The following is a 121,896-nucleotide window of genomic DNA, read 5'->3' as shown; positions in this document are numbered from 1 at the left end:
ATGAGTCAACTCTTCGCATGAGGTGGCCAAAGTACTGGAGTTTCAGCTTTAGCATCATTCCTTCCAAACAAATCTCAGGGCTGAAAATCTTGCAAAACATCTGCCAGGAAGGGCCAGCCTGTGGAAAGGGGTGTGTTAATCTCTTCTTTTTCGGTAACCATTCACAGGTGGGAAGGGTCGGATTATCTCTTCATGGGCTGAACAAAGGTACTTTAGTTTAACAGTTCCCAGAGGGGCAGGATCCTTTGTGGCAGGCCATTATGTTTTTCTCTGCAACATTATCATAGCATTGTGCTCTCAATCACCCAAGCCTAACACCTTAATCTTTTTCCTTCCCGCCCCCTTTTTAACCGCATAGCCAATTAGTTACCAAGCCCTGTGGTTCTGCCTCTGAAAATTCTCTCACATCTGTGTTCTGCTACCCACGGTTGTTGGCCTATTCCAGAACTATTCATCTCTCTGCAGTCCCATTGCAATAGCCTGCCAATTAATCCCCCGTCTGTGATCATACATCCTTTATTCTGTCCCCAGAGTTTTGTTTCATAAAACATGGGATTGATCATGTTTCTAATCTGCTGAAAGCCTCTGGTGGTTCTCTATTATATAAAGTTATGATCCCTAAAGCTGGCCAAGTGAGCATCACAATCACCCCAGGAACTTTTAAAATTAAAAAATACTGGCCATAGGGAAGGTAGACCTTCTCCTATGGAATCTTCTGGTGACAACTTCCTGCAATGGAAGTTCACCCACAAAATTCCCTCTGAGCTTTTAATTCAGTTGGATATGACTATTGGTTGGAGGAACCACTAACTTAACAGATAAAGTCTAAACTCTTGGGTAGAGGAATCAATCAATCTCTCTAGCTTTTCCCCATAATATTGTCTTTTCCTCATCATTCCTTTTTGGTGTCCCATTCACTCTTCCCTTTAGACACACAAGACCAGCCTGTGCTTCCCCATACTAATGTGTTTACTGATGTTCCTCTGCCTGGAAGGCCCCTCCTCTCCATCTCTGCAGAATAAAACTTCCCTATTAAGGCTCATTCAAATACCCGTTCCTCTAGGAAAACTGTCCAAACTGTCCTGATCTCTCTCTCTCCTTTTGTTCTCATAGCATTCCCTGCTTCCTCAGGGAAGCCTTCCTAAACTATATTCTCTCATAGTTATTGGTGTTTTGATTTATACGACAGTACTTAAAGTACTTAATAGTAATACATTTATTTATGAGGTTTAAGAAAACATCTTTGTCTCCTACTATAATGGAAGTGCCTTGAAGGCAACAGTCATATCTGTTATCATGTACTGATGGTACCTAATATAGATGTTCCATAACATTTGTCGACTGGGAGGGGAATTAATGTTTTTGGAATGATCACATATTCTGTTTTGTTGTGCAATTATATCTCTATATATTCCCTTATTAGGTCACAGGCTTTTTGAAGGGAAAGATAAAAGTTATCTTTGTACTATATCCCTAATCCTCACCTTGATCTGTGGCTGGTGGCTAAGATGGTAAAGAATCTGCCGGAAATGTGGTGTTGTAGCCACGCATTCCAGGAAACAAACTCACTCAGAAGGACAATGCAGATAGTGGAGTGCAGTTTATTACACCGGCGGGCCCAAGGTAGAGTTTCCTCTTAGCCAAGGACCCCGACCAGCTTTTGTGAAAATCTTTTATACCCCACGTGTACGTGTCTGAACCCACCACTCCAAATTCCTTGAAACTTACATAAACCAAGGAAAATACAATCCCAATAACCCCATCATTCACGTGCTATGTGCTCACGTGCTCAAACAGTCAAACAATTAGCCAGTAATCAATAAACCCGAGGTTATACTCCGATAGATACAGAAAAACTTATGGCCTGTCTGGAGGAAGGGGTGATTAGTGTATGTTTTTTCTTAGGTGATGAGTAACCTATATACGATCTTCAAGGTTCCCGTCTTGAGGGGGTCTTATCCTTCTGTTGCTGTTTTCATAGGCACTAAATACAGAGTTCAGAGTCCATTGGAAAGGTGGCTGAGCATGAACAGGCCTAAGATGGAGTCCAGGCCCTATGAATTCCTTCTTCAGTGGGAGACCTGGGTTCGATCTCTGGGTTGAGAAGTTCTCCTGGAAGAGGGCATGGCAACCTACTCCAGTATTCTTGCCTGGAAAATCTCACGGACAGAGGTGCCTGGCGGGCTACGGTCCATGGGGTCACAAAGAGTAGGACATGACTGAGCTACAAAGCGTAGCACAGCACAGTATCCCAGGAGAATATAGATTCCAAAAGAGCCATGACTTTTTATTTTGTCATGTCCCCAGGGACTAGAGTAGTGCTTGGCCCCTGGCATTTGCTTAGGAAATGCTTTTTGGATGATTGATTATAATTATCAGATGGCTCCTTCTCCTATAGTTCCTAGTGGTACTACTAATATTCTTCATTTTATTCCTAGATTTCTCTTCTCCAATTGAGATATAGTTCCTGTTTGAATGTACTAAAGTGTGACTTGAAGCAAGGTAAGATTCTCCTTGATAATTTCCTTTCTGATTCCACTGTTTATCAAATATCTACCCAGGACCTACTACATATCAGACACTGTGGGAGGACTGGCAAGCCCAAAGCAAAGTGTAGCCCCAGTCTGGTTAGAGAGAGAGGTGAACACAGTGAGACAGATGATAGTGACATGGAAAAGTTACTCTGGGAGCGCCCCACAGTGGGCAGGCCAGACTGGCATCTGGAGAAAGTGATTTCTGAGCTGAGTCTGAAAGGACGAATAGAAGTTAATCTGGGGAATATGCCAAGCAAAGGAAATAGCTTAAAAGGCACACCGGTGGGAGAGTGTGATTTAAATTCAGTGTGACTGAAATGCACTGCGCTCTTGACCAAACATTGAGAGGTGCAAAAAGAAATGTAAATCATGAAGAGCTTTAGTGCCATACTCAGTGAATTGTCTTGAAAGTATGGCAGTTTTAAACAGAACAGTGATTGGATCTGGCAGCTTAGTAGGATGGAATGGATTGGGCAAATCTATAGGCAGAGAGCAGTTAGAAGGTGATTAGGGTAATCAAAACAAGGAATAAGGAGAAAGAAAGCAAGATTAATGAAAATAGAAAGATGATGGACTCCAAGCATATTTATAAAATACATACTCAATGAACACTTACATCTAGAAAATTAGTTTTAGAAATAATGGCATGGGTGCTTAAAGGTCAATAACGATGTTTATTATATCATATTTCTGCAACAGTTAAAAATTGGAAACATTATGTGTCCATTAACATGAGATTAATTAAATTAGGATCTAATTTATCTAAGCATGCAAGCTTTAAAAAGAATGATGTATAAAGGGAAAAATATTAACTACAAACAAATTGTAGGGCTTCCCTGGTGGCTCAATGGTAAAGAATCCGCCTTAAAAAAAAAAAAAAGAAAATCCGCCTGCCAATGCAGGACACGGGTTTGATCCCTGGTCCAGGCAGACCCTACATGGTGTGGAGCACCTAATCCTGTGCGCCACAACTATTGAGCCTGAGCCCACAAGTCACAACTATTGAGCCTATGTGCTGCACCTACTGAAGCCCACATTCCCTAGAACCTGTTCTCTGGAACAAGAGAAGCTACCACAATGAGAAACCCATGCCCCACAACTGGAGTTTCCCCACTTGCCATAGCTAGAGAAAAGCCCTTGCAGTAAGGAAGACCTACAACAGCCAAAAATAAATCAATAAAATAAAATAAAAAAACAAGTTGTAGATAGTATGTAATGTCACATTTTCATTTAAATGGGTCTAACACATGTGTATTGTGTATTGGTATATGCATTGAAAACAATTTCTGAAAGGATTTATGCAAAACCTGTCTACCATGTTTGTCTTTGGGGAATAGGGTCAGGGTGATGGGTTTTTGCTTCCTAATTTCTAAACCTGTATTTTCATTTTTTTAAATTGGATGCAACATGTGAGCCTGAATAGAAAACAAAAACATTTTCTTTTTATATAAAGGACATTTGTGGGACAGTGGGTGAAATTTGACTAAGGTTTCTAGATTAGATAATTGTACCATATCAATGTGAATTTTTTGATTTTGATAATGGTATTGAGTTTATGGGAGAGAATGTCCTTGTTTATGGGAAACACACACTGTATTATATCTGATCCTGTCATAGTTAGGAGCTATTGTCAAATTCAAGGTCATTAAGATTTGCCCCTATTGCTTCTTCTAAGAATTTTATGCTTTTTCCTCTTACATTTAGGTCTTTGATCCATTTTTAGTTAATTTTTGTATATAGTATAAGTAAGGGTCGAGCGTTATTCTTTTTCATGTGGATATACAGTTTTCTTTGCAGTTTGTTGAAGAGATTATTCTTCCCCCAATGGAATGGTCTTGACATCCTTGTTGAACATCAGTTGACCATAGATATGAGAGTTTATTTATGGATTTTCAATTCTAATCCATTGGAGTAACCTTATGCAGCACCACATTGTTTTGATGATGGTAGTTTTGCTTTTTTTAAAAAAATAATTAGTTAAAACTGGGTCTTTGTTGCTGCATGCAGGTCTCTAGCTGCAGCAACCAGGGACTACTCTGTAGTTGTAGTGCACAGGTTTCTCATTGTGATAGCTTCTCTTGTTGTGAAGCATGGGCTCAGTAGTTGTGGCTCAAGGGCTTAATTGCCCTGCTGCAAGTGGGATTCTAGTTTCCAGACCAGGGATTGAACCTGTGTCCCCTGCACTGTCAGGCAGATTCTTAAACACTGAATCATCAGTGGTGATTATACTATAACTTTATATAGTATGTTTTAAGTTTGGAAAAGAGAAGCTAAAGGCAAAGAAGAAAAGGAAATATATACCCATTTGAATGCAGAGTTCCAAAGAATAGCAAGGAGAGTAAGAAAGCCTTCCTCAGCAATCAATGAAAAGAAATAGAGGAAAACAATAGAATGGGAAAGACTAGAGATCTCTTCAAGAAAATTAGAGATACCAACAGAATATTTCATGCAAGAATGGGCACAATAAAGGACAGAAATGGTATGGACCTAACAGAAGCAAAGGATATTAAGAGATGGCGAGAATACACAGAACTATACAAAAAAGATCTTCATGACCCAGATAACCACGATGGTGTGATCAGTCACCCAGAGCTAGACACCCTGGAATGCAAAGTCAAATAGGCCTTAGGAAGCATCACTATGAACAAAGCTAGTAGAGTTGATGGAATTCCAGTTGAGCTATTTCAATTCCTGAAAGATGATGCTGTGAAAGTGCTGCACTCAATATGCCAGCAAATTTGGAAAACTCAGTAGTGGCCACAGGACTGGAAAAGGTCAGTTTTCATTCCAGTCCCTAAGAAGGCAATGTCAAGGAATGTTCAACTTCTGCACAATTGCACTCATCTCACATGCTAGCAAGTAATGCTCAAAATTCTCCAAGCCAAGCTTCAACAGTACATGAACCATGAACTTCCAGATGTTCAAGCTGGATTTAGAAAAGGCAGAGGAACCAGAGATCAAATTGCCAACATCCATTGGATCACAGAAAAAGGAAGAGAATTCCAGAAAAACATCTACTTCTGCTTTATTGACTATGCCAAAGCCTTTGACTGTGTGGATCACAACAAACTGTGGAAAATTCTTCAAGAGATGGGAATACCAGACCACCTGACCTGCCTCCTGAAAAATCTTTATGCAAGTCAAAGCAACAGTTAGAACCAGACATGGAACAGTAGACTGGTTCCAAATCGGGAAAAGAGTATGTCAAGGCTGTATATTGTCACCATTCTTATTTGACTTATATGCCGAGTACATCATGCAAAATGCTGGGCTGGATGAAGCACAAGCTGGAATCAAGATTGCCAGGAGAAATATCAATAATGTCAGATATGCAGAGGACACTATCCTTATGGCAGGAAGTGAAGAGGAACTAAAGAGCCTCTTGATGAAAGTGAAAGAGGAGAGTGAAAAAGCTGGCTTAAAACTCAACATTCAACAAACTAAGATTATGGCATCTGGGCTCATCACGTCATGGCAAATAGATGGGGAAGCAGTGGGAACAGTGGCTGATTTTCAGTGGCTGACTTTATTTTTTTGGGCTCCAAAATCACTGCAGATGGTGACTGCAGCCGTGAAATTAAAAGATGCTTACTCCTTGGAAGAAAAGCCATGACCAACCTAGACAGCATATTTAAAAGCAGAGACATTACTTTGCCAACAAAGGTCTGTCTAGTCGAAGCTATGGTTTTTCCATCCACGTTTGGATGTGAGAAGTGGACAACAAGGAAAGCTGAGTGCCGAAGAACTGATGCTTTTGAACTGTGGTGTTGGAGAAGACTCTTGAGAGTCCCTTGGACAGCAAGGGGATCAAACCAGTCAATCCTAAAGGAAATCAGTCCTGAATATTCATTGGAAGAAATTATGCTGAAGCTGAAATTCCAATACTTTGGCCACCTGATGCGAAGAGCTGGAAAACACCCTGATGCTGGGAAAGATTGAAGGCAAGAGGAGAAGGGGACAACAGAGGATGAGATGGTTGGATGGTATCACTGACTCGATGGACATGAGTTTGAGCAAGCTCTGGGAGTTGGTGATAGATAGGGAAGCCTGGCATGCTACAGTCCATGGGGTCACAAAGAGTCGACACAACTGAGCGACTGAACTGAAATTTGGAAATTGTGAGTCTTCCAATTTTATTCTTCTTTTTCAAGATGGTTTTGGCTATTCTGGATCCTTTGAAATTCCATATGAATTTTTGAATGCGTTTTTCAATTTCTGCAAGAAGCACCATTGGAATTTTCAAAGGGATTGCACTGGTCTGTGTATCACTTTGGGTAATATTAGCAACAATATTTAGTAGTTTTCCATACATAAGTCTTTCATCTCTTTGTTTAAATTTTTTGTTTTGTTTTGTTTTCTTCCCAGTTTTTTTAAATTAATTAATTTATTTTTTTACTTTATTTTACTTTACAATACTGTATTGGTTTTGCCATACATCAACATGAATCCACCATGGGTGTACATGAGTTCCCAGTCCTGAACCCCCCTCCCACCTCCCTCTCCTTGTTTAAATTTAAGTATTCTTTTCCTTTTGATGCTTCTGTAAATGGAATTGTTTTCTTATAGATAACTTATTTTTGACAAAGGCAGTTTAGTTGAGAAAAGATCTTTTCAACAAGCGATGCTGGAACTACTGCATATCCACATGTGGAAACCAAAACCAAAAAACACAAGGACTGTAATGCATACCTCAAATCATGTAGAAAAACTAACTCAAAATCAGTCATAGTCCTAAACATAAATACAAGTCTAGATTTCTAGAATTTCAGAAGAAAATGTAGGAAGAAATCCTTGTGACCTCCAGTTAGGCAAAGACTTCTTAGATATGACACCAAAAGCATGCTCCATTAAAGGACCAACTGATAAATGAGACTTCACCAAAAATAAAAATTTGCTCTTCAAGGGGAATTGCCTGGTGAACCAGTGGCTAGGACTTGGTGCTTTCACTGCCATGACTGCATGGCATGGCCAAAAAAAAAACCAGAAAAAAGAAACAAACAGTCCCTGTCCCGCCCCACCCTTACTCTTTAAGATTGCTATTAAAAGATTGAAGACACAAGCCACAGATTGGACATGTATTATTTGATAGAGAAATTTCTTCAGAATATATGAAAAACTCTCAAAGTTCAAAATATGAAAAAAAAAACAACAAACAACCCAACCTAGTTAAGAATGGTTAAACAAAGATTTTAACAGACACGTCACACACATTTGGGCTTCCTGGTAGCTCAGTAAAGAATCTGCCTGCAATGTGGGTGACCTGGATTCAATTCCTGGGTTGGGAAGATCCCCTGGAGAGAGGAATGGCAACCCACTCCAGTATTCTTGCCTGGAAAAATCCGAAGAATACAGGAGCCTGGCAGGCTACAGTTTATGCGGTTGCAAAGAGTTGGACACAACTGAGCGACTAACACTCACGCACATTCATTTATATATAAGCACACAAATATATGTTCATCATCATTAGTCATCAGGGAAAAAGCAATTAAAGCACAATGAAATACTAGTACACAGCTATTAGAATTAATAGTAAAAAGACTGAACATTCTGTGCTGGCAGTAACGTGAAGAACCTAAAACTCTCATACTTTGCTTGTGGGAATGGAAAATGGTACAATCACTTTGAAAAAGTTTGGCGTCTTCTTTAAAAGTCAAACATGTATCCAACATAGCTACTATATGATCTAGCCAGGGAAAAGAGGGCGTATGTCCAAACAAAGACTTGAATATGAACATTTATAGCAGCTTTACTATAGCCTCAAACTGGAAATAATTCAAATGTTCATGAACAGATGAATGCACAAATTATGGCATTTACATATTAAAGTGCTTCCCTGGTTGACTCATCCTTAAGATTCTTCAAAGAATCTGCCTGCAATGTAGGAGACACAGGTTCAATCGCTGAGTCAGGAAGATCCCCTGGAGAAAGAAATAGCACCCCACTCCAGTATTCTTGCTTGGAAAATCCCATGGACAGAGGAGCCTGATGGGCTACAGTCCATGGGGTTGCAAGAGTCGGACACGACTGAGCAGCTAAAACCACCACTGCCACGTATGATAAAATACTACTCAGCTACAAAAACGAAAGAATTATTGACACATGCAAGAACATGGATGGATCTCAAAATCCTTATGTTGAATGAAAGAAGCTCAACAAAAAGTATATATGATTTCTGTATGTAAAGTTCCTGAAAATACAAACTAATCCGTAGTGATAGAAAGTGCCTGTGTTACCTGGAGAGAGAAATGTGGAGCAGGATTGGGAGAGATGGTTAACAAAGAAGCATGAAGAAACTTTGGGGCATGATGGATATCTTCACTATCTTTAATGCAGTGATGCCTTCAAGGCTTTATAATATGTCAAAACTTATCAAATTATACATTTTAAGTATATACAGTGGGTCAGGAAGATCCGCTGGAGAAGGGATAGACTACCACTCCAGTATTCTTGGGCTTCCCTTGTGGTAAAGAATCCGCATGCAGAGAGTATTGAGTAGAAGGGCCAAGCTCTGTGTCTTGTATTCCCAGATGAGTGATGTAGAAGCTGGTGGTGCCACCATCTTTCCTGATCTGGGGCTGCAATTTGGCCTAAGAAGGGCACAGCTATATTCTGGTACAACCTCCTGAGGAATGGGGAAGGTGACTACTGAACAAGACATGCTGCCTGCCCCATGCTTGTAGGCTGCAAGTGGGTCTCCAGTAAGTGGTTCCATGAAGGAGGACAGGAATTCTTGAGGCCGTGTGGATCGACAGAAGTTGACTGACATCATTTTCTGCCCTTCGCTTTCCTGGCCCCACGGTCCGTGTTGTCTTCAAGTTCAGTGTGACAGACTCCTGTCTATGTTCCAGTCCCATCAGGCGGGTCTCTGGAGGCGTGAATGTTTTGTGTGGAGTAGAGAGCGGACTAGGGAAGGTCCTGGATAACCTGGGTCCCAGCCTCTCTGGCCAGCCCATGCTATCTCTGGACGCTCGGATAGGGTTGGAGCAGAGTCTGGAGGTCTGCACCTAGCAAGGTACTTTTGTACCTCAGATGCTTTAAGTGTGAGATGTTTCAGTGAACCAAAGTTCTGACACCTTGTTTACATGCGTGTTTTTATGGAATTTCTGTTAATGTAGCTTTAACCAAAAATAAAATGTCCCTGCCAGAAGCCTTAAAAAAAAAAAAAAAAAGAATCCGCCTGCAATGCGGGAGACCTGGGTTCAATCTCTGGGTTGGGAAGATCCCCTGGAGAAGGGAAAGGCTACCCAGTCCAGTATTCTGGCCTGGAGAATTCTGTGACTCTATAAATGGCAACCCACTCCAGTGTTCTTGCCTGGAGAATCCCAGGGACAGGGGAGCCTGATGGGCTACTGTCTATGGGGTCGCACAGAGTCGGACACAACTGAAGTGACTTAGCAGCAGCAGCAGCAGCATAGTCCATGTGGTTGCAAAGAGTCGGACACGACTGAGCAACTTTCACTTCACTTCACATGTCAATTCTACATCAATAAACTTTTTTAAAAAGCTACCAATCTGATGTATAGTTAGGGTCATTTGTTTTAGTCCTCAAATTTTAGGAGTTGCTTTTTAATTTTATTTTTGAATATGTAAAATAATTGCATTTCTATAGACAAAATTATATAACCAGTTAAATTCAGGGAAACATTCCTTTCATATTTTCACTTCTACAGTGTTCCCTTCCTATCTCCATAGGTAACTTTTTCTCTCTGTAATTTCTGTTTTATCATCTAGAGTTGCTTTTTGATATGCGTTTATACTCCCCCATCTTTTGGCCATGTTTTGGCCACAACATGTGAGATCCTAGTTCCCCCACCAGGGACTGAACTGGTGCTCTCTGCAGTAGAAGCTCTGGACTGCTAGGTCAGTCCTCTTTCCAAAACAAAGAATTGCACATTATGTAACCTATACCTTCTATTTTCATTTAACAATAAATTATGGAAATTGCTGAGTATTCTTCTTTGAAAAAATTCTGTTATTTATTTATGGCTGCCTTGGGTCTTTGCTGCTTTGCTTGGGCTTTCTCTAGTTGCTGCGAATGGAGACTACTCTGTAGTTGTTGTGCATGGGCTTCTCATTGCAGTGGCTTCTGTTGTGTCAGAGCACAGGCTCTAGGTGCACAGGATTCAGTAGCTGCAGCGCATGGGCTAGGTAGTTGTGCTTTGCAGGCTCTGGAACACAGGCTCAGTAGCAGTTGTGGTGCATGGGCTCAGTTGCTCCATAGCATGTGGAATCTTCCCAGACCAGGCATCGAACCCATGTCCCCTGCACTGGCAGGTGGATTCTTATCCACTGTGCCACCCGGGATGTCTCTCCTTTCTTTCTTTTTTTAAAGAAATATTTATTTACTTATTTGGCTGTGCTGGGTCTTAGTTGCGGCATGTGGGATTTAGTTCCCTGACCAAGGATTGAACCCAGGCCCCCTGCATTGGGAGCCCAGAGTCTTAACTACTGGATCACCAGCAAAGTTCCTCTCATTTCTTTTTATATGTGCATAATACTCAACTGTGATTTGTCACTGATAAACGTTTGCTATTATAAATACTAATACAAGAAAATAACCTTGTTCATAAGTGATCTTATATTTTTGCCAGTGCATCTTTGAAATCCTAGAAATGGAATTGCTGGGTTAAAGATAAATATGTTTGTAACTTTCCTAGATAATGTGACGTTCACTACAGAGTGGTTGTTGTATTTGGTATCCTTATCAGCAATATATGAGTGTCTGTTGCCCCCTAACCTTGCCAAATGAATATGTTATGAAATACTTGGGTCTGCCAGTCTGATAGATGAAAAGTGGTAGTTTGCTGATCCCACTAAAAGTGAGGTTGAATATCTTTTAATATGTTCAAGGGCCATTAATTTTTTTTCTATGAACTGTTTATGCGTTTTGCTCAACTTTCTATTGTCGTTGGTTTTCTCTTTTTAGAAGTTCTTTGTATAGTAAAGTTATTAACCCTTTGTGATTTAAGTTGTCACAATTTGTCACTTAGGTTTTCACTTCATCTATAGTGGGCTTTCTCTGTGTATATGTGTGAGAGAGAAAACTTTGGACTCTTTCTGCAAAGTGTGTTCTTTTATTTTTATGTTGCCAAGTTTATCTTTTCTTTTATTGCTTCTAGACTTTTGGATCATAGCAAGAGTTCCTCCAATCCTCAGTTGTAAGAGTAGTCGCCATGTTTTCTTTCAGTACTTGTATGTTTCAGTTTACATTTATTTATTTATTTATTTTTTACTTCAGACTGCGCTCTATTTTGATAAATATTACCTTTTACATGCACATCACCTCTGAAACAATTATATATATTTTTTTAACGTAGCATTCTAGGCCATAAAATAGAGTCAAAATAATTAACCTTCAGTGCATGACAAACTCATGATAGACCAGTTGACATAATTAAGCTAATCAATTAAAGATTTACCTAATGCTTAGTTCAGAATCATTATTAGACTTTTGAAAATGTGTTTTTAAAAAGGGAATAGATAATTAACACTATTAATTCACTTTCTTCTGGAGCCTCAATATGAGAAAACTTGTATTTTAAAGCTAGAAAAAACGATCTAACCAAAAGTGTCATAATTTTATGTATGTTTATATTCTCAATGCTTTCAAAGCCCAATTGTGATTTTTTTAAAAGAAATTAAACAACATGCTTTCGTTGAGAGAATTTTTAAAATCTTTACAATTCAAGCTAGTGAAATATTTTATTGTATATAATAAAAGTGTTTTTAAAAAAACATTTCCAGGCCCAGACATCCGCAGGAGTATGTGAGGAAAGGATTCCACTGGAGTATAATAAGCAATAACTGAATTCAATGAAACCACAAATCCACCCTCCCTACAGTAAATACTAACATTTACCACAGGCTTGAAATTCCTGTAGCATCAGTAAATGTATTTTTTAAAATATTACAAACATGCTTACAATGCACAGGAGGATGGGAAAATTCAGACTTCACTGTATACCATATGTTCCCAGCTTCTCTAATTCACAACCAGTAAAGAATCACAAACATCCAAAGAAAGTATTTTAAAATAGTATATGATTCACTAGTAAGTGATTTTCATACTCAAATAAATAGGACGTTTCATTTTAACGTCACATTGAATTTCAGTACTTTTCACTCCAAGAAAAAAATAAACTGAGACGCGGTCATGAGTTTAGGATTATATATATTACAATTTGCCTTATAATACATTTGTGGCTTTATGATAAAAATAACTCAGGGACATATGGAATCCAAGCTAATTTGCATAACTGTCACAAGAAAAAAAAAGCCTTTAAATGCATTTCTGAAATAAGAATTTTCATTTAATTCAGAATCTCAAAACAGCATTAGACCTTGGCCTTGTTTAAAAAAAGTTCAGTTAAACACTAAGCTAGCTAAATAACCTTCTTGAAAGGTTTAAACATAATCGATATAGAAAATGCTTTCCCTCTAATTTCAATCTTACATAAATGAAAGAGGTGAGGGGGGGAAGGTAGACAATTTCTTTAGCAGCGTATATGGCTAAATCCATCAACCACCTTAAACTAGAATGTCCATTATTGACCCCAACAGTTACCCACTTCATAGACCAAAAGACAACTTTAGGGTTACGGTAAGTAAAACATTTTTGAAACAGTTCAAAAACTTTTGACATTAAACTAGAGGAATCATGTCTTCATGGTAAGACAGAAAGACACAACAGAAAGTAAAAGACATTTAAACTAAACTGATGTTCAATCTTCTCTGAATAAAAGAAATTTAAAAAATGGTTGAACAGCTAAGCTTTGTGCTCTAACCAAACTAATTAATTACAGTGATTTTAAATGGCAACAGCCCTCTGACTGGGTAGCTTGACAGTTTTGAATACTTTTGCAATGATTTTTTTTTTAAACGCAAAGACACTGAAATGATCCGGTCATGCGATGTTCATCTTATGCATTCTGCGTCTCTTTTCCAATCTTGTAACTAAGGATCTTGTTCCAGTCCATCTTAGCGCGTGTAACTGGCAACTGCCGACGTAAGGCTTTGAAAGTAATGTCTGACATCGTCTGGTAATTCTCACTGATGGCAGTCTAGTATTCATTTTCTGCAGCCTCTACAATCTTTATAAATTCTTTTGCTGTTTGCACCTCATTAGACACTGTTAGGGAATCTTGTATATCTTTATGACTCACTAGTTGAACATTACCATCTTCATAATAATGAACCTGAATTTTCAAGATGCCAACCACCTGAGTGGTTGAAGGAGTAATTGTAAACTTCCACTCTGACCTCCAACGACCATTCCAAAAGTTTTTTGCTTGAAACTGATGGCTTTCTATGCATGCAATAATGGTTTGCTGTCCATCTATTTTTTTATCATATACAGTGCAGACTCCATTCGGATAATGTTCTTTTACATAAGCTCGTAGAGCAGTTTCTACTGAAGTTCTCCGTGATTCAATTGCATTTTCTGCTTCATATGGTCTTGGATCAGTTGCTTCCTTTCTTAAGTGATCAAATTTGAAAGAGATTCTGTTTTTTGGATCCAAAAACTTTCCATTTCCCAAGTCACCATGTTCTGTTATCAGTACCTGATCTTCATAACCTTCAATTTTTACTGGGGTAAACTGGTCCAAGTTATATTGTGCAAATACATGGGCTGCTCCTTCCCTGAGAAGATTATCATTATTAAATAGTAACCGAACATCATTAAACACTTCATTAAATTCTCCAGGAGGAGCATGAATGATGAACTTGGCTGCTATGAGCACCTTCTCTTCATCAGACAACTGCTCCTCCAGATCCGCCATTTTTCTTCTGGCGACAAACCGCCTCAGTTTACATTTAGATTTCTGATCCATTTGAAATTTATCTTGGTGTGCTCGCTTCGGCAGCACATATACTAAAATTGGAACGATATGGAGAAGATTAGCATGGTCCCTGCGCAAGGATGACACGCAAATTCGTGAAGTGTTCCATATTAAAAAAAAAAAAAGAAATTTATCTTGGTGAACAATGTGAGATACAGACCCAGTTTGATATTTTTCCAAATGGCTATCCAATTGTCTCAAGTCTTTTAAAAAAAACTCGATCCTGGGAATTTTCTGGGGGTCCAGAGGTTAGGACTCAGCCTGCACTACTGCCAGGGGCATGGGTTCCATCCCTGGTCAGGGAATTAAGATCCCACATCCCACTGGTGGTGCAACAGGGCCTAAATAAAAACAAAAACACAAAACCCCTCAATCCCACCCGATTCCCGTTGAATTCCTCACTTTTATCACAAAATGATAATTTCAGATGTACATGGTTTTATTTCTGGACTTTCTATTCTTTTTTTGTTGGTCTGTATGTTATCCATGTACCAAGAGCACAATTTTTTAATTATAGAGACTTTATAGTATGTTTTAATATTAGATGTGGCTAGCTTCCCCCAGACATGACACTAAAAGATTTTCAGGGTGTTCCTGGATGCTCTTGTCTGTTTGGCTATTCTCTATATGAAATTTATAATCAATTTGTTTAATTCTAGAAAGGCGACATTTTTGGACCATGTTGTTAAATTTATAATTAGCTTAGGGAGAACTGACATCACTATGATGTTGACTCTTCCTATCCACCATGACTTTTTTTTTTTTTCCACCATGACTTTTATGTTTTTCAATAAATGGTTTAAAGATTTCTTCATATATATGGTTACGCTATTCCTAGGTATTAATCTTTTTTGTTTCTATTTTAAATAGTTATCTGTTACATCTCTACCTAGCTATTATTTGAATATGGAAAGGTTATTGTATTTCATTTTGTTAATTTTATAACTTGTTACTTTACTAAATTTTCTTATTATTTACAGTAGTTTCTCCACTGATTCTTTTGAATTTTTCAACATACAATGATATAATCTGCTAAAAGAGGTACTTTTATCCTTTTAAATTAGTGTTCTGATACCATGTAAAATGCTAGTGGTAGCTCATTCCTGACTAGCAATAATGCCTGTAATGTTTCCTCATTTAAAAAACATACTGGATTTTGCATACACATGCACATACACACATCTTTTAATCCCGTTAAGGAAATATCCATTGACTCTTACTTCACTGAAATTTTAAATCAGAAATGGATATGAATTATGACAAACGCTTTGTTGGCAACTGTGGAGATAAGCATATGACATTCCTTCTTAGAAATATTACTATAATGTTACACTAATAGATTTCTTAATATTGAATTATCCTTTTTTTTTGGTAATGAACATCACTTGGTTGTACTTTTTAAAATGTACTCTATTTTCTATCTTATTTAAGATTTTTGAATCAATATTCACAGGTGAGATTGTTATATGGTTTTCTTGTGTATATGTGTGCAATCTTTATCATTTGTTTACTAAGTTCATTTCATAAGATGTTTTTAAAAGTTTTATCCTTTTTCTATGACCCAGAATGTGTAAGCAGAATTAAGATTATATTTAGGAAAACTATGCAATGGTTTGAGTTATGGGCTGAACTAACCACTTTTTAGTGGAACATCTTTTTAACCTGAAACAACAACTAACAAACTATACTTACTCAGATTTGGGCATTTGGTAGAACTTTTCTCAAAAATATACAAATTGAGTTTGTCACTTCAAGGAAAACAGGTGACTTAGTATAATGCTTATTGCCAATGATAAAACTCAAACTTTCAGATGAAAATAAAAATTTTGAGAAACTTGTATCTGTAACTGTGTGCCTGACTAGTTCCCAATACTCAAAGATTTTTCTGGTGAGATTGGTAGTGATAGTAACAAAGGTGACTTAAAAATATTATAAAATGAGTGTGTCAATATTTAATATTGTTTCATGAAATGTGTCAATGTGTATCACTCAGTGAACTAGTATTTTCCAAATGACCAATTTGGTCTAAATGTAAAACGTGACAAGTTCACTGATACAGTGCTGCTCCCTTTTGACAAACTTCCACTTCTTAAATTTTGGTGTAGTGTCAAAGAAAAATATTAACAAAATCTAAATAGGTGAATAGCGGACTCATTGGAAAAGATCCTGATGCTGGGAAAGATTGAAGGCAAAAGGGGAAAAGGGCGGCAGCGAATGAGATGGCTGGATAGCATCACTGACTCAATGGCTATGAACTTGGGCAAATTCAGGGAGATAGCGGAGGACAGGGAGACTTGGCTTGCTGAGACCCACGGGCTCGCAGAGTTGGACAGCACTTACAGACTGAACAATAGGCTCTAGGGAAATACCACTCTCTTTTCCAGCGACATACTTGAGTGAGTCCAGATCTTTACACGCTGCAACCAAAACAGTATACTGAACAGAGTGATTACAGAAGTACATGTGTGGATCCAGCTGCTTTCTATTAGGTTAGATTGTGTGTGTGTGTATGCACACATGCATGCTCAGTTGTGTCTAAGGCTTTGCAACCCCGTGGGCTATAGCCCACCAGGCTCCTCTCTCCATGGACTTTTCCGGACAAGAAATACTGGAGTGGGTTGCCATTTCCTTCTCCAGGGGGTCTTTCTGACCATGGGATTGAACCCACATCTCCTGCATCTTCTGCGGATTCTTTACCACTGAGCTAGCTACCTGGGAAGGCCAGGTTAGATAGTGTTGTTGTTCAGTCGCTGGATCCTGACTGATTCTTTGCCATCCCATGGACTGCAGCACACTAGGCCTCCCTGGTGTCATTAGATGCCTGGTCAGATAGTAAGAGATTATAAAATGGTAAAATAAAAGTGATGCCACTCTTCTCACTAAATTGTATTTATTTTGGAACATATAGTTATATTTCACAGGTTATGTTACCACTTAATGGGTTTATTATTGTTGTTTTCAAATAAATTAATAAATATTTTTAATTTTCAGTTTTAATTGCTAATATGGTGAATATTGATAGATACAATCCACAGACACCAAAACTTGGTAGGGAGGGAGCCTTCAGTATATATATGTATTTTTGCCACAGCATGTGGGATAGAGGATCTTACTTCCTCAACCAGGGATCAAACCTGTATCCCAGCAGTGGAAGCGCAGAGTCCTCACCACTGGACCACTGGGGAATTCTTTTCAATACTTCTTAAAAGTTAAAAGAGTTCTGAGACCAAGAAGTTTGCAACTCAGTACTTGTTGACTTCCTCAAGAAAATTTCATGTTCACATTTTTTGGGGGGCCAGCTACTTTTATAACTGAACAGAGCCATAAAATTATTGGATCATATTTTCTTTTTGAAAACCTTGAAATGCATCTTGTTTCTAGCATAAAATAATTCTGTAAAGAAGTCTGATGCCAATCTACTTTTCTTTTCCTTATAAATGGCTAGTATTTGTTGTCTGGATGCTCAAAGGGGTTTTCCTTATCTTTTTTCCCCTTATCTTTAAAGACTAATAATTTAATAGCTTTACTAGAAAATGTTTTGGTTTTGACTGTTCTGGGTCAGTTTTCTCCTTTGCAATAAATATGTAGACTTAGTTCTTATTCAGGAAAATTTTCTCAAAATTTTGTTTTAAATATTTGTTCTGATACATTGCTCTGGTTTTTCTTGCGGGGATAAATGTGTGTGTAAAATCTCTTTGCTTGTTCTCTATATCTCTTTCTCTTGAAAGTTTTTCTTTTTCTTTTTAGGAAAACCGTTCTCCTTTCAGCGTTATTTATTTCTGAAAAAAAATTTTTTTTAATTTCCTTGATACTGGTTAGTTTTTATTTTAATATACAACAGTACTCTATACAAATCACTTTTTAGCTTTTCTATTTCTGGTTTACACTGTTCTTTAAAAGCATTTATTATTTTCTTTATTCCACTTAAAAATAAAGTGAAAAAAGAGAGGAGAAAAAAAATTACGTTAAAGTTTTCATCAGCTTTGTGACCACATTTTTCTAGTGTGTTACGTCTACTTGAATATTATTAGGTTTGTTTTCACCTTTTTGTTTCCACAGTAGCACGTATGGGATTCGACCATATTTCTTATCTTTTCCGAATTTTAAATAAGGTAGATTTTCCCGGAATCTACTTTCGTCTCTCGGGCCCCGCCCACGCCCGGGCCCCGCCCACGCCTCTCACACACCGTCGAGGGACACGCCCAGCTGCTTGTCTCTCTCTGGTGCCAGACTCGCGCTATTTTTTCCCGCCATTTCCAGCTCGTCTTGAGAGCAGGTTGGTTTCGGTGAGATCCGAGGCCTTCCGGGATCACTGCGGTCAAACAGGTAGGGAATATAGTTTAAAAAGAGCTACTGGTAAATTTGAGCCTTTGCCAAATCTCCATCGCCCTTAGAAATAGGGTGAGTCTTACCCTCACAAACCCTGTTAACGGCTCTTCTTTGAAAGAGTTCATTTGGTCAACCCATTTGATTAAAATTCTTCTTGCTCCGCCTAACTGGGAGCGTTATAACTGGGACCTTTCCAGTAGTTCTTTAGACTCACTTCTGGGAGAAGTTAGTGTATCTGTGAGCAACAAATAGAAATCTGAAGCTCGTGCCTCTGTGTAATGTCTTTGCGTTGAAACGTTTGCATGCTCAGTCGCTTCAGTCGTGTCTGACTGTGACCGGATGGACTGTAGCTCGCCAGGCTCCTCTGTCCAAGGGATTCTCCAGGCAAGCATACTGGAGTGGTTTGTCGTGCCCTCCTCCAGAGGATCTCCCCCACCCAGGGATCGAACCGGTGTCTCTTTACAGATCCTGCATTGGCAGTCGGATTCTTTACCACTAGCGCCATCTGGGAAGCCCTATTGAAACATTTATTCAGTGTTTTTGTCTTGAATTTTGCCTTTGTGTGACAAAAATGTTAAAGTGTGGCGCAAACTAGCCAACATCCTTTGAGCAAATGTCTCCGTAAACGACTGTAAAACGTTTTTAAAGAAAAAACTTAAGTGGGGAAAAAAATTTACCTTCTCTTTTGGTTTTTCCCCCAATTTAATTTTAAATTAAAATCAAACCTATTTCATTCTTGTAGTATATTCATGAAATTAAACATAAATTCATTAAATATATGAACTAATGACAGCTCAGTATGTATCAGTTCTGTATTTTTATTTATTTTTTTTAATTTTTATTTTACTTTACAATACTGTATTGGTTTTGCCATACATTGACATGAATCCACCACGGGAGTTCTGTATTTTTAATGTCAGTTTCTTCATTTCAAATCTTGCTGTTCAGTGAATATCAAATGCATCTTTTAAAAAAGGATGGGATTGGACAAAATGTTAAATGATTTTTAAGATCACTTTTAGATCTATGATTCTGAGGTTCTGTGGAGTAGAAGAAAAGGTAAACAAGCTGAGACATCATTCAAAAACCATGTTTCTCTTAGATAAAATGTGTCCCAAGTGGTTGATATATGATCTTCTGTATTTTGTCCACTACCTCCTCCTTGCTCCATCTTGCTGTATCACCGTAAACTATTAGGAAATAAGAAGATGGTCCTTTTTTTTTTAAAGATTGTTTTTTCTAATTACAAATTAATACCTGAATTAATACAGAAAACTTAGAAAACAAAACAGTGTAAAGACAGCATATACACACAAATATCCATAATCTCACCATTCAAAAAAAAATCATCACTGTCCTGTTACTTTTCTGAATATGTATACTTTTTAGAAAATGGCATTGCATACTCTGCAGTCTGCTTTTTTACACTTTAGAGATATATGTACTTTCTTACAACCAATTGAAATACTCCACAAAAATATGCCCGTACTCCAGTAAGTTAGCAGAAGCTAAGCAAGCATTATTAAGTAGATTTTGGAACAGCTATAATTATGTTATAGTAAATATAAATATGTTATGCCCAGAGTTGTTCTCTCTCTTTGCTGCAGAATGGATTGGTTTCACTGCAACCGATGTTTCCAAAAAGATGGGGCCCATTTCTTTGTCACCAACTGTGGCCATATTTTCTGTAAAAGATGTGTGATTCTGGGTGAGTAACTTAACTGTTTTCAGATTCAGGCAAAAATGTTTTAAACTTAGAAATAATGATTAGCCATTTCTCTGTGTAACTTGGAATAAATATCACTTAGGAGGTCAAATGTGCTGTGAGTATAATAGGAAACTGTTGATTATGAAAATTGGAGGAATCCATTAACAAAGAATGATTTAACAAATGGAATATCTATTATTTGAACATCAAAAGGTTGCTTGTTCGTGTTCTGAAGCCTGTAGCAGGGAAAGCCACAAAATTATCAGACTGACTAGAGAAAAGAGAGAAGAATAAAAATGATGACTAGAAACTGGGAAAGTGGTTGATAACAAGAGCCATTTCTAATGGAAAGTGGTATAGTTTGTCAAGTTAATTTGTTTAGAAATATTGACGACGATGATAGTGGTGGGTAATACCTTTGTGGTTTTCACGTGTCCTGATTTTGTTGGAAGGAAAGTTATGACCAACCTAGATAACATATTCAAAAGCAGAGACATTACTTTTCCGACAAAAGTCCATCTAGTCAAGGCTATGGTTCTTCCAGCGGTCATGCATGGATGTGAGAGTTGGACTGTGAAGAAAGCTGAGCACCGAAGAATTGATGCTTTTGAACTGTGGTGTTGGAGAAGACTCTTGAGAGTCCCTTGGACTGCAAGGAGATCCAACCAGTCCATTCTGAAGGAGATCAGTCCTGGGTGTTCTTTGGAAGGAATGATGCTAAAGCTGAAACTCCAGTACTTTGGCCACCTCGTGCGAAGAGGTGACTCATTGGAAAAGACTCTGATGCTGGGAGGGATTGGGGGCAGGTGGAGAAGGGGACGACAGAGGATGAGATGGCTGGATGGCATCACTGACTTGATGGACGTGAGTTTGAGTGAACTCCGGGAGATGGTGATGGAGAGGGAGGCCTGGCATGCTGCAATTCATGGGGTCGCAAAGAGTTGGACACGACTGAGAGACTGAACTGAATTGAACTGATTCTATATATCCTTAACACAACCCCAGGAGGTAATTATTAGTAGACCCACTTTACAAATAGGGAGCTGATTCAAAGAGGTGATTTGACCAAGTTCTTGTAACTGTTAAATCTTAGAAGTGGGACTTTAAGATATGTCTTTTTTTTTTTTTTTTTTAGTGCTAAAATACTTACAAGGTATGTATTCTGTATGTATGTATTCTGGGTACGCAGGTCCAGAAGAGGGACTTAGGATGCTTTGATCAGGGAAAGTTTCATGGAAGAAGTGCCACTTTGATAAAGTTTTGAGTAATAAATTGGAATCTGCCAAGTGAATTAGGCAGGGAAGATCATTCTAGTTTAAAAGAACATCGTGTATAAAGGAATATAGCATCATAAAACTTAGTACAGGGAAGTACACATGGTTGGGATTGGTAGAACATAAAAGAATAAGATGAGAACTGTGAGAGATGAGGCTAGAGAGGTAGGCAGTGGCCAGATGATGGAAGGCTCTGTCTACTGGGCTAAAGAACCTGAACTTTATCCTGCAGGTGATGGAGAGCTGTGGAAGTTTCTTTGTTTTGTCTTTTTCTTAAATAGAAGGATGGTTTGGATGTGCTAGCTGATTCTGGCAATAGAGGAAGACCAGGAAAACTTTATCCCCAAGGAAAAAGAGTCAAGTTAGCTCACCTCTGGAGAAGCTTTTTTGAGGTGTGAATCTCATGACCCTTTTAAGTTCTCTGCTAATGTGACAAAGCTATTACTATGCTAACAGCAGCTTACTTTGGAGCAGTTTGTCTCAGTGAAGCACATAGTCATATGATGTTTTCTCCTGACATGGCATTTATCTTAATCAATAACCAGCACCACTACTAAAAATTCAGCGTCAAAGGAAAATTAGGAATTTTAATTCTCAAATCTTTCATGTTGAGTTAATTAGACAATAAGGGTAGGAGAGCTCCAAAATTATATCCAGGAATAGTAGCAAAGTGCAAACAGGGCAGGAATAATTGGAGAATTTCTTCAGGTACCCAATGTGTGCCTACTGTCAGCGAGATGGAATAAAAAAATAATAACTTAAAGTTGAGATCATTGGTACTCTTTCTAGACTCTAATAAATGTACATCCCTGAATGACTGCTGGGAGGCAACTGTCCCTCATTTGTAGAAGAAAATTGGGAATTTATTAAAAAGGAGATGGGTAGAGGTACAGAGTGAAAGCCTTACTTCTCATCAACATACAAGTTTGGAAACGCTGATTTCTGGCATGGTGCTGAAGTTGAGGTCCTTCTTTAGCACAATGACATTCTGAATTCAGTAAGAGCCTCTTTTCATTAGCTAGCCAACTTGACTGTTACCACATACTTTCGGAGAATCTTACTTCACACCCGTGAGAACCAAACATTTTTTTCCCTTTCCTCTCTAGAAAAATGTGCTGTTTGTGGAACTGCCTGCAAGTATCTGGCTCTTTCTGATAATGTAAGTTTTTCCTTCTCTGTCACAATCTTATTCTGTTTCCTGGTATATAGAAAGTATACAAAGAATACAGTGACTATGAACTGAAAGTTGGGGGGAATTCTGTGTCGGTTCAGTGGTTTGGACTCAGTTCTTTCACTGCAGACCTGGGTTCAATCCTTGGTCAGGAAACTTAAGATCACCAAGCCACACCATGCAGCCCCAAAAAAGAAACAAAATGCATAGATAACAATTGAGGGGGAAAAGGAGGTAAACAAGAGATAGAAGAATTATTTGTGGGTTTGTGGCTACTGCCACAGAAGCATGAGGTAAGGAGGATTAAGACATACAGTCAACATCTCCTGGTTCAGTAGTGATCACACTCTTACCTAGCACAGTGAAATTCTATTTGGTGCTTTAGAAAGGGTGGTACATCTTTAACCATATTTGCCAGTATTTTATTTCATTCCATTGTGATGTGTCTTATTCTCTTCATAGCTGAAACCTCAGGAGAAGATGTACTTCAAAAACCCTGTGGAGACAGCTTTGCAATATTTTAGTCACATCTCTCAGGTATGAGAAATAACAGTGAAGACAGCCTGATTTTCCAGGCAAGTTATAATTGCATCTTATTTCTTTTCTAAAGGTTCTCTTTAAACTGCATTTGTACATTTGTATACAATGGGCAGAAATTGGCTGCCCTATTTGCTTTCTTCCCTGATAGTACAAATCTCAACAATTAACTTTTTACTGACCCAGAATCTGTGATAGGTTGTAAAAACCACTATGTAGCTGAATCTTATAGTTCCTAGTTCTATTAAGTAATTTTTGAGGATAAAGATGCTTCTCAGTTCAGTTCAGTTCAGTTGCTCAGTCGTGTCCGACTCTTTGCGACCCCATGAATCACAGCACGCCAGGCCTCCCTGTCTATCACCATCTCCTGGGGTTCAGTCAGACTCATGTCCATCGAGTCCGTGATGCCATCCAGCCATCTCATCCTGGGTCGTCCCCTTCTCCACCTGCCCCCAATCCCTCCCAGCATCAGGGTCTTTTCCAATGACTCAACTCTTTGCGTGAGGTGGCCAAAGTACTGGAGCTTCAGCTTTAGCATCATTCCTTCCAAAGAAATCCCAGGGTTGATCTTCTTCAGAATGGACTGGTTGGATCTCCTTGCAGTCCAAGGGACTCTCAAGAGTCTTCTCCAACACCACAGTTCAAAAGCATCAATTCTTCGGCGCTCAGTCTTCTTCACAGTCCAACTCTCACATCCATACATGACCACAGGAAAAACCATAGCCTTGACTAGATGGACCTTAGTCGGCAAAGTAATGTCTCTGCTTTTGAATATACTATCTAGGTTGGTCATAACTTTCCTTCCAAGGAGTAAGTGTCTTTTAATTTCATAGCTGCAGTCACCATCTGCAGTGATTTTGGAGCCCCCCAAAATAAAGTCTGACACTGTTTCTACTGTTTCCCCATCTATTTCCCATGAAGTGATGGGACCAAATGCTATGATCTTCATTTTCTGAATGTTGAGCTTTAAGCCAACTTTTTCACTCTCCTCTTTCACTTTCATCAAGAGGCTTTTTAGTTCCTCTTCACTTTCTGCCATAAGGGTGGTGTCATCTGCATATCTGAGGTTATTGATATTTCTCCCGGCAATCTTGATTCCAGCTTGTGTTTCTTCCAGTCCAGCGTTTCTCATGATGTACTCTGCATAGAAGTTAAATAAGCAGGGTGACAATATACAGCCTTGACATACTCCTTTTCCTATTTGGAACCAGTCTGCTGTTCCATGTCCAGTTCTAACTGTTGCTTCCTGACCTGCATACAGATTTCTCAAGAGGCAGGTTAGGTGGTCTGGTATTCCCATCTCTTTCAGAATTGTCCACAGTTTATTGTGATCCACACAGTCAAAGGCTTTGGCATAGTTAATAAAGCAGAAATAGATGTTTTTCTGGAACTTTCTTGCTTTTTCGATGATCCAGCGGATGTTGGCAATTTGATCTCTGGTTCCTCTGCCTTTTCTAAAACCGGCTTGAACATGAGGGAGTTCACAGTTCACTTATTGCTGACGCCTGGCTTGGAGAATTTTGAGCATTACTTTACTAGCATGAGATGAGTGCAATTGTGTGGTAGTTTGAGCATTCTTTGGCATTGCCTTTCTTTGGAATTGGAATGAAAACTGACCTTTTCCAGTCCTGTGGCCACTGCTGAGTTTTCCAAATTTGCTGGCATATTGAGTGCAGCACTTTTACAGCATCATCTTTCAGGATTTGAAACAGTTCAACTGGAATTCCATCACCTCCACTAGCTTTGTTTGTAGTGATGTTTTCTAAGGCCCACTTGACTTCACATTCCAAGATGTCTGGCTCTGGATAAGTGATCACATCATCATGATTATCTGGGTGCTTCTAGGCATCTTCATTATCATTCTGTGCAGATTTAGTGAATCTTCTAAAATTTGCTTTGAATATATAGGTCTGACCCTGTAGTGGACTAAGCAGCCTGGCTTTCAAAGTTTTGCTTATAGACCTAAGTTCAAGAGGAGATTTCTTGTTCTCTATTCTTATTTTTCAATAACCTTTATTAGAAATGCTTATATATTTAATTCTTAATTTAGTATTTATAATTAGTTGTCTGAACTTTAGAAGAGATTTTTCTTTTCCTGATTCATGATATGTTGTCATGCTATTGACTCTGTCAGGAGCAATCGAGTTGTGGAAGGAGGTGAAGAGGAGACAGGACAGATTTGAGAGAGTTCCCAAATTGTAAAAATCTCGGTTTTTCACTTTCACTCTTTAGTTCTCCACCAAGATCATTTCATGGCCTCATGGGATTCTTATCTGGGCATGTTTCTTGAGATTTTATCGCTATTTTTCTTCTCTATTCTTCTCATTATTTTGAGTTATTCTTTCATTAAACATGAAGATGGTCCTCTGTCATGTTTGGCTGAAGAGAGTAGATTTCATTTTTCTTCGATGTCTCCCCTTTGATGTCATCAGTCCTGACTCTGGAGATGGAGGAAGGGAAATGAGGGCTTTCACGGCATCTTATTTTAGCTGCTTGGGTGAACCATCATATTTGAGATACTATTTAACATTATGAGGAGATAAAATCCAGCTGAGACTCAAGCAGAAATGTAAACAAGGTCACATGAACAAGAGAAAGAGCAGAGCTTTGGTTAATAGCTAAACGAAGGATTAGTTAATGATCAGTAGAGAAATTATATGTAGTCTGAATTCTAACCTACCTAATCATGGGACCAATTATACATGGTCAAGTAATCAAGATAAAATACATGGAAAAGGTCAGTTAATCATCACTTTAGTGAAGTGCCAGTTTGGTAAAGTCAGCAATGTCTGAAAATGTGTTTTCTTAATCTGTGAAGTTGAATAACTGATCCAAGTAATGTCTAGATTGTCTTTTGCTTGCATTTTCTTTCCTCAGTCACACTTTTACTGACTCAACTCAAATAGCAGCCTCAAGTATACTTATCCTGCTTTATTTTTCATTGGAAATCTTGTCTCTGACATTTTATATTTGTTATTGTCTGAATTCTGCTCTGCTTTCTCGTACCATAATGTGTTCAAGGTTCATCCATGTAAAAATATTAGAACTTCATTAGTATTTCATTCCTTTTCATGACCAAGTAATAATATAGATGGATACACATTTCATGTATTCATTCATCAGTTAAGGGACATTTAAGTTGTTTCCACCTTTTGATTATTATGAATAATGCCATGATGAACATATGTGTACAAGTTTTTGTGTGGACATATATATTCATATCTCTTGGATATATACATAGGAATTAAATTACTGGGTCAAATGGTAGTTCTGTGTTTAACTTTTGAATCTGCCAGACTGTTTTCCCAAGTGCTTGCCTATTTTACATTTTTACCAGTAGTGTGTAAGGATTTTGATCTCCATATTCTAATCTATTTGTTTTATCTGTCTTTTTAAATTATAATCATCTTAGTGGTATGAACTTGTACCTTGGTGTGGTTTTGATTTGCATTTAGAATTGATGCTTTTGAACTGTGGTGCTGGAGAAGACTCTTGAGAGTCCCTTGGACTGCAAAGAGATCCAACCAGTCCATTCTGAAGATCAGCTCTGGGATATCTTTGGAAGGAATGATGCTAAAGCTGAAACTCCAGTACTTTGGCCACCACATGTGACGAGTTGACTCATTGGAAAAGACTTTGATGCTGGGAGGGATTGGGGGCAGGAGGAGAAGGGGACAACAGAGGATGAGATGCGTGAATGGCATCACCGACACAATGCACATGAGTTTGGGTGAACTCCAGGAGTTGGTGATGGACAGGGAGGCCTGGCGTGCTGCCATTCATGGAGTCGCAAAGAGTCGGACACTACTGAGTGACTGAACTGATGATTAATGATGTTGAACATCTTCTTGTGTATTTATTGGCTATTTATTTGTCATCTTTAAAGTGATGTTTTTTTTTGTTTTTTGTTTTTTTTAATAATTTTATTTATTTAGTTAGTTTTGGCTGCACCGAGTCTTCATTGCTATGCAAAGACTTTCTCTAGTTGTGGCAAGCGGGCTACTCTCCAGCCACGGCGCACGGGCTTCCCGTTGCAGTGGCTTCTCTTGTTGCAGAGCATGGTCTCTCGAGCACGGGCTCAGCAGTTGTGGCACATGGGCTTAGTTGCTCCATGGCAGATGGGATCTTCCCAGACCAGGGATCGAACTTGTATCCCCTGCATTGACAGGCAGATTCTTAACCACTGGACCACCAGCGAAGTCCCTAAAGTGATGTTTATTCAGATACTTTGCCCTTGCCCATTTTTTTCAAAGAGTGTCTTTTTACTATTAGTTTATTAGTTGTAAGAGTTCTTTATATATTCTAGGTACAAGTCCTTATCCAGATATATGATTTGCAAACATTTTCTTCCATTTTGTTGGGTGCTTTTCCACTCTAAAATTAAGAAATAAAATAGGGTTTCCCTGGTGGCTCAGTGGTAAAGAATCCGCCTGCCAATGAAGGAGACTTGGGTTCGATCCCTGGTCCAGGAAGATCCCACATGCTGAGGAGCAACTAAGCCCGTGTGCCACAACCATTGAGCTTTTGTTCTAGAGCCTGGGAACCACAACTACTGAGCTGCAACTACTGAAGCCTGCTCTTTGCACCTACAGAGTAGCCACCACTGGCTGCAACTAGAGAAAAGCCCGCGCAGCAAGGAAGACCCAGCACAGTCAAAATTAAATACAAATTATTTAAAAAAAAAGAAAATAAATGTTCATTCAGTCAGTTCAGTTCAATTCAGTCGCTCATTCGTGTCCGACTCTTTGTGACCCCATGAATCGCAGCACGCCAGGCCTACCTGTCCATCACCAACTCCCGGAGTTCACTCAAACTCATGTTCATTAAGTAAATTCAAATAGGAAGAACAGATAAGATGGGGTATCAGTAAAATAGGAAATAAAGAGAGAGAAGATATTGAGAGAAGAAGAGGAAAAGATGTAAATTCACAAAGAAAGACAAATTCAGAGCAAAAGGCATACATGAAAATACAGAAAAAGACTTATTATTTTAGTGTTTGGATAGACAAATATTTCTTGAAAGGTCAGTAAATATTTAGGCTTTGCAGGCCATGCAGTCTCTGTTGCAGCTACTCAACTCTGCTGTTATAGCATAGAAGCAGCCATAGGCAGTCTGTAAACAAATGGGCAGGACCATATTCTAGCAAAAGGCAAAGGAGAAAAGGAAAGATAAACCCATTTGAATGCAGAGTTCCAAAGAATAGCAAGGAGAGGTAAGAAGGCCTTCCTCAGTGATCAATGCAAAGAAATAGAGAAAAACAATAGAATGGGAACGACTAGAGATCTCTTCAAGAAAACTAGAGATACCAAGGGAACATTTCATGCAAAGATGGGCACAATAAAGGACAGAAATGGTATGGACCCAACAGAAACAGATGTTAAAAGGAGGTGGCAACAATACACAAAAGAACTATACAAAAAAGATCTGATCAATAGTTGCCTGACTTTGAAGTCATATGTTTTGCTAACATACATAAATAACTACCATACAAGTTGTTTGAATAAAATCAAGTCAAGACCCGATCTCATCAATAGACCAGACCAGTTTTCCATCCCTCACTTGAATTTAAACATTGAACAACTGAGATAATCCATGATGCCTTTGAAGAAAGGTATTGTTTAATTGAAGATTATTTTACCTGAAAAGAAAGAGTTTATCTGTCACTAAATAAAACTTTGGAAACAGTATAGTTGAGTTCTTTGTCACTACTGAGCAAGTTGAAGAACTTAAGCCCCAATGTAAGAGATAATATTGCTTTGATTACAAACTGTTCAACCCAAAAGTTTCTGACTGCACTGCACAGCATGTGGAATCTTAGTTCATCAACCAGGGATGGAACTCATGCCCCTTTAAGTGGAAGCATGGAGTCTTAACCACTTGACCACCAGGGAAGTCCCCTGCTTTTGATAAGGAAGCATTTAGAAAAACAAAATTTTTTGCACAAATCTCTTTGAGCATCATAATTACTCTTGCAGTTACAAATCTGAACATGAAACTGCCTTTTCAAAACCCTTTGATGGTTTCCTATCACCTGTTTCCGACTCTTCAGAGTGACACCTAGTTCCCTTAAGATCTGGTTCCTCCAAATCTTCTCTCTCCAATGTCATCAACAGCTACCACTTCACATTTTATGTACCACGTAAGTTCTTATGTAGGTTATTTATTACCTAACCTATAGGGTAGGTTTAGTTCTTTGTAGTTCTTTTATACACCATGTTGTGTATAACAGTTTTGTATCTCTGCCTGGAACGCTTGACTTCCACACTAAAATCACCTCTTAATTATTGTTTCTATGCTTTATACATAACTTCTTCTGTTTTTCATATCACCTTTTGTTTTAGTTATTGATTCGTACTCCTGAATGTCTCTTGTACAATATGGTGAGGAGCTACAAAAGTACAAGGGTTCATATTATCCTTCTTAGTATTTCCTATTCCTTGTATCCATCACCCTGCTTCACCAATTCTTAGCTCATGGCCAGTCTTCCTTTTTCTGGACCACCGCATGTAGATTATTTTGAAACCAAAATCAGATATCATATCATTTCAATTTGTAAATATCTCAGAGCTTGTCTCTAAAAGATAGGTACTCTTTTCTTAAATATAACCATGTCATGATAAAAGAATTCCTTAATATTATCCATTAATCAGTTAATATTCAGTTTCCTCAGTGTCTCATTATTTTTTTCAGTTTTATTTATTTTTTACTTTATAATATTGTATTGGTTTTGCCATACATTGACATGAATCTGCCACAGGTGTACATGTGTTCCCCATCCTGAACCCCCCTCCCATCTCCCTCCCCATCCCATCCCTCTGGGTCATCCCAGTGCACCAGCCTTGAGGACCCTGTATCATGCATCAAACCTGGACTGACGATTTGTTTCACATATAATATACATGTTTTAATGCCATTCTCCCAAATTATCCCACCCTTGCCCTCTCCCACAGAGTCCAAAAGACTGTTCTATACATCTGTGTCTCTTTTGCTGTCTTGCATATAGGGTTATCGTTACCATCTTTCTAAATTCCATATATATGTGTTAGTATACTGTATTAGTTTTTTTCTTTCTGGCTTATTTCACTCTGTATAATAGGCTCCAGTTTCATCCACCTCATTAGAACTGATTCAAATGTATTCTTTTTAATGGCTGAGTAATACTCCATTGTGTATATGTACCACAGCTTTCTTATCCATTCGTCTGCTGATTGGACATCTAGGTTGCCTCCATGTCCTGGCTATTATAAACAGTGCTGCAGTGAACATTGGGGTACACGTGTCTGTTTCAATTCTGGTTTCCTTGGTGTGTATGCCCAGCAGTGGGATTGCTGGGTCGTATGGCAGTTCTCTTTCCAGTTTTTTAAGGAATCTCCACACTGTTCTCCATAGTGGCTGTACTAGTTTGCATTCCCACCAACAGTGTAAGAGGGTTCCCTTTTCTCCACATCCTCTCCAGCATTTATTGCTTTTAGACTTGATAGCAGCCATTCTGACTGGTGTGAAATGGTACCTCATTGTGGTTTTGATTTGCATTTTTTCTGATAATGAGTGAAGTTGAACATCTTTTCATATGTTTGTTAGCCATCTGTATGTCTTCTTTGGAGAAATGTCTGTTCAGTTCTTTTGCCCACTTTTTGATTGGGTCGTTTATTTTTCTGGAATTGAGCTGCAGGAGTTGCTTGTATATTTTTGAGATTAATTATTTGTCCATTGCTTCATTTGCTGTTATTTTCTCCCATTCTGAAGGCTGTCTTTTCACCTTGCTTATAGTTTCCTCTGTTGTGCAGAAGCTTTTAATTTTAATTAGGTCCCATCTGTTTATTTTTGCTTTTATTTCCAATATTCTGGGAGGTGGATCATAGAGGATCTTGCTGTGGTTTATGTTGGAGAGTGTTTTGCCTATGTTTTCCTCTGGGAGTTTTATAGTTTCTGGTCTTACGTTTAGATCTTTAATCCATTTTGAGTTTATTTTTGTGTATGGTATTAGAAAGTGATCTAGTTTCATTCTTTTACAAATGGTTGACCAGTTTTCTCAGCACCACTTGTTAAAGAGATTGTCTTTTCTCCATTGTATATTCTTGCCTCCTCTGTCAAAGATAAGGTGTCCATAAGTGCGTGGATTCATCTTTGGGCTTTCTCTTTTGTTCCATTGATCTATATTTCTGTCTTTGTGCCAGTACCGTACTGTCTTGATGACTGTGGCTTTGTAGTAGAGACTGAAGTCAGGCAGGTTGATTCCTCCAGTTCTATTCTTTCTCAAGATTGCTTTGGCTGTTTGAGGTTTTTTGTATTTCCATACAAATTGTGAAATTATTTGTTCTAGTTTTCTGAAAAATACCATTGGTAGCTTGATAGGGATTGCATTGAATCTATAGATTGCTTTGGGTAGTATACTCATTTCCACTATATTGATTCTTCCAATCCATGAACATGTTATATTTCTCCATCTATTTGTGTCCTCTTTGATTTCTTTCACCAGTGTTTTATAGTTTTCTATATATAGGTCTTTTGTTTCTTTAGGTAGATATATTCCTAAGTATTTTATTCTTTTCATTGAAATGGTGAATGGAATTGTTTCCTTAATTTCTCTTTCTGTTTTCTCATTGTTAGTGTATAGGAATACAAGGGATTTCTGTGCGTTGATTTTATATCCTGCAACTTTACTATATTCATTGATTAGCTCTAGTACTCTTCTGGTGGAGTCTTTAGGGTTTTCTATGTAGAGGATCATGTCATCTGCAAACAGTGAGAGTTTCACTTCTTCTTTTCCAATCTGGATTCCTTTGATTTCTTTTTCTGCTCTGATTGCTGTGGCCAAAACTTCTAAAACTATGTTGAATAGTAGTGATGAGAGTGGGCACCCTTGTCTTGTTTTTTACTTTAGGGGAAATGCTTTCAATTTTTCACCATTGAGGATAATGTTTGCTGTGGGTTTGTCATATATAGCTTTTATTATGTTGAAGTATGTTCTTTCTAGTCCTGCTTTCTGGAGAGTTTTTATCATAAATGGATGTTGAATTTTGTCAAAGGCTTTCTCTGCATCTATTGAGATAACCGTATGGTTTTTATTTTTCAGTTTGTTAGTGTGGTGTATTACATTGATTGATTTGTGGATATTGAAGAATCCTTGCATCCCTGGGATAAAGCCCACTTGGTCATGATGTATGATCTTTTTAATATGTTGTTGGATTCTGTTTGCTAGAGTTTTGTTAAGGATTTTTGCATCTATGTTCATCAGTGATATTGGCGTGTAGTTTTCTTTTTTTGTGGTATTTTTGTCAGGTTTTGGTATTAGGGTGATGGTGGCCTCAGAGAATGAATTTGGAAGTTTACCTCAGTGTCTTATAATTATTTTAAAACTTTTAATTGGTTTCAATAAATTCTATATAACTGAGTTGATTTTTTGTCTCTTAAGGTTATTTTAAACTGTAAGTTTCCTCTCCTTTCTTTTTTACTATTGTTGAAGAAAATGGTCTTTTGTGCTGTAAGGTTGTTCATAGCATGGATTTTGCACATTGTATCTGCCTGGAGTCATTTAATATGCTTGTTTATCCTCTATATTTTCTCTAAGTTAATAGTTATTTAGGCTTAATCAGAATCATTTAAGTTGAGGGGAGGGGATGAGACAAGACTACTTACAACAGTGCTGTGTTCTACCAAGAGGTATGTAATGATTTTCTGTCTCTCATTTTGTGTGATGGTAGAAATTGATGAACTTTACATTGATCCATTAGTTCACTGAGTTGCAAGATGCTGATATTTTAATTCTGTCTTCTCATATTTTTTAGCTGAATACTTGGAAAGGAGAAATTTACATTTCTCAACTATATGATTACCTTAAGATATAATTCAAAATTATGGGAATTCCCTGGTGGTCTGTTGATTAAGATTCTGAGCTTATACCGCAGGGGGAACTACAGTCTAACATGCCACATGGCATGGCCAAAAAACAACAACAACAAAAACAACAGCTAAGACCTGTAGATATTAAGGAACAAGGGAGTCAATTTCACCAAAGATAGATAAAGGAAAGTAATAAATTATGAGTACCTAAGAGCGATAGTGAATTTACCAATTTTTTTTATATGAAAGTGAAAGTCGCTCAGTCGTGTTCTATCCTTTGCAACCCCATGGACTACACAGTCCATGGGATTCTCCTTGCCAGAATACTGGAGTGGGTAACCACTCCCTTCTCTAGGGGATCTTTCCAACCCAGGGTTCAAACCCCAGTCTCCTGCATTACGGGCAAATTCTTTACCAGGTGAGTCACCAGGGAAGCCCAAGAATACTGGAGTGGGTAGCCTATCCCTTCTCCAGCAGATCTTCCCAAGCCAGGAATCGAACCAGGGTCTCCCACATTGCAGGTGGATTCTTTACCAGCTGAGCTAAATTTATTTATTTGGCTGAGCCCAGTCTTAGTTGTGGCTCTTCGGATCTTTGATCTTTGCTGTGACATGCAAACTCAGTTGTGGCATGTGAAATCTAGTTCCCTCACTGGGGACTGAACCTGGGCCCCTTGCATTGAAAACGTGAAGTCTTAGCCACTGGACCAGCAGGGAAGTCCCTACCAATGCTTTTAAAGTAAATTTTTTTAAACTTAGCAACTCTTCTACAAATATTCAAAGCATTAAAATTACATGGGAATATAAAACTTCAACTAAAAAATAATGACATTTAAAAGTAAAAATTAGGAAAACCATTCTTTAGCACACACACAGAAAAAAAGCTGGTCAAGCTAATATTCATTTCCAAAATATATTTTATGAGATGAAAACCCCCTTTTCAATTAAGGCAATAATATGCATACTCACATTGGATCATATGTCTTATCTTAAGAAACCATTGAGCTCCCCTTTACTTCTGTATGGTGACTCTCTCAGTATCTTTCAGTGGTTTCTTCCTTACTTTTTCCAGCCTCTTGGCATTAACTGGATCTAATTCAGAACTGAAATTTAAAAAATACTCTACAGTAAACAAATAAAAATTATGTCCCATGTTATCAATTCTAAAAGGAGTGGGAATCCAGAGCATGAAGACCATGATGCCTTTACCTGGTCCTAATATGAAGATACAGGAAAGGAGTCTGAGTATTAAAGTAGGTAGTTCCATGCATTGTTCCAATGAAATAAACAATATTTAACACTTGGCATTATACAATGTTTAATGTTATCAACAGAATTACTTTTGTTACTATCTGCTCTTTTATTATATGAATAAAATTATCCCAACTAAAAACAAGTAGGCAAAATTTGTCCTAAAGAATCTATAACCTTTTTATGAGGCTGAAGGATTTGAATGAGACAGAATAATAAATTTGCTCACATTTGAGATTTGTAAAATACTGAGATTCATTACTGAGTTTAGAATCTCCTTAAGTAGATATATTTGAAATAGATCAAATATTTGTACTCTAGCTTTGGGAAAAATCACTTGTTTTCTCCTCTAATTCTTTTTGCTGATGGTTGTTTACTGATTGATCTTTCTTCCTCTTGGAATGGTCACATCTGAGGTTTGGGTGTTAGTTTTTTGGAGTAAGTATGTGAAGCAGGCCTACTTAGCCCTAGGCAAAAGGTTCCTCCAATAGTCTATCTAGTCTTGTTCCCTGGAATTCCACAGTAGGGGAGGGTCTGTTCCCCCTGTACACAGGACTAGGGGAGGAGTAACCCATCTAGGGAAAGATTTGGGCTTTCTTGGCCCCAGCCTGATACTAACAATTTTATCACAAACTGATCCCAAGAGTAGGTTAGGATGTTTGGGGTACTGTCTTTTGGCTATATATTATATCTACCTGTAATATCTATTTCTTTCTAATCCTTTGCCGTTTTAGATAACTCTCAGGAGTGAGTGCCTCTTTTTCTGCTTCTGCATTGTTCAAATTTTCTAAACTGAATATGTTTTTACTTTTATTGGAAATAAGAACAATTTAAAAAATAGACTACAGTGAGTTCTTGTCTATATAGAATTAGTTTGTTTTTGAGTAGAAAATTAAGAGTCTGCAGACTGTATAGATTCAGAAGTAGAATTCTTTAGTAAGGTGGCAAAAGCAACTTGCAAATTAGACGAGAATGAAAAGTTTATGGCAAAACTACCAGATCTAGGAAGGACCTCAGACAAAGGGTTTATGGCTTGAATAGGTAGGAAACAGATGAGACATAAATACTGCTGTGTATTCAAAAGTACAGCCTGACAAAGCTAAAACGCTTTCTAAATATTAACTTTTGATCTGATTCAGTAATCCCATGATGGGCACATCAGTACATCAAATGGTGAATGAAAACAAAAGATAAAATTATTTGCCCATGCCCAGAAATAATATTCAGGAAAAGTCATCTCCGTCTGTGTCTCTTTGCCCTCTACTGTAGCAGTATAAACAGCCTGGAAGTATCTCTGTGTATCTTAGGGAAAGTAAATTGGTTACCAGTTCTCGGCAGTATCTAGGAATGTGGAAGCTGAGTCCAAAGCAATTGTAAACAAGTAAGGTCAGAACCAATTCTAAACTTGGAAACTTTTTTTGTTGTTGGTTGTCACCCTTCTTGCTCATGATGAATGGTTATATTTTAAAAGGGCTTATCTGTGTCAGTATTCTCATTAAGATATTAGGAAGGTGTTATTCTGGAAATGTAAAGCTTTGGCTTTCCGTAGTTTTGGAGAATCGCGAATTAGGTCAGATGCTCCAAAAGAAAACAATCAGTAGTAGAGTATGAATTGAAGAATTTCTGTTTGTTACTGGAAATAAGGGGAAAGGAGTTATGGGGCTGTATGTCAAAGGCCTGTTTTCCCCTAGTAGGTGTGGAGTTTCCAGAAGAAACAAACAGATCTCCTCATCGCCTTTTATAAGCACAGAATTACAAAGTTAGAAGCAGCCATGCAGGAGTCACAGCAAACACTGACCAACCAGGACAAGTAAGTGACAACTCAGATCGTCCAAGAGCCCTTTCCAGAGAAGCTAGAGCCTTTATATCTTTATGGTTCCAAAGCCTGAACATTGCTTCATGTGTGTTTATGTTTGTCTTGGATAAGTTCAGTACAGAATTTTGTTCCCTCAGTCTCCATTTTCTTTTTCTCTTTCTTCCCTCTTTACTTTATAGCTTTCCTCTTTTACTTCCATCTGTCAAAAACTGCTTCTTCAGAGAAATCAGACATGGCTTTTTCACAGTAATAATGATGGGAGATAGCATTTAAAATGTTACTTGTAGGAGGATGTATTTTGGAAGTCTTAAGCTAAAAGATGGAATCCCTGACAGAAATGTTCAGACATCTTCAGGCCAGGGGTGCGCGTGCAGAAGAGATGCAATTCTGTGTAAAAGCCTCTGAAACCATACCAACTGATGCTTATTTTCTCCCCCTGATTCTTCTCACCACCAAAACCCTGCCATTGCTGACCTGAATCACTAGGTCTCTGTCAGAATTATCTTGTATAGTGGCAAACATCTCTCTGGAAGCATTAACTAGATTTGATAATAATAAAAATCAGGAATTTTTTTATCCCACTGACCTGCTGAAGCTCACCGTTTCCATCTTTTGCCTAGAGAGCTGTCAGTCTTAAGGAAAGAGAATGGAGAACTGAAGAAATTTCAAGCCATCGTGAAGGTGAATAAAATAAATTTTCCGTGCTATTATTTTCTCCTCTATTTTGCCCATCTGTCCAGCTGACTGAATAGAATAGTTTTCCATGGCAGGTATTAATTGATAATGTTTGTAAAATAAACATACTATAGTAAATAGACAAGGCCACAGAAGATCTTGAAGGGATGATAGGACAAAATTTAGCACAGTGGTAACCCATTCTCGAGGAGAAGGCAATGGCAACCCTCTCCAGTACTCTTGCCTGGAAAATCCCATGGATGGAGGAGCCTGGTAGGCTACAGTCCGTGGGGTCGCTAGGAGTCGGACATGACTGAGTGACTTCACTTTCACTTTTCACTTTCATGCACTGAATAAGGAAATGGCAACCCACTCCAGTGTTCTTGCCTGGAGAATCCCAGGGACGGGGGAGCCTGGTGGGCTGCCGTCTATGGGGTCGCACAGAGTCGGACACAACTGAAGCGACTTAGCAGCAGCAGCAACCCATTCTCGAACATCAATGAATCATGACATGGCACATGGGGAAGCTCTTTTACAGAGGAGTTATCTGTTGTAACTTAAAATTTCTCTTTAAGAATCCCAAGGCACCTCAGGACCCTTCTTTTCCATCTAACTCTATTTCCTAGACATTTCTCTCTTCCCAAGATTGTTCTTTGTGTTTATATAACGTTCCTTTTGATCTTACTCTTATATTTTCCTTTCTCTCTCCATAGAGTCTCTATATTTCCCCATGTATATCAGTCTTCAGGATTCCCAATGTGTTTTTGTGAAGAGAGACTAAAATTTTCTTCCCCCAAAGCTAAGTGTTTCTAAGGAAACACTGCAGCTGTTTTCTTCTATTGGAAATCTTAGTAACCACAACTAGAAGACATTGCAGCTTAGTTATCTGACAAGTAAGATCCATTGATGGGGACTCTTGAGCTAAAGCTTCCTTCACCCCCATTTTTTTCACCTACAGGAATCTCCAAGTTGGTACCAAGGAAGCAGGTCAGTTTTATCAGGCGCCATAGCTTCCCTCTCTGAAAATATCTATCCTTTCTTGACACTTGGCTCTAACTCTTATGTGGGCTCTGAGGTGGGGGAAATGGTTTATGAATTTATCTTTCACTTCTCCATGAAAGAGTTACTGAAAAGCGCTGATGTATAATCTTGAATGCAGTGCTCACCCTTGACCGTCATCTTATAAAATTCTACTCATCCTTCAAAATTCAGCTCATGTGTCATTTCCTCTGTCAAGACTGTTAGGCAGAGTTAGATGTTCTATTATTCATTTATTCAATAAATATTCATTAATTGCCTATTGTTTGTGATGTACTGTGTTAGGTGTTGGGTGTACATCACCAATTTTTCTAATTATAAATGTCTGTACCCTACCAATCGTTAAATATTTTTAATATCAGCTCTGTATTGATGGATTAAAAAAACATAGCTGTTGACTCACAGAAGCTAAAGTCATGTTCTAGCATACTCTGTACTTCTAATACACATGTTATAACATTTAACGTTGCCTTTTTATTGTCTCTCAGTAAGCCTCTCAAAAATAGAAACCACATTCTAGTTATTTTTGTAACCTCAGGATCTAAGATACATGAGCACTAAATAAATGCTTGTGGATAGATGGAAGATGGGATGGAAGGAGTGAGGGAATGGTGGATGTGTAAATGGGTGGATAGATATACGTAAAGTTGAGAGTATCTGGTAAGGCACTAAGGGAAGGATGAAAGGACTTCTATTACTGGAAATAGAGAAGTGGAGAAGATTTCATTTAGGGAATTGGAGAGCCAAGGAGACCCATATGAAAACCTTGCTTCCACTCTGCTCAGAGAGGAGGCTATTATTTTTATAAATAAATGGTGTGATTGATCCTCTAAGGTGGCACCAAGTTCTGCTTACAGAGATTAGAACTGCTTTTGTTTTTTTTCTTCCTTGCAGATTAAACACACCTCGACCAGTGGGCATCACTTCTCCATCTCAGTCAGGTAGAGACCATGTTTTGCCCAAATATAAGCGTGAGATAAATACATACCCTTTTCCATAAACTATAAACCATAAGGAAGATGATTTCCTCTCGGAAAGTATAATGTGATTTTCCTATTCTTATGTATGATATGGAAAGGCCAAACTCACAGACACTAACTTGCAACAGACAGGCTAGGCAAAACAGGGCACACCATTAATGGCAACTTTTCATCCTCTGTTTTATTCCCTTTTAGTTACTCCACGACCCATTTCTCAGCATAGTAGCCAAGTGGTCAGGTGAGTAGAAAGCTACACAGAAACATTAAAACTGTTGGCAGAAGATGGAAGATGTGGCTGAGATAGGGACTGAGGAGACTTTACGTCTGTAAAAGTTTAATACCAGGTTTGTTTGCTTTTCGTCTTTGTTTCACTTCATACAGTCGGTCCTCCTCAGTGGAGTCTACCCCTTATAGAATGGCTGGCTTTAGTGACTTGGGACAAGTAAGTAATGTTTACATTGTCTTTCCAGACTGAGATTTCTAATGCTAAATGAAAGCCAAGATTAAAGCAAGAATATTAAACTTATTGGTTTTGGCATGAATTATCTCTCTTTTGGCAATGCAGACCTGATATTAGAAGTGGACCTAATTCATAGCTTGGAATGAATAGAGGTGAAAATAGTGGACCACATTAACAGTGTCCATCATGTTCATTTTGGAAAGATTAAAATGTGGGTCTTTCTTGGACTTGTGTACCCACTCTGGGAGAACAACATATTTTTCAGTGTATATATAGCATGAAATATAGAAGCCAGAGAATCAGGATATATTTACTGTTATTTGTCCCTCAGGGAGCCAGAGGTCTTCAGGGAAGGAGCACTCCAAGGGATTCTTTTACTGGTAAGAGGGGCAGAAAAAAGCTTTCGGAGACCAACATATTCTATAAAACTACCAGCAGATTTTGGGTTTTCTGTGCATAATATAATGCCATTTTACTTCCCTTTTCTCTGAACAGTGATCCCAGGTATCCAGACATTAATTTTGAATAATATTTCTGTTCTCAAACTGATAGGGAGAAAATTGAAACTTGAGTAATAGAAAGTCTTTGAGACCTTTTGGTCAGGAGATAGAACTTTTGAGTAATTGACTTGGGTTTTTTTTAATTGCCACAAGATGGCAGTAGAAGTTAGATCTAAAAGAAGATTAACTAGATGTCAATTATGTTAGCCTGAAGAGTATCTGGCTTCTTCAGTTCAGTTCAGTTCAGTTGCTCAGTCATATCCGACACTCTTTGAGGCTCCATGAACTGCAGCATGCCAGGCCTCCCTGTCCATCACCAACTCCTGGAGTCTACCCAAACCCATGTCCATTGAGTTGGTGATGCCATCCAACCATCTCATTCTCTGTCTTCCCCTTCTCCTCCTGCCCTCAATCTTTCCCAGCATCAGGGTCTTTTCCAGTGAATCAGCTCTTCACATCAGGTGGCCAAAGTATTGGAGTTTCAGCTTTAACATCAGTCCTTCCAATGAACACCCAGGACTGATCTCCCTTACAATGGACTGGTTGGATCTCCTTGCAGTCTAAGGGACTCTCAAGAGTCTTCTCCAACACCACAGTTCAAAAGCATCAATTCTTCGGCGCTCAGCCTTCTTCACAGTCCAACTCTCACATCCATACATGACCACAGGAAAAACCATAGCCTTGACTAGACTATGTCTCTGCTTTTTAATATGCTGTCTAGGTTGGTGATAGGTTGGTCATAACTTTCCTTCCAAGGAGTAAGTGTTTTTTAATTTCATGGCTACAATCACCATCTGCAGTGATTTTGGAGCCCCCCAAAAATAAAAGTTAGCCACTGTTTCCACTGTTTCCCCATCTATTTGCCATGAAGTGATGGGACTTAATACCATGATCTTAGTTTTCTGAATGTTGAGCTTTAAGCCAACTTTTTCACTCTCCTCTTTCACTTTCATCAAGAGGCTCTTTAGTTCTTCACTTTCTGCCATAAGGGTGGTGTCATCTGCATATCTGAGGTTATTGATATTTTTTCCGAGCAATCTTGATTCCAGCTTGTGTTTCTTCCAGCCCAGCGTTTTTCATAATGTACTCTGCATAGAAGTTAAATGAGCAGGGTGACAATATACAGCCTTGACATACTCCTTTTCCTATTTGGAACCAGTCTGCTGTTCCATGTCCAGTTCTAACTGTTGCTTCCTGACCTGCATACAGGTTTCTCAAGAGGCAAGTCAGGTGGTCTGGTATTCCCATCTCTTTCAGAATTTTCTACAGTTTATTGTGATCCATAGAGTCAAAGGCTTTGGCATAGTCAATAAAGCAGAAATAGATATTTTTCTGGAACTCTCTTGCTATTTTGATGATCCAGCAGATGTTAGCAATTTGATCTCTGGTTCCTCTGCCTTTTCTAAATCAGCTTGAACATGAGGGAGTTCACAGTTCACGTATTGCTGAAGCCTGGCTTGGAGAATTTTGAGCATTACTTTACTAGCATGTGAGATGAGTGCAATTGTGCGGTAGTTTGAGCATTCTTTGGCATTGCCTTTCTTTGGAATTGGAATGAAAACTGACCTTTTCCAGTCCTGTGGCCACTGCTGAGTTTTCCAAATTTGCTGGCATATTGAGTGCAGCACTTTCCCAGCATCATCTTTCAGGATTTGAAACAGCTCAACTGGAATTTCATCACCTCCACTAGCTTTGTTTGTAGTGATGCTTCCTAAGGCCCACTTGACTTCACATTCCAGGATGTCTGGCTCTAGATGAGTGATCACACCATCGTGGTTATCTGGGTTGTGATGATCTTTTTTGTACAGTTCTTCTGTGTATTCTTACCACCTCTTCTTAATATCTTCTGCTTCTGTTAGGTCCATACCATTTCTGTCCTTTATTGAGCCCATCTTTGCATGAAATGTTCCCTTGGTATCTCTAATTTTCTTGAAGAGATCTCTAGTCTTTCCCATTCTATTGTTTTCCTCTATTTCTTTTCACTGATTGCTGAGGAAGGCTTTCTTATCTCTCCTTGCTATTCTCTGGAACTCCGCATTCAAATGGGTATATCTTTCCTTTTCTCCTTTGCTTTTTGCTTCTTTTCACAGCTATTTGTAAGGCCTCCTCAGACAGCCATTTTGCTTTTTTGCATTTCTTTTTCTTGGGGATGGTCTTGATCCCTACTCGTGTACAATGAGAACCTTCACGAACCTTCGTCCATAGTTCATCAGGCACTCTGTCTATCAGACCTAGCCCCTTAAATCTATTTCTCACTTCCACTGTATAATCATAAAGGATTTGATTTAGGTCGGACCTGAATGGTCTAGTGGTTTTCCCCACTTTCTTCAATTTAAGTCTGAATTTGGCAATAAGGAGTTCATGATCTGAGCTACAGTCAGCTCCCGGTCTTGTTTTTGCTAACTGTATAGAGCTTCTCCATCTTTGGCTGCAAAGAATGTAATCAATCTGATTTTGGTGTTGGCCATCTGGTGATGTCCATGTGTAGAGTCTTCTCCTGTGTTGTTGGAAGAGGGTGTTTGCTATGACCAGTGCGTTCTCTTGGCAAAACTCTATTAGCCTTTGCCCTCCTTCATTCTGTACTCCAAAGCCAAATTTGCCTGTTACTCCAGGTGTTTCTTGACTTCCTACTTTTGCATTCCAGTCTCTTATAATGAAAAGGACATCTTTTTTGGGTGTTAGTTATAAGAGGCCTTGTAGGTCTTCATAGAACTGTTCAACTTCAGCTTCTTCAGTGTTACTGGTCTGGGCATAGACTTGGATTACCGTGATATTGAATGGTTTGCCTTGGAAATGAACAGAGATCATTCTGTCGTTTCAGAGATTGCATCCAAGTACTGCATTTCGGACTCTTTTGTTGACTATGATGGCTACTCCATTTTTTCTAAGGGATTCCTGCCCACAGTAGTAGAAATAACGGTCATCTGAGTTAAATTCACCCATTCCAGTCCATTTTAGTTCGCTGATTCCTAGAATGTCAACGTTCACTCTTGCCATCTGCTGTTTGACCACTTCCAATTTGCCTTGATTCATGGACCTAACATTCCAGGTTCCTATGCAATATTGCTCTTTACAGCATCGAACCTTGCTTCTATCATCAGTCACATCCACAACTAGGTGTTGTTTTTGCTTTGGCTCCATCCCTTCATTCTTTCTGGAGTTATTTCAATACTGATCTTTAGTAGCATATTGGGCACCTACTGACCTGAGGAGTTCATCTTGCAGTATCCAATCTTTTTGCCTTTTCATACTGTTCATAGGGTTCTCAAGGCAAGAATACTGAAGTGGTTTGCCATTCCCTTCTCCAGTGGACCACATTCTGTCAGACCTCTCTACCATGACCCAGCTATCTTGGGTGGTCCCACATGGCATGGCTTAGTTTCATTAAGTTAGACAAGGCTGTGGTCTGTGTGATCAGACATAAAAATATTGCAGAGAAGAAATACTCTGCAAAACTCCAACTTAATTTCTTGTCTCTTTCCCCTTAGAACTAGTATTCTTACTACTGTTTTTTAAGACATTAGTCAGTCCATAGAGAATACTTATCAGAGAGGATTTCCCTTTCTTTCCCAAGAGGCAATTTTTAAATTCACAGATCTCTTCCTGAAATAGCCATTTTTGAAATTCACCAAATAGTTATCCTCTGATTCTTTCATACTCATCCCTTTGAAGAGTAGGTGTTTTAGCTTATTTCTGTCAAGTTAGTAATACTCTCTTTTATTCCTGATTTTAGTTATTTAAGGCTATCTTTTTTTCTTGGACAACCTAGCTAAAGATGAGTCAAGTGTTTTAAACAACTCTAAGAGGGAAGTTTTAAAAATTTGTTATTGAACTATAGTTGATTTATAATATCATGTAAGTCTCAGGTTTATAGCACAGCAATATATGTATATATATTTCAGATTCTTTTCCATTTAAGTTATTATATAATATGAGTATAGTTCCCTGTGCTATACAGTAGGTTGTTGTTGGTAATCTATTTTAACTAACTATACATAGGAAAATCCATGGACAGAGAAGCCTGGTGGGCTGCAGTCCATGGGGTCGCTAAGAGTCGGACACGACTGAGCGACTTCACTTTCACTTTTTGCTTTCATGCATTGGAGAAGGAAATGGCAGCCCACTCCAGTGTTCTTGCCTGGAGAATCCCAGGGACGGGGGAGCCTGGTGGGCTGCCGTCTATGGGGTCACACGGAGTCGGACACGACTGAAGCAACTTAGCAGCAGCAGCAACAGCAGCAGCACACATAGTGGTGTGTATATGTCAGTCCCAGCCTCCTAATTTATACCTCCCATTAATTACCCCCCCAGGATTAGTGAATTTTGTTGATCATTTCAGAGAACCAACTCTTGGTTTTCTTGATTTTTGTCTGTTATTTTTCTGTTCTCTATTTCATTTATTTCTGCTCTAATCTTTTTCTTTCCTTCTGCTTTTGAGTTTAGTTCTTCTTGTTTCTTAAAGTGGAAGGTTTCATTGTTGACTTGAGATCTACTTTTTTAATATAGATGATTACAGTTATGTTTCACTCTGAGCACTGCTTTCACTGTATCTTTCAGGGTTTAGTATATTGTGTTTTTGTTTCCATTCATCTCAAAGTATTTTCTAACTTCTGTGATTTTTTTTTCTTTGACCCATTAGTTATTTAGCAGTGTTGATTATCCATATAATTGTTAATTTCCCAAATTTCCTCCTGTTTTTTATTTTAATTTCATTTCACTGTTGTTGGACAACATATTTTGTATGATTTAGATCCATTTAACTGTGTGGCCTAAAGCATTGTATATCCTGGGGAATGTTCCAGGTACACTTGAAAAGAATGTATATTCTGCTGTTGTTGGATGGAGTGTTCTGTAGATGTCTGTTAATTTAGTTGGTATATAGTGTTGTTGTGTTTTAAAAAACATTTATTTGTTTGGCTGCAACAGATCTTAGCTGTGTTGTGCCATGCAGGATCTTTCATTGTGGTTTCTCTCTGGTTGTGACTTGGGCTCCAGAGTGTAGGCTCTGTAGTTGTGACCCATGGGCTTAGCTGCCCCACAGCATGTGGGATCTTTGTTCTCTGACCAGGGATCAAACTTGTGTCCCCTGCATTGGAGAGCATATTTTTGACCACTGGACTACCAGGAAAGTCCTTATAATGTTGATCAAATCTTCTGTTTTCTTGCTGAACTTGTCCAGTTGTTTTATCCATTATCAAGGAGTATCTTAATTTCTCCTTCATTTTTGAAAGATAGTTTTGCTGGATTTAAAACTTTTGGTTGACATTGTTTCATTTAGCATTTTGCATATGTTATCCTCTTATGTTCTGGCCTCCATGGTTTCGGAGGAGAAATCAGTGCCAGTTTATTGAGAATCCCTTGCATGTGATGAATGGCTTCTCTTTTGCTGCTTTCAAGGTTCCTCTTTCTTTCTTTTTTTTTTTTTGGTCTTTAGCTTTCAACAGTTTATGATGCATCCAAGTATGGATCTGTTTGATTTATCATCTTTGGGATTTATTGAGCTTCTTGGATATATAGATGAATATTTTCATCAATTTGGGAAGTTGTCAGCCCTTATATCTTCGGATAATTATCTCTGCCTCTTGTCCTCTCTGTTTTCCTTTTGGAACTCCCATTTGTATGTGCTGGTATGCTTGATGGTATTTCATCAAGTTCTCTGAGGCTCTGTTCATTATTCGTCAGTCCTTTTTATTTATCTTCCTCAAACTGGATAATCTCAATTGACTTATCTTCAAATTTGCTGATTCTTTCTTCTGCCTGCTCATATCTCTAGGGCAGTTTACATTTTAGTTAACTTTACTTATCAATTCCAGAATTTATATTTACTTAGTATTTTCTGTTTGGTGAGACCATTGTCATACTTTCATTTAGTGCTCTAAACATGGTTATCTGAATATGTTTAAAATAGTTCGTTTAAAAGCTTTCTCTTGAAAGTCTAATGTATCTGTGCGTGCATGTGTGTGCGTGCTAAGTCATTTAAGTTGTGTCCAACTCTTTGCAGCCCTATGGACTGTAGCCCACCAGCCTCCTCTGTCCATGGGATTCTCCAGGCAAGAATACTGGAGTGGGTTGCCATGCCCTCCTAATGTATCTGCTGCTGCCAAGTCACTTTAGTTGTGTCCGACTATGTGTGACCCCGTAGACTGCAGCCCACCAGGCTCCCCCATCCCTGGGATTCTCCAGGCAAGAACACTGGAGTGGGTTGCCATTTCCCTCTCCAATGCAGGAAAGTGAAAAGTGAAAGTGAAGTCTCTCAGTCGTTCGTGTCCGACTCTTATCGACCCCATGGACTGCAGCCTACCAGGCTTCTCTCCCCATGGGATTTTCCAGGCAAGAGTACTGGAGTACTAGGTTGCCATTGCCTTCTCCGCCTAATATATCTAGGCTTCCTCAAAGACAGTTTCTACAGCTTTTTTCCTTTACTTTATATAGGTTCTAGTTTCTTGTTTCTTTCATGCCTTATAATTGTTGAAAACTAGACAGCTAAATAATATAACATGGCAACCCTAAAAAATCAGATACTTCCTCCCCTTCCAAAGTTTGTTGTTGTTTGTCATTGTTTGTTTAGTGACTTTCTAAACTAATTCTATAAAATCTGTTTTCTATGTCATATGTGGCCACTGAAGTCTCTTTTCAGTTAGCTTAGTGGTCAGCTAATGATTAGACAGAGATTTCCTTAAACACCTGCTACCAATAAATCTCTCAGTGTGTGTTAAAGGACTGTATATTGAGGTGCACTTTCAACACTTAGGCAGTTGACTTCTGTGCCATAGCCTTCCCTTTCTGCTTGTGTGACTTCTACGTAAGCCCAAGATGACAGCTTAGGGTCTTTTTAGGTCTTTCTCGAGCATGCATATAGCCCTGTGCACACGGCCTTGATTCCCAAGAACCTGTTGTTCCTTTTCAAAGTCCCTGAAGACAGCTCATTCCATAGCTTTCTTTTTGATGCTTTTTGATTAGCCTTTTATTTGTTCCAATTGATAGTCACCTCAGGCAGCCTAAACAAATGCCTCTAATTGTTTGCAACAAACACTCCTGGGGAAAAGGCTTTTCACACTTGGTGAACTCTAAGCTCCAAGTCCTGGTAAGTTTGGCACTTTGTTGTGGTTCAGTTGCTAAGTCATAAACTCTTTACGACCTCACAGACTACAGCATGCCAGTTTGGCATCAGTTCAGTTCAGTTCAGTCGCTCAGTCGTGTCCGACTCTTTGCGACCCCATGAATCGCAGCATGCCAGGCCTCCCTCTCCATCACCAACTCCCGGAGTTCACTCAGACTCACGTCCATCGAGTCAGTGATGCCATCCAGCCATCTCATCCTCTGTTGTCCCCTTCTCCTCCTGCCCCCAATCCCTCCCAGCATCAGAGTCTTTTCCCATGAGTCAACTCTTCGCATGAGGTGGCCAAAGTACTGGAGTTTCAGCTTTAGCATCATTCCCTCCAAAGAAATCCCAGGGCTGATCTCCTTCAGAATGGACTGGTTGGATCTCCTTGCAGTCCAAGGGACTCTCAAGAGTCTTCTCCAACACCACAGTTCAAAAGCATCAATTCTTTGGCGCTCAGCCTTCTTCACAGTCCAACTCTCACATCCACACATGACCATAGGAAAAACCATAGCCTTGACTAGACGGACCTTAGTCGGCAAAGTAATGTCTCTGCTTTTGAATATGCTATCTAGGTTGGTCATAACTTTTCTTCCAAGGAGTAAGCGTCTTTTAATTTCATGGCTGCAATCACCATCTGCGGTGATTTTGGAGCCCAAAAAATAAAGTCTGTCACTGTTTCCCCATCTATTTCCCATGAAGTGATGGGACCGGATGCCATGATCTTTGTTTTCTGAATGTTGAGCTTCAAGCCAACTTTTTCGCTCTCCTTTTTCACTTTCATCAAGAGGCTTTTTAGTTCCTCTTCCCTTTCTGCCATAAGGGTGGTGTCATCTGCATATCTGAGGTTATTGATATTTCTCCCGGCAATCTTGATTCCAGCTTGTGTTTCTTCCAGTCCAGCGTTTCTCATGATGTACTCTGCATATAAGTTTGGCATCAAGTCAGGTCAAATAAAGGCAGCCGTGCAAGTGAAGACAGGTGAAGTAATGAGAGTTTTCTGGGATGAGGCTTTGAAAGAGTTCTAACCCCATTCCATCCCCTATGATGACAGCCAGACTGTTGGTTTTCAATGCTTCCATTGACCTGGAGAGGGAAAAGTGGGACTAGGGCGAGTTAAAATGTCACAAAGCTCACTGTTCTTACTCACATTCAGTTATTTTTCTGGAATAAACTTTCCCCAGCTTGTTAAAAACCCCTTGTTAATTTCCAGAATTCTGAAAAAAGTCGACTCTGACAATTTTTGCCAGATTTCTCATTCCTTTTCTGGAGAGACTCTGTGGAGGTCCTCACTCTGCCATTTTTACTGATGCCACCAATTTAACGACCCATTGTGTTTAGACATTCTTTCTGGTCATCTTCAACTTAGAGGGGAAATCAAGGCACAGATACATTGGAGCACATCAGGGCAGTGTGCTCATGATCCTGACCTACAAACTCATGAAAGGGAAAAGACAGTTCCATAATGATCCACTGCTAGGTGATTTGTGGGCTTTTTCACTTGCCTTTAGCCCCAAAGCCTAACATATATACTGAAAATCTTTGATCCCCTGTTCCTTTGCCCTGGCCCCCAAAATATCTGGATCTCTTTTCAGTTCATGGATTATCTCACAGACTCGTTTTTATGCTTTCCAGAAACCCCTTCACCGGCTTCTACTCACAGCCTATCTTATAGGTAAGTCACACTGTGTTTCCTTTCACTTGAGATGTTCCCATTGACATTCTGCCAGTAGCCCTGGAGTTATTATCGCCATTTACCTGTACTACTGAAATTTATAATCAACCTTGGAAACAAAAGAGAAGATTGAATAGTACTGTGTCTAATACACATCTAAATTATTTAATTGTATTCTCAGTTGCAAGCAGGGGATTTATTTCCTCTATGGCTTAAATGTATAGTCTCTTCCTTTACACATGCTTTTTACTTTAACTTTTCCTTTTTTCTGCTGATGCTCTTGTTTCCCCTCTTTAGAGCTTCATCTGCCTCCTCTGGACAGGGAGTCTTTTCTTTCAGACCGTCTCTAAATAGTGGGGATTCAGGTCACACAAGAGTCTTCACCCCTAATAATTCAGGTAAGTTAATTTAACATTCCTAAAGAAGTGGCGCTTCAACTATTGACATATATACTGAAATGACGATTTCAAGGTGAAAAGAAGTTGAGATTGTTTTTTTTACGTGCTATTCTAGACCCTGGAAAAGCATTGTCTCAAGTTGTCCTCCTTAATTTTCTTTAACACCATTTCCTTCACTTTGGATTGTGAAGGCAGGCTTTGGATTGTGCCTAATTTTCACTCATCCCTTATACAGGTCTGCTGTAATATTTAACCAGAAGATTGGCCTGTAATATTAAACTGGTTTTTTTTGTTGTTTGTTTGTTTTTGTCTGTTGCTTTTGAGATCCCTATGTTGGAACACTGTTGGGAGCTCAGTGCTCAATGAAAATGATAAACCAGCATCTTTTTTCTCCTCATGTTTTCCAACATACTTTTGCTACCAGTCCTTGTGATAAGGGTCTATCATCTTCCATAGCTCACCAAAATCTTGATATTGTCTTTATGTCTTTCTATTCATAGTTAAATTCAAATCTCAGAACTCCATGTCAATACCCCATCCTCAAAGGAAAATAATAGACCTTATAAGTCACCTCTTGAGTTACTTAGCTAACAGCCTTTTCTCTTCTGAGTAGTATACTACAGATTAAGAACTACTTATTTAACCTGATCAATAAATAACAATACTGAGGAAATACCCCAGGAAGTTATCTTTCATCATCCCATTCCATCCTTAAGGTCAGAGGCAGAACAGAACTGCACTGGGGAGCCTTCCTGGTTTCCAGCTACCAGTCCTACAGGTGAGCTAGTCTAACTTCTCCGCACATGCAAACCTCAGTTAGGCCTGCACAATAAATGCCTCATTCTGATGTCTTGTTAAGGTGATAAAATGTAACCAGTGAAGAGGGAGGTGGATTTCAAGTGTGGGGTAATTTTTCAGAGTGGTCTTAGTTTCAAAAATTCTAATCTACTGTCAGATTAGCCTCCTGGTTTGGGGTTTAAAAATTAGGTCACACAGTTGTTGTTGTTCACTAAGTCATGTTTGACTCTTTGCAACCCCATGAACTGTAGACTGCCAGGCTCCTCTGTCCATGGGATTTTCCAGGTAAGAACACTGGAGTGGGCTGCCATTTCCTTCTCCAGGGGACCTTCCTGAGCCAGGGATCCAACCTTTGTCTCCAGCATTGTCAGGTGGATTCCTTACTGCAAGGCTTTAAACTGAGAGGTCTTGGCCATGGTGAACCTAATAAGTATGCTAACACAAGTAACATTCCCCAGAGTTTCACAGATAAAGATTTTCAATGGAATATATCTTTTGGCTAGAGGTACTGAATGAACTAGGGAAAGCCATTTTCATTTCTCCAGAGAGAACTAGAATAATGTTTTGTAAATTTATGAAACTATGATTCTGATCCAGATAACAAGAGGAAAAGGGCACGGGAACAAGAAGAAAGGTTTGTAAGGAGCTCTCTTTTAAGTCTTGGGTTTTTGAGAATATTTAGACCAAGCTCCTGGTGACCTACTAAGGTAGGTAAATATTTTGCTCTCAGACTTCAAAATGCCCTTTATTTTTATCAGCAAGAAATTAGGGTCTAAGCCTTAAAAGGCAACACTGGGGGAAATAACATCCTTCTGTGTGTGTGCATGCTAAGTAGCTTCAGTTGTGTTGGATTCTTTATGACCCTACGGACTGAGAGCCTGCCAGGCTCCTCTGTCCATTGGATTCCCGAGGCAGGAATACTGGAGTGAGTTGCCATGCCATCCTCCAGGGTATCTTCCTGACCCAGGGATCAAACCCATGTCTCCTGTGGCTCCTGCCTTGCAGGCAGATTCTTTACTGCTGACCCACCAGGGAAGCCCCTCTAAGATCCTTGTAAATGGAGGGATTCACCCACAGGTGAAAAAAAGACTTGAGACATATAAACCATCTGCAACTAAATGTTCATTTGGATCTTGATCGAAGTACACTGTATAAAACCATTTATGAGACAGTTGAGGAAAACTGAATATTTAGTGGACATTTGATTAAAGAGCTTTTAATGGGTTTTTTTGGTAGGCATGATGCTATTGTGGTTGTTCTTTTAAAGTCTGTCTTAAAAAAATAAGTCTATCTTTCGGAGAGGCATACTAAAACATTTATGGATAGAAAGTTAAATGATTGTCCTAGTTTTGCTTTAGCTTCATCTAGTGGAGCAGGGCAGTGTGAGGGAGCAGAAAGCAAAGAAAATTAGCCATGAGTTAACTGTTGAAGTTGGGTGATGGGTACATGTGAATTCATTATATTACTGTTTTTGTATTAAGAGTTATTGAAGAAAGTACCACTTACCCAGAGACATAATTCTGCCTCCCTGGTAATGGCTTCTGGGTATGGTAGTCATGTTCTAGGTTTCCCCGGTTTGATTTTAGAAATATTCTGCCTTATCACCATAAACCAACTGAAACATTCCAGTTTCATAAGTAGCAACATAGCCTTTGTCACACTGGTTGTATCAAATCTTACAAGTTTTCTTGCAATGGAAAAACCTATGGGGAAGCAACAGCAATGGTTTACTGTCATGCTAAACTTCATATAATGACTGAAAAGGGCCTTACTTGCCCTTTTTTATTATAAACGCCCTTAACTGCCTTCCTGTCCTGTGCTGCAGAATCTCTACCAACAGAGGCAGATGGGATTAGCCAGAGGGAGAGAAGCATGGAACACTCCAGGATAGACCACCTTCAAAGGTCTCACCTATGCATACTGCTGAAGTATGGACAGAGGCATCTCATACTCACTTAGGTGTGATGCCCTTGGAAAATGTACCCCTGCCTACGCTCGTTTCATCGTGTACTTTCTCTCTCTCAATCTTGACCCTATACCGCTGTATTACTTCCTATGAAAGTGATCAGGTCAGTCCTTCAGGAAGATGTTTACTATCTCTCCCACAGGATACAGATAGCTCCCTTGTTTCCTGCAACTTGAAACAAAGGTTATAAAAACAATTCTTGGCATCATTGGGGGTGTTGTGGGGTGATATATTAACCATGTTTTATTTATGGATTTCACTTTTTAGCTTTGTATATATTCTCCCATTGTCAGTTAACAAGCAGTAACTCTGTTCCTTGGCCTATTATAATTTTTCTATTTCCCTATTGTTTTCTCTGTACCTAGATACTGTTAAATATGTTGATTTTCCTTTCTGTTTGGTAACAGTTGGAAACACAGGCTTGAAGCCCTACTAAAGTATACAGATAATGAAACAAAGAGGATGCCCTTTTATTGCTACTGTAACTCTTTGACGTCATAAACTCTCAAATGGTGGGATAAGCAAAGAACACTACCACTGAGATCAAACATTTATTCTTCTTTGGGTAGTAAGGGGTAGAAATGAGGGATTAAATGGGTGGACCATAGGCAGGTATACCTTAAGTGAAAATATTGGAAAACTGAAGATAGCATCCGCTAGAGATAAATTAGGTCTTAGGAATGACCTGGTAGCTGAATAGGATCCTATTACGTTTTCTGAAACTGAGCTTATTTTTAAAGGCATTTCTAGACTCCCCCTCTTCTGAGAGAGAACCTACGCTATAGCAGGTGTGGAAAGCAATCTGCCTAGTAATGGGTACTGATCTATTTCAAGTTGTGTTCATTTACTTTACCTCAGGATATCCTGCTGCTTTGAAAATAAAAAGTATACTAAATCAGAAAGTGGATGAATTTGGTTCCATTAATCTTTAAACCAGAGAAATGGCAAAGTGGAGAGAGAAACAGTTTTATTTTTGGCCTTTTTATTATTAGTCTAGCAATTTGGGGCTTCCACTCTCTTATTTCTAGATGGTTAATCCACTGATATCTTTATATCTGACCCCAACTGATGAAAACCACTCTAAAACATAAGGACTTCTGTCCTCAAGACAGATATTATAAACAGGGGGTAAAGTCTCTTTTCTGGACACAGACCAACACCAAAAAGATTAAAAAGTCAGTTTCTGTCAAACTAGGCAGGAGGGAGTGTCAGGTTTGTAAAACCAAACCTGGAATCTATCTGCACTGTCCTCCTGAACAGCAGACACCATTCCCTCTCCTCTACCCCTCTGTAATCTATAATTCTACTTTTTTAAAAGGACATCTCCCCTAATTCCCACCTCCAATAAATATCCAGTCTAAATTATTCTCCACCCAATTATTAAACTTTTTCACAAGCTCCGGGGGGAAGATTTACCCTGAGACAAACAGTGAACAGAATGGGGATTTTTGGAAAGGTACAAGGCATAGTGGTCCCAGTATCAGAAATGAAAACATTCTGCTCCCTGTGAGATTCAAAAAGCAGCAGGAAAACACAGAAAAGTCAAGCTGGTATGAGGAGAGGAAGTATTTGCGATTGACTGGGACGTAACTGAGATTCTTAGCTGCATTATGCATGAACTTGTGTTCAGAGAGAAATGAGGTGCAAGGCAGCCTTGTATTTGGGGAAAATGCTGGGACTGGGGTCGTATTAGAAACTTTCCTCCTCCTTTACAGAACTCCATGGCTCTGGGCCAAAGCCTAGCCTCTCTGTAGAATAGTAAGGTGAAAGAACAGGGATATGAAAAGAGCAAGAGCCTTTTCCCAGACCCATAGCAAGCCCCTCAGTGAGACTGGAGGCCTAGATTTCTGCCCATCTGATCCCCACCTCGTTTCGTACTCCATGGTCATCCTCCCTGGTCTACCCTTACTATATCCCTGTCCCCCACCCTCAAGAACACAAAGTTTTTCAGTTCTTTGCCACAAGGTAAGTTAAAAAAAAAATAATGTGGTTTCTTTGTTTAAACAGTTAACTAAGTTGGTTTGTCTTTTAGTAACAGACCTCCCCTCCCCCAGCCTCCCACTCAGTCCTGGATGATCACGTCATCATCATCATCGTCATCGTCCTCTTCCTCCTCCTCTTCATCATCTTCTGGCAGTTCCTCCTCTTCCTCTTCCTCCTCTTCATCTAGACAGACCACCACTTCAGCTGGCTCAGGTAATCGAGAGTCAAACCAATCCAGTACCTGCTGGGTGCTAAGCCTTGATGCCTGACTCAGTTGAGGGATATCACTTTCCCGGAGCTGTTGGTGGGTTGCCCAGTACCTCTCCAAGGGTCGTATATCCGGTGGGGGTGGGGGATTTGGCAGAGGTGGTGTCTCAGCCCATTCATTCAAGGAGCGGGTTGAAGGTGGTGGTGTGGGAATTGCTGGATCCTGGAAGCTAGGGGCACCAGGTACTGCATTGTCCCGAAACCATTTTAGTTGCCCATGCTTCAAGGCATAGCGTGTGTCACCAAACCACTGAATAATCTCAGGCCGAGGTAAACCAGTGATCTGCTCTAATTTATGGTAATCCTCACGCCGTGCCCATTGGCACTGTAGAAAAAACGATTTGAGGATAGCCAACTGCTCTTTGGTTTTGCGCTTGGTCTTTCGCTGGCGTTGCATGTCTGGGGAAAGATACTCTGCAGGGCCAACCCTACCTGATGCTGAGTTATGCCTTAGCCCCTGGGGCCAAGCTGGCTCCAGCTGTGGGGGTAGTGCCTGTTCATTGGGTGACAGTGGTTGTGGGGCACGGCCCAGTGGCTGGAGGGACTTAGAGGTGGCAGGAGCTCCATTAGCCAGTCCCTGGAAAGAGGAAGAAGAGGTAGAGGAAGGAGGAGTCACATTAGATGCTGACTCCTTCTTACAACTACTGGCAAGTAATGAGATGGATTCAGGCTTATCCCGAGCACGGGGCTGGTGGACAGCTGTGGCATGGTTCCAGGAGGCAGTACCTAGGCTGTGTGACTGGTCGGGACACCTGCCTGCCTGCTCCTTGGAGAGGCCACTGCATTGATGATCCTGCCAAAATTGTGATTGATGGGGGAATGCTCCACTGCCAGGTACCATCAGGGTCTCCTTTGCTTTCTGGTGATTCAGTGGCTCCTCAGGCTCTACCTTCAATCCTTTCATCTGGGTGGGCTCGCTAAGAGTCAGGGGCACTATTCCAAGACCAACTTGTTCCGGAGGTGGCACAGGAGAAGGAGGCACTTCCTCTGGGGGCCGCCCTGCATGATGAGTAAAAGAGAGAAGGGATTTGAAATGGAGTTGGTCCCGATGGTAGACTACTCGGGCTCGAGTCTCTTCAATTTCTTCAGATGACCAGCTAATGCCACAGCGAAGGCGCTGGGCCATGAACCAAGTCTTGACTTTCTCCATCTGCAGCCCATAGCGTAGGCAAAGAAGGGCAATGTCTGCTAAACTGGGATAGGGGAAGTAGCTGAAGGTTTGGAGCAAGTGTTCATTGCTGTCCAGCTCACTGGTCTGGGCTGCTTGGGTCCACACAAGCTGTAGTTCCTCAGAGATTGGAGGGAGGCAGATGAGGCCCGCAGGGGAGCTATTAAGGCTGCTGGCCTCTTTATTAGGAGGCATGGTGCTTTCTGATTTGTGCCCTTCAGAGATAGCTGTAATAAGAAGAGAAACAGCTCGATCACTGGGGTTCCCCTTTCAGGCCATTGCTCAATTTCTACCAAACAAAACGTTGGGCTCCAAAAACAATTTTCTATGTGTACTGTACTGGATTGCTTTTAAAGTGTGTAACAATTTCTCATTTAATTTTCATAACTGTATAAATCATCAGAGCCTGCTATAATTCCCCCTATAGGTATGAAAAAAACCAAAGTCCAGAGAAGTTAAATTATTCCAAGTCACAAAAATAGTGAGTGTTGTCACCAAGATGATAACCTGACTTCTGAGGTTAAAAAAAAGGAAAACATCCTTAGAGCCTTTATCTTTCCCCTTCAAATTCACTTCACCCTCTAAGTTCATGCAACAAGAGTGACAGAATGAAGATTCACCTAGAAAACCCAAAGAGATGTATGTAATCTCAGAACACTTTAGCTCCTAACAGATTATTTCTTGAGTTATCTCTAGATTATCTCTAAAATGTGGAAAGATTAGGAATACAATGTGTGAGAATCTAGAAGGTTCAGAAGGTAGAACAGCACTGTCCCTCTACCCAGCTCCCTTTTCTTTTCTTCTCTTCTTGGTGGTGGAGTGTTGCGGGAAGGTGACTGATAGTTTAATTTTTTTCTAAGTCTCATTAGGATGAGATGGGTCAATGATCTGGGATGAATGGAGTTCCCCTTGGTTTTGGTCCGGAGAGGGTAGAGGGAGGTGAATGTTTCCTTCCCCAAGACTTCCGCAGAACAAAGGTTATTCCCCTTTTTCCCAGCCTTTGTCTCTTCCAACTGCTGTCTCTCTCCAGGAAGCCTAGAGAGCTCCCTCAGACCTTAACAGCCGCCTCCACACAGGGCGGGAGGCCTGCAGCTCTTATCTCTTCAGTCCAGCTTTCTTCTTGGAACCAGGTGGGCAGGCACATTATAAACTGTAACCAGGTCCTGCAAGCTACCCAGTGGCACCCGGGCTCCCAGGCTCAACATGGGTGTGGGGACTGCAGAGAAAGCCTCTGACTGTGCTTTATTCCTGGAAACCTGCCCAAGCTATTTCCCAGAATAATTCTGGGCCCCAGTTTGACTGTTTTTTTTTTTTTTGCCACGTGGCTTGTGGGGATCTTAGTTCCTCAACCAGGGATTGAGCCCATGCCCCCTGCATTGGAAGTGCTGAGTCCTAACCACTGGGCAACCAGGGACTTCCTTGAGTTTTAACTCAACTCCCTGTTAAATGCTCCCTGTGTGGGCATTAGAGACTAACATTATCTGTCACCCTTTACTTTTCAAGGACTCCCATCTGAGTTTACAAATAGTCCCTCTAACACATTACGGAGAGGACAGCATGCCTATGTAAAAGTTACAGATATAGCAGTGTAATATGGGAAATTTTATATGATGAACAGAAAAATTTGGCAGCATTCTAATGCATGTCACCATTCCCTTTTAACAAGAAAATCTTAACAAACTGAAGGCCATGCAGACCTTGAATGCAATATAGTTTGAGAACCTTCAGAGGGTAAGTGGAGGCAGCATGGCATAGTGGATACGAATGTGATTAAGGCCAGCATTACATAGGAAGTTTGAATCCCAGTTCTGTCTGAACTTACAGGCGCCTCAGTTTCCTCATGTGTAAAAACTGAAGATAATGTTGAGCGTATGTAAAGTTACATATATTTTTACAGAGCACCTACTGTGTGCTAGGTGTTGCATAGGCGGGGCCTAGAGCTGTTAGAGGTAGAGGTCTAGGGTGAGACAAATCTGAGATGAATCACAGCTTCACCACTCCCGAGAGTGCTTGCTGAAGCCTTAGTTTCCCATCAGAATAAAAGGTGATAACAGCATCTACCTTGCAAAGTTATGACTAAAAAAAATGCAGCTGACATTATGCCTATACTAAAGTAAAGGCTCAATAAATTAGTTTTTATCATTGCTTCAGCATCATGGGATGACTCTGAAAAAAGGTAATGCTCCTCCTAGACAACAGGCGAAGTGAGGCAAAGATGGAATATTTTAAGTTACTGTATCCAATCTGTTATTGCAGAGTCCTAATTCTAATGGGGGAAACCAGGGTATCTGATTTTATACTTTTTATATTTGGGGAGTTGGATGTAATTCCAGAAAAGATTTTGCTGCTTTTAAAAAAAGTATCAAAATGACTGCTTTAGAACTGAATCTATAATTTAGATATAAATCCTTTTTGATTGCTGCCGGGTGAATTTTGATTGCTGCTACCCAACAGGTTCATCTCAAGACACAGCTGAGTGGCTGTGAGGAAGTGCCTGCATGGCCAGGTACTTAAAACCACCATTTGGAAGTTGTGGCCCACCAGGAACACCACTACATCTAAGCTGGAGAATACTTGATGATCCAACGCTTGACACCCACTCAACCTTATTCGCGCCCTATTTTTTTAAGGTCGTGGCGACAGTTTAGATGTGAGGAAAAGGTAGCACAAGGAATAAAGCAGTCCAGTGTGAGGTGAAGACTGCTAGACAGGGAATAAGGCAGGTGCAGCTACCAGCTGACAAGGAAACAGGTTGCTTTCATTCGTGTGGTCTGCTCTCCTTAAGATTCTCATGGCTTGATAGTTCAGTGTAACAGTACTGCAAAGGTCATATTTGGTGTACTGCATACATCCACATTTCTTCAGTAACACAAAACACAAGTTGTGAAAGACTTTTTGATACAGAATGGTGCCTTAAAATTAGGACACAGCAGTAGAGCTGGTACCTCCCTGGAAGAATCTGGCTTTGCTATAGGAGGAAACTAGAACCAGGGAGTAGTTCATGAGAACTATAACAAAGAGGGTAGATCCTACAGTAATCAAAAGCACAGTGAAGGCACTATAGCATCTTGTGTCCTTGTACCTCATTTGGAGAAAGTAGAAAAAGAAAGAAATCAAAGCTGGAGAAATAAGGACTCCTCTGGGCAGAGGTGTCGGTGATGGTGGTACTATCAATTCTGAATTTACTAAATCTGTAACCATGCCAGATATGTCCTACGGCTACTAAAGTCACCAATAAAAAGTACAGAGTCAAGGTAACACCCTTATTTCCCTTTGGGCTTTCCATACCCCTGGACAAAAGGCAGAAAAGTATTAATGGGCTGCCTTAAACTTCTAGTGTAGGTGTTCACACAAGGTTAGGAAAAAGAGATCTTCAGAACTTGAGCCTAGGCTGGGAATTTCCTGGTGGTCCACTGGGTAGGACTCCACACTTACACTGCAACAAGACGCATGAGTGTGATCCCCTGGTCAGGAGACTTAAGATCCCACATGTGGCATGGTGTGGCCCAAAACAAAAATCTTGAGCCTAGGCTTATGGTTAAAACAGGTGACAGTTCAAGTGAAGATCAGATATGAGCCTGCTAAGTTATCTAAGTCTTTATTCAGAGAACTGAAGAATGTTCCTGAGTGAAATGTGTTTTCGTGATAGTTTTCAGGGCCTTAAAGGACATTTAGTGATACTCAATTCATGTGCTTCTCACTTTTTGGATCATGACTCTCTTTGACAATAGAAGTTAAAGGTTCTCAGAAAGTTATGACTTACCTCGCATCCCGCCCCAAACATTCAAACTTACAGATTATAAATTATTATCTCAGGGGATTCACTGATTGTCCAGAAGCCCCTGTTAGAAACTCTGTCCTATGTCCTCCCAACTTCATAAAGGCAATGGTCGTAATTGCTTTAAGAAAACAGTTTATGAATGAATGGAACAAGTGGTTGGAAGGCTGAAAGACAATGTAAATTAGTTTAGAAGGGACTAGGTACTAGTGCTATTAGCTGGACAGAAGCGAAAGATGTTCAATTGGTCTAGGAGCTTGGTTTAACTGATCCCCACTGGATTACATAATCAATACCCACAGTGCACTGGACACTAGAGGCTGGTAGCCTAGTCTCTAGCATGGCAAAGTCATCTGCTTCCTTCAGCTGCCCTATGTGCTGAGGCCAGTTATGTGTGATTCCAAATCTGCTTATGCCCCTTGTTTTTCTCTATATAATTAAACATCCTATAAACCTATGAAAATTAGTGCATTAAGAATTGGTTCTGAAAAAAAAGTCAAATGCTTTGGAAAGACATAATACAAAGAAATGCACATTTAAAAAAAATTGTTGAGTTGGGAGAAGGCAAGAAAACTAAAAGACTGGAGGGGCAGGAGACTTAAAAATCTCAGAAGTATTCTGCATTCATATTGCTTCAAAAGTGTTTAAATTCAGTCTCCACTTTAAAGAAACCAAACCTGGAAATCACAGATGATGATGCAGTGGTTCCAGTCTGACTGCATATTAGAAAAATTCCCCGGGGAAACTTAACCCACGTTATCCACCTCGTTCTGATTTACTTAGCCTGGACTGGGGCAGATGAAAGTAGTTTATTTTAATGTTCTCAGGGTGCAGCCAGATTAGAGATTTGCTTATGTAGTTGATATTAGAAAGACAATTGGGACTGCCAATCAGCAACACAAAGAAAACGCTGGGACACTTACCCAAGAAATTGGTGAGATGAATGTACTTTTAATGACAATGCTTAGGATATGTATGCATCATTTTAAAAATTCCCTACTTTCACTGGCTTACTTTCAATTACTGCCACCTACCTATCCTCAGCATAAAAAGCCCTTCAAATGTATGGTGAGAAGAGGGTTCATATAAAATATATCATCTGGGTCCACATTACCAAATAGGTCTCAGCTTGAGTCTTCTTTCAGTTTAGAAGTCTCTGATTAGGAGGCAACACCAGGAACCTTTGAGGACTCAGGCTCTCACTTTTCTGGTTGGTTTTCTGAGTATGGCTGGGTAGGGGTCAGCAAGGGCAGTTTCTCTCAAACCTTTCATTCCCAAAGGCCATGCTCCCCAGGAATAAGGCCAGGTTTCTGTACGTGTGTTGAAGTCGCCAGGAGGCAGTCATGGAGGGGAGGAGGGGAGGCCTGGGAAGGAAACGTTTCTCCTATCCTCCATTTCGCAGGCAGTCTAGAAGGCTCCAAACTGGGTCAGAGAACAAAAAGTTGCTGCACTTGGGGCAATGAGCCCCGGGGAGCAGGCAAATCTCAACCCTCCCCTCGCCAAGGGCGTCCCAACCCGGCCTTCCCCTCCTCCTATACACCCACTCACCCTCCCCCAGTTAAAACAGGGAACCGAAAAGTCCTGAGGAGAAAGGAGAGAGAACCGGACCACTTCGAACCTAGAATTCTCCTCCTCCCCCCAGCGCGGAGATGGGGCTCCGGAGGTCGGAGATCGTACAGGGACTGGAAGGGGAAGTCGAAAGGGCTGGGGATCACTCACCGCAGTCCAGCCCGGGCGGCGGCTCCCAGCCTCGCACCATGGGCCGGGGGGAAAGGGGGAGAAAGGGCAGGGGGCCTCCGGGGTGAGAGTGGGGTTGCTGCCCGGCGCGGCCTGCTCCGAGCCCACCCGCGCGGAAGGCCAGGACCGGGACTGCCCCCCCTCCCCGCCCCCGAGAGCGCGCCTGTCTAGCCCAGCCCTGCTCCAGCGAGTTGGAGGCGGGGCGGATGGGTGGGGTGGGCTCCAGGGGTGGTGCCAAGGTGGCCCGAGTTTTGATTGGTGGGCGCAGGCAGGCGGGCCCTCGCGGAACGGGCTGGGTCGGCCATTGGCTGAGTGGGTCTCGGTTGAAGTCGGCTATTGGGTGCGTGGGCTTCAGCCGGGATGCCTATTGGCTACATGGGACAGGGAAGATGTCCCCCCCAGGCTAGGATGTCGTGAACAGTACCCCCTCCCACCCTCGCCTTACGGGCGCCGGATCTTCGGTGTTACGCTGGGCAATGTTCCTCCTGGAATTCCCCAAGAAATTCAAAGCAGTTTGCTGAACTGTCCAAACCGCCTACAACTACTCCCTATTTGTTTCCTCCGGAAGGAAGACGTTTTCAGTATCCCTTTGCCAGCTTCGTACAGGAGACAAGCGTTCCCAGCCTAGGGTCAAACCGTCGTCAGCAGCGTCAACTGTAAACGAAGCTCCTAGAGCAACCGTTAACTTGTTCTAGAGATGGATCAAGTGTGTTGCTGCTAAGTCGCTTCAGTCATGTCCGACTCTGTGCGACCCCATAGACGGCAGCCCACCAGGCTTCCCCATCCCTGGGATTCTTCAGGCAAGAACACTGGAGTGGGTTGCCGTTTCCTTCTCCAAGGCATGAGAGTGAAAAGTGAAAGTGAAGTTGCTCAGTCGTGTCCGACTCTTGGCGACCCCATGGATTGCAGCCCGCCAGGCTCCCCTGTCCATGGGGTTTTCCAAGCAAAAGAGTACTGGAGTGGGGTGCCATTGCCTTCGTCAAGTGTCTTGACCACCCATAAAAATGAGGATCCTAGCAGCCTGGCACCTTCCGCCGCTTCCTGGGTCCAGTTGTCACCAGACAGGTGTTCTCAAATATGAAGTCCTAGAGGGGGTCACCTCATTAGGTCTTGCCAGCCCCCCTCAGGCCCTTCCTCTGCCCTAGTAAAGACTACCTGGAGTTGTGCCTTACGTTGGGGGGGCCTTGGTTTTGCTGTCAAGAAAGGGATTATAATAAAACGGGCTTTCCAACGACTCAGTATTCCACACATTCCAAAATTCTAGGCCAAAAGTTTGTATAGTTAGGATTCTCAGTCTTCTGACCAAAACTTGGGAACAATACTTTCTGAAATGACTCTTCTGTTCTCATGATAGTCTTCTGTTGTTTATTTAGGTCACAATAGCTTATATACTTACAATAATTTATTATGCCCTTATTCCACAGATCTCGCCACTCCCCATATACCCCGTAAAAAGTCAACCATCGTAACTGATACTTCTGATTCTTCATTGCTCCACGCTAAGGTCTAAAGCTCTTTAAAGGTTGCCAAGCATGAGAAACGTATCTCTAATTCAGCTTTTTCTGTTGACTCTGCATTTGCCCCTTCCTCCCTTCTCTCAATACATTTGGTAACAATCCCAAGTCCTAAGAGCCATGCCCTTCAAACTAGTATCCCTTAAAAGCATGATAGGAGTAAGCAACAGAAATAATCTTCTCAGCTTTAGAGTTAGAAACTTTTGATCACTTAGGATTTAAGCCAAGGCCAGTGCTATATACAGACCTCCTAACTCAATGCTTATTATAATAACCCCAATGGTTTGTATGTAAGGAAGAAAGGGAAAAGCGAAACATTTTAGGCAGTGACAACCCTCAGCTGTCAATGGAGAGCTCATTCTTTTAATCCAAACAATGAGGCTGGATATTGAGTGGGAAGAACTCAGTTTGTTTGGCTAGAAAGCCAGGCAGGAACTGTGAAAATTTAGTGGCTGTTCCTGGGGGGGTTAAGTCAGTCCTTCTGGTCATCACAGATCATGCGCTGGGAATTATGAAATGTAGACAACTCAGTCACATTTGTCTCAGAAGGATACACACTCCCAAGTCAGGGGTATGCAGAAGAGTCAAAGACTCAAGATTTAAGAGAAGAAGAATCCAAGGAAAGAAATTCCTGTGCCCTGGTTCTGGAAAGCAGGCTGCAGACTCCCTCTTTTATGTGGGTTTCACCCTTACACGTAAGAAGATGATGGAGTGGACTGGAGTAAGGGAGTGGAAGAGAGGAAGAGGTCCAGACTTGACATTATCAGAGAAAGAAGTTAGCAAGTCAGTGATCATCCCAGCAATTCCAGGAACTAGTGCTGAAGAATGTGGACCTACCACGTCATCCTCAATCTTTAGTGAAAACTCCCTGCCCCTTTGGATGGCTCAGTAACATTAGCAGGACTGACCAGATATACAGTTACCCAATAGCTAAGGAAGCTGGGATTTCTTTGGAAGGAATGATGCTAAAGCTGAAACTCCAGTACTTTGGCCACCTCATGCGAAGAGTTGACTCATTGAAAAAGACTCTGATGCTGGGAGGGATTGGGGGGAGGAGGAGAAGGGGATGACAGAGGATGAGATGGCTGGATGGCATCACTGACTCAATGGATGTGAGTCTGAGTGAACTCCAGGAGTTGGTGATGGACAGGGAGGCCTGGCATGCTGCGATTCATGGGGTCGCAAAGAGTCGGACACGACTGAGCGACTGAACTGAACTGAACTGAACTGAAGGAAGATGGAGGAAGTTAAGACTCCTCTTTTGCACAGATCTCTTCCAAAGCACTGGAAGAGTCTCAGCAATGTGTTAATATGTTTTTGTAGAATTTAAAAAAAAATTCAAACTGCAGTTGGTCAAGATCGATGTCTCTTTCTGACTTCCCCTCTATCACCCTTCTCTTTTTGTCCAGTGGCAATGAAGAGGCCATGGGCATTTTGGGATTGACTAATGAAGTTGAGTTGGGAATACATTTAGTTTGGGTTTAGGAGTTACACATCTGTGGTTTGCAGTTACTTCTTTGAACAGTTAATAGTATTTTTGATGTTATGGGCTGAACTGTGTCCCCCTAAAATTCCTGTTAAAGTCCTAACTCCCAGTACCTCAGAATGTAGCCATATTTGGAAATAAGGTCTATTCAGAGGTAATTAAAATAAGGTCTTTAGGTAAGTCAATTCAGTATAACTGCTGTCCTTATAATAAGACGGAATTTGCACGCAGACATGCAGGTAGGACAGACCATATGAAGACACAGCGAGAAGATGGCTATCCACAAGCCATGAGAGAGGAACCTCAGAATGGAATCAACCCTGCCAACGTCTGGATCTCAGGCTTCCAGCCTCAAAACCGTGAGAAAATTTCCATATTATAAGCGACCCAATCTAAGTATTTTGTTATGGCAGCTCTAACAAACCAATATACAGCTTCCAGGAATACTACTAATGTCAACAATTCAGAGTTATGTTATTCATTATTACAAAATTAGAAAATGCTCCAAAATCTTACACCACGTATACTAAAGAAATTTGGTAGGGTTTTCCCAAATTTGACAAAAATCCTACCCCCCAATTATGTGAACATAATTGTTCACTTACAAGGTGTGAAGGTGAAATTCTTTTTAATTATCAAAAAAAATTTTTTTAAGTGATCATGGTGATGGAATTACCTCTTTATGGAAAAATTATATGTAATCATATTAAAAGATTGATATCAAAGAGTGTGCAGCCAAAAACAAAATTGTAGGGAAAAATATTTAGGTTTGCCACATAGGTAACTTTTAAATTTTGTTTTTCTTGATTTTGTGATCTTTATCAGCTTTTTAAAAATTATAATTTTTATATTTTTCCTCAGCCTGAAATATATTCACTCTTGTGCCTTATGTATTTTGTTTTTCTTGAAAAAAAGAGTCCATAAGTTGTGTGCTTCAGACAACCAAAAACTTGGATCTGTCCCTGGGAATGAAATGGATATGGTGAGTTTCTGCCCCATTTAGGGAAACCCTGCTCTAGTGTTATATGCTCTGTCCTGAGAAACACTGGAGGGGAGGGCTGATCGATCACAGCTGCCAAGTATGGAAGACTTAGGATAGCAAAAGCTGCAATAAAGAAGTTTGCAGAAGAAAGATTTCAGACAAACCTATTAACAAACTAAGATGTGACAGGTTTAGAAAGACATTAGGGCCATGGAGCAACCCTAGGCTATAATCCATGGCGGGAACCCCTGGAAAGCCCTCAATTACCTCTCCTTGGGTGTCTGCTCCTCATGCCGATTCTACCCTTCAGCATATCTGGTTTCAGTTACGTGTACTAAAGAGTGGGTACTCTGCAGTGACATCACAACTTGGCCATTATGATGTAATGACATGGCATCTGATTATTCTAGGGCTAGGGCTTCCCTATAAGGAATGTCCTTTCATTACTTTGAGGGTAATTGGACTCTTTCATCATTCAGGTGATATGGGAGTCAATACTGTTTTAGAACTGACTTTTTCAAGGTTACTTCCCTTTAATATCTATTTCTGTGTCTTCATTTTGTAATAGACAAAGGTCCTTGCTTTTCCTCTCTATCATGCTTCTTGTTCTTTGTTTTAGGGTTACCCTTGACAAAGGGGCTTTGATCTTCCCTCCACTGCTTAAGGAGCAGAATGCAATGTAGATGATCCCTTAAGAAGAGCACCCCACCAAAGGGGAAACCTTTTACCTGAGCTATTCCCTTTAATGCAGCAGCAACTGGTTCCGGGTACAGGGTAGAGGGGAGCTAAGCCCCAGGCCTGGTAACTTTCTCTACCACTGCCCAAAGTGGTAGTGTCATACAATAGGGGTGTCTCATAACAGGGCTGCCCAACTCCTCCATTATCTCCTTCCCATCTCAAGGAAAGAGATGGCCAAGCAATGAGGGGTGAGAGGGAGGAAGAAATCTTGCCTCTGGGTCTCTTGCCACCCTCAGCCCCCCAAAAATAATACTTCTCAACATCTTATACTTTCTTTTCAAATTTCAACTTTATTTCAAATATGAAGTCTTTTATCCAAAAGGGAGGGCAGTTGCATGAGTAAGCTCAAATGAGGCACAATACCAGCAGGTATGGGGTCCAGAGTACCAAGCTGCACTGTGAAGGAGGTCAGGAGGCTCAGGGAGGGTCTGGTGAGAACAGTGGTTTGGGGGGATTCACAGAACACACTTTTATTTCCTCTCTAGGTTAGCTATTCAATGGGTAGATTATCTAGTTGTTTGTTTTAGCAACTTCACTGTTCTTCAGCAACATCACTGAAACAAGTGCCAAGGCTAATGACATACTAGTCCCTTTTGTTTCTCTTTCTGCCTGAATGCAGTAGGGAATGGAAACTAGAAGCAGAAAATGAAACACTTCTGATGTATCCCTTGCCAAGAAAAATCATGGGTCTGTTCCCATGGAGAAAGGACTCTTTGGTAGCCTGGGAATAGAATGTGGTCAGGAGGCTTGGGTTTAAGTCCCATCTGCAGTTGTACCAACAAATTCTCTGACCCTGCTGGGGTCCCTTCTCATCTCTGGACCTGTGGCCTCATCTCTAGAGGAATCTAGACCCAATGATCTCTAAAGACAAGCCTTTTCAGGTCTCTGAATTCTGTGATCTCTGGATTGCCAAGATCCAGAGCAGCTCCAGAGAAACACAGGAGTTAGAAGAAAGGAAATGTGGGATGAGATTGGAAAGCTGAGTTAGGGCTTATTAAGAAGAGAAATGATGAGCTACATTCATAAAGGAAAACAAAGGAACAGGAAGAGTATGTAGGAAGGACATCTGAGGTCTGGATGAGAGGAAAGGGCAAGAGGGTTCCTGCTGTATTGCTTCAAGGACCCAGCCTGTGCCCATGGTACAGGTTTCTCACATGGTACTTCCCAGTCCATGGCTGACAAGTTATACCCTCAACTGCTCCTGTTTGTAGTCATCAGGCTTTACAGGAAAGTCCTGTGCCTAACACATGACACACCTCTAAAGATTCTGCCAAATTCCTAGTGTTTCTCATGTCAGATTTGACCTGCAGTTTACCACCTTCCCACCACTACCCTGTGGCAACTCTGTATGGAAAAACCACAAGGCTCATGTCTTGGCTCTATACAGCTGAGAATAGAGGAATGGGTGAGCAATGGTAATTCTTAGAGATAAAGCTCAAGAACAATGAATTCTCTTTGGTTCCCTGACCCCAAATCCATTTGCATTTATCCCCTTAGTATTACTCAGGCTCCAGGAGACCGACCATCCAGCAATTAGCCTGTTCATGAACCCTTCCAGTGCAAATTTCAGGGAACTGGGCAATTCAAGGCTAGAGTCGGGTGGGGGTGGGGGGGTGGTAAGACGGTGCACGGCACGTCAACAGGTGTGGACTACCTAGGGCCAGAAGAGAATCCCAGTGTATGGGAAGGCTGGAGTTCACATGGGTTCCTCAATTCTCTAGCAGGCAGGCGAAGTGGTTCCTTGCTGATCACAGGGTCACAGAAAGCAGCAGCAAGCTTCTGGAAGGAGCAGATGAAGCTCAGGACCTTCAGTGCTTTGCCTTTCCCAAGCCAGTTAGGGAGGCTGGGAAGGCAGAGCACAATTAGAAACAGGTCTTTTCCTAGTACGAGATATGTGGCAAGGGTTTCTGTTTTTGTTTTTTTTTTTTTTAATGGCAAGGTTTTAATTTTGTTTTTAAAGGAAAATATTATGACATCATGCTTATGCACAGAGGCTCTGGAGATCTCCCTCCTGCGTTCACAACCCTAGCTCTGCCATTTACTAGTTGTGTGATCTTGAATAAATTACTGAACTTTTCTGAACTGTTTTCTCTCTAAAACAAGAATAACATTACTCAATCCATAGGGTTGAGGATGATAATGCATGCAAGGCACCAGATTTTAGTGGATAAGTAAGTAAATGTGGGCTCTTGAGATTGCTAAATACACGGTAATAGTCATGCATACACAATAAGCAACCCTCCCGCTCCATTATCCTCTCTTGGGATCTTCACTGGTGACTAAAAAGTGCATTGCTTGGTGGCTTCCAGTACACTTTCTCTCTTCACTCTGCTGGAACTCTGACCTGAAGGTGATCCACAAGATACATGAAATTCTTTGTTTTCTTTATCAGATAAGGATGACATTTAAATGGGCATTTGAGTGACTTGGGGTTTCTCTTTTAACCTTTTTTATTTTCTTTAAAGAATTAGGGTTTTGGAGAGGAGGGGCATGATAAACAAGCCCCATACTCTATTCTGAATGCATGTATGGGCACATGTGCATCTGCCTTCTCTCACTGAGTGGTAAAAGGGGAATCCAAAAATTTTTGAGAAATCAGTAACAGAAAGAAATGGGTTTGGGCAGCTGGTTACCTGGGAGCTCCATGTTCATCTGTAGCATCAGGAACTGCTTCTTCTCCCTTCAGAAGGAGCCTGAGAGGAAAGTGGACCAACCATGATCTTGGAGAAAAGGAAGCAGGTTCTCCACTCCTTCTGGAGGGAGAAGGAATAGCAGAGATCGACAAGGATGAAGAGGGAGGCAGATGGAACTAGAGGAAATGAAGGTAAATACCCTACATGCTACAAGAAAATGAAAATGGTGAGAGGGGTAGAAGGAAAGAGAGGAGCTTAGAAACAGGGTGAAAGGAGCGAAAAAACAAACACCCAGCAGAGGTTAACCAGGAGACATAAGGCATGAATGTAAATGGGTAGGAGAGTCCAGCTTTCCCATTCACTTGCTCAGGGTATGGAAGAGACTGCTATCTTCTGGCACCATTTAATTTTCAAGCTGCTCTGTTTCTTTATTTGAAATGTTTTCCATTTCTCATACCAATAATCCTTTAACCTCAAGAAAGTCCCCAACACTGTTTCATCTTAGGGGCTCCCAAGCATCATTTTCCCCGATAGAGGCACCTCCCCCAAGCTGTCTCATAGCACCCAGGCTGGAAGTTTGTGGGGCAAAAGCAAAAAGCAAGGGGCCAGAGGATGAGCTGTGGTTTGAAAGAGGCCCTGGAATACTTTGAGACTGCAGGCTGGTTATGGGAGGGCTCTGGAACATGTGTCAAAAACTGGAGGACCATTCTCAGGCCCAACCAGGTGCTTGGGGTGCTGTGTGTTCTGAACTGTAAGCACTCCAACTGCAGGCTGGAGAATGTGGCTTCTAATCCACACTCTGCCCCTCACAGATCATACAATGTTAGAGCAAGAAGGAGCCTAAGAGATCAACTAATCCAAATGCCGTTTCTCAAGGAGGAAACTGGGGCCCAGAGAGGTGAAGTAAGTTGCCCAAAGTTATCCAGCTAGTCAGTGATTTCCTTTTCTTCTCAGGCAGAAAGAGTCCTGTGTTTCGCTTGTCCCTTGACAAATACAGTCCATAAAGTGCTTAGAGGTCATTAGAAGGCACCCAGAACGGTAAGGCTGGCATTCTTCTGGAAGCCCCTGATTGCACTCACCCCTTAGGCACCACATTATTTAGCTACAAGGCCTGGAGTTGGTTTTGCTTTCATTTTCATCCCCAGGGCTGCCGCTGGAGGAAGGAGCTCTGACTGTTACCTGCCATCACTCCCCAGCCAGTCAGCAGAGACTGAATCCAGGGATTGCAGGGGTGACAAGGGAATCCTGTCATTAATGCCGGGGGCTGGGGAGCAATGGCCAAATTCCTGGGACTTAAGCAAGGTAATTATGGCTGAGTTAAAGCTAGGACAACAGGGCTGTGGGACCTGGGGTGGCAAAGACCAGTAAGAGGGAGTGAACCAGCAATCTAAATGATTTCAACTGCGGTATGTCTCTAGTTCACATAAAATACCTCCTGAATACCAAACAGGTGTCCTCAACCTTTGACTACATAGGCCTGACCCACCTACTCACTTTCTCCCAGTACCCACTCACGGAAGAGAACGTCACCACCGTCCTTTTGCTTATTTTCTAATATTCCAGCACCCCTTCCGTCTCCCTTTCCTATGATGTGGGTTCATCCACTCACATCCACCCCAGTCTCCTCGGCTTTCTTTAAGTCCACGCACTCCCTACACCCCTTTGGCTTCTCCCATTCTCCTCGCCCCCCCTGACTTGACTCCTTAGGACAGCTCCTCGCCAATCTCGGTTTCTCCCATTCCTCCCAGGCAAATGTTTGGGATCTCCCAACCCTCCTGGTGCCTTTGATTTTTTTCCGCCGTCGGCAGCCTGCGTCTCAGATAAAGTGGATCCAGCCCAGGGGCTCCGGGTTTCCGCCACTGCCCGGGTGCTCCGGCCCACGCAGAGCATAGTCACGGCCGCCGTTGTTGTCCCAGAACTCGCGGCCCGTCACGCGGTAGCGCAGGGCGAAGAGCAGGGAACCTCCAATGGGTGGCGCCGGTAGGCGGAAGGAGAAGCGGTCGGCGCGCGGCGGGGGCGGGGCCGGGCCGGCATAGGCGGCGGGCGCCTCTCTTTGGCTCCGCCAGCCGTCTGCACTCCAGCGCACGCTCACGCGCTTCTCGTAGGCCAGGTCCAGCACGCGCGCGCTCCCGGCCACGCCCAGCGGGCCCGCCTCGACGCGTTCCAGGCAGATGCGCTGGGCCTGCAAGCGGGCGGCGAAACCGGGTTCGCTGGCCGGCTCCAGGGCGGCGCGCGCCTCCTGTAGGGAAAGGAGGAGCTGGGAAGAGGGAGCAGGGGGAAGGAGAGGGGCGGGGGAAGAATGGGGGCGGGGTCAGGGCGAGGCACTGGACCAATCGGAGGCCGACCCTGGCGTCGGGGCAGTCGGGGGTAGCAGGGAGAGTGGCCTAGGGAACTCGCCAAAGGGAACCCCAAAGTGGGTGAGCGAGAGCAAGCCCAGGGTTGGGGATGGAGATGGGTGCTTCTAGGTAAATCCACTCCCACACGCCCGCCGAGGCCAAGCTGAGGAAGTCCTGGGGAAGCGGAGTGCCTCTGCCGCCTACCTGGAGGCCTCGGGCGCGGGGCTGGCACGGCGCGAAGTGGCGGAGGGCGTCCCTCTGCAGCTGGACCTGCACGTGGCGGGGCACCCGGGGCAGCTCTCCCGGGCGGAAGCGGCGCACGGCTGCCAGCTCCAGCCCCAGCGCGTCAGCGAAACGCACTCTCTTACGGGTATCGGGGCTGTGGTTGCGGAGCGCCCGAGTCCCGCCGCCTCCGGCGGGCGCAGAACGAGCCCGGCGCCCCCGACTCGGACCTGGAGCTCGAGATCGGGCCCCGAGACGCGTCCCTCCCTCCCTTGGTTCCTCCTCTGGCTCCTCCTCGAGGCTGGGCCGCTGGCTGAGGTAGTAGGCGCGCTCCGTCAGCGAGGCGATGAAGCTCAGGTTGCGGGGGATGTCGGTGCGGGAGTGCCGCTCTCGAGACATGGCAACCCCCGCCCAGGTGGGACCCTCCGGCGGCGCCGGCGCGCTGCCCTCCTTTCCTAGCTCGCACCCGGCCGGTGTTCGCACAGAAGCTTCAGCCACCCCTCGCAGTTGTGTGCTCTCCTTGCTGTCACCTCCAGAATCCACCATCTGCAGCTTTGCCTCGTCTCCAAGTGACTGCCTTTCCTCCCACTGGCCACCTTCTCCCAGGGTCTTTGACCATCACCTCCTGCAGGCTGTCTCCTCTGAGCCTGCGCTTAGCCGCGCTCACCCTCCGGTCCCGCGGCCCTCGCGGGGCCTGGCCCCCGCCCACAGCCCTGTGACAAGTGACTCTCCATCTATCATTGATGCTGCTGCACCAGGAGGCGGGCACTCCACTCTATCGGTCCAGAGTGGGACCACTGTTCCTTTTTTTTCTTTTGAAAGGCCTCAGCCTTTCAGGCACCGGAAGAGTTAACGCAAGGAGTAGAGAGCAACCTTTTCTTTTAGAGGAAGGTTCAAACCGCCCAGCCTCTAACTTTCTCTTCTGGGCTCAGTGTTTTCTTTCCTAAACCCTAGGCTCCAGGTTTGGGAGGATGGTAGTGGTGGGTGCAAATACGGGGAAGTCACAAAAGCTAGATAGAGCCTCAAATAGAAATTGAGATGTGGCGCTCAAATAGGTGGTTGGCCCTTTGGAAAGAGTTCTGAGCTGAGAGTTGTGGAAAGACCTAGTTTCTGGTCTCACCTCTGGTGCTATTTAGCTGTGTGACTTTGAGCAAGGCACAACTTCTCTGGACCTCAGTTTTCTTATCTGTAAGAAAAAGTGGATTAAAATTCTGATCTCTAACCCGACTGTAAGCTCTTTGAGCAGCAGAGGCTGTGTCTGATTCATGGTGACTTTCATCGCATAGTAGGCCCTCAAATTATTGAATGAATCATCACATATCTTTCTTGGAATTGGGACTGTGGAGTTGTAGTTCCAGTGAGAGCTCCAAGAAGAGAACAGAGCTGCTTTTTACTCCTTTTTTTTTTTTTTTCTGTATTTGTGGAAAAAAGTGAAGTTTTGTTTAGTTTTTTTCTGACTCCCTACTGATCTTACATAGCACTTGCAATGTGCTAGGTACCATTGTTTTACAAACACTAACTCATATAGTACATTCATCATAGGAGAGGGAGTATTATGCCTAATTTATGGATGAGAAAATTGAAGGAGTGGGTAGGTCTCTTGCCCAAGGTCACATAAATTAATATTTGGGGAGCTGGAATTAGAATCTCAGCAGTTCCGTTCTAGAGTCTACTATTTTATACACAATTATATTAAGTGGATTAAAACATTTCATGGTAATAATTAACTTTCTCCGAGCACTGAAATATGGAATGTTAGAGTAGGAATGGAATCTCTAAAGCAACAAGGGTGTAAAATCACAAGTGACTAAGTTGGAAATAAACAGTGAGACATATACTGTTTATTTTACAATTTATTCCTGTTGGCATTTTAACTCCAGTATTAAGCATAGCAATGCTCTTTAACCAGGACTCATTTTTAAAGTGATACTGAGTTTTATTTTCTTATTTTACACATACATATGTAATCCACGGAAAACACATTCTTTTCATATTTTAGGGTATGAAATAATGCTACAGTAATTTGTGTTATAGTCAAGCAGTTTAAAACTGTCTTCCTTGCTCTGGTACCATATGTCATTGACGGAACAGGTAAGGTTCAGTGTCAGCCTACATGGCCCAAGGTTTTCTGGGAAGAGCTCTGTTGTCTGAGCTGCCATTCCTTGGCTCTGTGGTGTTGGTCTGAGAAGATCCTTGAGGCACACAGCCTTGGACCTGGTGTAATTTGTGTTGGTCCAACAGTATTTGTTTCTTAAGTAGCCACTGCAGTGATCTTCAAACATCTGACTGGGCCTGCTCAATAACTGGCCAGAGGCATCGAGTGATTTCTTCAGTCAACATTTACTGAAGGTCTTATTAGGCCATTAGGATATAAAAGTGAGTACAATTCAGTGCCTGCTCTCACCGAGCTTATAAATGAATGGGCAGGCAGAGAGAAATCTATTTGGATCCTGAGACTTAAATGTGTTTTTATTTCAAGTAAACATCTTAGAAGAAATCAAGACTGCAAATGAAGGACTAGATTATTCTCTAAAAAAGGTGGCAACCTTGCTGATAGCATCTGGAATGACTATCCCAAGAGCAAAGAAGAAATGCAGATGGTTGAAAGGATACAGTCATAAAGGAGTGAAATAGATGTTAGGTTCAGAATATTGGGGAGAACTGAGTTTGAGTTTGTAAATGGTGTGGATTTGGCTTGGCCTCATAAACGGCATAACAACATTGATTACTGGAAACAAAGAGGGACCTTGAAGCACTACAATGTTAAAGTTAAGACAAACTTTCAAACCACAGTTAGGTTGAGGCCTATCTTCTCAGTATGTGGCTTTGGGAAAATTACTTAACGTCTCCAAGCCTCACTTTGCTCTTCCATAGAATGAGAATAACACAACATAAGAAGGATTGATGTGAGAATAAAATATTAAGCATATAAAGAGAGCATTTAATACCTAATAAGTCTTCAAAATGTGTTAGTTGTTACCATCGTTACAAAAAAGACCTTTATTCTTTAGTTTGGGGCAGATGGGAATACCAAGGGTTGGACTGGAGGTAGAAGCAAAGGAACCAGCAGGGAAGGGTTACCTCTTTTGGTCTGGCTGGAGAGTCCTCCAAATGGAGCTGTACTAAGTGCCAGCTGCAAGAGCCAGTGGGCCCCAGCCAGAATGCCTGAGGGTGCCCTCGTGTGGATCGGCTGTGGCCAGGTGGCTTCACACCCTGTGTAAACATACTGCCTGGTATAAATAATAGACATTCACGTGTGTGTGCACATATATGTAATCTGAAAGGATAACGTCAACCTTGACATTGGCAACTTGCAGGAGGGAAGTGGGATTTTGGGAGCGGCAGAGGGACTGAGGACTGGTGTTTTTTTCTCTACACTTCTATATTATTTGACTTTTTCATAATGAGAGTAAGTTCATGCACTGGGTAGAAAGAATTAAAAAGAAAACCAATCTGATTATTTAAAAAGGAAGAAAGAAGATGAAGAAAAGTTACCTGCAGAAACTGCTTGCCTATCCTAGTCTTGGCTCCTCGGTGCTTGGCTAAAGCTCCAGCTCACACGGAGGCCACTGGGTTAAAGGTCCTGGAGAGAAGAGGAAGTGTCTGCTGTCTGTGTCACGTCTGCCAGTCCCACGGGGTAAGGCACCTGGCAGACAGTTCCCACCAGTATGGGAACTGTTCCTCTTTTCTGGGCACCCATTCCAGGGCTGGTAGAGTTCAACAAGTGCATGGAACATCAGAGACCTTCTGGAAATGCTGAGTTTGCTCCAAGGTTTCAGGAGGCCCAGCCGGCTTCTCTCCACAGCCTCCAGGGTCAGAAGCCCTGCCTGGCCTTCGATGCCCTCCTGGCCCTGTTCTTCCTGGCCTTCAGCAGCTCCCTCTCCCTTCCTGAGCTGTGGCTCTTCCCAAGCCTGCGTCCCAGCTCCGCCCCTCTCTCTGGACGCATCTCTGGGCCCCATCATCACCCGGCGCCGGGCCCTCCTTCCCGCCCCCCCTTTCTCCTCCCTCCTTCCTTCCCTCCCTTCCTCCCTCTCTCCCTCCCTCCCAGCTCCTGCACCAGGAAACAGCCGGATCCCGGCAGCGGCCTGACCCGTGAGATCCCTAACCTGGCAGGCAGGCGGGGTTGGAGCCCGGCTGAGGGTGGGGGTGAGGGAGGAGCTGGGCCTCTGGGCTGCACTGAGGGGAGCCGGGAGCAGAGATGGTGTCGGCAGGAAGCCCTTGGCCCTGGGTTTCCCGGGAGGACAGTCATTAAACATGGATTCGGCCACACAGCTGGTAGAGCGTTGGGGGCAGGGGCCTGGTCCCGGGAGCTGCAACCCCAGCCCTTCTCAGCCCAGACCCTGATTCCTAGTCTTCCCCACCTAGCTCTGATCTCCCCTCCCCTTCCCAGGGCTCCAGGCTGGGCAGGAGGATGAAAGGCCCCAGCTGGGGGCTCCTTGCCACCAGTGCTGGGTCCTAAGAGCTGCCATCCAGGCTGGGTGAGTGTCCCCTTCCTTCTCTGTCCCAGGCAATCCTTTGGTTCTCCTCCTTTCCCTTCGGCCCCTGTCTCCTCCCCCATCTTGTGCCTCTGCCAGCATCTTCGCATCTTGCCCCTGGGGAGGCCCCAAGCCCCTTCCTCTAGCCAAAAAGGTGTGTACTGGAGGGGGAGGGGTTGTAGGGGTGTCATAGAGCTGTTGTTTTCTTGTTGTGGAAAGAATCTAAAGTATTTTAGATGAAATTTACTTGTTTTATATTGAATTTGGCATATTACAAATATAAGGGCCAGACCCTCTAGCCGTGGGGCCCCTCGCCGTGGCTTAATTTTCTTGCTCTTACCCCTCCTGGCCCAGAGGTCTCTGAGATTTCCCCTTAACTCCCTGCCTGTCTCATGGGCTGGCCAAACCTGAAATACCTCCTTCTGGGCCTCTCACCGTATATTCATGCCAGTCTTTTTATGTTTGACTCCAACAGCCGCCCGGATGGCGACCCCAGCCTCGGCCCCAGACACACGGGCTCTAGTGGCAGATTTTGTGGGCTATAAGCTGAGGCAGAAGGGGTATGTTTGTGGAGCTGGCCCCGGGGAGGGCCCAGCAGCTGACCCGCTACACCAAGCCATGCGGGCAGCTGGAGATGAGTTTGAGACCCGCTTCCGGCGCACCTTCTCCGATCTGGCAGCTCAGCTGCATGTGACCCCGGGTTCGGCCCAGCAGCGCTTCACCCAGGTCTCTGATGAACTCTTCCAAGGGGGCCCCAACTGGGGTCGCCTTGTGGCCTTCTTTGTCTTTGGAGCCGCATTGTGTGCTGAGAGTGTCAACAAGGAGATGGAGCCACTTGTGGGACAAGTGCAGGAGTGGATGGTGGCCTACCTGGAGACGCGGCTGGCTGACTGGATCCACAGCAGTGGGGGCTGGGTAAGAAGCTTCTCGATTGCTGCTCTGCACATCCCTCTGAAAAGTTGGTCTCAAGGGGGAAGATGGGGAGCTCTGGCTGGAGCTGGGGGGCGGTTGTGCTGGGAATGAGGCGTGGGGGCCGAGTGTGTCTGTTTGGGTGGAATCAGGTGCCCTCACTATGGGCATCTCTGAACTCTGCACTCCAGGGCTGCCATGCAGTCATCATTCAGTGGGCTCATGGTCCAAAGCAGAGGACAGAACACACAGTAGCCAGGTAGTGCCTGCACAGAAATGGCATCCAACCATCACAAATTTTTTACACCTGAGTGCATGGCATGGGCCGGGTCAGGGATCAGGGATGGGTGGGCCAGACAAGCCTTGACAAAGGATGCCAGTTCTGAGCAGAATTTTTGGCCAGGGAAATTTCAGATGGGATGCACCTGAGGTAGAGAAGGGCAAATGAGCCAGGTGTTCATGGGGGGTCCGAGGGGCTGGGGGTGGGGTGGTGCTTGCAGTGGACGGAACTGGAGCTCTTCCTCTCCTCTTTTCTCCACTCTTCCCTCTCCTGATCTCCCTTTCTCCTTCTTTCTCTCCTGCTTCCCTTCTCTCCCACAGGCGGAGTTCACAGCTCTATACGGGGACGGGGCCCTGGAGGAGGCGCGGCGTCTGCGGGAGGGGAACTGGGCCTCAGTGAGGACAGTGCTGACGGGGGCCGTGGCACTGGGGGCCCTGGTAACCGTAGGGGCCTTTTTCGCTAGCAAGTGAGAAAGTCCAGGGCCAGGTGGGGTGAGGTGTGGCTGGGAGGCAAGAGAGCAAGAGCAGAGTGGAGGAGTGCCCTTGGAAGAAGTGGGGAAAGAATGGGCATGGAACAGGAATTGGAAGGGGAAAGGTGGCGTGTGAGGGAGCTGAGTGTGCCAAGCAGGCCGTTGAAAGAGTGAGCTGGAGACATTGTGGAATGTATTTGGAAAGTCAGGAGATGGAGTCATCCCAGGGCTGGGGGGAGGTGGGAAGGATCATACCTGTAGGTATAGGCACACGAAACTGTGCCTGGAGCTTGATTTGCTGCCCTGAGGGAGGTGGACTTGCAGAGGGGGTTGGCATCTCCGTTCAATGAGTGGGATTTGGGGCAAATACAGAAGGCACATCCCTTTGGAATGGGAGCTTGGGGTTCTCATGGGCTAGGAAGAGGTGTTATGACTGAGGGCTGCTGAGACATGAGTGTGCATGCTGGGCTGCTTGTCTAATCTGGTGTCGGTGAGATTCCTTGAAGAGAAAACATTCACTCCCTCTTGCAGTGGTGAGAACAAGGGCAGCTCTCTGTCCCTCCTCCCAACCTTCCCCTCCCTCTCCCCCTTGTCTTGCTGCCTCAAGGCTGAGGGAGAAACACTGTATCCAGGCTGTGGGCTCTGGCCACTGTTTTGCAGAAAGTTGTCAGCAGGGCTTTGGAGAGAAGAGCAGTTCTATAGCTGACCTTGTTCCTTCATCATCCCCCTTCCTTGTGCATCACACACTTGCTGCTGCCTCCTGGGCTCTGACAGAAACGCAGGGCTGTGGAGCCTGCGGTGGATGGGGGCTTGGGAGCTGGAGCTGCCCCTGCCCTCCTCTCCCACTGGGGCGCCTTGGTGCCTAAAGAGTTCCCTATCTCTGGGACCTTCTGTATCCAAACTTAAAGTCTAAATTGGGGCTTTTAACTCATTTTCATTTTGAGTGTGTGGACGTAAATGCAGACCTGGAATACAGTCTGGTCCTGCACTGTGTCTCGGAAAGACTGCGGATGCCTTGAGAGGAACATTCCAGCTCTGAACACCATGCGTGTGAGGGTGATGTGTAAACTCTGTGACTGGCCTGGTCCATGTGGTGGGCATTGGTGCTGCTTCATTAAAGGCCAGGTGTCTGGGTTCCAGAGTACCCCCATGACGTAGAAGCATTGATATCTTCTTGGAAGCCACACTGTTTGCCTGGGTGTTACTTGTCTGTACCTCAGAGTCTGAGGATGTTAACTTTAGAGCGCACAGTCCTCTAGAATAGATTCAGATGACAGCTTTTTCTTTTGAGAAAGACATGATTGATTTCACTCCAGATGCATGTCCTGAGCCAGACCTCACTGCTGCACTTTCCAAGGTGCTAAAATTGCTGCTTTCCAATGCTCACTTCTTCTGACACAGTGCTCTAGAACCCTGCCCTTGATCCTGAGCACTGACCTGCTTAGCTAGACCATGGTTGACTCTTGGAGATTTTCACTGGTCCTAGAATGTGGCGACATAGTTGTACTCACGAAAACGTGGGACCAAAATTGGCCTCAGGTGTTTAGCTCAGACTTTTGCTTTTGAGGAGGGCTGTACTTTTTAATGATATTTATAGGGGAGGTGGTGGACTGCATGGGCCACTTGGTCTGTTGTGAGTATGCTGGTACCAGGCACTCAGAGCTGGTCTGTAGCAGGCAGTTTTGGGTTGTGTGTGGGGGTCTCTGACTTGCTCAGGACAAACTAGGCCATTGGTTTTCCACCTGCTTGGCAGGACCCTGAAGTTTCCTAGGGGTTGCCTCAGGAGTCCTTGGGGGAGACGAAGCTGGGGTGCTGAGCAGGCTAGGCGACTTGCCCTCAAACAGAACAGCTCCCCTGTAGCTGTCTTACATATCGGGGTTCAGGGTAAGATTTTATTTGCATTAAGGGGTTTGCTGCTGAAAAAAGAAAGCTGGAAAACCACTGACTAGACCATCCAAATTGGAGCCTGTGTTCCCCCAGGTTTGGGGCAGACTTCCCCCGGCTCTCTACCACAGAACGTCTAGCCCTCGTAGTTTTCCTGGAGCCTGTAGCAAACAAGGGAGGCAGGGACCATGGTCAGTTACCAAAAAGCCCTGCTCAGAGGCCTTTACACCTGGGTGGAAGGAGAGGCTGTTTTCTGAAAGGATAAAGGGCATGGGCTGGATTTCCAGAGGTATAGCTTGGATGGGACCACGGAGGGCAGTTTTGACATGTCCTGCCCTTCTTAGCCTGAGAGGGAATGGAAACCCCAGAGACTCTTCTGTCAGGGAAAACTAGAGACTCTCTTTTAGAGCCATATAGTTCCTTGGGATTAGCTCTTGGCCAAGATGGCTGAGTATGGCTCCCAATTTTTAAATCCATTTCATTTTTTAAAAAATAAGGGAAATAAATCTTATTGCCATTTTTCAGAGATTAAATAGGTGGAGAGGGTGTTTCTTGCTCTCCAGAGCCCAAAGGGACAAATATGGACTTTGCTTAGGCCAAGGAAGGAGCAGAAGTAGGGCAACTAGGTCCTGCACTTATTAACCCCACTCCCCACTTATCCGGGGGCATACACTATTTTACTTTTTTAAAATCATAAAGCGGCGGGAGAACAGATTTGGTTAGTTTAGAAGAGAAGAAAAGCTCTATAAATATAAATATATATTCCTGTATTTTTATTTAATAATTTATAAATACCAAGTTCATTTGACTTTTATTTTTGTGTAATATGTAATGGTCGTATTAAAAAAAATAAATAAAGCCCAGAAGTTTAATGAGAAGGACTGAGCAGGGTTTGTGACTTCTATACTGTATAGCCTGCGGTCAGGACATTTCTTGATCTAATCATTTCATCATGACCTTGTTAAGGCCAAGAATTAGATTAATAGGGATTTGGGAAAATATTGAGATTAAAAAAAAAAAAGGAAAAGAAATGCCCTGGCAGTCCAGTGGTTAGTACTCCATACTTTCACTGCCTAAGTGCCTGAATTTGATCCCAGGACAGGAAACTCAGATCCTGAAAGCCGGGCCAAAAAAAAATCAGAGTTGTTCCTCCACCCCCCTATCTCGGCCAAATGCCAAAGCCAAGAACTGCGTCTGTGCCAACCCAAGCCTTGAGAGGGTGCGTGTAGACGGTGCTTTGGGATAGCCACAACAAAACCCAAAACGAAACAAAGAAAACCTATCAAAAATCTTTATGATGGAATCAAGTCCCCAGTTGTGGTTTAGCCCCTGATCAGAAGTGTATGATGATGAACATTTCTCAATATCCTGCTACCTACTTCAGACTTAAGTCTGGCAAAAATGGAGCCCTTGTTTACTTTCCTGGTCCCCTTAGACATTTGGTTTCAGCCATTTTAATGTGAACTGCTAAACTGAATGGGATCTATATAGAATTGTTTAGCCCATCCATCTGTACTTCTAGTCTAGGACCATATCAAAGTCATGTCTGACAAGAATAATATCTTAATTTGAAATTACAAGGAGTTTCTAGTCTTTCTATAATCCAATGCAATAACATGGTATTTAGTTTATGTGTTAAGTTGCAGTGAGAAATACACTGCTTAGAGGAATGCACTGTTGCATTTCTATTCTCTCTGTATAGAAAAATCTACAGGACAAGCCATTAAAATCAGAAAGTGGCTTAGTGAGCATGGCTTTTGGGAAAGGGGAGTTAGATGGTCTTAACAGTTCCTATCACCAGGCTATATTAGCTAGTGTATTTATTCCTACTGTGGTTTGATTGGTTTATAATTTGCCTAATTCCAAAAAGCATTTGTAATATCTTACTATAATACAACAGACAAAACAATAGGAAAATATAGATTTTTAAAGTAAGGGTAAAGGGAAAATTGAAATATTATAATAAAATGACAGCAAAAGGAAAATTAACACAGAAAAGCATTCTATAAGCAGTATTGCCAGATACTAAAGGTAGGCTATGAATTCAACTCTGAGCTTCTTGGCAGCTAAGGTAGATTGGGGAACAATGAGATTCACATCCCTTTAGGATTTATAAAACTTTTCAGTTCCTCAAGGTAGCAAACTTTTGTGGCTCTTCTGAGAAGACAGTGCCATTAGTGGACATCACCATCTAAAACACCTAATAGCAATACAATATTGAGTTTTACACTACCATTGCCTGCAGAAACACCAAAGGAGGATTCAGTAGGTCCTAAGCTTGTTTTATCAGAATCACCACAATTTAGCCCAAATATGCTCTCTGATGCCACAGTTTAAAATAGGGCTCAATTTCAGACTATATAAATGGACAGATGAATGGTTTATTCGTCACACAGTTCTCTGTGAATGTTACTTCTCCAAATGCCACTTCTGATGAAAATTGGGCAACATTTAGTTATACTTTCTAACAAATGGATGGATTATAGATATTCTGTTTTTAGTTGAGAGCAGATCCTTTGAAAACTTTAAAAGCTGTCTTAAATGTGGATACAGCTGAGATAGAAATAAAATATTTTTAACAATATTTTTTAAATCAACCAAAAAAGATAATATAATGAAATATGATATAGTTTTTTATTAATCCAGTCATTCATTCAGCAAACACTCAAGCATCCTCTGTGTGCCGAGGACAGTTTTAGGCACTGAGCTAGAGAAGTGAACAAACTGGCACAAATTTCTGCCTTCATGTTACTTGTATCCTATCAATAGAAACAAAGCTAAATAACTATCTACCTACATAAATAAATAAATTTCACAGCATTAATTAATATAGCATTTCATGTTAGGGGCAAATGCTATGGAGAAAAATAATTCATTAGGGTAGGATTGGGAAGATGGATAGGTTTCAATGATAAATAGAGTGGTCAGAAAAGTCCTCATTCCTAAGGTAACTTCTGAATAAAGTCATGAAAAATGAAATTGAAAAAATATTTTTATTGACATGGAAGAATGTTTCTATATCTTATTAGGTAAAAACGAAAATAGAGTAGAAAACAATATATACAGTATGATTCCATTTTGTAAAAAAAAAAAAAATGTATACACACACATACATATATATACCTCTATATGTATTTGTGTATTGAAAGTTTGAGGAAGAGCATATGCCAAAATATCAGTGATTATCTCTGGATGGTGGATTTTATGGGTAATTTTATTTTTTTTGCTATCAGTATTTTTGGAAATTTTGATGAACACATTTCATAAGGGACAGCATATTAAAACAAGATTTTCAGGGCACAAAGTTTTCTAAAAGTTAACCTAGCAGAATGGAGATTAAGCAGCCCAACAGAGGCTCCTTCTCACTAATGGCAACCCCACTTCCCCTCAAGGTTGGACCTAGGGAGTTAAGGTAGGCCAGGGCAGACTCTGCATTAGAAAATAATTGGAATGGACTCAAAACAGAGGTAAGTAAACGCTCAAGGCTCCAAGGTTCTGTGTCAACACTGTCCAATAGAAATAGAATGCTAGCCACATAGGTATTATACATTTTTTAGTAGCCTCATTAAAAAAAGCTAAAAGAAACAGGTAGAATTAATTTTAATAGTATTTTTTACACTCAGTATATAAAGATTACAATAATTTTGATCTGTAATTAATGCTGAACAATTATTAAGTCATTTTAGTCACTTTTTCATCCTGAGTCTTTGAAATTCAGTGTATATCTGACAGTTGCAGTACATCTCAATTCAGACCATTTCACATTTTAAGTGCTCAGAGTAACCATGTGTGACTGGTGGCTACCATATTAAACAATGTACTTATAGATGAGAGGGAATTATTACAGCAGTCAAGGTAAAATTTTCAAAGCAGGAGTTAAAAATAGGGATGAAACTATATTAGCAACCTAAGTATTTATATGTTTAGTGAGAAAACTTTTCCCTTCTGGACAGAACTGTCCATGCCCTCATCCATTTTTATGGATTTAATTCTCCTTTTCTCCACTAGACTGACCATTCACTTTCCTTAATGCATTTTTCCTCCTTCTAGGGTACAACATCACTGAGTTACAGTTCTGAAACTCCATGGCCACCTATTTATAGGTTATTACTGAAGGAAAGGGGGCTTCTCTAGTAGCTCAGAAGGTAAAGAATCTGCCTGCAATGCAGGAGACCCTGGTTTGATCCTGGGTCAGGAAGATCCCTTGGAGAAGGGAATGGCAACCCACTCCAATATTCTTGCCTAGAAAATTCCATGGACAGACCATGGGGCCGCAAAGAGTAGGACAGGATTGAGCAACTAACACTTTCACTTCCACTGAAGGAAAAGTATATTTATAATGGGTGAACCTTGTATCATTACATACCAATTTTTAAAAAATTCATTCACAGAGGAAAACATCTTTTTCATGTTCTCTATGCATCAACAAATGCATGATATATTATTACATATAAAGCAATTATCCTCCAATTAAATATATATTAAAAAGATTATTACAGAAGATCATCCATTCAGTTAGCACCTATTGAGCAGAGTGATAGCCAATGGCAATGCAAAGATAATTAAGAAGATGCCCCTGCCTTCTACAGTTTACAGCCTAATAGGAAAGTATCTTACAAATCACCATTCAAATATCTAAAAAATGTGTTTGTAAAAGTAAATGTTTATTGAGTAAGTTGGGAAGTTGGAGTGTTTTTTTAATTTAAATAAAAATAATAATTGATATTGTGGAAAAATCATAGAACATGGGAAATTATAAAGAAAATCAATCATAATCCTACTATCCAGAGAGGATCACTATCAACATTTTGGTATATTTCTTTTCTGTTGTCTGTGCTTATATTTTACAATCATACTGTATATATAATTGTGTATACTGCCATTCTGCTTACCATTATATTGTGAGCATTTTCCTTGTCATTACATATGTTTTGAAGACATAATGACTATATAAAATTACAATATATGCTTGTATAATTTTCCTGAAAAATGCCCACTTGGACAATTAAGTTTTTTATATTTTTTTTCACTTTGATGAACATCATTATTCTCAAAATTTTATCTAGGTTTTATATTATTTCTTTAGAGCAGATTAGAAGAAACACAATTACTGGGTTAAAAATTTCAGTATTTAAAAAATATGTTGCATATTGCCATAGAAAAGATCATCTTGGTTCTTATTCATTTTTCCCCTCAATGCCCAAGTTGTTTTTTTTTTTTTTAAACTAGGTATACATAGCTTTAATCACATTTTATATACAATTTTACATTCTACTTTTTGGCCTAACAAAAATTTTTGCAAGTTATCATAGTGTAAACCTTTTTTAAAAAACCAGTGCATAATCTTGTGATGTAATTATAGGTTGCCTAAACATTTGTCTATTGTTGGAATTTAGTCTTTTTCCAACTTCAGCATCGTACATAATGTTCTCTTTGTATATTAAAACAGACCTTAGAGTAATTTTGATCTGAGCTTTTAAATCTGGTTTTGAATTCCCTGCTCACTTCTAATTAGTTCCATGACTTGGACAAATTACTTCATTCTTTTCTCATCCCTAAAAAAGACTAGTTTTGTGATTTCTTACTTCATGTTGTTTTGAGAATCCAATGAGATAACATAACAAGGAGTCTAGGATGATGCCTGTTACAAAATCAAGTGTTTAACAAAATTGGATTTAAAGGCATTATTTTAAAAATCCTATTTCCCTTAATTGGCTTTCTTAAACTAGGCCAGTGAACATCCAAGTCTTGACTTGGTTAAAATCAGTAGAAAAGATTTTTCTTCCAGCCAACTCAGCTTTTTAGAGCTTGTCTTTGGTGCTAAGCTTAGTTCTCCCAGACCAGTGAAGCTGAGATGGTTCATGAGGTATTTTTCGGTGAAATTTTAAGCAACTGTGACTCTGCTGCAAGTTCTCCTGTTCCTGAGGTAAGGATCTGTGTGTGAGTTGGGGGGGGGGGGGGGGTGGAAATTGAGGGTGAGGGGCAGAGTGGGATATATTGTGAAGCTCTGACTTTTTGGTTTGCTAATAGGAATCTCCTCTTATCCAAAACCCACTACCAAGCTATGCACATCCTCTCCAGGTTGTTTCAGTAACTATTTGGTTAGGCTCAGATGAATCTGGCTTTCAAACTGTAGCTTGGTCTGGCTATAACTATCCCTCTTGCCAACTTAGCACCGCCATTCCTTCCTTTTTAATAAATATATAGGAGCACCACTAAACTATGGCAACCCTGTCTTGCAGGGCTAGATTTCATTGGTATCTCAGAGTGCAATGGTGTGGTGGAATTCCTCTGGGGTCTGAACCAGGGTCTGAAGTCTCGGAAAGCGTGGTAAATGAAGGGTGACATCCAGATCCCTAGTCAATGTATCTTCTGGTCAACAAACATTTATCTGGACACTTACGTGCTAGGCATATTGCCCTAAGGTGGAGATGCAAATATAATTAGAGACCAGCCTTTCATCTCCAAGCTCTCACAAGCACTAGCTAGGAAAGGCTGCACTCAGAGGAGGTAGGCCCGCTTGTGATGGGAGAGGAGGGGAGGCTAGTGAAAGGCTTTGCAGGGGAGGTGATGATGAGGTCTGCTCTGGTTGAAGAGGGACTGCATATGCAGAGGCACAGACTTGGGTACAGATACACCCACTGGAATGAAAAGCGTGGAAATAACATTCATGAAGTAGTCTGGTCTGGAGTTCTCAAAGATCTAGCTAAGGAGTTTTGAGATTTTATCTGGTGTGAACTGGGGTCGTGACCCATTGGAAGCTGATCCATTAAGGGGCTGTAAATAAGCAGGAGAACAGGCTGAAACTGGGGCATGAACAGAACGCTTGGAAAGTATGCCTGTGCAGAAAGACAGCACATAGAAGACTCACGACTGGTACTAGAGTGAGGATTACTCCCTGCTTTTTGGTTTGGGGAGACCTGACAGATGGTGGATAGTGGTGCCAATAACCTAGGTAGGTACGGTAAACTCCTTTCTGGACAGCGCCGTTCAGAACCCTCTGCTGCAACATCCCGTCTACTGGTGCATTCCTGATAGAAGCCAGGTTTCCAGGAACAGCCGCAGTTTCCGGCCTCTAGCTTCCAAGAGCTCACTAGTTGGCAACCAGCAGCATCAAGATGGCGGCCTCCTAAAGACTAGTCATGTGACCTCGGGTTTCCCTCGATGGGAGCCCGGCAGTCTGTTCGGGGGCAAGGTTCACCTGTCGCGAAATGGGTGTCAGCTCTTCGAATCTCGCGAGCCAATTGGCATCTGAGACTGAGCCACTTCGGCGAGGCGATCGGAAGACTGTTCCTTTCCCGTCGCCTTGCCAGCGGCCAATCACCGAGCGTTATACTTCGCAGATCCTCCCTTAGGCGGGGGAGAAGCAGTAACGTCGTCACAGCTTGGCGTTATTGTTACCTAAGGACTTGAGAGGAGGTGGGACGTGTGTTGATTGACAGACCGACTTCCCCTACCGGGATTTGAGAATTTGGCGCAATTCCCCGCCTTAGGGGTGGGGTCTTATTTGATTGCCAAGTAATACCCCCCAATGGAGCCCTAGCTCGTGGTGACGGGCAGGCTGTTTGACTAATGAATCCTCGGCGAAGCCGGCGCAGCTCTCCAATCGCTGGGCGGCGGGCCCCAGTCTGAGCGGCGATGGCGGCGGCGGCGGCGGCGGCAGCAGCAGCGGGGGCTGCGGGCGGTCGGGGCTCCGGGCCGGGGCGGCGGCGCCATCTTGTGCCCGGGGCCGGTGGGGAGGCCGGGGAGGGGGCCCCGGGGGGCGCTGGGGACTACGGGAACGGCTTGGAGTCTGAGGAACTGGAGCCTGAGGAGCTGCTGCTGGAGCCCGAGCCGGAGCCCGAGCCCGAAGAGGAGCCGCCCCGGCCCCGCGCCCCCCCGGGAGCTCCGGGCCCTGGGCCTGGCTCGGGAGCCCCCGGCAACCAGGAGGAGGAGGAGGAGCCGGGACTGGTCGAGGGTGACCCGGGGGACGGCGCCATTGAGGACCCGGTGAGGGAAAGAGGGCGAGCGAGGGGGCCGGCGACCGGCCGGGTCACGGGAGGCACAGAGATCGGGCGAGCGGGAGGCGGGAGGGGGTGGGGGTGGGCGGGGAATAACGTGGCTGGGGCCGGGCCGGGGACGCAGCCTCGACCGCCAGAAGGGGCCCAGCCGGGTTGACTCCGGCGTCATGGGTGCCTAGTGTTGTACTAGAGAAGGTAGCTTTCTTTTCTTTTCTTTTCTTCACGACCCTCGCATGGGGCGAAGGAAATGGCCGAGCATGGCTGGGGCCGCGCGCGGATCGAGAGCAGGGCAGAGCCCCTGCGTTGGTTCCTCTTAAGCTCTTCTCCATACCCTCCCCACTCATTGTAGGAGCTGGAAGCGATCAAAGCTCGAGTTAGGGAGATGGAGGAAGAAGCTGAGAAGCTAAAGGAGCTACAGAACGAGGTAGAGAAGCAGATGAATATGAGTCCACCTCCGGGCAATGGTGAGTAACTGGCGGTTGCACGCGGAGCCCAGGTCCTCGGATGGGAAGGGTTATGAGAGTACGGTTTATATGGAATTAGATACTCGGAACCTTGGAGCTGCTCGTCTGAGCAATTACTGGGCAGTTGCCGTGGTCATAGTCCATTGTGCGTTTCTCTGACCTTTGTGAGACAAGGCCTGTGTTTTCGTGATGGTAGTCTTGTGCCTCCCTTTGTCCTTGTTACAAATGTGTTGCTCTTTGTTCTTAGTCTTCCTCTACTCTTTGTGGAGGTTGCCAGCTGGTGTTTGACCTTCAAGTCTAATAGTTTTTCGTTCAGTCGAAGACCCCTTAGTTAGGAGTTCTAAGAGAAAATGCCCAGCTGCAGGGGGCTTCTCCTCTAATCTCAAAATGTCCAGTCTCAGCCCACTTATTTTGTTCATTTTTCAAATCATTTCAACCAAGGGTACAATAGGGACTTGATTTGGGAGCAGAAGGGGATTCATCTACTGTTTTCTTTGAATTTTAAGAATGTATTCATCTGTTCAATAACTTGGCAAATATTTAGTAAACACCTACTGTGTGCTAGACTTTTCTAGGTAATGGGTACAGCAGGGAACTGAACAAAATCTTTGCGTTTACTAATGGTGGTGATGGTGGTGGTAGTGGTGCATATATTGCCCAAGTAGAAAACAAGGGTTGTTTTCTGATTATTTTTTCTTCAAAGCTGGCCCAGTGATCATGTCCATTGAGGAGAAGATGGAGGCTGATGCCCGTTCCATCTATGTTGGCAATGTATGTATGAGGGCCTTGATTGGGGTTGGGGGAGCTCTTAGTTTGGGAGATTATTTAGTAGGAGTCTTGATGGAAACTCTTTCCAGGATAGGTGGTGGATTTAAGGAGTGGAGGGAAGGTTAGAATGAGGTGAGAGTTAATGGTGATTAGCAGAGGCTCTGGGGTTGGAAGGAGAAGAGTTCCTTAGAGAACTAGATTTGATGTGCTTTGGTGTATATTTGGGGCTTCCCAAGTGGCACTAGTGATAAAGAGTCCTCCAGCAGCCTCAAAAGATGTGGGTTCTATCCCTGGGTTGGGAAGATCTCCTGGAGAAGGAAATGTCAAGCCACTCCAGAACTCTTGGCTAGTGAGTCTCAGGGACAGAGGAGTCTGGCGTGGTACAGTCCATGGGGTCGCAAAGATGGCTCAGCCCAAAGGCTTGGCAGGGTGTCTGTCGAGATGGGAGTTTGCCTATTGCCTGTGAAATGTACCCCCAACAGGTGGACTATGGTGCAACAGCAGAAGAGCTAGAAGCACACTTCCACGGCTGTGGTTCAGTCAACCGCGTTACTATACTCTGTGACAAATTTAGTGGCCATCCCAAAGGGTAAGTGTGGGGAAGCTGAGGTCATTTTAATCACAGTGAAAAAGTAGGTAAATTATGCTTTATATTGAGCAGTAAGTTAACTGTATGTTAAAGTAAGTAGTCTTCATCTTTTAAGATACGGCGTTAGTGTTATGTATCAGGGATTATACTTAAAATTGCTTTCAGAGGCCCAAGAGGTAACAAAGATGAGGGCTGGGTGTGGGTGGGATCTTGAACTAGAATGGAGGGGTGGCTTCTGCTTGGCTTCACCTTCTTCCACCCTCTGGAAATCCAGGGCCCTCTGTATCCTATTTTATAATTTTCCAGGAGTAGGTACAAATTATGATTAAAGAATTCCATTAAGAATTGTTTTGGACAAGTAGTTAAAAATATGAACACATTGTACTCAAAGCATGCCTGCAAATTGGATTTTACCTATGAGCTCCTGTTTTCGACCTCAGATAAAGTGACAGTTACTCTTTTCAGGTTTGCGTATATAGAGTTCTCAGACAAAGAGTCAGTGAGGACTTCTCTGGCCTTAGATGAATCCTTATTTAGAGGAAGACAGATCAAGGTAAGCCCCATCCCATCGTTCTGGTTCTCAGTAAACTCCGCAGGTTGACTCTAAGGCTTTCTGTTGTGCTTGCCACTCTCAGGTGATCCCTAAACGAACCAACAGACCAGGCATCAGCACAACAGACCGAGGTTTCCCACGAGCCCGATACCGTGCCCGAACCACCAACTACAACAGTTCCCGCTCTCGATTCTACAGTGGTTTTAACAGCAGGCCCCGGGGTCGCGTCTACAGGTCAGGATAGATGGGCTGCTCCTCTCCCCCGCCTCCCATGAACCCTTCCTTTTCTCCTCACCTGAGGAACCTCCCTCCTTTACCCTCCCCCTTGGTTCCAGGGACTTGGTCTCCTGCCTGTGCAGGGTGAGGAAGGTAGTTGCAGGCCAGGCGGCCAGTCTCATCTTTTTTCTGGAGCCGGAATTGGTGATAAGGGCTGGATCTCTCCACCCTGTTCTGAGAGATGCTGCTTCTCCCAGCCTTTTTTTTTTTTTTCCATGAAAGTTGATGGCAGTGAAAATGTTTACACAGGAGGCCGGGGAAGAACAGGGCCTCAGAGCAGTGAAAGTACTGCTTGGACATTTGCTTCGTTTCCCAGAGATAGGGAAGGGTTGAAGAAAACCAGAGGCTAGTTGATCCTCCTGGAATGCTATGTGGGAGGATCAAGATACTTAGTACTATAATAACTAGCCAGGCTTTTGCAAGGTTAATGTGCATGCTGGGCCTGGTGTGGCATCCATGTTGTTTCTGCACTTCCATCTTTGTACATTTAAATAGAGGGATTAGGTGGATAGATATTGGCTTTTCACAAGATTTGCCTCTCTGCTCCATGGAGGAATTAGGGAAGATCTGTTGGTGAGAGCCTTGCATTTAAGAGCTGTGGAGAACTGAAAACTGGATAAACAAGGAGTCCTTTTTCTTGTCCTTGTGTCTCAGATGTATTTTTTTATTGCCACTGTTTGGCGAAGTAATAACAGTTAATTTCCCCTCTCAATTGCCAGGTGTGTCACTGTTTCTGGGATTGTGGGGATCAGTTTTAGGACTTGGCAACCTCTTTCCCCTCTTCCCTTCACAGTAACTGGGGCGAGGGCCCACGGGGGAGGGGCTTGTGCTGAACTCTAGTGATCATGTTAACACCTAACTCTCCTTCTTTCTTCCAGGGGCCGGGCTAGAGCGACATCATGGTATTCCCCTTACTAAAAAAAAGTGTGTATTAGGAGGAGAGAGAGGAAAAAAAGAGGAAAGAAGGAAAAAAAAAAAAGAATTAAAAAAAAAAAAAAAAGAAAAACAGAAGATGACCTTGATGGAAAAAAAAAATATTTTTTAAAAAAAGATATACTGTGGAAGGGGGGAGAATCCCATAACTAACTGCTGAGGAGGGACCTGCTTTGGGGAGTAGGGGAAGGCCCAGGGAGTGGGGCAGGGGGCTGCTCATTCACTTTGGGGATTCGCCATGGACACGTCTCAATCGCGCAAGCTGCTCCCCCTGTTTCCCTGTTCCCCTTTGCCCCCTTGGGGGCTGCTCAAGGGTAGGTGGGCATGGGTGGTAGGAGGGGTTTTTTTACCCAGGGCTCTGGAAGGACACCAAACTGTTCTGCTTGTTACCTTCCCTCCATCTTCCTAACTTTCACAGTCCCCTCCTGCCTGCTCCTGTCCTGCCAGGTCTGCCACCCACCCTGCCCCTCTTTTCTGGCTCCCTGCCCCTCCAGATTGCCTGGTGATCTATTTTGTTTCCTTTTGTGTTTCTTTTTCTGTTTTGAGTGTCTTTCTTTGCAGGTTTCTGTAGCCGGAAGATCTCCGTTCCGCTCCCAGCGGCTCCAGTGTAAATTCCCCTTTCCCCTGGGGAATGCACTACCTTGTTTTGGGGGGTTTTGGGGTGTTTTTTGTTTTTCAGTTTTTTTTGTTTTGTTTTTCTTTGCCTTTTTTTTTCCCTTTTATTTGGAGGGAATGGGAGGAAGTGGGAACAGGGAGGTGGGAGGTGGATTTTGTTTATTTTTTTAGCTCATTTCCAGGGGGTGGGAGTTTTTTTTTTTAATATGTGTCATGAATAAAGTTGTTTTTGAAAATAAAAAATGTTTGGCCTTTTGGGTGTATGGATTGTTTATCTACCTGTTCTTTCTTAAGTCCCAGATGGCTGTTAATTCTCATTTCTGGAAATGCTGGTGGTGTGGAGGGGAAATTGCAACCTAAATTAAGGACCAGGAGATAAAATTACAACTAGCAGGAACATTATGTGTTTAGTTTGAATTTTCTGAAAATCATGCAGTCTTGATTGGCATTTGAGAGGTGAATTAACTGAGCCTGGGAATGTAAAAGAATGGCTAGTAAGATTTATGTACAAATGAATTACCCATACCAGCGTTACATTCTTACATTGGGGTCTGGGTAGCCTTTCTTGGTTTCTCCACCCCAAGGTACTCTCAAAAAGTGAAAAGTAATGTTTAATGATAACTGCAAAGCTTACATTGTCTAGCAATTTGTGGCCACTTAGTATGTTCAGCTAACTTATTTTGGGTGGTTCCATTAGGACAACTGGTCATTGAATATCCTTTAGTTCAGCTGCTTGGTCATATTAATACCCTGATTTCTCCATTTTATATTCTAAGTAAAAGTCCTTGGGTGCTGCATCACACCCCCCAACCCTTTGTAGGCTGCATTACTTACAGGGTTTCTAAATATTTAAACCTCTGTTTTATTAGAACCATTCACTTCTGTTCCTACGATGTTTTGTTCATGATTGACTTTGATGTAGATGCTTTTTTTGATAATCTTAGGTTAAAGAAACAGCTTTCCATATTCATGGAGCCTTCGTCTGCCTCTGAAATGGCTTGATATTACAGGTCAGTATTGACCATCCAGTAATTGATCATTTGTACTACCTGTTATATCCTTTGTTAGATATTTGGGAGTCTTGTCTATCTAGATTGAACTAGAACAATGTCTTCTAAGCTGTAGAAAAATGTCTTCTAAGCTGAGTATGGAAATTTCAGAGGCTGATTAGCAAGAGACTGGATAAGTAACTTAGGAAAATGTGCAACATCCTAATGCTTGATGTTCCTAATGCTGGGGAGGTATTGTCTATCCACCAGGGGGCAGTAAGTCGATGTATAAATTCTATAAACTTGTTTGATCTTGGAAGAGTGAGTTGCTTTTTTGAACCTTAGTTTCTATAATTCTGTGTTCAGTCAAGTTCTCAGTATCCTATATGTCTTCTGCTTAACTGTTTGACCAATTCTTACCTTCATTGTAGTGGTATGGCAGATCGGTGGCTCCAATTCATGTTTCTGGGAAGGCCCATATGCTGTTAGGTGTGGAACTAAGGCTTCTCCCATTTTGATCCTAATTGATTTTTCCTGCCACATCCTGCTGCACATCTGATACACTGTGCACTCCTGTTGAGTTTTTACTTTATTTTCATGTATTGCTCTTTGCTGTTTATCCTGCTATGCATACCACATCTACTCTGTCCGAATCCTAAGATAGAAGCCAAGGTGTATAAGCCAAATACCACAGCCAGGAAACTAGCTTGATTTCCTGGGCAGAAAGAATCATGTCTCTACTCGGGGCAAATTGCTCCTCTCTTTGGAACTTGATGGTTTCATAATTTAAGTGATTCCATCTCTGTTACCCCACTAGACTAAAAATTCAAGGGCATGGATTGTGCCTTTGTATGGCCTCACAGCACCTGCCACTTAGGTGGTCAGAAAGTTTTAATTCACCTTGGATGGTCCCTTTATCCTGGACCTGCTGATTCATATCCTTACAAGAATTAAATTTCCTGTTCTACCTGGTCTCTTCATTATTCATGTATCATCCTCAGTGATTTTAGAGGAAGTAGCTTGAGAAGCAAGTTGCTTTCCTTGAAAAAGATTGGTTGGTTTTCAGTCAGTCATTCCTAGTAAACTGTCTTAAGCAAGGGGCAGGAATAAATCCAATCTCATTTGGATTCTGTAGGCAGGAAGTGTCCTTGAGGAGAGATTAGGGAAGCCAGTCTAAGAGAGTCTGAATCAGAAGCAATGTGTGATGGAAAATGAATGAGGACAGCCCAGTGCTTTCTCAGAATTTGCCCAACTTGTCACCAGCAATAGAAAAAAGCAGTGGCTGGGTTTTTTCCATAATGCCATAGCTTTCCTCGGTTTTATATGGTTAGATGAGTAGCCTTTCTCAAATTATCTAGTTTTAAAATGTTGACCCAGCTAATGCCTTTTTCCCCTTTATGCCTATAGTAATTCATTCAACAGACATTTGAATATTTAACAAAGTACTGGGCACTGTTCTAGGTGCTCAAATTTGTCACAGAAAAAGGAGATACTAAAGGACACTTAAGGAACTTGAGGGACTTGCTTGGTGGTCTGAGTGTCTAAGATTCCACGTTCTCAGTGCAGGGGGCCCGGATTTGATACCTGGTCAGGAAACTGGGCAATCTTCCCTGGTGGCTCAGATGGTAAAGCATCTGCCTGCAATGTGGGAGACCCAGGTTCGATCCCTGGGTTGGGAAGATCTGGAGAAGGAAATGGCAACCCACTCCAGTACTCTTGCCTGGAGAATCTCACGGACGGAGGAGCCTGGTAGGCTACAGTCCATGGGGTCACAAAGAGTTGGACACGACTGAGCGACTTCACTTCACTTCAGGAAACTGGATCCCTCATACTATAACTAAAGATCCTGAGTGCTGCAACTAAGACCTAACATAACCAAATAAATAAAAATTCTTAAAAAGATGTAAAAAAAATTTTTTTTAAGTAAAGGAAATTGTGTTATTTGCTGAAGAAAGCTTGCAATATTTCTGACTTCTGACTTTCATCCCACCAGAAGGCTCTATGGATGTCTGTTTTTTTTGAGATATAATTCTTATAAAATTTGCCTTTGAAGTGTACTTAAATTTCAGCAATATTTAGTAGATGTATTTATAGTAACCATATTATTTATATATGTACATATGTATAATCATCACCATTACCTAATGGTGCATTACCTAATTAGAGCATTTTCATCACATAGAAACCCTATACCTATTAGCAAGCATTCCCAATTTCCCCCCCTCTGAGTCTCAAGCAACCACTAATATACTTTATCTACAGATAAGACTTTTCTGGATATTTCATGTAAATGGGCTCATATAATACATGGCCATTTCCGCCTGGCTGCTTTTATTTAGCATAATGTTTTCAAGGTTCATCCATGTAGCGTTTAGCAATACTCCATTCCTCTTAATGGCTGAATATTTCATTATACAGTTGATCATGAACTGCATGGGCTCACTTAAATGTGGGCTTTTTCAGTAAATATGTACTAGAGTAGTACATGGTTGATGGTTGAACCCATGGATGCAGAGCTACCTATGACATGGAGGGTGGGCTGTAAGAATTTTGCAAATTTTGAACCACATGGAGGGTCGACATTCCTAAACCCCCAAGTTCAAGGATCAACTATGTAGATACACCACATTTTGTTTATCCGTTCATCATTTGTTGGATATTTAGGATATTCCCACTTTTTGACCATTAGGAATGTGTGCTCCAGACATCTGTGTATGAGTTTTTGTGTGACCATATGTTTTCATTTCTCTTGGGTATATCTTGTCATGTACTTACTGACCTTTTGTATATCGTCTATGAAGAAACGTCTAGTAAGAATCTTTGCCTACCTTTTAATTGGGTTATTTGTCTTTATTGTTGAGTTGTAAGAGTTCTTGATATATTCTGCATACTAGACCTTTATCAGATAAATGATTTACAAATATATTTTCTTCTCTTTTGTGGGTGGTTTTTTTCACTTTCTTGATAGTGTCCTTTGAAGCACAAAAGTCCCTAAGATTTATGCTGACGTTTTTTTCCTAAGGGTTTTATAGTTCTGGCTGTCATATAAAGCCTTTGATCCATTTGAATTCATTTTGTGTATGGTATGAGTAGAGGGCCAACTTCATTCTTTTGCATGCAAATCATGGATTTGTTCCAGCACCATTTGTTAAAAAGGCTATTCTGGACTTCCGTGGTGGTCTAGTGGTTAAGAATCCGCCTGCAAATGCAGGGGACCCTGATTTGATCCCTGGTCTGGGAAGATCCGCTATGCCAGGAGGCATCTAAGCCCCTGCACCACAACTACTGAGCCCACGTGCTGCAACTGCTGAAGCCCACACACCTAGAGCCCTCGCTCTGCCCCTGCACCGCTACCAGAGCAGCCCCAAGTTGTCACAACTAGAGAGAGCCTGAGTGCAGCCACGAAGACCCAGTGCAGCCAAAAATAATAAACACATAACTAATTTTTTTTAAAGGCTATTCTTTCCCCACTGAATAGTCTTAACACCTTTGTTGAAAATTAGTTGACTGTAAGTGTGCAGGTTTATTTCTGGAGTCTCATATCTATATGTCTGTGCCAGCAGGACGCTGTTGTTACTGGAGTTGTTTTTTTTTTAACTCCTGGCTGTACTGAGTCTGTTGCTGCAGGGCTTTTCTCTAGTTGCAGTGGATGGAGGCCACGCTTTGTTGCAGTGCACGGGCTTCTCATTTCAGTGAGTGGCTTCTGGTGGCACATGGGCTGAGTAGTTGCCGTCTTCGGCCTCTAGAGCACAGGCTCAGCTTCTCCACACCTCGTGGGATCTACACCGTGTATCCTACCTTGCCAGGTAGATTCTTTACCACTGAGCCACCAGGGAAGCCCCTTGTAACAAGTTTTGAAAGTGAAAAGTATGAGTTCTCCAGTTTTGCTCTTTTTCAAGGTGGTTTTAACAATTCTGGGTTATTTACATTTCCATGTGGATTTTAGAATCAGCTGGTCAGTTTCTGCAAAAATGATAGCTAAGATTTTAACAGGGATTGCAACTGATTTTTGCTGATTATCCACTACTGTCTGGTGCTGCCAGAACACTGGGAGATAATTACTATCCTATACAGAAAATGCAGAGAAATGCATTTCTGTAGAATCTATAGATCCATTTGTAGAAGATTGCATCTCAACAATATAAAGTCTTCCAATCTATGAACACAGTGTACAAGTCTTGTACTTCTTTTATTAAACTTATTCCTGAGTATTTGAGGTTTAGCTATTTAAATGGAATTCTTTTCTTAATTTCATTTTCAGACAGTTCATTGCAGTTATTATAAAAATACAATTAAAAAAAAGATACAACTGATCTTGGAAATTCCTTGGTGGTCCAGTGGTTAGAACTTCGAGCATTCACTGCCGGGGGCCCAGGTTCAATCCCTGGTTGGGGAACTAAGATCCTATAAACTGCATGGTGTGGCAAACAACAACAACAACAACAACAAAAACGCACAAAACCCAAAACACCCCAGTTCATTTTGTATATTGATCTTGTGTCCTCCAAGTTCAATCTCAAGTTTAGTAACCTTGCTGAACTTGTTTAGTTCTTAAAGGTTTTTGGCTGTTTTCTTTTTTGGTGTGGCTTCTTTAGGATTCTCTATATACAAGATCATGTCACCTCAAATATAGTTTTGCATCGTCTTTTCCTTTCTTGGTGCTTTTTACAGGCATGTCTCATTGTATTGGGTTTTACTTTTGCACTTTGAAGATAATTACATTTTTTTTTAAATGAAGGTTTGTGGCAACTCTGCCTTAAATGAGACTGTTGGCACCAGTTTGAGGCAGCATTTGCTGAATTCATGTCTCTGTGTAACATCTTGGCAATTCTAGCAGTTCTCACAATATTTCACTCCCTCTACCAATGGAAAGATTACGGTTTACTAAAGCCTCAGGTGATGGTTAGCATTTTGTAGCAATGAAGTATTTTTTAATTAAGGTATGTGTATTGTCTTTTATAGATAGAATGCTATTGCACACTTCATAGACTACAATACAGTGTAAACATAACTTTTATATGCACTGGGAGATCAAATAACGTGTGTAATTTGCTTTGTTGCAGTGGTCTGGAACTGAGCCCACAGTATCTTCGAGGTATGCCTGTATTTCATTTTCTTGCCTCATTTCTCCAGCTAGAACCTCCAGGACAACGTTGAATAGAAGTGGTGAGAGCAGACATCCTTGTCTTGTTCCTGATCTCTGGGGGAGAAGCTTTGGGACTCTCACTGATGAGTACAGTGTTAGCTGTGGGTGTTCACAGCTGCCCTCCATTCCGTGGTTCCCTGTGTATGCCATGTTCTCCGTTCTGTGTTGTTCTCCGTGTATACCATGTTCTGTCATGTCTCTAGTCTGCACTGTTTCTTCTTTCTTTCTGTCGTTGGCAAGCTCAAGACTTTACCTGTAGGGTCCAATCCAAATATCTGAGAAGCTTTCCTTGACTTCCTCCAATAGGATATATCCAATCCTCCTTGAGGTGCTACAGCACTTGTTCCATTTCTTTGCATGTTCTGTATAGGACAGTAAGTATCTCCCAGTGTTCTGAGCTCTTGCAGGCCAGGACCATGCTCCCCAGACCTGAGGCAGCACCAGAAAGTGGATAATCAGTAAAAATCAGTTGCAAGGTAGCCAGGCTAGGTTGACAGAATGAAGAATGGAAGTGGCTTTCATACCACTTTATGTAACTTTTTAAGGTTAGAAATGTCAACCTGTATATCCTTTTAATTTCTCCCTCAATAATCCATTGTGGCTTTTAGTTGTGAATCCAACTAAAACATTTCTAAAGCAGTTCACATTTCATCAGTACAGCCTTTTCAGGGGAAGTAGCTGTTTCCTTGTTTGTCTGAAAATGATCTCCAGGTTCCTAGGGGTACCTTCTCAACTTAATATTACAGGATAAGTAATACTTTCTTTCATGACGTTTAGAATTATTTACTATGCAGTAAGAAGTCAAGTATGCAGTAAGAAGACTGCAGGCTCTCATTTCTCAAGATCTGGCTACTCCAATTACCAGTCACTGCAAAAGTGGCTGAGGTCCATACCTCAGTCTCCCCATCTGAAAAAGCATGAAAATAACGTTTCATGGGCTATTGATAAGGATCCAAGGAGAGATCCTGTGGTTGGTGAGTTTTAGAGCAACTGACAAGGTGCCAGTTGCAGTGACACACATTGTTCCTTTCCACATAGACCATGAATTGCTTGGGGGGGGAGGGACTGGATCTTTCCCTGTGCTTCCCTGATGCTTCCCAAATGCTACCATTTTTTTTGCCTTTACCTCTTTGCTTAAAGTCAGAGAGGCTCGCTGTCTCTTACCTACCGTGCTACAGGAGCTGCGCTAGCTTCCTGAGTATTTTTGTTTTCCTGACTTGGACCTTTTTCTAGCAGTATGCAAAGAATGTGTTCTTTGAAATGCCTCTTTGACACTGTTCCTCACAGTGTGCTTTGGAGAGTGTCATTAGCATATAAGTAACTCCTTGGCTTTACATGGGCTCTTCCAAAATGTATTTACCTAGCATTCTGTTGGTTCTCACAGAATCTCTGGAGGCAGCGATGAGTATGCTGTCTTGTGTTATCACTGACCACTCAGAGCTAAAAAGTCAACATTGGGCCGTCCCCGGCAGTCCAGTGGCTAAGACTGCGCTTCCATTGCAGGGGGTGCAGGTTTGATATACTCAGTCAGGGAACGAAGACCCTGCATGCCACATGGTACGGCCAAAAAAAAGTCAACATTGGAGTCAGTTCAGAAGGCGCAGAAACTGTTGGGCAGAACGTATGATGCAGAATGTCTAGCTGTGCGGAAGCTGCGGTAGTAGAAAGGACAGTCAGAAGGCCTGGGTTTAAGTCCCGGCTCTGCCTTTCACAGCAGTTCCTTCCATTTCTCTCATTTCCATTCCCTCAGTAGCTAAATAGGATAAAGCTAGTAATACCTATTTCAGGGTACTGTGAAGATTAAATGAGAAGGATTCCCATGAGTTCTGCAGAGGGTGAGAACTCAGAAGCGTGGCTTAGTTCCAGCACTCTGGGCCTGGGACATGGACTGGCAGAGGGGAAGGAGATAGGAACTGCAGGAATCTGGGTAATGGGTCTCCCTCATGTGGAAGAGGCTGGTTTCAAGACTTGTTTTCCTAAGAATTCCTCCTCTAGGACCGCCTCACCCTTTCCTCCCTCCAGGCCTCTGCTTTCCTTGTTGTTATTTAGTCACTCAGTTGTGTCAGACTCTTTTGCGACCCCATGGACTGCAGCCCACCAGGCTCCCCTGTTCATGGGACTTCCCAGGTGAAAATACTGGAATGGGTTGCCATTGCCTTCTCCAGGGGATCTTCCTGACCCTGGGATTGAACCCACATCTCCTGCTATTGGCAGGGGGGTTCTTTCCCACTGAGCCACCAGGGAAGCTTCCTGCTTTATGGCCTTTGAATTGAGAACAGTGTACCTGTCTCCTGGGTCTTTGCCTGAGGTCTTCCTGCCTCTCTGAGTCCCACTTCCTTCAAGAGGCAGACTTTCGATGCTCCAAACACTGCTGTCTTCCTCCTCATTAATATTCCCAGTGTTAGATGGATTTCAAGCTCCTTGAAATCCTAATATCCAGGATAGTACTGGTCTGTAAATCTGGCACAGGAAAGATTTGCCAAAAGAATGAACAAATAGAACTTTTTGAACACCTGTCATGGGTCAGGCTTTGGTGTTTCAAAGTTGAGTAAGACAAAGTTCCTGTCCTCAGGGAACTTACCATCTAGTGGGATAATTTGAGGCACATACAATATATTATCTTGTTTAATCCTCATAGCAGCCCTTGAAGGAGAAAAGCCAGGCCAGGGTTAATCAGAGGCAGGCCCTAGCACTGAGGTGGAAGACGTCTCCTACTGCCCCCTCCTGGGGCGGGGGCTAGAGACTCAATCCTCGATTCCAAGGGTAGTGTACAGAGATTGGAAGGATTGGGAAGGTGACCGCAGTGTGCATCACTAGAGAGCACCAGCTCCAGGATCCAGTTACACCCCAGCGATCACTCCTTATCTTTGTAATGTTGGGCAAGTTACTGAGTCTCTGAGTGTCAGTTTTGTCATCTGTAAAAGAAGAATACTGTGGTGGGCACCCGCCATTTTTACCTGTACAACATCCAGCCTTCTGCTAGCAGCGCTCAGGTCCTGTTCTCCCCTCAGCAGTTGGCAGTAATGGGGGTGGGGTGGGGTGGGGGTGGTTGTGATAGGCAAGCTAGCCAGTCACTGACTCTCTTGCCCTTTCTGGTTCTTGGCCTTTTATAACTAGTTCTGCTTTTCCTTCTACCCCATGAGCTTTCCCGTAGGGTAGAACCATAGCCTGCCCCACCAAATCCCTCTAATAAATTCGCTTTGTTGCTCTAAGTTCATTAGAGTCAGTCAATTGTTACTGCTTGCAAAAACAACAACAACAAAAACTTTAATAGATCCAGACACCTACCTTGCAAGGTTGCGAGGATTAAATGATTAAATGAAGTTTGTGAAGTGCCTAGCCCAGTCCTAGCAGCAGAGCAAGCAATCAGTAAGGGGTGGTAATTGTAAGTTAACATGGAGCTGGGGGCAGGGTGGGAGGAGAGGGCAGGGCACAGGGAAGGAGAAGGGGATGGTTAACGGTTTGGATTCCACTGAGAGAAACCTTCCCCTGAGAGACAGGACGACAGAAGGGAGGGAAGTCCAGGCTATGGTATGCTCATTTATTCAAAATGTCTTTATTGAAACAGAGTGATAGAGCAAGAAAGAATGAGGTCTGGGAGGATGTGGTTGGGCACAGGATGGAGCCCAGACCTGGTGGTACAGTGTGGAGCTCTCTCCCTGCTCCCTGACTCTAGCCAAGGGAGTGAACACCAAGCAGCAGCGGGGGGAGATGGGGTGAGGGCAGCCCCCTGAGCGCCCCTTCGTATCTGGCCCGAGGTGCCTCTGAGCCTCGCGGGCAGCCCTGCCTCTCTCACTCAGTCCTCCCGCTCTCCTTGCCAGGGCCTTGTGCCACTTTTCGGTATGGGCCAGCCTCCTGCCAGGGTGCTCAGAGGTCACTCAGAGGGCGGGGTTGGGGGTGGCAAGCAGCGGGACGTGGTCGCAGCGGTTGCGGGGGGGCTGCCGCAGCAGGGAAGGCCGGCGGCATAGCTCCCCATCCCGGAGCACCTCCGGCAGGAGCTTGCGCTTGGTCTCCGGCAGAAGCATGATGCTGAGGATGCAGAGGAGCGCACAGGCCGCCAGGACCACGTGCTGCAGGAAGGCCCCGTGGCCCATGTGGAGGCGCTGGGCTGGGCCACTCAGCCCGCCGAGCGCCCCCAGCGCCACGATGAGGCCCAGGCCTCGGCCCCTGGGAGAGACGACAAGGCACTGAGCCTCCAGCTGTGGGCCTCACCCCCACCCTTCCCCAGCAGCCGCTCCTCCGGTATCCCTCAGGCCCTGTCCTCAGACAGAGGTCTGGAGGCCGCCCTGGCAGCACGCCTGCTCTCACCGGACCGTGGTAGGGATGACTTCGGCAGCAAGGAGGGTGCTAAGGATGCCGGCAGCTTGGGAGGAGAAGAGCCCAAGGACCGAGAAGGTGGTGATGGCAGCCTCGTTCAGATCTGGAGGGCCAAGATGGGGCGTGTGAGTGGAGGCGGCAGATCATGCTTGGCCTCGTCTCTGCCGTCGCCCCTTCTGATCCCTAGCTGGGTGTGTCTGGGTATTCACTGATCAGTAGGGAGGACAGACTGGAGTGTGCGGCCAGAGGTTGTGAAAGATCTGGGCAGGATCTGGTCTGGTCCTGGGAAGCCTGAGCCAGAAGCAGTGGCTGAGTCCATGTGGGGCATCTCTGCTGGGGTTCCTAGGCTGAGCCCACACTGCGGGGAAGGGAGGGAGCTTACAGTCCCACAGGCCCAGCAGGGCCAGGGATGCAATGCCAGTGAGTGTCATCGAGAGAAGCAGGATGCCCCGGCGGCCGAATCGGTCCACGGTGACCCCCAGGAAGACGCAGGCCAGGGCCGCTGTGCCGCTGGCCAGCAGGGAGCACAGGTAGAAGTCTGATGGGCTCCCTCCTCCTCCCACAGGCTGGTAGCAGTGGCGAATGGCGTGGGCAATAAAGCTGTGAGACAGGGCGGGGAGGCACAGGACAGCGTCTGTGGTGTCTGCATTGCCACCTGCAGCCTTTCACCACCCTGGTTGCCCTCTGCAGGGGTCCTCAGGCCTTCCCCACCGAGCCAGCCCCCATCCTAGCTACCGGCCTGGCCCTTGGCCCCAACACCCAGGCTCACTTGGTGAAGCCCAAGATAAGCAGATTTTTCCAGATGTTGCGGTAGTTGAGGAGGGAAGCGAAGGAAAAGGAGGATGTTGCAGGGAGAGGGCAGGTGTTCTCCAGGTCTTGGGAGAGAGAGAGGAGCTGTTAGAAGGAACAGCTGAGCATTCAGGGTCCTCCTACATGGGTGGGACCCCTGTCTCTTACCCTGCAGGGCCTCCTGGGCCTCCTCTCCCAGCATCTGCCCATGGGGCCGGTTCCGCTCAGCCAGGATCCTCAGCACAGACTGGGCCTCCTCAATCTGTCGCTTCACTATCAGCCACCGTGCAGACTCCAGAAACAGACCAGGCCAGCTAGGGGAGGGGGAAGGGAGTGCACTGTGAGGCTTCCCATCTCCTGACCCAGAATGGAAAACTCCCACCTCTGAGGGGCTGGGGCTGCAGCAGGCCTGGACAAGGGGCAGTGGAGAAGAGGACGGGTCTGCAGACTAGAGCTACAGGTAGGAGGTAGAGATGGGAATGGCCAGACAACAGGTGGAGGGTGATACTGACCCATAAAACAGGAAGAGGATGCAGGGAGCGGTGATCATTCGCTGAAGAAATCGCCAGTCCTTAGAGACAAGGGCCAGGCCCAGGAACAGGAAGTGCCCCCCTACCCCCACCAACTCCCCCGCCAGGGCCACCCGAAGCCTCTGGGTTGGGTCGCACAGCTCCAGCCCTGGAGATACAGCAGGGACAGGGAGGAGAGGCCGGGGAGGAAGGAGGGGTGGGAAGAGAGGAGGGGAGAGGGAGGGAGGAGGACAGAGAGTAAGGTCAGACCCTGTGTGGAGGCTGCAGCCACTGCCTCCCACAGACTAACCGCTAAGGCAGAGTGGGGAGGCTGTTCGGACCTCTCCTCTCTCCTGCTCAAACTTGGGAGGGCTTGAGGTTCAGAGTCCCTGCGGGGGCTCAGCATTCCCAATTTACGGGCCCTTTCACATCAGACCTCTTATTTGACCTTCACATTAACCGTTGTTCAAGCTCCTACAGCTACTCAGGATTTCATTTTTAAAATAAGGCTCATTCCCTGACAGCAGTAAGTCCAGGGCAAGGAAAGCATTAAAGATCATGGAAGGAGAGGGGCGTATGAGAAGCAAGACCCCTGGATCCTTTAAAGCCCTGGCCAGAAAGAGCCGAGATTCCAGAGAGCTGAAGAAGGGACTGAGGGGGTCCCAAGGAGCAGTGGCAATGACCTGGGGATACAAACAGGCAGGCATGAGCCCCTAGGGAAGGAGCTCTGGAAGGGTGCCACTCACGCATCAGGTAGACACCAAGGTCAACGCCAGCAAGCAGGAAGCCCAGGAGGAATCGGAGGGCCATGACACCCGTGGAGGAACCTGCAGCAGCACCTCCCACTCCACAGGGGCCCACCAGTCCCAGAGTCAGCAGCACAATCCCACGTCGGCCAAACCTGGAAAGCAGGGAGAGCCTCTGGTCACCCAGACTCCCTGAGGGAGAAGTGGCTGGGTGGGGTCCACCTGCCCACTTTAGAGATGGAGATATGAGGATGAGGCCCAGGGAACAAGGGTTGGACTAAGGCTACAGGAGATGGGGAAGGATGGGGACCCTGGCTACTGGGCCCTGGGGCATGGCTATTGTTCTGTGGGGGATGGGACCACTGACTCTGAGGGCTATTGGTCAGAGATGAAGGCATTTCTTCATGGAAGTGAGACCAGCCATCAGTGGGGATGGGATATTGCTTAGGAGAATTGGATCCATGAGACCTTGGGAATACAGATATTGGTCAGTGGGGATGGAGCTTGTCTTGCTCAGACTGATCAGAGGAGATGGGCTCATTGACATACAGGGTTGGAATTACTGATCTAAGGAGGTAGGCCATTGGCCACTTGTCCATGGGGATAGTATTGGTCAGTGAAAATGGAGCTCTTGATCTTTGGGAACTGAGTAATTGATTTTGGGGGATGAAGCCATTTTTCCATGGGTTTGGGACATGGGTCTATTAATCCATAGGAGTGGTCAGTGGGATGGGGTCACGACCAGAAGATGGAGCCATTGATCCATGAGAGTGGAGCTCTTAATCCATGAGATAGGACTATTAATCAGTGGGGCTGATCACTAACTTCTGAAGATTGGACAGTTCATCTTCGGGGATGTAGCTATTAATTCCTGGGGTAGAGATTTCATTCGGGATGGATGGGACTATTGGCCAGTAGGGAAGAATCTATTAATCCATATGGATTATCAGTAAGCATGGGGTCATGGAAATGAGAGACTATTGGTCAGTGGTGACGGTCACAGACTGTGAATCAGTGGGGACAGGGTTCCTGATCTTTGGAGGGTAGGCTACTGGTTTTTAGGGATAAGAGCACTGGTGTAATGTGGATGTAGACTGGGGTCACTGGTCATTGGGAAGGGGACACTGATGCCTGAGAGTGAAACTACTGACCCAATAGGGTGAGACTATTTTCCATGGGGTTGAGCTTATTGGCTAAGGCTACTGAATTTAGGAGATTGAATTTAGGTCTTTGGGTATGAGGCTACATACTCCAGAGGAATGATGCTACTGGTCTGTGGGTATGAGGCCACTGATACATGAGGATGGGCTATTGACCTATGGGTTTAGGATCATTTGCCCACAGGGGTGTATGACTATTGGGCAGTGAGGATAGGTATTGTTTTTAGGGAACTGGACTATTGAATGGTGGGTTGCCTTTGAGCCATGGGAGTTGAACTATAAAGCCATTTGGATGGGACTGTAGACCAGTGGAGATGTCTAATAGTCCCCAGGGATGGAGCACCTGGTCAGTGGTGATGGTGTCAAGGATCAGAGATGGATTTTTGACCCCTGGGAAGAGCTGCTAGTTGGTGGGGATGGGTTTGTAGATCTTTGAGATGTAACCACTGATTCCTGGAAATGAGGCTTTTGATCTGAGAGGATCTGAGAGCAGTAATGATCCATGAGGATGGGACTATTAGCCTGGGGTGAGGGGTGCTATTGTGGTCATTGATCCATGGTGGTTAAACTATGGACCCTCCTCAAGAGGGTAGTCATTTGTTTGAAGAGTTGAGCTACTGGTCAGTGTGAATGGGGCTGTTGATATTTAGAAATTAACCTAATGATCTTTAGGAATGGGGCCACTGAGACAGAGCTAACAGACCAGGTAGACAGTACCGTTAACAGGGATTAATCCATGAGGACGGCAAGGGAGGAGCTTGGTGGTAATAGGACAACAGAGGAAGAGTCAGGACTTCTGTGGACCTAGGGGTTTTGGTCAGGAGGATGGGGCCACTGATTCATGGATGTGGGACTGGCAGTGGGGGGAGAGTTATCCTCTGTTTGGAAGAGGTATGGTAAGAGTATTTCTTGGTGGGGAGTGAAGTTGAGACAGTGCTGGGGCCGCCTGTCAATAAACAGGAGAAATCCAGAGGACACTGCAGAGCTGAGCAAAGCCTCTTCAGCCTCTGGCGAAGGCTAGGTGCCTGGACCAGCCTCCCTTAGCAAGCCCTCCTCTCTACTTGCTGAGTCCTCACCTGTCTGCTGGGTAGCCCAGGAACAGGTAGCCGGAGGCGAAGCCCAAGATGAAGAGAATCTGCTCCAGGATCACCTGCCAGCCCAGGTCACACACCAGATCCCACTGGGGACGCGAGAGGGAGGAGCGGGTGTGAGACCCCTCGCTGGTGGCGTGCGGCCCGCCCCCAGACCCGCGGCCCAGCGGGGCGCCTCACCTGGCCGATGGCGTTGGTGGTGAGCACCGGGAGGCCGTTATAGTCCCAGTCCTTGAGACAGTGGTTGAAGTCCGGCGGAGCGAAGCCGCTGCACGAGGGGTCCGTACTGGTGGCGAGGCGGCTGGCGGCGCTGGCGGCTAGGGCCGCGCTGGCGACGCTGACGCCGCTGGCGTTGGGGGGCTGCTCCCAGCCGGAAGCGTTGGGGGGGAAGGCCCCGTAGTGGCAATGCAGCGGGGGTGCCAGCGTGAAGATGGGGTCGGAGGCCAGGCCCAGCGCCACGAAGAGCACGGGCAGGCAGCAGAGGCCGAGCTGCAGCTGCTGGCCGCCGCCCAGCGCCCCCACCTGGGCGAGCAGCGCCTCGAAGCTGAGGGGGCCGGGGGGCACGGCCAGCGACAGGCTGCTGCCCATCCCGTCGCCGCCCGCGTGGCCCTCCCCCTCCCGCTCGCGTTCGCGCTCCCGCTCACCCTGCAGCTGCTCCGTGGGCACCGCATCTCCAAGGGTCCCGACCTGCTGGGGGTGGGAGTGTGGGTTGGAGGGGTGGCGGAGAAGGGTGAAGCGGAAAAAACCGCAGGGTAAGGGAAGAGGGCGGGCGCAAGCGGGAGGAAGGCAGTCTGCCGCGGGGGATGCGCGGGAGGAAAATGCCAGGCGCTTGTCCGGGGGTGCGGGGAGATGATGGCGTAGCCCCCAGGGCGCGGGCACTTACTCCGTTGGGGCTGGGGGTGATCTCTACAGTGCTGTCGATCTTGCTGCCGCCCCCGCCATTGGGCTCGGGGGTCCCGGTGGCCACCCGGGGAGCCAGTTTGCCGACCGCAGGGGCCCAGGCGGCCCGCACGGAAAGGATGCGCTGTCTTCTGGCCCAGTGGCGCGCCCGTTGCCCGGACACAGAAGCCGAGAGATCCCGCTCTGCAGCTCTGCAGCCGCGGGCGCCTCCTCCGTCTCTGCGATCTCTGCGCCGCTTTCCCCACCCCTTCCTCCAGACTCTCCTCCCCTTCCAACGTCAGCAGAACCTTCGGTCCAGACTCTTCGTCAGAGAGAGGAAGGGGGGCCAGGACCCAGGGGAGGGAGAAGATGGGGCTCTGTCTCTGTTCCCTGGGTCTGCGGGCCATTGCGGTATAAGGGCAATAGCTAAAGGATAGTACATCCCAGGCAGGTGCCAGCGATTCCTCTTTTGCTTCCAGTTCTTCCTGCTCATCCATCCATCCATGCATCCACTCACTCAGTAGTACAATTTATTAAGTGTCTGCTATATTCTGGCCGTGTGCTGGGCTTTGGGGATAACAGGATGGACACGACTTACATCGGAGTGGCTCACTGAGGAGAGAGAGAGGCATACTGGAAGGGGTGCATGCATATGGTGGACTGCACTGGGCGCTGCACTCAGCCTTGGCTTTAGTCCTCTGCAAGACCCCTTCTCTGGTTTCACAACCCCACCCTGGCTGAGTCTCCATCATTTCTCAGCAGCATTTGGCTTTGTTGGCTACCCCTTCCTCTAAACTCTTTCTTCCCTGGCTGCCAGGTCCCATACTCTCCAGATTTTCTTTCTCTTGCTACTCTTTTCTCTACCACAGACTCATTCTCCTCACCATCTGTCAGAGCCTGTGATCTTTGGAGGCTTGATTCTAGGTCCTCATCTCATACTGTTCTCTCCGCCTCAGAATCTCACTTATGCCCACAGCTTCCATCACCCTCAGTATAAATAATAGGAGCCAATATAAACCTGATTCCCATATTTACGTCTCCAGTTCCCACCTCTCTTCTGAGCCCCAGACCCTTGAAGCCACCTCTTATTTGGTTTCTTATCCTGGATGAATCACAAGGATCTCAGAGTCAATACGTCCAAGACCAAACTCACGGTCATGTCTCCCCGCTCCCCCCAACTAGGCCGTCTTCTAGCTCTTCTTTCCTCACTGAATGGCACTTTCACCGTCCAGTTGTGGCCAGATGCTCAGGTGACAGCCCTTAGAGTGCCCCCTTCCTTACCCCCGCTCTCCACCCCATGTCAAATCCTCTACAAGATCCTACGCATTTCATTTCCTGGGTAGTTCTCAGACATTCTGCTTCTTTCCATCTATCTCCGGCACCGCTAGTCAAACTACCTGTTGTGAAGACTGCTTTAGCCTCCCAGTTCTTAACCGGTGCTCTGTATCTGCTTTGTTTCCAATCCTTTCCCCCCATCTGTTCATAATGCAGATGGACTGATCTTTTCAAAAGGCAGATGTCTGTGTTCCTTTCCTGTTTAACAACCATCAGCGTCTTCTACCGTCAAGGTAAATGCAATATTCTAGACCTCATAGAGATCCCATACTCTCTGCAGCTCTCTCTCTCTCCAAATTCTGCGCACCAGTCACACTGACATTCTTCCAGTTTTTCCAGTGCTACAGGGCCCTTGCATAAGCTGGTCCTTGTGCCTAGAAGTCTCCTCTACTTTAGTCAAGTTCCTCTTCAGCTGTCAGTTCAAGCTTATTTGCCTTAGAGAAGTCTCCCCTAACTCCTTGAATTGCTACTCAAAGTATGATTTACAGACCAGGAACATCCACATCACCTGGGAAGTTGCTGGAAATGTAGAATCGAAGGCTGTTTTCGGATACTTTGCATTTTTAACCAGATCCCCATGTATATGTACATTAAAGTTTGAAATGTACTTCCCAAGGAGATTTGATTTCCTTTTTTTTTTTTTTAGACTTGATTTCTAATAGGTTCTTTATTCTCTTATCCCAGGTAAGTGTTGAAAAGGATGTCCTGTCAATCTCAAGATGGAAATCCATTCCATCTTTTCTCCACTGAACCACACTTCTAATTTGTCCCCTCTGTTCAGAAAATTTTCCAGATATGGGAAAGTCTTCTAATGCAATAAGCAGCCTCTCCCCACCCCCAACCCATTTCAGCATCTCTTCAGTATTTACTTCGGTGCTGTCACAGGCAACATTCCTTGGGGATTTATTTGCTAGTCTCCTCATGTCTGTCTTGGAATTGTAATCCAGGTAACTTTCTGCGTTGCTGAGCTGTTCACACGCATTATCTTGTTAGGGCCTCACAACAGCCCTGAGCGATCACTATGTTCCTTCTCATATTAGAGAGGAAACTAGGACTCTGAGGATCTGACAGGATTTACCTGCAGACACAAGGTACACAGAAACTTGCACTGAGACCTCTGACTCTAATTCCAGGCTGATCTCTTGAAATTCTTTCTGGAAGGTGGTGGAGAACGGCCTCTGTTATGTCTTTAACGCCAACACCTAGGGGTGAATTTTGGTGGCCTCAGCCTCTGGAAATGAGTTTCTTTTGAGAGTGAAATGGGAACAAAGAACCTCAAATGGAGGAGGCAAATGCATGGGGAGAGGGGCCAAGGGACTGACTGTGATTGAATTTTGGGGTACCTCCAGTCTAGTCACACTGTGCCAGGATCGAATCTTGGGAAAGCGGAGCTTAAGCAATGTGGCTTGGACTTCTTCCCTTGCGGTAAACGGCTGAAGTGATCTCCTGTCTAGGCCATGGCCCATCGATTTCACCAAGGCCCTGTGGACTATGGACTTCTAACACATTGAATTCATTGGCCCCTCAGCTCCTCTAAAAGGTGGTGTCTGGAAGGACAGTCAGCAGGAAGTTGGGAAGGGGAGTTTAAGGGACTAGACCCTCTTGGGTTAACCTAAGGGAGAGGGCACCCAGGCCAGCAGTCTTCTCCAGTGGGTCAGAGCTGGCCTATGGAACAAAGCTGAGGACAGCTGGGGTGACCTCTTCAGCAGGGCACCATCAAGGCTCTCTCATGGCCTCCCTCCCCACGTGTGCACCTCTCTAATGACATCATCTGACATCGGTCTTAGAGGAGAGGCCTTGGGCAGGAGTCAGGCCCTGCCTTCCCAGAATGCTACGTTGCAGATTATTCTTGGTTCTCTCATCCTCGGGGTCTCAGCACTGATACCACCTCCCCAGCAATCCTGTCTAAAGTCTCCAATGTCCTCTCCCCATCTACTCAGTCACATATCACCCTGTTCATTTCCATTACCAGCAACTATCAACTCTGTGGCAGGTTCCTCTTTTTTTTTATTTACTTGTTTCAGCTGACTTGTTTCTATCCAGCCCACCCCCACAATGGACCTTCAGAACTGTGCCTGGCACATCATGGGAGCTGAGAACCTGCTAGATGAACAGTTGGAGAAACAGCAGAATTTCTCCACAAACCCTAAAGGCAGACTACCCACAGTGTGTGTCCCAACAGTTTGGCCAAGGGTGCCAGGCCTGCCCCCCAGGCTCCCAGGAAGCAGAGTCGGGGAACCAGAAAGCCCGGTTTATTGAGGTGCACCATGTCAGAGGCCCAGCTCTCCTGCTTCTGCGTGGAGCAGTCCTCTGGCCTCTCCCACTCCGGGCTGCCAATGTTCTGCCCTCGCTCTCGGCTAACAGGGAGGTGCTGATGTTCCAGAGCCAAGACACAGGACATAAAAAGGGGCTCCTGGTGGCTCTAGGTTTCAGCTACTTGGCTCTCTGTGGGGTTAAGATTCCAGAGGGCTTGGCCTTGCAGTGCCCAAGAACCTCCACCCCAGGCTGAGGGAGGAGGAAGGTCCCTGGAGGGCCTGGTGCCTGCCCCTGACAAAACAGGGAATAATATTAAATATAAATAATTTATACAAAATGGCTCGTACAAAAAGCTGTGGGGTAGGGGAGGAGGGGCCTCAGTGAGAGGCTGAGATGCCTGGAAAGGGCAGTAAGGGGGAACGATGCCTCAGTGTCCCAAAAACAGAGCCCTCCAGCCACCTGAGGACTGGAGGCGGCTCTGGGAGGCAGGTGAGGGCAGAGCAGAGACAAGGGGCTCAGGGGGCCAGGCTGGTGAGCAGAGTGGTGAATTGCAGGGCCCTCCCTGCCAGGTCCGCCACGCACTGCGCCATCTCTTGGGCTGCAGGGCTGGATGGGTAGCCCAGGGCGGCCCCCTTGATGGCCAGCACAGTGGCCCGCAATGCCTGGCCCAGTGCTGTGCCCGCAGCCCCGACCTGTGCTCGCAGAGGGGCAGAGGCTGCCAGGCGGCCCAGGGTATCCCCAACGAACACCAGGCGGTGGGCAGCCACCAGCACCCGCTTGCCGTGGGGCACAAAGAGGCGCGGGGGCTGCTTTGCCTGGGTGCTGGACATCAGGGCCGCCACGGCCGCCTGCAGTGTTGAGTAGTGGCCCCGGCACTGCCCAGCGTAGAAGTGCAGGAGCTGTAGATCTCCAGTGGGCAGAACCAGTGGCTCCCCAGGGGACAGGGCCTCCTAAGGGCGAGAAGAGGGTTCAGCAGGACTGCTTGGCCAGTGCCACTTCCGTTCTTATTTCCTTTCTCCTTCCCTCCCTTTGTTCCTCATGCCTTCCTTTCTCCCTGAGCTCGACCCCTTTAAACTGTACCTTCACCTATCAGACAATTTAGATTCTCTTAGCGAGTGACAGGAAGATTCCCAGAATTGATGTTTGATAAATCTGGATTCAAACAACCTCAAAAACAAGTCTCTGAACGTCATCATTCCTTTATCTCCTTTATCTTCTTTATCTTCCTTTATCTTCTTTATCTACCGGGAGCCTAGTACTACACTGTCCAATGTAAACATAATGCCAACCACATATGCTATTTCAAATTTCCAAGTAGCCACGTTAGAAAAGTTACAAAGAAATTGGTACATATTTTGTAATTCCATATATTAAAAATGGTGTAGTTTCAACACTGTAATCAATGTAAAAATTATTGAAATTGCTTTCCATACTAAGTCTGCAAAATCTGGTGTGCATTTTATATTTACAGTGCATTTCAGTTCAGACTGGTCACACTTGGGGATCAGTAGCTGCATGTGGCGTGTGGTTACCACACTGGATCGTGCAGTTCTTGTTTCTGCCTCCTAAGACTGCAGTGAAGATTAGTTGATCTTCACAAAAAGAGCTGAGAACACAGCACTGCAAACTGTAAGCACCGTATGAGTGCTAACTATTGCTATGATCAGTGCTGACAGGTGCAGTGTACTGAGCACAGGGTCTGGCGCTTGGTACAAATGTGACAGATGGTAGCTATGGCGATTAGGACCATTGTAGACCATGAGTCGAGGAGACAGTCTCATTTCCTTGAGACCCAGAGAGATTAACTGGTGGCTTCGGAGGCCCTGGCTTCTTAGTGGTGGAGCTGGAATTAAGAGCCAGGTCTCTTAGGAACCCAGGAATTCACAGTTGGAAGGAGCCTCAGAAGTCACCCGGCCCAGAAACTCTGTCCCCCTGACTGCTCAGTTTTCTGACTCCTCTCCAACACATTCTTTCCTCTCTTTCTGAATTCCTGATATCCTTTTCAAAGTTCCAGCTCCTTTCTGGATTCTAACTCCTCTCCACCCCAACTGTCCTGTTTCATTGAACTCTTACCCTCTCCTAAATAGATTTCCCTCGATGCCTCAGTTAAGAATACCCCTTCTTCCAGGTTCCTGCTCCTCCTCCCCTGCCCCCTTCTCTAGCACCAACTGCACCGGGTTACCTGCTGCTCTGGCGGCCCCCTCTCCAGCTGTTCAGGATCCCCTGGGGAGGCCTTATCCAGAGGCCTGGCTTCCTGAACTTTATCCATGCCCTGCGGTAGGGGATAAGGGCCTCAGTGCAGGGGTAGGGGAGCAGGGCAAGGCAGCCCCCGTGGGCTTCCCACTCCTCCCCACTCCCACTTCCTCCTGAAGGTCTCTCCTCCCATCGGATCCACAGCCTCCTGACTCTGGGTCTGGGAGAGCCCTAGTGGCAGGTCAGAGAGCTTGGGGACCCCAGGTTGGGTTGTGGCACTGATACAAATGATGTGGCCCAGTACAGGGGTCACAGGCTACAGGGTGCAGGGTCAGCGGAGGGGAAGAAGGGAATGGAGGAAGCCAGGGTCTGCCTCTGGGACCTCAGGTCTTGACCCGCATTCTCCTGGAGGCATTCTGGGGGTGCTGACTGAGGCAAGCTCACCTTCAGGTGGACGTAGTCGTACTCCTCAGCCACTGGGATGCCCTCGTACTCGTTGTGGTGTCCTGCCGGGTGGTCCTCCACCTCCCTGCCCTCCGGATCCCCCTCCACCTTGGGGCCCCCGTAGCCAGGCAGGCGCGGTGGGGGTGGGGGCAGGGGCCTGTCCTGGATGCTGCCCTTCCGGCCCGGAGCAGGAGAAGGAGCCGGGGAAGGGCTGGGGGCCTCCGGCACAGGCAAGGCAGGCAGGGGGCGACGGGACAGACTCTCGGCTGAGGGCAGCCGGGGTCTGTGTGGGGCTGGGGGGCTTCTGGCCAGAAGGAGGGCCAGGGTGTCCATGTCACTGGAGGCCGAAGCTCCCAGGGGCTCTGGAGAAGGGGGTGTCTCCGGCCCAAGCAGGGGGACGTCATAGATGCCCTCGTCAGCGCCCCCGCCTTCCCCATCTGCCAGCAGTTCCTCTGGTGCTTCGTACAGATTGAGCAGGGCTGATGCTCGTTTCAGGTTGGAGGGGGCAGCATAGAGGGGGGGCCCTGGTTCCCGGCCCCCCTCCCACTCCAGATCTAACTCCAGGTCTGATGGTGACTTTGGGGCCAGAGGCACATCATAGGGAGCTTCATCCTCTCCAAGGGACTGGGGGGCAACCTGAGCCAGAGGGCGGGCAAAGGAGGCCGGGGAGTCATAGGGGCCATTGCGGGGAACTCGGAGGGCAGTGGGGGGTACGTCGTAGACCTGCAGAGGAAGAAGTTAGTTACTTTCAGGCTCGGCAGTGGGCCCCCCACTCCCCTAACCCATCTCCGAGAGCCATCTGTCCCCTGTCCAACAGACACATGAACCCCTAGCCCTCACCTCCAAGGCAGCTTCAGGGGCAGCCAGTTGGGTCCCACCGCCTCTGGGGACCTTGTAGATGGGGTCAGGGGAGGGTGGGCAGGGTCCAGTTGGAGGTCTCGAGGTAGGACAGAGTCGAGCTGGAGGTGGCACCACGTACAACTGGGGGATTGACAGGCAGGAGGGTCAGGTAGAGTGGGGATCAGGGAATCATAGTGTGCGCCTGGGAGGAGCTTAGACACCTTCCAACCCCCTCCCTGTGCCAGTGGAGAAAGAGCCCAGAAAGACTTGGCAGACAGGCTTTGAACAGCAGGGTCAGTGCAGGGCTGGGGGTCTCAGGGCTCTTTCTGTCCCCCCTGAAGCAGCAGAGAGGAATAGATTGTCCAGAATCAGGGTTGGGGGGCTCCAGTGCTCACCTCCTGGTCCTCACTGCCATGCTCCGGGGCCGGATGTGGTGAGCCTGGCTGGGTTGGGGGCACCTGGGAGAGGCCAGGCTTGGGTGCTGGGCCAGCGGGAAGGAGCTTCACTCTGTTGGCAGGCACGATGCCCTGCTGGCCATGCAGGGAGCAGAGGCACCAGCCATCCAGCCCGCCAGCGCCTTCCCTCTGCAGCACCCGCAGAACGTCCCCTCGGCGGAAGGACAGCTCCTGTGGGGACTCAGCTGTGTTGTCGTACAGTGCCCGGGCCAGCTGGGCCTGGTGGGTGAGGTGGGAGCAGGGAGAGGGGTCTTCACACACGTCATCAGGTCACGTTACCCCTGCTCAAAATACAGAGCTCCCTGGTTTCCTCAAGCTAAACATGTGACCTCCCGACTCAGCTCTTCCTGATGGGCCCGGCCTGGCTTCAGTGCCATTCCCTGCATTCTCGCTCTCTATCCTGTGATCTAGACAAGCTCTTTCCCACCTCAACGCCTTTGCTCTTCCTTTACCCCTCCCTAACTCTTCAGTTGATTAGACCTTTTCATCCTCCAGTTCTTCTTTTCAATTCCTTTATTTTTGACTGTGCTGGGTCTTCAGTGCTGCACAGGGTTTTTTCTCGAGTTGCGGAGGGCGGGGGGGCCGTTCTCTAGTTGTGGTGCAGGGGGCTCTCATCGCAGTGGCTTCTCTCACTGCAGAGCACAGGCTCCACGTGAATGAGCTTCAGTAGCTGCAGCACATGGTCTCAGCAGTTGAGGTTCCCAGGCTCTAGTGCACAGGCTCAACAGTTGCTCTGAGGTGTGTGGGATCTTCCCAGACCAGGGATTAAGCTTAAGTCTGCTGCATTGGCAGGCAGATTCTTACCCCTGAGCTACCAGGGAAGCACCTTCAGTTCTTCTTAAATGTCTCCTTCTCCTGGGACTTCCCTGGTGGTTCAGTGCTTAAGATTCTATGCTCCCAATACGGATAATGCAGCTTCAATCCCTGGTTAGGGAACTAAGATTCTGCAGGGCATAGCCAAAAAATAAATAATGTCTCCTTCTCACTCTTCTCCCCACCTCCTTCTGTGTCTGTCTCCACCTATTACTTCCTTCACATTAGTTTATACTGTTTATACTGAAGTGAAGTGAAGTGAAGTGAAAGTCGCTCAGTCACGTCCGACTCTTTGCGACCCCATGGACAATACAGTCCATGGAATTCTCCAGGCCAGAATACTGGAGTGGGTAGACATTCCCTTCTCCAGGGTATCTTCCCAATTCAGGGATCGAACCCAGGTCTCCTGCATTGCAGGTGGATTCTTTACCAGCTAAGCCTCAAGGGAAGCCCATACTATTTGTCTACAAACTTTTTAAAATGGATTTCTTCCCTTGTACTGTTGGCCCTGTGAGAAAAGGGGCTATTATATTCCTAGCCCCTGCAATAGGCTTGACCTGGAATCAGTCCTCCATGAACGTATGCTGAATGAATTACACAGGGAAATCTTGCAAAGGTCTCCCGTAGAATCTCCATCACCTTCCCTGTTTCCTGGTCAGTATCCCCTACAAGCAGGTTAGATTAAACAGCTGCAGAGATACCTCATTCTGAGAGAGACTGGGAGAAGTCCAGCCCAGACAAAGCCTCGGCATAATAGGGAAGAAAACAGAAACCAAAGCAATTGTTTTGTTCTCAGTCTTAGCAAGTGAGGTTCTACCAGCAGAGGCTGAAGTTACCATGAAGAGAAAAGTATATACGCTCATGTGTGTGTGTGTGTATTTGCGTAGGGGGGGCTGGTGGACCAACCAAGAGCAAAGACTTATCAGACTGTTTCCAGTTCTCCTGGTAGGGATATCTAAGCTTTTTCCTTTGAGAGCTATGTGCGTGTGTGCTAAGTCACTTGAGTCGTGTCCAACTCTTTGCGACCCTATGGACCATAGCCTGCCAGGCTCCTCTGTCTGTGGGATTCTCCAGGCAAGAACACTGGAGTGGGTTGCCATTTCCTCCTCCAGGGGATCCTCCCATCCCAGGGATCAAAACCATGTCTCTTGTGTCCCCTGCATTAGCAGGTAGGTTCTTTACCACTAGCGCCACCTGGACACTACTAGGCTCAGGTGAATCACAGACACCAAGTGCGAATTATATATCCAGACACTGAACAAGTGTTTGCACTAATCTCATCTCATTTAATCCTCAACCTGATAAGGGAGGAGCCATCATTATCCCTGTTTGGAAAGGAAATTGGAATAGAGAGCTTGGTATGTTGCCCAATGACATACAGCTGGTGCAACGTGATTTCAACTCCAGGCTGTGTGATTCCAGAGGCTGCACTCACACTCTTCTTCACAACCACAAGCATAAGGATCTACTTTTGGGGAGCTCCCTGGTAGCCTAGTGGTTAGGATGCCAGACTATCACTGCCGAGGCCCACATTCAATTCCTGGTTAGGGAACCCAAGATCCTGTGAGCTGTGTGGCATGGCCAAAAAGAAAGGATCTCCTTTTTTCTTCTTGTATAGTAACAGTAGTAAAGTCAAGAGGGCCTGTGACATATATCTGGACAAAATTATAATTCAAAAAGATACATGCACCCCTAATTTCATAGCAGCACTATTTACAACAGTCAAGACATGGAAACATCCTAAATGTCCATTACTAGATGAATGGATAAAGATGTGGTGTATATATCCACATGGAATACTATTCAGTATTGGAATGGAATGGAATACTATGGAATTCTACTATAATGGAATACTACTCAGCCATGAAACAGAATACTACTCAGACGTAAACCACACACACACACACACACACCCCCAATGGAATATTACTCAGCCATAAAAAGAATAAATAAATGCCATTTGCAGCAACATGGATGCAACTAGAGATTATCATACTAAGGGAAGTCAGAAAGAGAAAGACAAATATACGACATCACTTATACATGGAATCTAACATATGACACAAGTGAGCCCATCTGTGCAGCAGAGAGGGAATCACAGATGTAAAGAATATACTGCTGGTGCCAAGGGGGAGGGTTTGGGAGAGGGATGGAATAGGAGGTTGGGGTTAGCAGATGTAAGTTTTTATATGTAGAACGGATAAGCAACAAGGTCCTAGGGTAGAGCACAGAGAACTATATTGACTATTGTATGATAAACCATAGTGGAAAAGAACACTGAAAAGGAATGTGTGTATATGTATAAGTGAATCACTTTGCTGTAGAGCAGTAACTAACACATCATTGTAAATCAACTACACTTCAAAAAAAAAAAAAAAAAAAGACGATCCATAGCTCAAACAGGATTTAAGTTCATAGGAAGTTTTCACGATGTCCAAGTTCCCTTTACTAGTCACTCATCACTGCACTCTGGTTTCACCAAGTCGTTTGGTAGAATCAGGCCACTCACACTATCAAAATATATTCCACTTCCAATATGTTTGCTAGTGGCTTACACAGTGATGGTAGAAAACAGGTAGTTAGGCGCTGAGTAGTTAGTACTGAGCAGGTAATCCATGTGGATTGACTAACATGGTGAAACTTCTCCAGCTCAAGATATCGGGTAGGCTGCGTTTGGTCAATAGACACTGGGGGAAGGATGGCCTGCTCAGCCAGAGAGAGTGCATGCTCCTCTTGACCAATATTTCCCTCAGTTGGAGAGGCTGTCCAGCCCTATATGGCTGGATGAGATTAACAACAAACTGACTTCTTGCCTGATTCCAAATTCATCAAACCCTTTTCTGCTTACATTTTGACTTCTAAAGGCAATTGTGCCACAGAAAGCAAACATGCTAGCCAGATGACACAAATTCCTGGTTAGCTTGGCACTTTTCTTTCCAACTATAAATTAGAAATCAGTGTTTTGGATCTAGGCAGGCAGTTAAGAGCACTGTTTTTAAGGCAGACAGACCTGAGTTTTGAGTCCTGGCTCTGCTGCTTTCGAGCTGGGTGACTTTGGGGAGTCTGTTTAACCTCGCCAGACTCAGGTTCCTCCTTTGTAGAATTCCATATCCATAGCTGAATATCCACTTTCAGATAATAACAGTACTAGCTTCAGAGTTGTTGTGAGTACTGGATGAGACAATGCATCAAAGAACCAGGACATACCAAGAGAAAGTTTAGGGCCAGTAAATACTTGAAGAAGATTAGCTGTTATCAGGGTCCTGTGTGTTTCACGAGTATAAATACCAACACTTTCCCCTTTCAAGCAAAAAGAAAGATCTACCTCCTGGAACTATAAAGATGATCAGCTGGCTCCTGAGGCAGCATCTTTATGTCGGAGTACCCCACCTCCCCCTTTCTGGCTCTGAACTAGAGTCTTCTCACCATCATATAGATTGAGAAGCTAAGAGGAGTTTGGTCTGAGAAGGAGTGAAAATCTAACTCATCCTCGAGGGGTGTGGGAGGAGGTGAGCAGCCATGCTTCTCTTCCCAGCGTCACAATCCTCCTTCCCAGAATGCCCATTCAGAGGAGTCCAGAAAGCAAGAGGCAGCCTCGATTTCCCTGGGCATCCTAAGGCCTAGGGAAGGGTAGAAAGAGGATACTTTTGCTGGGATTCAAGCTACAGGAGTACAAGACAGAAAGCAGGGGCGGGGCTGTGAAGAGCTCCTCCTTGTGTTCAATTTCAATTCTGTCCAATGGGATCAAACCTCCCCTGCAATTGCGGGAATCCAACTAGAGTCGCTGATAGACTGATTGATGATGGGTGTGGCCACCCCAGCTCTACTCCCTCCTCAGGGGCCCAGCTGACTTGTGAGGGAGTGGCTGCCTTAAAGAGGGGTGGCAGTGAGCCACACGTTCCCTGGGAGGCCTCCTCCCACTGTCCCATCATGCCAGCTGTCTCCTCCCTTTGTCCCCAGTCCCAGGAAAGTGGCCAGAGGCTGGGTGACATCACCTCCCCTCCTCTCTCTATTTTCCCTTGCTCCCTGTCTGATCTCCATCTTTTACTCTATTTCCCCTCCTTTCCTCCATCCCTCCTCTAGAGCAGGGCTTCCTTGGGCCTTTTGCCCTCCAGTTTTCCTGGAGTCACCTCCATTCTTTCAGCTTCCTTCCAACCTTTTACTGCCCTCCCAATCACAAACCCCTGCCAACCTCCAGTGGCCATCGGTTGAAGAGGAGATAGGACTCAAGCTTGCCCCCTCCCCTCCTTCCAGGGGCAGCCTCCAGAAAGAAAGAGAGGAGAATGGGAAGGGGAGGAGAGAAGGGGAGGCCAGACCCAGTAGGAGTTAGTGATGAGAGGCGAGAGGAGGTAAGGGAAACCAACGTGCCAGAAGGGGGACAGAGTCTCCTGAAGAAGCAAGGGACGAAGGAGCAAGACAAAGAGAAGGCAGAAATAAAAGTGACAGGAGTGCAGGACAGATCGTGGCGGTCTCTGCCCATCAGCCTCCTCTCTCTGGTTGGACTCACCGACGTGGCTATGGCCATGGCCTTGGCCTTCCTCGCGGCCAGCTCCAGGCCAGGCTCGGTTTCGCTGACTTCAGCAGCGGCTGACCCGCACCATGGAGGCGGCCCCCGGCTGCGGCGCCTGAATCGTGGCCTCCCCGGAGGTTGGAGGAGGAGAAAGAAAACCCACAAAACTTCCCAAATGGGAGGCAGCTTGGCCGGGCAGGAGGAGGAGCGGGGCGGGCCGGGGCGTCGCTGCGGGACCTCATCCAAGGGCGCGCGCTCTGCCCCGTCCCCGCGGCCTCCCTGAAGCTGCAGGGTGGGCCAGGCCCCCGGAGCTGCCTGTCCTAGGCCGCGGGGACACGCCAGGTCCGCATGGGCCCAAAGCTCCCTTCCAGTGCCAGGACGGGCGAGGAGGTGGGAGCTGGGGCTGCGCTCGACGCCTCTCCGGGGCGCTCAGGACGGCCCCGAGGGCAGGGAGAAGCCGCCGGGGCGGTCGGGCTGGACGAGCGAGTTTAGGGGCCAACCTTCCCCACCCGGAGCCGCGCCGGAGAGTGGTGCTCCCGGGGCTGAGATTCGGGCGTCCGGGGCTCTGCAGCAGCCCGGCTGAGAGGGATGGGGCGGGGGCAGTGAAAATCAAGAAGTTTGTCTCTCTTCAAAGTCGCCCGACTTGGCAGCGGAGGCGAGGCTGGAGCCAAAGGCCTCGGAGAGCAGGGCGGCTGGGCTGGACGACCCCAGTGGCGGCTTTCTGCCCCAACGCTCGAAGCCCCCAAGGCGGGCTCCCGAGCACGCACCCTTGCTCGCAGCGCGCCTGGGGGTCTGGGGGCGCCGGGACCGTGCCTCGCTACGCGCACGCGGGCCGGGCTCGATGGGGCGGGACGGCCTTCCCCACGCGCCCCTCTCCAACCCTCGGCGCCAGCACTCCCGCTCCCACCCTCGGCCCCCTGGCCCAGGACGCTGGCCCCCGCCGCCCCGCTTACACGCACCCTTGGCGGGGCCCCTCTGAGCGCCCCAGGGCTCGTGGCAGCCCAGGTGTCTCTGGGAACCGAGAGAAAGGCCACAAAGCAAAAGCAAACAGAAGGCTAAGGAGGCGCAGCGACTAGGGTCCTGCGGACTCGCCTGGAAGTGGGGTTGGGGGGGGGCACTGAGAGGGCTGGAAAGGGTCCGGGGGTCGCGCGCGGCTTTCAGGCTCAGCCCCCGCTCGCGGCTCCCCTTCCCTCCCCTTCCCAGGCTCCCGGCGCCCTCTGGGTGCAGCTCCTTTCTCCTCCCCTCGGGCCCTCTCGGCTCCGGCGCGGGGCTCAGTCCCGGGGATTAAGAGAAAGGAGGGAGGGGAAAAGGGAGGGGAAGGGAAGGGGCGGAGGAGAAAGGGGGACGAGCCCTCCACAGGCGGGTGTTGAGTTTCAGCTCAGGACCCTCGGGCTAAATTGCGCGCCCCCTCCCGGCTCCTCTCCCCCTCCAGCTCCAGCCCGACGTCGCGGCGGACCTCCAGGTGGTACGGTGCTCTCCCTCCCCGGAGATTTCGTCTCCCCGTCACGCCCCTGCTCTCGCCCGCCAGCCCCGCGCCTCTCTGCTTCCCTTTCATCAGCCCCACAACTGTCTTTCCTTTGGGAGGGAGCGCGCTCCCTCCGCCTTTCTGGGGTCCTCCGCGGAGCTTCTCTGCTCCCTTGGCGTGGCCTCCGCAGGGATGACCGGTCGGGGGTCTGGAGCTGACACAGATTCTAGCCCGCGCGAGGGAACGTGAGGCCAGAGCGGCTGGTCCCGGAGCTGGGGGCGGGCGAGCTGGCGGGTGGTGACGCCTCTTACGCTCCTCTGCCAGCCTAGGCCTGTCCCCTGCCCTCACTCTGGCTCACTCCTGCTGCCGAGTGGAGTAGAAGTGGGCACTGCGGACACAAAAGGGCAGGACTCTTTTAGAGAAGCTGGGATTTGGACCCCCAGGAGCTTCAGCTGAAAGGACGAGGCTCTGGTCCCCACACCTGTCGGGCCCTATTATTGCTCCTTCGTGTGCCGGCATCTCTCCAGCTCCCCACTGTCTCCCCGCGTTCTTTCTCTTGGAAAGAAGATTTCAAAGCCCCCTCAGGGGCGCTGGAGAAACCGCCTTCTGTTTTTGAGGTTTCTAGGATTTAAAAAAATGAGATGCCAGTCTGGATTGAAAAGCTGTAGCATATTTTCAATATTTACGTTTAATGCATTAACACTTCAAACACAATAGACAATGGCTCTATGCATAGCCTCATTTGGAGATAACATCTGAAGTCTAATTTAAGGTCCTTTGTGAACGTGAGGCCTTGGATAGAGGCTCCCTACCTCCCCTCCCATCCACCCCACCTCCACATTCCACAGGGCCACAAGTCCAGGCATTTGCCAGGAGGGGAGGGAGAGACACTTGCCCCAGCGCCTTCCTCTCCCTATTGCTTGGGCACCTATGAACAAATTCAGACTCCTTTGGGATGGGCGAGGAACTTTTAAATTTTCAGATGCATCTGATGGGAGAGCTCCCT

The 121,896-nt window shown here is 44.4% G+C and overlaps 7 protein-coding genes and 1 non-coding gene across 12 annotated transcripts; 3 read left to right on the top strand and 5 right to left on the bottom strand.

The window, feature by feature from the left end:
• Positions 1 to 13,453: 13,453 nt before the first annotated feature.
• LOC128054300 (F-actin-capping protein subunit alpha-2-like) lies at positions 13,454 to 14,318 on the bottom strand. The gene is given in 1 exon segment (XM_052646904.1): positions 13,454 to 14,318. A coding segment is annotated over 1 exon segment (861 nt). The 5' UTR covers positions 14,315 to 14,318.
• A 64-nt stretch (positions 14,319 to 14,382) lies between these two features.
• LOC128054934 (U6 spliceosomal RNA) lies at positions 14,383 to 14,489 on the top strand. Its single transcript, XR_008200075.1, has one exon. It is a non-coding gene; the product is annotated as a U6 spliceosomal RNA (small nuclear RNA).
• A 5,822-nt stretch (positions 14,490 to 20,311) lies between these two features.
• RNF212B (ring finger protein 212B) lies at positions 20,312 to 51,819 on the top strand. Its single transcript, XM_052647252.1, is given in 16 exon segments — positions 20,312 to 20,411; positions 22,792 to 22,844; positions 23,319 to 23,393; positions 36,181 to 36,296; positions 36,923 to 36,983; positions 37,936 to 37,964; positions 38,910 to 38,956; positions 39,191 to 39,233; positions 39,377 to 39,437; positions 39,787 to 39,835; positions 48,693 to 48,732; positions 49,030 to 49,130; positions 49,246 to 49,289; positions 49,291 to 49,321; positions 49,847 to 49,908; positions 51,754 to 51,819. Coding segments are annotated over 16 exon segments (978 nt in total).
• Positions 51,820 to 52,738: 919 nt separating this feature from the next.
• Positions 52,739 to 60,960, bottom strand: HOMEZ (homeobox and leucine zipper encoding). 2 transcript variants are annotated; one of them, XM_052646625.1, is made up of 2 exons: positions 60,810 to 60,960; positions 52,739 to 55,539 (listed from the first exon to the last, which is right to left on the bottom strand). In XM_052646625.1, the coding sequence occupies exons 1-2, from the start codon at positions 60,847 to 60,849 to the stop codon at positions 53,957 to 53,959; spliced, it is 1,623 nt and encodes a 540-aa protein (XP_052502585.1). In that variant the 5' UTR covers positions 60,850 to 60,960; the 3' UTR covers positions 52,739 to 53,956. The 2 variants fall into 2 exon arrangements, with proteins under 2 accessions (XP_052502585.1, XP_052502586.1); XM_052646626.1 differs by lacking the exon at positions 60,810 to 60,960 and adding an exon at positions 60,205 to 60,222.
• An 8,452-nt stretch (positions 60,961 to 69,412) lies between these two features.
• On the bottom strand, positions 69,413 to 71,137 carry PPP1R3E (protein phosphatase 1 regulatory subunit 3E). Its single transcript, XM_052647221.1, has 2 exons — positions 70,721 to 71,137; positions 69,413 to 70,419 (listed from the first exon to the last, which is right to left on the bottom strand). The coding sequence occupies exons 1-2, from the start codon at positions 71,135 to 71,137 to the stop codon at positions 69,997 to 69,999; spliced, it is 840 nt and encodes a 279-aa protein (XP_052503181.1). The 3' UTR covers positions 69,413 to 69,996.
• Positions 71,138 to 74,785: 3,648 nt separating this feature from the next.
• LOC128054020 (polyadenylate-binding protein 2) lies at positions 74,786 to 91,214 on the top strand. 3 transcript variants are annotated; one of them, XM_052646551.1, is made up of 10 exons: positions 74,786 to 74,830; positions 75,129 to 75,216; positions 75,689 to 76,128; positions 76,723 to 76,839; positions 87,105 to 87,219; positions 87,923 to 87,990; positions 88,470 to 88,576; positions 89,042 to 89,129; positions 89,212 to 89,363; positions 90,284 to 91,214. In XM_052646551.1, exons 3-10 carry the CDS (start codon positions 75,697 to 75,699, stop codon positions 90,321 to 90,323), a joined length of 1,119 nt encoding a protein of 372 aa, XP_052502511.1. In that variant the 5' UTR covers positions 74,786 to 74,830; positions 75,129 to 75,216; positions 75,689 to 75,696; the 3' UTR covers positions 90,324 to 91,214. The 3 variants fall into 3 exon arrangements, with proteins under 3 accessions (XP_052502511.1, XP_052502513.1, XP_052502514.1); XM_052646553.1 differs by lacking the exons at positions 74,786 to 74,830; positions 75,129 to 75,216; positions 75,689 to 76,128; positions 76,723 to 76,839 and adding an exon at positions 86,394 to 86,744; XM_052646554.1 differs by lacking the exons at positions 74,786 to 74,830; positions 75,129 to 75,216; positions 75,689 to 76,128; positions 76,723 to 76,839; positions 90,284 to 91,214 and adding an exon at positions 86,394 to 86,744 and having other exon boundaries at positions 89,212 to 89,373.
• Positions 91,215 to 100,686: 9,472 nt separating this feature from the next.
• SLC22A17 (solute carrier family 22 member 17) lies at positions 100,687 to 106,303 on the bottom strand. Its single transcript, XM_052646997.1, has 9 exons — positions 105,881 to 106,303; positions 105,686 to 105,789; positions 103,450 to 103,604; positions 102,707 to 102,872; positions 102,363 to 102,508; positions 102,175 to 102,280; positions 101,788 to 102,005; positions 101,397 to 101,508; positions 100,687 to 101,255 (listed from the first exon to the last, which is right to left on the bottom strand). The coding sequence occupies exons 1-9, from the start codon at positions 106,286 to 106,288 to the stop codon at positions 100,967 to 100,969; spliced, it is 1,704 nt and encodes a 567-aa protein (XP_052502957.1). The 5' UTR covers positions 106,289 to 106,303; the 3' UTR covers positions 100,687 to 100,966.
• A 3,785-nt stretch (positions 106,304 to 110,088) lies between these two features.
• EFS (embryonal Fyn-associated substrate) lies at positions 110,089 to 119,544 on the bottom strand. Of its 2 annotated transcripts, XM_052646978.1 has the most exons (6): positions 119,423 to 119,544; positions 114,043 to 114,321; positions 113,648 to 113,788; positions 112,808 to 113,530; positions 112,353 to 112,442; positions 110,089 to 111,120 (listed from the first exon to the last, which is right to left on the bottom strand). In XM_052646978.1, exons 1-6 carry the CDS (start codon positions 119,438 to 119,440, stop codon positions 110,686 to 110,688), a joined length of 1,686 nt encoding a protein of 561 aa, XP_052502938.1. In that variant the 5' UTR covers positions 119,441 to 119,544; the 3' UTR covers positions 110,089 to 110,685. The 2 variants fall into 2 exon arrangements, with proteins under 2 accessions (XP_052502938.1, XP_052502939.1); XM_052646979.1 differs by lacking the exon at positions 114,043 to 114,321 and having other exon boundaries at positions 119,423 to 119,507.
• Positions 119,545 to 121,896: the final 2,352 nt, after the last annotated feature.

This window comes from Budorcas taxicolor, chromosome 10 (genome assembly GCF_023091745.1).
Source record: "Budorcas taxicolor isolate Tak-1 chromosome 10, Takin1.1, whole genome shotgun sequence".
Lineage (NCBI taxonomy): Eukaryota > Metazoa > Chordata > Mammalia > Artiodactyla > Bovidae > Budorcas > Budorcas taxicolor.
The sequence above is the reverse complement of the archived record's forward strand: the minus strand, read 5'-3'. Positions and strand labels throughout refer to the sequence as shown.

Bases quoted from the DNA above. Each gene is read 5' to 3' on its own strand.
- HOMEZ (XM_052646625.1), bottom strand. From the start codon at position 60,849: ATGGTGCGAGGCTGGGAGCCGCCGCCCGGGCTGGACTGCG. The intron at 55,540-60,809 runs GTGAGTGATCCC...TTCTTATTACAG, and splicing joins GCCGCCCGGGCTGGACTGCG to CTATCTCTGAAGGGCACAAA.
- PPP1R3E (XM_052647221.1), bottom strand. From the start codon at position 71,137: ATGTCTCGAGAGCGGCACTCCCGCACCGACATCCCCCGCAACCTGAGC. The intron at 70,420-70,720 runs GTAGGCGGCAGA...CTTTCCCTACAG, and splicing joins CCCGCGCCCGAGGCCTCCAG to GAGGCGCGCGCCGCCCTGGA.
- LOC128054020 (XM_052646551.1), top strand. From the start codon at position 75,697: ATGGCGACCCCAGCCTCGGCCCCAGACACACGGGCTCTAGTGGCAGAT. The intron at 76,129-76,722 runs GTAAGAAGCTTC...TCTCTCCCACAG, and splicing joins TCCACAGCAGTGGGGGCTGG to GCGGAGTTCACAGCTCTATA. The intron at 76,840-87,104 runs GTAACCGTAGGG...CACTCATTGTAG, and splicing joins CCGTGGCACTGGGGGCCCTG to GAGCTGGAAGCGATCAAAGC.
- SLC22A17 (XM_052646997.1), bottom strand. From the start codon at position 106,288: ATGGGCAGCAGCCTGTCGCTGGCCGTGCCCCCCGGCCCCCTCAGCTTC. The intron at 102,873-103,449 runs GTGAGTGGCACC...CTGTATCTCCAG, and splicing joins CCTTGGTGTCTACCTGATGC to GGCTGGAGCTGTGCGACCCA. The intron at 101,256-101,396 runs GTGAGAGCAGGC...CGTCTCTCCCAG, and splicing joins GTCATCCCTACCACGGTCCG to GGGCCGAGGCCTGGGCCTCA.
- EFS (XM_052646978.1), bottom strand. The intron at 113,789-114,042 runs GTGAGCACTGGA...TCAATCCCCCAG, and splicing joins ATGGCAGTGAGGACCAGGAG to TTGTACGTGGTGCCACCTCC. The intron at 112,443-112,807 runs GTGAGCTTGCCT...CCCCTACCGCAG, and splicing joins ACGACTACGTCCACCTGAAG to GGCATGGATAAAGTTCAGGA.